The sequence below is a fragment of the Corythoichthys intestinalis genome, chromosome 3 (assembly GCF_030265065.1).
Source record: "Corythoichthys intestinalis isolate RoL2023-P3 chromosome 3, ASM3026506v1, whole genome shotgun sequence".
In the NCBI taxonomy this organism is placed as follows: Eukaryota; Metazoa; Chordata; class Actinopteri; order Syngnathiformes; family Syngnathidae; genus Corythoichthys; species Corythoichthys intestinalis.
Window position 1 is genome coordinate 62,292,841 of NC_080397.1, and position 141,366 is coordinate 62,434,206.

The window sequence follows — 141,366 nt, forward strand, 5'->3', positions numbered from 1 at the left end:
CGCCCAAGTCTGGACGGCGCTCATAATTGTGTGGCATTTAGGCAGAGCAAAGGGACATCTACTAGAGGTTTACATTATCTGACAATCATTAGGTACAATTACAGCCTAGCGACGCTCCCCAGGCTCAGCTTTTAGACATGCTAAATTAGCTATAGTTATGGAAATGTCAAACGTAGTGGTTAATGGTTTTTTTAAGCAGAGCGATATATGGGGGGAAAATGTATTAAGGCCTTAAGAAAAGGTTCAATTAGAAATGGAATTTCTCATTCAGTGCCATTGACAGAGATAGACAACTCTATAATTAGTTAGCTGGGCTGACGGATAGTTTCAAAATGACGCTAGCTAGCAATTAGCCGTATGAGCTAACGGTTAGCGTTTGAGTAGTGTTAACATGCCAACAGTCTTTTGTTCGAGTTTCTAAAATTAGTTGTGCCGACAGATGCTAAATATTTTTAGTGTTTCGAATTGACGCTACCTAGTGGTTAGCATTACGAGCTAACGATTAGTGTTTGAGTAGCGTTAGCATGCTGACAGACTTTTGTTCAAGTTTCTATGATTAGTTGGGCCGACAGATGCTAAATAATTTTTATTTGTGCTTTGAATTTGCTTGCTAGCTATTAGCAGTATGAACTAACGGTTAGTGTTTGAGGAGTGAGTTTTCTATAGCTAGTTAATTTGGCCGACAGATGCTAAATATTCTTGTGTTTCGAATTGACGCTAGCTAGCGATTAGCATTACGAACTAACGATTAGCTTTTAGGTAGTAGTTAGTAATTACTGTAATAAGTCGTGCTGACGTGCTAAATATTTTTAGTGTTTCGAATTGACGCTACCTAGTGGTTAGCATTACGAGCTAACGATTAGTGTTTGAGGAGCGTTAGCATGCTGACTCTTTTGTTCGAGTTTCTATAGCTAGTTAATTTGGCCGACAGATGCTAAATATTCTTGTGTTTTGAATTGACGTTAGCTAGCGATTAGCATTACGAGCTAACGGTTAGCTTTTATGTAGTAATTAGTAATTACTGTAATTAGTTAGTCGTGCTGACATGCTAAATATTTTTAGTGTTTCGAATTGATGCTAGTTGGCGGGTAGCATTACGAGCTAATGGTTAGCATTTGAGTAGTGTTAGCACGCTGACTATTTTGTATGAGTTTCTATAATTAGTTGGGCCGAGAGATGCTAAATATTTTTTCTTTGTGCTTTGAATTGATGCTAGCTAGCGATTCGCAGTACAAGCTAACGATTAGCTTTTAAGTAGTGTTAGCATGCCAACTCAGTCTTTTGTTCGAGTTTCTGTAATTAGTTAATTTGGCCGACAGATGTTAAACATTCTTCTGTTTCGAATTGACACTACCTAGTGGTTAGCATTACGAGCTAACGATTAGTGTTTGAGTCGCGTTAGCCTGCTGATTCAGGCTTTTGACTTTAGTTTCTATAATTAGTTGGACCGACAGATGATTTTTTTTTTTTTTTTTTGTGCTTTGAATTGACGCTAGCTAGTGATTAGCATTACGAGCGTACGATTAGCTTTTAAGTAGTGTTAGCATGCCAACTCAGTCTTTTGTTCGAGTTTCTGTAATTAGTTGTGCCAACATGCTAAATATTTTTAGTGTTTCGAATTGATGCTAGTTGGCGGTTAGCACTACGAGGTAATGGTTAGCATTTGAGTAGTGTTAGCATGCTGACTATTTTGTATGAGTTTCTATAATTAGTTGGGCCGAGAGTCTTAATATTTTTTCTTTGTGCTTTGAATTGATGCTAGCTAGCGATTCGCGGTACGACCTAAGGGTTAGCATGAGTGTTTGACCAGGGTTAGCATGCTGACTCAGTCTTTTGTTTAATTATATGGGCCGACAAATGCTAAATATTTTTTTTGTGTGCTTTGAATCGACGCTAGCTAGCGATTAGCAATACAAACTAACAGTTAGCATTTGAGTAGCATAAGCATGCAGACGCTTCTTTTTGAGTTTCTATAGTTAGTTGGGCCAACAGACGCCTAATATTTTTGTGTTTCAAATTAACGCTAGCTAGCGGTTAGCATTAAGAGCTAATGGTTGGTGTTTGAGCAGCGTTAGTATGCTGACTCAAGTCTTTTGTTTGTGTATCTATAAATAGTTAGGCCCACAGATGCTAAATATTTTTGTGTTTCAAATTAACGCTAGCTAGCGATTAGCATTAGGAGCTAATGGTTGGTGTTTGGGCAGCGTTAGTATGCTGACTCAGCTTTTTGTTCGTGTATCTATAAATGGTTAGGCCCACAGATGCTAAATATTTTTGTGTTTCAAATTGACACTAGCTCGCGGTTATCATTAGGAGCTAATGTTTGGTGTTTGAGCGGCGTTAGTGTGTTGACTCAGTCTTCGATTAGCCTTATGATCTAACGGTTAGCATTTGGGTAGTGATTAGTGCGTTAGCTTGCTAATGTTAGCATGCTGACTCAATCTTTGTTCACTCGCCCCTCCCAGTCAAAATGGGTTGAACGTCTCGCGCTGACAATGGCAGGCAAAGAGTGCCCCAAAAAGGGTTAAAGCACCACGTAATGAAAAAAAAGTAGTTTCTGTCTGAACTTCCATTTCTTCTTTGAGTATCTATTCAAAGCAGACTTGTAAAGTGCGCGTGTTGTGAAAGGGAGCGTGCAAAGGGCGTCAGTCACAGTCGTCAAGAGACTCAATCAGCAGCACGAAAGCCCGCCTGCGCTGGGGACGACTCCTTTGCTGCGGGCTAATCTCCACCGCAGGATGTAGAGGAGCCGTTTGATATTGTCTTCCCTGGTGTTTTTCATTACCGCCGCCTTACGCGGGCTTTAGCCTCCACATTAGCCGGGCTCTGCGCACAAACCTCCCATCTCGCGCTCTAACCCCACTTGCCTCGTAAAGCCTGCCTGCTTACTATCATCTTATACTTGCAGGGTCAAAAACAGTCTTTTTTTCATTGGCTGCCGCTGACGGTGATAGACATTCAATCCAGTTGAACTATGATTACCTGGCCGTAATTTTTTTTTTTTTTTTTTTTTTACACGCAAAGTTGTATACAGAATTTGCAAAAAACCTACGGTTCCCCAAAAATTTGCCAAAAACTTTCCTATTCGTCTCTAATGGGATGCCATTGCCATTTCGTTCCATTCTTTTCAAATGGCCAGAATTTCCCCCTCATTTCCAATGGCAAAAAAACATCGGTGGTAGTGATTTTTGACACAAAACTTGTCTTTGCCATTGACAGCCATATACTGTATTTCTATGCCTTTGACGGCAAGTATGTCGATTCTAACGATGCAAATGTACTTGGATTCCATTGATGCCAATGTAATTGGATTTCATTGACGGCCATGTATGGCCATGCCATTGGCACTATTTACATCCATGCCATTGATGGCCATGTACGTCTTTGCCATTGACGGCCATGTATGTTGATTCTATTGATGTCAATGTACTTGGATTCCATTGACGGCCATGTACGTCCATGTATGTCCATGCCATTGACGGCCATGTACTGTACATCCATGCCATTGACGGCCATGTACGTCCTTGCCATTGTAGGCCATGTACGTCCTTGCCATTGACGGCCATGTATGTCGATTCTATTGATGCCAATGTACTTGGATTCCATTGACGGCCATGTACGTCCATGTATGTCCATGCCATTGACGGCCATGTACATCCATGTATGTCCATGCCATTGACCGCCATGTACTGTACGTCCATGCCATTGACGCCCATGTCCGTCCTTGCCATTGACGGCCATGTACTTTATGTCCATGCCATTGATGGCCATGTACATCCTTGCCATTGACGGCCATGTACGTCCTTGCCATTGACCGCCACGTACGTCTTTGCCATTGACCGCCACGTACGTCCTTGCCATTGATGGCCATGTACGTCTTTGCCATTGACGGCCATGTATGTCTTTGCCATTGACGGCCATGTATGTCGATTCTATTGATGGCAATGTACTTTGATTCCATTGACGGCCATGTACGTCCATGTATGTCCATGCCATTGACGGCCATGTACATCCATGTATGTCCATGCCATTGACCACCATGTACTGTACGTCCATGCCATTGATGGCTATGTACTGTACGTCCATGCCATTGACGCCCATGTCCGTCCTTGCCATTGACCGCCACGTACGTCCTTGCCATTGACGGCCATGTATGTCTTTGCCATTGACGGCCATGTATGTCGATTCTATTGATGGCAATGTACTTTGATTCCATTGACGGCCATGTACGTCCATTTATGTCCTTGCCCTTGACAGCAATGTATGTCAATTCTGCTGCTGCCAATGTACTTGGATTCTATCAACACAAATGTATGTCCATGCCATTGACAGACATGTACATCCAAGCCATTGAATGCCATGTACATCCATCAAATTGACGGCCATGTATGTCAATTCTATTGTTGCCAATGAACATTGATTCTACTGACGCATATGTAAGTCGATGCCATTGACTGCCATGTGCGTCAAAATATCAACAGGAAGTGACCCTGAAAGGTCCCCAAATCAGGTTTACCTGCTAAAGCAAAGCTACCATCACAATTTCTCCAGAAAAGACATTTTCTAGTTTTAAAAGGGTTTCATTAGTTTATTATTATATTTCAATTTAATTTTGTCCATTTTAAAAATGTATTCATTTGTAATTTAATTCCATTTATTTTGTCTACAATCTCTTTGAACTAGGAGAGACTGCCTAGAGGGAACTCAAAAACTGGCTTGCTTTGTTCTTTTCTTTCCCTTTTGTGAGTACACACTAACTAGCATATCTACTGTGTTATTCATGGACAATTCAAAATGAATTTTTTTCAGTAAATTCTAGGGATGCATACCTCAACGTCCCATTTTATTGTATTTTTCCTAAGGGTTAGTTCATGACATAGATTAATTGCAGACTTATTGTTGCCTGCAAGTCCTGAGATAAACAATCTAGGGCATATGGGCTTTTAAGTTGAATGTTATCCCCTTGAATAGTTATATTTATTGTAATTTCGCTTGATTTTATTTATGACATTTCATGGGGGGAGGGTTGTTTCCGTCCAAATCATTTGAACTTGGAGGCATTTAAAAAAAAATGTATTGTTGTCATTCAAATTGTTTTTAATTTCCATTCTTTCGATCACCGAGTTCAAATTACATTTTGTTCGTAGGTGTGCTTAGATTTTTTCTAGTCTTAGTGAACGACTCCACCTAGCGGCCAACTTCAGCAAATGCAAGTCGACCTGGCTTCCTGACAGGAATGTTGAGTCAAGAAAGGACACCATAAAGAATAAAGATGATTGTATTGCGTCAGTTAAGCATGTCAACAATTCCCAATGGTATTTACATTCAAACAAGGTGAGAGGACCTACCAAGTGCGTGAGCTTGTTGGAGCTATTTAGGATCAACAAGTCAAAGTCACATCTACATCATCCAACACAACTAGCATTTCAATGAAGAGTGCTTGTTTTTTCCGGCCTGTCTCACTGATGCTCTTTCAGGAATTCCTTCATGTAGTGGGCCAGAGCTTCCGTGTCCTCCAACGTTACAGCATTGTACAAAGAGGCACGGATACCCCCGACTGATCTGCAACGGAAAGACAAACGAGTCAAAACTGCAGCTGCTGACCTACATTTGACAATCATTTGCTAATTTACAATATTTAACCCTTTTCAGGAGAAGTGACTTTAAAAATGAACAGATATTACACTGACCACATAGTAACTTTGGCTTATTAACACAATAAACAAGAGATCAACAACCTTTCCGATTTGTTAAAGGAGCAATAGATTGGTGGCCGACGATCCTACTGCAACCAGGATCCAAACTTTGAACCGCATTACTTTTCTACCAACTTTCTCTACCTTTCAACCACAAAGAGCAATTTCTGGAGGGATTGTGTGGGTAGCAACTAGCTTTGCTGTAGCTTTACTTGTAGTGCACGTACAGGCAAGTACGCTTGTAGTAAACGTACACGCAAGCACATGTGCTTGTTGTACAATTATAGGCAAGTACGCGCGCTCGTAGTACACTTCCAGGCAAGTACGCGCGCTCGTAGTACACTTCCAGGCAAGTACGCGCGCTCGTAGTACACTTCCAGGCAAGTACGCGCGCTCGTAGTACACTTCCAGGCAAGTACGCGCGCTCGTAGTACACTTCCAGGCAAGTACGCGCGCTCGTAGTACACTTCCAGGCAAGTACGCGCGCTCGTAGTACACTTCCAGGCAAGTACGCGCGCTCGTAGTACACGAACACGCAAGTACGCGCGCTCGTAGTACACGAACACGCAAGTACGCGCGCTTGTAGTACACGAACACGCAAGTACGCACGCTTGTAGTACACGAACACGCAAGTACGCGCGCTTGTAGTACACGAACACGCAAGTACACGCGCTTGTAGTGCACTTCCAGGCAAGTGCACGCGCTTGTAGTAAACGTACACGCAAGTATGCGCGCTTGTAGTCCACGTACAGGCACATACGCGCGCTTGTAGTACACTTACAGGCAAGTACACGCGCATGTAGTAAAGGGACACTCAAGTGCGCGCGCTTGTAGTCCACTTCCAGGCAAGTGCGCGCGCTTGTAGTCCACTTCCAGGCAAGTACTTGTAGCAAACTCACACGCAAGTACACGCGCTTGTAGTACACGTACACGTAAGTACATGCGCTTGTAGTACACTCACATGCAAGTACACGTGCTGTAATACACTTCCAGGCAAGTACTTGTAACAAACACACACGCAAGTAAATGCGCTTGTCGTACACGAAAGTACATGCGCTTGTAGTCCACGGACAGGCAAGTATGCGCGCTTGTAGTACACGTACATGCAAGTACACGTGCTTATAGTCCACGTACAGACAAGTATACACGTGTAATACACTTCCAGGCAAATAAACGCGCTTGTAGTAAATGTACACGCAAGTACATGCGCTTGTAGGAAAAATACACGCAAGTACACGCGCTTGTAGTACAATAAAAGGCAAGAACACGCGCTTGTAGTAAACGTACACACAAGTACGCGCGCTTGTAGTCCACATACAGGCAAGTATACGCGCTGTAATACACTTCCAGGCAAATACACGCGATTGTATTAAACAGACACCCAAGTACACATGCTTATAGTCCATGGACAGGCAAGTACTTGTAGCAAATGCAAGTACACCTGCTTGTAGTACACATACATGCAAGTACACGTGCTGTAATACACTTCCAGGCAAGTACGCGTGCTTGTAGTAAACGTACAGGCAAGTACGCTCGCTTGTAGTACACTTACAGGCAAATATACGCATTTGTATTAAACGAACACTCAAGTACACGTGCTTGTAGTCCAGTGACAGGCAAGTACTTGTAGCAAACGCAAGTACACGCACTTGTAGTACATGTACACGCAAGTACACACACTTGTAGTACACGTACATGCAAGTACACGTGCTTGTAATACACGTGCTTGTAGTACACTTCCAGGCAAGTACACACACTTGTAGTCCATGTACAGGCAGGTTCACGCATTTGTAGTCCACTTACAGGCAAGTACGCATGCTTGTAGTGCAAGTACGCACGCTTGTAGTCCACGGACAGGCAAGTACGCGTGCTCGTAGTCCACTTCCAGGCAAGTACTTGTAGCAAACGCACACGCAAGTACACGCGCTTGTAGTACACGTACATGCAAGTACACGCACTTGTAGTCCACGGACAGGCAGGTTCACGCACTTGTAGTCCACTTACAGGCAAGTACGCGCGCTTGTAGTGCAAGTAAGCGCGCTTGTAGTTCACATACATGCAAGTACGCGCACTTCTAGTGCACGTATATATGCTTATAGTACACATACTTGTAGCACAAGTACACGTACATGTAGTACACGTATACACAGGTACACATAAATGTAGTATAAGTTTACACATGTAGTACAAGTACACTACAAGCAAGTACATGTACCTGAGCTTTAAGTACACGCAAAAACATGTACTTGTAGTATAAGAATATGTAAGTACACATACTTGTAGCACAAGTGACAGGGAACCATAGTTGAGTACAATTAAGTACATGTTAGTGTAAGTAAACTTTAAACCTTTACACCTACACTAAAGTAGTGTCAACTTTCATGTTAGTATCGCTCATCTTTCAGTGCCAAACGAGTCCCCTACAAAGAGTTCATTCACTTAGGTCAATTCGAACCTGTGTCCTTTGAGTGAGATCATTCCGCGTTTGGCCGCTCCGTTGAGGAACTCCTTTTCCAAGGCCTCGTCGCCTTCTTTCTTCCCAATACGAAAGGGGATGTTCATGCGGCTTCGGCACTTTTCGTCCACCGGGCACCTGCCGGACGCACGAAATAAATACTTACAAAACAGACTAGCATGATCGGCAACTTTACTACTTACACATAAAAGCCATCGGAAGAGTTGATGGTGTCGTAAATCAAATCGGATTTGCGCTTGTTAAGCGCCCCCATGGCTGCAGCGCCGCCATTGTTTTTAATCCACTCCAGAACCAGGCACATGATGTAGATACTGCACAGGGAAATGAAAAATATATCAATTTTGTGGGGTGAATAGAAATGATTTGAATGAATGGGTTGTTGTTTTGTCTGTAAATGTTGCTGCCGCATTTGCGTTTTAATGTCACCTTTAATTACCATACAATAATGATTGTTCATTTCCGCAAAATGTTCACATTATGTTCCTTTTTTTATTATTATGATGTTTACATTTACCTTAACGGTTAACTTCAACTGTAAACAGTTTCTTGTTGATAATGGGGAAATAAAATTGTTTAAAACTCACTCATAATTTCTATTTTTTGCTTGAAGCGCAAAGCAAAAATAGAATTCAATTCACCAAGCAAAAGGTTGCAATTCCATTGACTTGTATTTATATTTGTAAGTAAGCATTTAAACATTTGTATGTATTTTTTAACCTTTTTTTTTTTTTTTTTTTTGAATATTTTGTTTAGGTTTTGTTGTTGTTGTTTTTTTAGCTTTTCAAGCTACAAAAAGCTCACTTGTCATTTTCTCACAGTTCAAAGCAAAACAAAAAGCTGCAATTTCATGTACCCTTATTTAAAATATATTTCAATATTTGCATATATTTTTTTCAATTAATTTATTTTTTTAATTATTTTCTTCAAGAATTGAAGTTCCATTTTGTTTTCAATTTTTCTTACAGCACAAAACAAAAAATGATTTCAATATTATTCTATATTTTTTTTTTTATTTTAGTTTTTTTTTTTTCAATTTCATTTATTAAAGACTGCAGTTTTTTTTGTTTCAGTTTGCAATGAAAAATGATTTAAATTTGCCAAGCAACAAGTTTGCAATTCTAGTTTTATTCCAATAAATTAATTTATTATAATTTTTAATGTACAGTATTTGTCTTTTTTTTTTTTATTATTATATTTTTGAGGATGTTCCATTTCTATTTTTTTTTTTATTCATTTTTGAAATTATATATTCATATTTATTGATAATATATAATAACTTTTTTAAATTTTTGTTTCGTCTTTTTATATTTATTGGATTAGTTTTATTTCATTATTTTTTTTTAGGGTTGCAATTTTTTCCCCCTCCCGGACTGAAATTATCAACTACAACAAAATCTCACACTTAATTTCAATTTTACAGTTTGCAATTATATTTTTATTCTAATTAAATAATTTAACTAATTTGAGTTATTATTGTTATTATTAATTTGAATAATTGCAACAGTCTAAAAAAAAATTAATTTGAACACCCCCCCAAAAAATATCTAATTAAAAAAAAATTATATATATATATAAAGTAGATTTGGGGACATTTTTGGGGGGTCAACAATCAAAACCACACAGGTTTTACTGCAATTGAAAACGCATGAAAAATTTGGACGTACATGGCTGTCAATGGCACGACTTACCTGGGCACTGGTTGAATGTCAATGGGCTGTCATGATAAAAGGTCAAAAATCACAAGGACCTGTTTTCCTGCCATTGAAAATCAATGGGAAATTTGGACGTACATGGCTGTCAATGGTATCCCGTTAGAAATGAATGGGACAGTTTTTGGCAAATTTTGGGGGGAACTGTACATTTCGGGCAAATTCTGTATGTAGCTTTTATGCCCCTTACCATCCTAGAATTTTTTATGTGGAAATTTTAAGATTTGGTCAAAAATTGTAGGACTAGATACATTTTGAATTTTTTTTCTTTTCAGAAAACCCGTGTTGACGGGCGAACGGAAAATTTGGGGGTGGGGGGGGTGGGGGGTCATTCGTTAAATTTCCGGCGTCGTGTTGAAATTCCTCTCCTAGTTCAAATGGATTGGATGTCTATCGCCGTCAATGGCAGCCAATGACTTACGTATCAGTGAACTAGAGATGAGTACGTAGCGGCTTTTCCCACCTGAAACAGGGCGGCGTATTATACAGCGACTTCATCTCTGCTTGCACTTTGTAGTCCAGCACGATGGGGCACTCTTTCTGGGCGTGGCCTATCAAATCCTCCCGCACGATAACCACCGTCACCCCTGCGCAGCCCACGTTCTTCTGAGCGCCCGCGTAAATCAGACCAAACTACACAGAAAAACACGTCAGAATTAGGGCTGTCAAAATTATCGCGTTAACGGGCGGTAATTAATTTTTAAAATTAATCACGTTAAAATATTCAAACAGTTTAAAATGACAGCACAGTGTCATGTCCACTTGTTACTTGTGTTTTTTTTGGTCTTTTGTCGCCCTCTGCTGGCGCTTGGGTGCGACTGATTTTATGGGTTTAAGCACCATGAGCATTGTGTAACTATTGACATCAACAATGGCGAGGTACTAGTTTCTTTTTTGATTGAGAATTTTACAAATGTTATTAAAACGAAAACATTAAGAGGGGTTTTAATATAAAATGTCTATAACTTGTACTAACATTTATCTTTTAAGAACTACAAGTCTTTCTATCCGTGGATCGCTTTAACAGAATGTTAGTGTTAATGCCATCTTCTTGATTTATTGTTATAATAAACAAATACAGTACTTATGTACAGTATGTTGAATGTATATATCCTTCTTGTGTCTTATCTTTCTATTCCATCAATAATTTACAGAAAAGTATGGCATATTTTATAGATGGTTTGAATTGCGATTAGTGCTGCAACGATTAATAGATTAACTCGAGTATTCGATTAGAAAAAAATATTCAAATTAAATTTTGTTGCTTCGAGTACTCGTTTAATCAAAGTGGTGTTGTAATGGTTTATTTTCAAAGTGTTTACACTTAGTTTCGTTGATTAGGGTGGATACTCTGCCCTCTGGTCTGCCTCATTTCACATGGCTGAATCCAACTGCTCCCTGTTAAGACCAAAGTAAGCTAAGTTTTTGTTTGAGCTAATGTTTTTTTAATGCATTCGTAATTTAGATTATTGGTATATTTAGCCATTTTTGGTGGGAATAGAGTCTGAACCAATGGTCAAGAGCCTTGTAAAAAAAAAAAATGTTAGCACTTTATAGCATTTAAGCTAGCGGACGTTTGCTAAGTAAGTTAGCCAATTGTTGTTTTGTTGTACATAGATCCTCATTTATTTATTTTGTATACCGTTTGAGGCTCAGCTCGGGTATTTTAGTTTTTCATGTTCCTTATCCGACGACTCGATTATTCAAACTAGTTCATCAAATAATCGACTACTAAAATAATCGATAGCTGCAGCCCTAATTGCGATTAATTATGATTAACTAATTTTTAAGCTGTGATTAACTCGATTAAAAATTCTAATCGTTTGACAGCCCTAGTCAGAATACATTTCCAGCAGGGTAATTTCCAGAGAAATTTCTATCACCTTGGAAACGTCGACGGGCCGCGACAGAAAGTTGGAGGACATGTCGCTGACGAGGGTGACCCCGTTGGTCTCGGGGGTGAAGTGGTACTCCACGCCGTGCACCGTTTCGTTGCAGCAGTAGTACACGTAGGACGCCGACGGGTTCAGGTTCCAGCTGCCGGGCTCTGGGATTTCTAGAGGTCAAATCACACTTTAGTGACAACTTTTGAAAGTATTTCGCATTAGCTGAAGCAGTTTGCTATGAAAGGTACTGTACCTTCCACATCTAGGTGCTAAATACAGTAAACGAGTTTATCACAAACGAGTGCATCACTTGTAGACGTCCAATCCATTTGAACTGAAAGAGTGGTAGCGTTCCTCCTCCAATTGGATTGGACGTCTGTGGCCGTCGGTAGCAGCCTATCCGACAAATGAGTAAATTTTTGGGCATTTCACGTTATTTGCCGTTGATTTTCCGTCACTTCCTGTCGATTTTAGGGCATTTACCGGTCACTCCTCCTGTTGATTTTGGGCTACTAAAAGGGAAGTGACTCAGGAACGTCCACAAATGAATAAATAGAAAGTGACTCCTAATCAACAATCAACGATCATGGCATTTTTTAGAGGATGGGAATCAAATGGAAAAAGATCGGGTTTTGAAGATGTATAAATTTAATAAGAAATGTAATTTATTTATTAATGTTTAAGGTATACTAAGCAACAAAAGCATTATGATGTACAAGGATATTGTCAAAAGAAACAAAAACGTATAGAGTATTTTGTAGTACGCAACATTACAACACACACAGGAACAGCAGCCTTTAAAAAAAAAAAAAAAAACATTAAATATTGACATACAATTAAAGAGGAAAGAAACTGGCATGACTGCAATGTTTATTTAACACTATTACATTTTTACAAACAATATGGCAACTTGTACGCAAGTAGTGCTGACATAGCAAGTAGAACGTAACGTGCTAAAAAACTAAATGTAAAAATTACCATAAAAGCAGTATTATTGTATTGTATTGTATGTTTCACAATACGGATTCAGAAGCATAAATCCTGAAACTGCTAAATTGTTCATGTGTCAACTCAAGCCCCCTATGGGTCTTGGCCTTGTTGTGGCGAGGGGACTTGCGCATTCCAGTGACCCTAGAGAGCGATACCGTCTGGAGTTCGCGGGACGGTCTCTAGGTAAGTTCCAGACAAACGAGACCTCAGCGTGTCGGTATGCTGTGAGGTGGCAGCCCCACTAACAGACTATCCTGCGGAGGGCAAACAACCCACTCAGCAGAACCCCCTTTTTTTGTTACGAAACTGACCAGAAAAAGAAGCTGGACTGCCCAACAGGGTAACAGACCCCAGTCTGCCCCCGACCAACGAGGATGGATTAACCTTCGTCTCAGGACCCGCATCGCCACCTGGAACATCCAGACCCTCCATCCCCCAGGAGCTCTTACCCTACTATCCCGAGAGCTCTGCAGGAATAACATCACACTGGTGGGGCTCTGTGAAGTTAATTGGAAGGGAAGTAGTGAAATAACAGCTGGAGACCACTGCCACATCTACAGCGGCCCGGAGAAACGCGTGGCCCTTGCCATCCTAAATGCCCTCCGCAAAGCCCTTATCAGCTGGACACACATGAGCGATAGATTGCCATTTGCCCGCTTCCTCCACCGCCATGGCAAGATGACGATCATCGTTGCCTATGCCCCCACGGATGTCGGTGACGAGGACTTCAAGGATGCATTTTACGACCAACTACAGTGCCTTGCAAAAGTATTCGGCCCCCTTGAACCTTGCAACCTTTCGCCACATTTCAGGCTTCAAACAAAGATATAAAATTGTAATTTTTTGTCAAGAATCAACAACAAGTGGGACACAATCGTGAAGTGGAACAACATTTATTGGATAATTTAAACTTTTTTAACAAATAAAAAACTGAAAAGTGGGGCGTGCAATATTATTCGGCCCCCTTGCGTTAATACTTTGTAGCGCCACCTTTTGCTCCAATTACAGATGCAAGTCGCTTGGGGTATGTTTCTATCAGTTTTGCACATCGAGAGACTGACATTCTTGCCCATTCTTCCTTGCAAAACAGCTCGAGCTCAGTGAGGTTGGATGGAGAGTGTTTGTGAACAGCAGTCTTCAGCTCTTTCCACAGATTCTCCATTGGATTCAGGTCTGGACTTTGACTTGGCCATTCTAACACCTGGATACGTTTATTTTTGAACCATTCCATTGTAGATTTGGCTTTATGTTTTGGATCATTGTCCTGTTGGAAGATAAATCTCCGTCCCAGTCTCAGGTCTTGTGCAGATACCAACAGGTTTTCTTCCAGAATGTTCCTGTATTTGGCTGCATCCATCTTCCCGTCAATTTTAACCATCTTCCCTGTCCCTGCTGAAGAAAAGCAGGCCCAAACCATGATGCTGCCACCACCATGTTTGACAGTGGGGATGGTGTGTTCAGGGTGATGAGCTGTGTTGCTTTTACGCCAAACATATCGTTTTGCATTGTGGCCAAAAAGTTCAATTTTGGTTTCATCTGACCAGAGCGCCTTCTTCCACATGTTTGGTGTGTCTCCCAGGTGGCTTGTGGCAAACTTTAAATGAGACTTTTTATGGATATCTTTGAGAAATGGCTTTCTTCTTGCCACTCTTCCATAAAGGCCAGATTTGTGCAGTGTACGACTGATTGTTGTCCTATGGACAGACTCTCCCACCTCAGCTGTAGATCTCTGCAGTTCATCCAGAGTGATCATGGGCCTCTTGGCTGCATCTCTGATCAGTTTTCTCCTTGTTTGAGAAGAAAGTTTGGAAGGACGGCCGGGTCTTGGTAGATTTGCAGTGGTCTGATGTTCCTTCCATTTCAATATGATGGCTTGCACAGTGCTCCTTAAGATGTTTAAAGCTTGGGAAATCTTTTTGTATCCAAATCCGGCTTTAAACTTCTCCACAACAGTATCTCGGACCTGCCTGGTGTGTTCCTTGGTTTTCATAATGCTCTCTGCACTTTAAACAGAACCCTGAGACTATCACAGAGCAGGTGCATTTATACGGAGACTTGATTACACACAGGTGAATTCTATTTATCATCATCGGTCATTTAGGACAACATTGGATCATTCAGAGATCCTCACTGAACTTCTGGAGTGAGTTTGCTGCACTGAAAGTAAAGGGGCCGAATAATATTGCACGCCCCACTTTTCAGTTTTTTATTTGTTAAAAAAGTTTAAATTATCCAATAAATGTTGTTCCACTTCACGATTGTGTCCCACTTGTTGTTGATTCTTGACAAAAAAATTAAATTTCATATCTTTATGTTTGAAGCCTGAAATGTGGCGAAAGGTTGCAAGATTCAAGGGGGCCGAATACTTTTGCAAGGCACTGTATACCAGGCAGCCGGCCAAGCCCCACCACATGACATTACCATCGTACTGCGGATGCCAATGCCGATCTCTGCAGCAGTGATCGATTGCCTGGCTCACCTGTTGGCACCACCTTTGCTGACAGAACAAAAAAAACGACAATGGAAACCGCCTTCTCCTGTTCTGCCACCGTAACAACTTCTGTATAGTTGATACCTGGTTTCCCCGGAAACTAACCCATCATGCAGTGGACATAGTACAGCCCAGACAGCAGAACAAGGAAAGCCCTGGACCACATCCTGATCTCTCGACGCTGGAAATCGTTTGTCACTAACTGTCGATTGTACCGTGGACCCGAGGTTGGCAACGCAGACCAGTCTCCTAGTGGTTCACCTTAGGCTGAAGCTTCGTGCCAACCAGTATAACAAGACCCAGCCCCGCCTCGAGTCCTCTGTCCTCAGGTACCCCAACATCGCCACGGACTTCAGGATTTTCATCTGTCACACCTTCAACGCCCTGGCCTCGGACCAAATGAGCGACTGGGAGACCTTCAGACAAAGTGTCCTTCAGTCAGCCCAGAAGATTCTCAGGAGCTCACCATCACCCAAAAAGCCATGGATATCGGAGAAGACACTCAACATCATTGAGCAGCGACGCGAGGCACGACTCCGAGGAATCCTGACGGAGTACCGCCACCCTGGAAACCGTGCATGAAACGAGGCGATTGCCGAGGACATGGAGCGGTTCTGGCAAGCCGAGGCTGAACACCTAGAGTCCGCAGCCAACAATAACAACATGAGCCGCATTCACAATCTACTCGCCAAGCTCGCAATGGCCCCTAGATCAAGTCAGCCCTGGTTAAAAACTCGGACGGCAACCTCATAACAACAGAGACAGACTGCCTTCAACGCTGGAAAGAGCACTTCCGCCTCTTACTGCAGCACAACACCACCCTGGTTACCCCCATCATCCCAGCTGTTGCAGTCACAACCCCCAACCATGGCTGTAACACGAACCTCATAACACCAGAGAAGGTCAGAGCCGCTCTACAAAAACTGAACAACAGGAAAGCACCTAGCATTTGCTCCGTAACCGCTGAGATGATGAAGTCAGGCGGGGATGGCATTCTCGAGTGGCTGACGCACATCTTTAACAAGGTGTGGGAACTCCCCAGTGACTAGACCAAAGGGGTCATCCTGCCCTTCTGGAAGCGCAAAGGCGACAGGTTCGTCTGCAGGAACCACAGAGGCATCACTCTGCTCTCCATTCCTGGAAAGCTCTTCACAAAGATCTTGCTGACCCATGGTCTCCCAGCGATTAGAAGTGGCTGCCGCCCCCAGCAGGCTGGCTTAATGCCTAACCACTCCACATCAGATCACATCTCTGCTGTCCGTCTGCTCATTGAGAAAGTCTATGAATTCTGGAAAGACCAGCATCTTTACATTGGATTCCTAGACCTCAAGGCCGCATTTGATACAGTCCGCCACTCATCTCTATGGAGTATCCTACAAGCCCTTGCCGCACCCCCAAAAATCACCACCCTCTTCAGGCTGCTTTACAACAATGCACAGAGTTGTATCTCCGCCAACGGCCGTGACTGAGTGATTTCTTATCTCCAGTAGTGTCCACCAAGGCTGCGTAGCTGCAGACTTGTTTAATCGTGTAATTGACCACCTGATGCGCAGGGTCTGTGAGCGATTACCCGGAGTGTCCATTGACAACTACCGTAAGTACGCTTACGACACCATCTTGCTCAGCACCTCCTACAACCAGCTGGGGGACGCTCTGAGTACAGTATACAGTGAAAAGCAAAAAAAGCTTGGTCTCCACGTGAGTTGGCCCAAGACCAAATTTATGCATGATGGTGAGGGACCTAATCCACCCCCCATCCTGCTTGGTGACAACACCATAAAGCCTGTAAAGAGCTTTGTTTATCTTGGGTCCACGGTGACTGATAACGGGGATCTTAAATCAGATGTTCTCCGCCGGAGAGCCCTGGCAGCCTCTGCCCTGCAGTCTCTCTGGAAACCACTTTGGCATCTCACAGGAGATGAAGCTCTGAATATGCAACACCGCCGTACTCTCTATTCTCCTCTATGGCTCTGAAACTTGGCCATTAAACAAGACACTGGCCACAACATTAGACGGCTTTGAAAGCAGGGCTCTCAGGACCATTGAGAACATCAGGCGGCCCCAGAAAATCTTCAACGAAACCCTGCAAGCCCGGACAAATCAGCTCAGAGCCTCCCGCCTGGCTGCACAGCGCCGCATCTGCTGGCTTGGCCATGTTCTCAGTCTTCCTCCTGACCACCTGACAAGAGTCATCCTGGAGTTTGACCCAAAGGCTGCAGGAAAGCCCCGCATTGGATGACTTGACACCATCGCGGACGACCTCCAACAACACCAGAGTTACCTTAAATGATGCAAATGTGCTGGCTCAAGACCGCCAGCACTGGAGGGGCCTAGCTCACCTGGTAAGCTCTACGCAATGGGATGGGAAACAGGCCCCAACGCAAGAGCCGTAATGAAATGAATGAATGATGTCAACTCAAGACTTAGCTTAGATTTATTGTCCAGCTTTCTGAGAAATGATCTTTTGGTGTTGTACTCACTGGTGTAGCTATCCATCTTGGGGTGCACCACGTTGACTTTGCCGTATTTCTCGGCCTCTTTGGCCGCCTTGGCCGACCATGTGCCCGTCACGATGTAGTCGGCGCACTTGTCCTCCTTGAGGCCGATGAGATTGAGGGGGACGCCGCTGAACTGGCCCGAAGCGCCGCCCTGCAGGAACATCACCTTGTAGTTGTCTGGAATCTTTCTGTGGGCACCACAACAGTCCAATCAGTGCATTGAAGTTTGTTTGTTTGTGTATGTGAAATAGATCATATGTTTCATTGTGTTGAAGATAACTCAAGAACGAAGATAGGGATTATGAGCAAATTTGCTGTACATTTAATATTTGTATTTTTGACGTCGACAGAAAAAAATTAATTTAAGCAATCTGGTGCGCACTATCTGATAAACATTAGCATTATATACCATTTAAGCAAGTTAGCCAATTGTTGTAAACATTAACATTATATAGCATTTAAGCTAGCAGACTTTTTCGATGCAATTTAGCCAATTGTTGTCAACACTAACATTATATAGGATTTAGGCGAGCAGACTTTTTCATGCAAATTTGTCAATTGTTGTAAACATTATTAGTATTATATAGCATTTAAGCTAGCAGACTTTTGCTATGCAAGTTAGCCAATTGTTGTAAACATTAGCATTATGCAGCATTTAAGCTAGTGGACTTTTCCCATGCAAGTTAGCCATTTGTTGTAAACATTGGCATTATATACCATTTAAGCTAGCAGACTCTTGCTATGCAAGTTAGCCAATTGTTGTAAACATTAGCATTATATACCATTTATGCTAGCGGATATTTGCTTTGCAAGTTAGCCAATTGTTGTAAACATTATTGGTATTATATAGCATTTAAGCTAGCGGACTTTTTCTAAGCCAGTTAGCTAATTGTTGTAAACATTAGCATTATACAGAATTTAAGCTAGTGGACTTTTTTTATGCAAGTTAGCCAATTGTTGCAAATATTAGCATTATATAGCATTTAAGCTAGTGGATATTTGCTATGCAAGTTAGCCATTTTGTAAACATTAAAATTATATAGCAATTATATAGCATTTAAGATAGCAGACTTTTGCTATGCAAGTTAACCAATTGCGTCAAACATTAACCTTATATAGCATTTAAGCGAGCAGACTTTTGCTATGCAAGATAGCCATTTGCTGCAAACATGAGCATTATATAGCATTTAAGCTAACAGACGTTTGCTATACAAGTTAGCCAATTGTTGTAAGCATTATTAGTACTAAATAGCATTTAAGTTAGTGGACTATTACCATTCAAGTTAGCCAACTGTTGTAAACGTTAGCATTATATAGCATTTAAGCTAGTGGACTTTTGCTATGCAAGTTAACCAATTGGAACAATGCAACATTAACATAAAAAACATATTACAGTATTGCATTTTTTACATTGTTAAATACGATTATTATGATTTAAAAGCGTCACGTGAGTAACATTTTAATTAGTAAGTTGTATGCATTTGTCTACATTGTATTAATTATTTTATAAAAGTATTCTTTAATACATGGTTTGACAGAATTTAAAAAATGTTTTTTAAGATTAAATATGAATGGAATTTTTCCAAACATATATATTGGTATAGTATATTTTGAATGACTAAATATTTTTATCAATTTTATTAGCTTTGTGAACAATTGTATTTGTCAATGTAGTCAACGTGGAAAAAGACAAAAAATGAAGAAAATTTTTAAAACGTTACCCCCCCCCCCCCCCAAAAAAAAATATATTAGTAAATTAACACGATTACAATTTTTTTCCAATTGAAAATTTATATTCCTCTACAACAAAAACTGGGTATTCATTTTTTCTCTTCTCCTAAGGGACTGTACCAAAGTCCAGTCTTCTACTTACAGCAACTCTCGTAGAAGACTTTCTGCTTTGTTTATGATTTGGGTGAATTCCGACGATCGGTGGCTCATTTCTACAAGGACCAAAAATAATTTCAGTACTGAGTCATCAACATTCGATCTTCTATTTCATCTTAGCAGAAAATCATTAGAAACGACAGCGGGAGACACAAAAAAAAAAAAAAGTGGGACTAATATTCTTACCAAGAACACTGATCCCAATGCCATCGTAGTTGATGAGCTCTTTCTGGGCTTGAAGCAGCACCTGCATACAATTCCATAAATAATAACCTGTTTAGTTTTCGCTCAGTGATTGATCAAAAACTAATAATAACTAGAAAATGCAATTTCTGGAGAAATTGCGACGGTAGCTTTGCTGTGTTGGCTGAAATTTCAGGTCACTTCCTGTTGGTTTTGAGGCATTCCGGGGTCACTTCCTGTTGATTTGGGGGGAATTACAGGGTCTTTCTGGTTGATCATAGGTCGCTTCCTGTCAATGTAATAGTGAATAGGGCCAATGGAAATAAATGGGAAATTTTGTTCATTGGAAACGAATAAGAATGTTTTTTACTAAATGTGGCAGAACCGTACGTTTTTGCAGCAAGAAAACTAAAAGCCTTGTGTGCTTCAACATGAAGCGCACAAAACCTGAATTTTCTTATGTAAAAATGATGTGATTTGAATAAAAACTGCAATACAAGTAACATTTTGAAATTTCACTTTTTCTTCAAAAACAAATATATTTAACCCAAAAAAACTTATGACCTTGAACATAAAGTGTATTTAGTTTCATTAAGATCCATCAAGTACTTTCCGGGATATGGGTATTTAGAATGGCGTCAACCATTTGGAACACCCTGTATTTTCTTGAGGCATTTTTTAGTACGTTCTGCCTGTATGCATCCATACAAAACAAGTTGAGGGCGCACAGTAATACTTGGGGTGTCAAATTCGTCTCGTGTAGGACGTTTCGCTTTGTTGTATGAACAGTGTTGTTGGGTCAAACGGTTTTGGATGGGAAGAAATACTTTTGGGGGAAAAAAGGAATATACCGGTAGATGGTAGCTTTTGCATTACATGCAAAGCTAGCATCAATAAAAGGGGCCGCAAAATAGTGTCCCATGGGTCGCAATTGGCCTCATGTTTGAGACCCCTGTCCTATAGGAAATTATGTAGTAAAACGATTTAAGAAAAAACATTATAGTTTGTTTGTTGACTGGTATTTGTCTATGAAATTTGTCTCGATTTATTTGATAATTTAGGGCTTTAAATAGGATATATATATATATATATATTCCCAAAAAACAGACCAGCTATTCTAAAATGTAAGAAGCACATTCACACAATTGAAATAGCTTTCTATACACAGTGATTTTTAGTAGAGAATCCGATCGATCGGGTCCGATCACGTCATTTTCAAAGTATCGGAATCGGCAAAAAAATATCGGCCATGCCTTTTTTAAATATATACATTTTTTAATTAAATCGTTTTCTAATTGTATTTAACGTTACAGACATAATATGTTACACTCATCCAGCGTCTTTAGTTTAGGCTTAAGGTATGGTTATCAAATTTATCCCAATAACGGCGGTAATTAATTAAAAAAAAAAAAAAATTTCACTTTAAAATATTTAACGCAATTAATGCATGCGCTGCACGACCCACTCACGCATTGTTGCGCTCAATCTGTAATGATGCCGTTTTATCTATATAGAGAGATAAAAGGCAGCGTAAAATGAGTAGAGCAAATTATGGCGGCCTTTGAGCCTTTTTTTAATCGGCTAAAGCCTTACAATCCCTCTTCCCACGATTAGAAATATCATGGGAAGCAATTTGGGGAAGCAATGTAGCAATTCATCTTTTTCTTAACGCCTTATGTTATTTCCCAACGCAGAGAAGATATATCAACTGGTAGCACTACGCACATTCATGATTCCACTTCCCACCATGCATTTGAGCATGGCTACAGTATCATTTACTGAAAGCTCAACAAATACACTAGATGGCAATATTTAGTCACAATATACAAAGTCTCAAGTCTTTCTAATGCAAACTTGTTTGTAATTAGAGATGTCAGGTCCGGTCACGTCATTTTCAAAGTATCGGAATTGGCAAAAAAATATCAGCCATGCCTTTTTAAAATATATATTTGTTTTTTAATTAAGTCATTTTCTAATTGTATTTAATGTTACAAACATAATATGTTACACTCATCCAGAGTCTTTAGTTTAGGCTTAAGGTAGGGTTATCAAATTTATCCCAATAACGGCGGTAATTATTTAAAAAAAAAAAAAAAAAAGTATCATGTTAAAATATGTAACTCAATTAATGCATGCGCTGCACGACCCACCCACGCATTGTTGCGCTCAATCTGTAATGGTGCCGTTTTACCTGTATAGAAAGATAAAAGGCAGTGTAAAATGAGTAGAGTGAATTTTGGCAGCCTTTGGGGCCTTTTTTTAATTGGCTAAAGCTTTACAATCCCTCTCCCTACGATTAGAAAATATCATGGGAAGCTATGTGGGGAAGCAAGGTAGCAATTGATCTTCTTCTTAACACCTCATGTTACTTCCCCACGCAGAGAAGATATATCAATTGGTAGCACTACGCACAGTCATGGTTCCACTTCCCATCATGCATTTGGGAATGGCTACAGTATCATTTACTGAAAGCTCAAAAAATACACTAGATGGCAATATTTAGTCACAATATACAAAGTCACAAGTCTTTCTATCCGTGGATCCCTCTCACAGAAAGAATGTTAATAATGTAAATGCCATCTTGAGGATTTATTGTCATAATAAACAAATACAGTACTTATGCACTGTATGTTGAATGTATATATTCGTCCGAGTTTTATTCATTTTTTCTTAATGCATTGCCAAAATGTATATGATCGGGAAAAATTATCGGGAGTGATTGGAATTGAATCGGGAGCAAAAAAAAAGCAATCGGATCGGGAAAGATCGGGATCGGCAGATACTCAAACGATCGGGAGCAAAAAAAACATGATCGGAACAACCCTAATTTTTAGCTTGATTTGCAAGCACATCACAATTAATTGAAAGCATCACTCCAGAAATTCCTTTACAATATTCAAATGCAAGTCATTTTGCAGGTTCTCGTGCAAGTGCATAACGCTAACCATTAGATCGTTCCCAAAACGAGTCATGTGGAAGAGTGAGCAGTTAGCTGACACAAACGAATCCGCATGATTCCACCCGAATAAAAAGAGGCAGGCTGATGCAACTCAGCTGCCTGTTTTCAGCTTGTTGCTGAGCGATGCCGAAGTGGCCCCTGCCTGCCTGCATGCTGCCAGTTCATTCAATCACGACCAGAGCTTTTCTTCCTTTTTATCGCCCCTCACAGGAAGTACAGATGACCACATTTCATTTGCACATTTGCAAAAAAACCGCATAGCCAAGCAGAAAATAGTAGATCATGCCGTACAATGAATGGCATTTTCAGAGACCCATTGACTTCACTAGCTTCGTCCAATATTTTTAATGTTATTTTTATTTATTTATTTTTAAAAAAATTGTTTTGTTGTTTTACCGTATCACTAAGAACCACGGAATGTTCGTATAAATAAAATGTGTTGGGGTTTTTTTCGTAAAAAAAAAAAAAAAAAAAAAAAAAAGATTTTTAATATTCAAGATAGTTGACGTCGCTAGCAAAAAAAGCTACAACTTACCGGTGGCGGGAGTTTGGCGGGCCCGGCTCCGAAGTTAATGGTCTGCTGCTTGACATGGGGCTCCATGTTATCACAAAAAAGCCACAAAAGAGAGTGAAAGAATGGAAAAGAGAGCGTTCGTACTGTAGTCGAGACGTGGATGTTTCTTGCTCTCCTCCGCCACTCAATGGAGGAGGCGTAGTCGCGGGAGGACTCAGTGCTCGCGGTGCGTTCATGGTCGCTCGGACATTCAACTACCGAGGGGAACGGAGGATAAACCAAATTAACGAGAGGAGTCTGGCTGCAGCCCGCCTCTCTCAGTACCCTGCGCCGCTCTTCTCAGTACCCATCCCGCAGACAGGAAATGACGCAACACCGCAGCTCTCAGTCCCCTCAGACCGGAAATGTCGTCAACCCTTGCGACGAAAACAAGTTACGTTATTTCACCTCTCGCGAAAAAAACACGGTAAGTGGCCGCACTGAAAAAAAGTTTTTAAAAGCGTATGCATGTTTAAAAATGTTAAATAGTTAAACAAGACTTGCGGTGAAAATATGAAGTGTTTATTCTGAGTTGAAAAGACCGTACTTATATCTAGTATTCTTAATGTAATTTAAATCATGTCTTCCTTTACTAACTGCATGTGACTTTGCTCTACTTATATTGTTTAATACGTACTGATGAATTCAGCAGCGAATTCGCTAATGCTGCTAATGCTTTTTACATTTTTTTTTCACAATGAACAGTCTTCTTTGTGTAGTTTTCATTATATTGCACTCTTATTTTTCATTATGTACATGCCTGCAATTCGCAGCTCGCTGTTTTTGTTGTTGTATGGTATTGTTGTTTTGCCTTCATTTGTTTTGTCTGGTCCTTTGTAGTTTGAATGTTGTCACATGATCCAAATAGGACAAGGTTGTAATTTTTTCTTGATATTGTTACTCTGCTTAGCTATATATTTTTTCATTATTTTTTTTTTTTTTTTACTAGCTGCAAGATCACCACCCCATTGGGAAGAAACTAAATCACGACCCCCAAATGGTAGTCTTCCCATGCAGATACAGGGATGTCACACAGATCCAAATGGAAGTAAGTAGCATAAATATTAATGTACTTTAGACTTTGGACTGTGCTGAATACTTTTTTTTTGATAGACATCGAACACTGTAAAACCCACTGTGCAGACAGGACCAATGGTGACAATATAAGACCATGCCGAGCTTCATGGACGGTTCAAACTCATCCTGCCCAGGAACGGCTGGTATGTTTTATGTCTGAGACAAATGTTGTGCTCAGTGGAAATCTGGATAGGCTTATTATTCCTTATATTAGTTAACAATTGGACATAATTGATTATTTACTCTTTGTTTATTTAACCAATCAACATTCTCATTAGCTTATGCAAATCTTGAATATAAAGAGGCCAGAAATGGTGTTGATTGTCTAAAAAAAGAAAGTTTGATTGACACGTGCTGACTTTTGGAACGTTGGCCTGAACAATGAAATGGAATCAACTGTGAATTTTGAGGATTTAGTTTCTCTAAAGAACATAATGTCACTTGTACAATTAAGTAAAATGTAACTTTTTGTTTTTGTTTTTTTGCAGATATGAAATGCATATTTATAACTTGTCTAACAAGTAGCTCATTCAAAGGTATAAAAAAGTATTTTTTGGGCGTGTGTAGGGTATTATTTTAACTATGTAGCCTACAGAATGCTTGTATGGGCTCATGTAGGTGTCTGCGTACGTTTGTATTTATATAACATATGTCCGTGTGTATAGATTATGTATTTTTCAGGGAAGGACCATATTTGTGGCTGACCCCTATGTTGTTGCAACATGGTGAAAGCCTACAGGATGTGACCCACACATGCATCTGCCTGTAAGGCTGATTAGTAACAACTACAACTTGGAGCATTGGTTCATTTTCAAAGAACAGTCAAATCATAACAAATTAAATGATCCAAATTCCAATTATTTGTGGGAAGAAAAACAGATCCAATCTTGAGATCAGAGAACTATTGTTATCTCTAATGAAATTCAGTAACCATTCATATTGGCATGGCGTTTCCATGATGATCCAGAATAGCCTTGTTTGGTTTTGAAGGTATGTTCCAGTCGATCCTTTTATTTTGCCCCTTCAATTAAAGCAGAATTGCACTCCAGATGATTCATCCAATCATTTGAAGCTAAATTCTAAAATGCCACTCTAAAATTGCGAATGTTTTGTTTCAAGGGCATTGGCCCGGTCTCAACATTGGTAGGGACGAATATAATGCAAATAAGGTTGCTCAAAAGTTGGTGGGGACAACTTTAGCATCCTGAAAAGTTGGTCGTGTTATGTCCCTACCGTCCCTATGCAAACCTACGCCCTTGTTTTGTTTGCATGAATCATTTAAACCTGACTGGTTGGTGTTCTTATGCATGGAAACACGTTTGTAATTGTTTAACTACTGTATTTAATATAAACCTATATTTTCAATTGCAGAAAACGTTGACAGTCAATCAACAGGGGGACATGGAAAGAGAGGATTGGAAGTGAAATAGAGGTATTTGTAAAAGTGTGTATTCATTGATTCAAAACTTGAAGGAAGTGACTCGGTTAAATTCTTACGTTAGGGTTTTTCGGGACAGCCATAGGGGAAGGACTGTGGCATCTTCATGTTGGTAGGTGAGTTTAACTGTCCAATTTTGTCCTCTGTTATATTTGTATTCATTTATCCATTTGTAGTATGCTCTTTGCACTGTTCTGGATGCTCTCTTTGAGTTTAACCATTGTAAAATGAAGTTCACCGAATCATTCAAATTGGGCTACAAAATATCCTTGTCGTTATTCTTTATTTACACTTGTTTTTAATTTTTGTTAGACTGATATGCCAACTCTGAGGAAGTGGTGGTGTATATTGCTAGTGGACAATTTCAAACTTGGGTGCATGGTAAGTCTTTGAAACTGTTGATATGGCATTCATAGGAAAGTAGGTGCACAGCACCTTAATTCTTTGTTGGAAAATGTGGAATACTTATTTTTGTATTTTTTCAACTTAGGTGAGCCACAGGAAAGAGTTTGCCCATTGGACAGATAAGGCAAAAGCATTACTGCAGGGTGAAGTGCCACCAGTCTATCAGCTACAGAAGTGAAATTTGAATATAATTGCTGAGGTCAGCTTTTAAAGACTTTTTAGTGTCCATTACTCTGACGCACTTTTGAACATGTCCCCCTTTATTCACTGATTTTTTTTTAGGAAGAGGTGCAACCACAGCTCCTTCAAGTTAGTGGTGGCCCACTCCAAAAAGATATGGCGGGAAAAAATGGTAAGATTGTTTATATATCTAGTTTAATGCAATGCCTGAAAAGAAAAATCAAGTATAAAATTAACAAAGCATCATTTTTATTTTACTTATGTAATATTCAAATAGCTGTTTTCTTTCTCTTTTCCAATGAACAGTTTTGGTAAAAGGATTGTGCAAGACAGCACAAAAGCCTCGGACAGGGCTGGGGGGGGGGGTGGGGGTGGGGGGGTGGGGGATCAATGCAGTAGGAGTTCCCAAGCATTCTGCAGATGGAAGAGGATGAGCACGAACTACAATGTCTTGGAGCCATTCAAGTTCTGTTTCAACCATCTGGAAGATGGATTTACCTTTTTTGAGGAGATTGTTGACCAAAGAAAATATCTGGTATTCTCTCAATAATAATAAAAAAATAATAAAAATAAAGTTTACCATATTAGAACTGGTTGTATTGAGTTCATTTTTCTACACTTATAAATTAGTTGTTTTTTTTCTTTTATCCCAGATGTTAGTTGTAGGTAGTTTTAATTGGCTTGCCGAAAAATGTCAGGTAATTAAAACAACCTACAACTATTGTCTGGGATAAAAGAAAAGAACAACTAACACATGACAACTATTTTGTCATTTCTGTTTGAAATAAAGGTGCCTTTCCTGGAGCAGAAAGTTTAATATAGTTTCTGAATTAGTTAATTAGGATCTTCACCCACATGAATGAATTTAAGTAGCAAAATGAAAGACAAAATTGGTTTGGTTGCAACATTGAGAGAATATTACGGTTTTGATACATTAAATTGTAATGAAGCTATATTAATGTGTCCGTTCATAAAAATGTAAGGATGACAGCAATTTCTAATAATTCTCAATTGGAGTATATTTTACAATTGACAAACTAAAGTACACACTGTGATAGGTCACATGCGATCTCTCAGTCACCAATTAAACCTTTATTGCAGTAGTGTGTATTTTAATTTTGATGTACTGTAACCGTGTTTTTCATTTTGGTAAAATCAGCAGGCTTTAACAAACTGACCGCGCTTAAAGAGTTAATCTCCCGATTTCACCAAATCAATTTAAGGAGCATGGAAATAAATTATTATTTAAATAATAATGAGTGATGCTGAAACCGAAAATAAAAGACGTGCGAAAAGGAAAGTAAACTAGTATTTACGTTCGAATGGACGCTAACTATTACGATAAAACCGGAAGCTCGGAGCTCGAGCGCTGTTTCATGTTGTCATTTCCGGTCTGAGAGCTGCGATATTGCGTCACTTCCTGTCTGCGGGATGGGTACTGAGACGAGCGGCGCAGGGTACTGAGAGAGGCGGGCTGCAGCCAGACTCTCTTGAAATTAACAGCACAAATTGGAACCGGGAAATTTTGAGAACTTTTCTTTTAGACTGAAAAACGACTAAAAAAAGACGGGGGGAAAACACTTTAAAGTCTTAATAATCCTGTAAATCAATTATATTAAGCATTATTCTAAATAGTTATTTCATGAAACTACATTTTATCTTTTTAACTGTGCATTCCTATATCGGAGTTTACCCAAAAATATCTGATTGACTGACATAGACGTCCAATTCATTTCAAATGAGAGGGCTAGCAGTGAATGTTTCAGTGCCATTGACAGCGATGGACGTTCAATCTATTTAAGGCGAAAGAATGGCAGCAAATTATTCATTCATTTTTATTTCATTTGTCACATTTATACAATTTTTAAAATGGAATTCAGTGTTCTCTATCTGTAGGTCCTTCACTGCCATTGACGGTGACAGATGTCTAAATTCATTTGAACTGGGACGGCTAGCAGTGATAACATGATGCGTTCATGTTCCACAGTTTGGCACCACAAAAATGAGAACTGCCATACATGTTAAAGCTTGAGTAATTATGAAATCAACTGCATTCAACATGATTTTAAATAGGTCTTTTATCAAACCATGTACCATATACTGTATTGATTAGCGTATGCAATAATATCTGATTGACTGCCGTTGAAGGCGATAGATGTCCAATTCGTTTTAAGTGAGAGGGCGAGCTGTGAATGTTCCAGTCTCATTCACAGTGACAGATGTCTTAATTCATTTGAACTGGTAGGGTCGGCAGTCATCAATGATGATGCGTTCAAGTGCTACAATTTGGCACCACAAAATGAGAACTGTTATACATGCTATAGCTTGAACAATTCTAAAATCAACTACATCCAACGTTATTTGAAATTATATGTATTGCATATGTACATTTTGAAATTGTATTCATTTATACATTTGTACGTATTATTATCACATTAGCTGCCAATGACTATGACAGACGTCTTAATTCGTGTGATCTTGGAGGGCTAGCAGTCATCAAGTGATGATGCGTTCAAGTGCAGTTGGCCACCACAAAACTCATCCATGATAAAGCTTGAATATTTCTAAAATCAATTTAATTAAACAAGATTTGAACATACGACTTTAATTGTGTATTAAATGCACATACCATATGGTGTATACTAGATAGTTTCTAGTGCGCACCATATACTATAATAATATTAATAATACATTTTATTTATAACGCACTTTACATTTTGAAAAGCAAATCTCATTCTGTCTGGTGTGCACAAATTTTTTTCTCGTTCACACCACATACTATCTGGTGCGCGCCACATACTTTCTGGTGCACATCAGTTTGTTCGTAGTGTGCACCACACATCATCTGGTGCGCACCAGTTAGTTTCTAATGCGCATCACATACCATCTGGTTCTGACCAAATAGTATCTAGTGCGCACCAAATACCCTCTGGGGCACAACAGATACTTTCTAATGCGCACCACATACTGTCTAGTGCGCACAATTTTTTTTCTCATTCGTACCACATACTATCTGGTGCGCACCTTATACTTTCTGGTGCACACCAGATTGTTTTTTTAGTGCACACCAAATACTTTCTAGTGCGCACTACATATCATTTGGGGCGCACCAAAGTTTCTAGTGCGCACCACATACTATCTGATGTGCACCAAAGTTTTGTAATGTGCACCGCATACTAATATGGTGCACACCAAATAGTTTCTAGTGCGCACCACATACTATCTGGTGCACAAAGAAAAAAATTTGTTCGCACTACATACTATCTGGTGCGCGCCACATACTTTCTGGTGCTCACCAGATAGTTTGTAGTGCACACCACATATCATATGGTGCTCACCAGATACTTTCTAGTGCGCACCAAATACCATCTGGGGCACACAAAATAGTTTCTAGTGTGCACCACATACGGTCTGGTACACACAAAATTGTTTTTTGTTTGTACCACATATTATCTGGTACGCACCAGATAGTTTCTAGTGCGGACCACATACCATCTGGCGCTTACCAGATAATTTCTGGTGCGCACCAAATACCATCTGGGGTGCACCAAAGTAACTTGTGCGCACCAAATACCATCCGGTGCGCACCAGATGGTTTAAATATATTTCTGTTGATGTCTCTTTAGGGGCTCCGTAGTATTATCCTTATTTTTTCTAAAACTTTTTAGGAATTGTAGATTTGTATATCTGTACTATTAACACATTGGCTGCCAATGACATTTTTTATTCCGCTTTCTAGAAACTCTAGAAAATTGGTGCTCACACAAGTCAAGGTACCACTGTCTGTTTTTCACATGACTTTATTGTGCGCAAATGTGGTTCTTCGTTTATTCACACGCTTATATTTACACGCAGAGATAAATAAGCAGTAAATTTTCAAAAGACTATACAAACCTATAAATCGCTTTTCAAGACACTTCTGTTTCATTTCGGCTCTTTCGCGAAGCTTAACTGCATCCTCTTCAAGTGACGTAATAAAATAATGTGCGTATCTGTAAGACAGTAGGATGCCACTACAAATAAGGAAAAACACTCGGCGACGCCCTCCCGGGAAAAAAAAAAAAAAAAAGCTGGAGGAAATAAAACCAGGAGTGGCGATTAACATTGGATGCATAAAGCCTGTGTTAGTGTGCGTCGTCTGCAGTGGTGAAAAGACTGGCTTTAAGGTAAATCCATACGGAGTCATTCTTTGGGGACGGAACACTCAGATGTTGAAACTCTCTCCGCAGCCACACGTGCCCTTGATGTTGGGATTGTTAAAGACAAATTCACTGGATAGTTTGGACTCCACAAAGTCCATCTCGGTCCCCAGGAGCGTCAGCTGGGCTTTCTTCGCGATGAACACCCTCACGCCTGCAATGAAAGCCAGCACGGTGCGTTTTTATCTTGAATCTTTTCCTTGTATTGTTGTAATTTGGACCTTGAGTCTGTTAACAAAATCCACCCAACCAACCACCCACCTCTAGTACAGTTTCCTCATATTAAGTGTATTTTAGAACTTGGAATACATGTTAAAGGCCTAAAAAAAAAAAAAAGTCAGACAACTTACCATCCTGCTGGACTTCTTCATCACTACTTTCCTTCTCCTTGGTGTAGTCCAGCGTGTACGTCAGGCCGTTACAGCCACGTGTTCTCACGCCGACTTTCAAGCCAATCTGTGAACAAACCGCCAGAAAATGTACTCGTTGGGGGCATTACAATTGCTGGTTTCATGAATAATAAGGCATATTACTTACATATTCTGGCTTTTCTCGCAACAAACATTGGATCTTGTTCACTGCAGATGGTGTCTAGAATAAAATTGGAATTTTGAAATTACCAGTAAAACATTAGAAACAAGTTTGCCAAACCAAAAACTTTATTATTTCATAATGTGCTAACAGTTTGTCACTAGGCACTGCTAATGCCTCCACATTGTCACGTGTATCTCACTAAGTAATATGTTCTTAGTAGGGCTTTCAAAATTATCGCGTTAACGGGCGGTAATTAATTTTTTAAATTAATCATGTTAAAATATTCGACGCAATTAACGCACATGCCCCGCTCAAACAGATTAAAATGACAGCACAGTGCAATGTCCACTTGTTACTTGTGTTTTTTGGAGTTTTGTCGCCCTCTGCTGACGCTTGGGTGCGACTGATTTTATGGGCTTAAGCACCCATGAGCATTGTGTTATTATTGACATCAACAATGGCGGGCTACTAGTTTATTTTTTGACTGAAAATTTTACAAATTTTATGAAAACAAAAACATGAAGAGGGGTTTTAATATAAAATTTCTATAACTTGTACGAACATTTATTTTTTAAGAACTACAAGTCTTTCTATCCATGGATCGCTTTAACAGAATGTTAATAATGTTAATGCCATCTTGTTGATTTAGTGTTATAATAAACAAATACAGTACTTACGTACCCTATGTTGAATGTATACATCCATCTTGTGTCTTATCTTTCCATTCCAACAATAATTTACAGAAAAATATGGCATATTTTATAGATGTTTGAATTGCGATTAATTACGATTAATTTTTAAGCTGTAATTAACTCGATTAAAAATTTTAATCGTTTGACAGCCCTAGTTCTTAGACATTTGGGTACTGCATATGCAATATTTGTACAGTTACATTACAGACTAATCCGAGCAAAACGAACTGAAGTACCCCATCCGCCATTGCTGGGGTGTGCCGCCAGCAGATGCTAGAGTTGTCAACCGTCCACTGAAAAACAGGATTTTCCCATATTCAGAAATAAAAAAACGATTCCTGTATTAAAGTGCATATGACAGGATAAAAAAAAAAGTCTTAAATAGCATTATTATGTAAATTAGAATCATATTTTGAGACGATTCGACTATATACAACAAAGTGGCAAAGCACAGATGACGAGAAATTAGTCTTTTAATCTGCCGTTTAGCCACGCCTACAATTATAGGGCTCTAGTGTCCCCAAAAGGAGGATGACGTCGGCATGGTCATGGTTTCATCTGATTTAGAATTCAGCTTATTGATACCAAGATATTATCGTTATCCAAGTATTTTTCCCCAATTTCTAAATAAATTGTATGACAAATAACAGTCTTGTGCTAAATGGAATATGAAATATTAAAAATGCATTTATTCAGTAGGATATGGCAAAATTACTCCATAATAGTCAAAACTGTCAACTTCACCTTTACTGTCACGCCCCCCGAACGATATTTTATGTCACCGTAGTTAGTCTGGCTTTTGTCATTTCCCTGCCCCGGCTTCGAAGAATGTAAACAACCCAAGAGGCGTGACAGCTAGCCGACACGCTAATCCAAATCAAGTGACGTCTCAAAGTCTTATTTTCGCTTTTCGAAGCAAAAAAAATCATACAAAACGAGCCCGGATCATACAACACGGCGGCGGGGTTGTCGATTGTCTTCACCAATCAGCAACCCGCCCGGAGGCGAGCGAGTTAGAGCTTGTCATTCCCCTGCTTCGTGCAGAGGGCTCGTTTGCGGGGAAGCAGCTGGACAATGACCACCGGATAAACCGGCCGACGTCGGAGGAACGCGTAGCTGCCACATTGTCAACATGAATATGGCATAAAATTATGCTTTACTACACAGTGAAGACCTAAACCAGGGTTCACTAAATCCTGACCTCGGTGCCACTTTTCCTGTCGTGTTTTCCACTTCTCTCTCCCCTAACACACCTGAATCAAATGATTATGTCATCTTCAACCGCTCCAACCGCTGATTCAGGTGTGTTGGAGGAGGGAGACATGGAAAACATGACAGCAAAAGTGGCACCGAGATCCGTATTTAGTGAACCCTGACCTAAACAGTCATACGAGAGCAGGGTGCAGTTGTGCAGCTAACATGGCAGGATGTGTCTGAGGAGAACTTTTCTACATGTCCGTCCATGATCAAACGTAAGTAAATCGTCCTTTATTTAAAGAAGGTTTGTACTTTGCAATCAATGTATTCGCGACCAATTTTAACACAAAGTTGCAATTTCTGATGGGGTTGAAAATTTGAAAGAACACCGGGCTCATGAAGACAGCAATAAGCCGAGTATAGTGCTCTCCCAGCGGGGGGGATGTGCGACAAGCCACCAGTCGTCGGCCGAGTGGACAAGGAGCACGTCAGCTACAAAATGCAAGCCACCTACGTATTACAACGTGTGCCATGATCCCCCCAAGTATTTGACATAATACAAAATACAATGTTTACTCACTTCCTCATAAGTCCAATGGTCCCACAGTAGTAGGGCTTGTTTTGGCCAATGAGAATCTTTTGAAACCCAAAAAGGCTCACACGCCTCTCCCTGGTGCAGCAACAATTTTCTGCAGCACATTTGACTGGCGTGATACGAAAAATAAAAATGTTTTTCCATTCAGTCCATTTGCATGCTTGTGAGATGGTGATCTGGGTAACATCACCTCCGCATTCCTCCTCAAAACGAAGTTATTCATTTTCATGACGCGGGAGTCAAAAAATTGAATAAATAAAACCATCGCTTACGCACACATCCAAGCGGTCCATTTCATTCAGGAGCATAAAATACCGCGTGAAATATTAAATAAACCTGTTTTTTTGCTGTCATAGGCACTTTAAACTTGCGCTTCATCGAGTTTCGCCCCAATGTTCTTGAACGCCCCATCTGATAAAATTGCGTTCTAATTCACGAACACTGAACGCGAATTAAAAGCCGCAAATGTATTGAAAAAACTGTCGATTAGTTTTCTTACGATTAAATTTTTGTTAAAGGTGAAAGAAAGCAAAAAATAATTACGCCTTGTGGACAGCCAAAACAAAACGTCCCGTTCACACGCTAATGACGACGGTAATACGCCCATTATGAATATACTGGAAATTCAATTACTTGGAAATGTTTTTTTAGTATAATTTTGAAATTGACATAATTTCCGCATTGGGGATTAGTTAGCTAACCAGGCAATAACTAAACTGCGAATGTCATGTTACGAAACAACTAGCCGCTCGTTGAGGATAGCATGTAGAAAATTCAGCTCGAAAAGTAATAAAATTACGTTCCAGAGGACATTTAGGTTAGCAAACACAAAAGGGACATTTAAAACCTCGTCATTTTTTTCGTCAGATATGACGTTTACGTCACAGGCGCGTGTTGTTTATCTCAACTAGTAACACAAAACAGTTACTAACAGCTACAAACGGCTCCACATTTGTGTTATAGCACGGGTTAAATAACTTACCAACGTTAGTGCGGCTCTGGTAGGAAGTATTTTCCTTTTACTGACCGCTCGGACGGTCGCTCGAACCATGGAGGCAGACATGTTGAATAAGTGGACATCACAACAATGGAGTACGCATGCGCCTACAATGTGAATTGCTCGTCCTTTGAGCATTGTCGCGATTCGATGACGCGTCACATCGTGTTTTAAACAAAAATAAAAAATATAATAATTAACTGCTTAATGTTACTATCACATGTTGCAATTGCTGAATTTCCTGTGGGGAAAAATAAAATTGCTTCTAGATACATCATAAAGCTATGAACCATTGACGTTTGCAATTTAAGTCATGTGACACATATCTGTGTGCATTTATATATACAGTGTATTTGCCCACCCCCTAAATAAAAGGGGGAATTAAAAAAAAAAAAAAAATAAATATATATATATATTTTGATTTGAAAAATAAAAAAGGTTTTACTTTTTTAAATTTGTAGTTCTTGATTAAAAATGTTTTTTTTTAGAATAGATTTTTCAAATAAAATGAAAAAAACATAATATTTCAAATTCAAAACACACACAGATATATGGAGGAAAACGATCAGTTGACTTGAACTACCCCTCTGATACCCCCAATTTGGGCAAATTTCAAAATTGTCGTATATGCATATGTAATACATGATTGGAAAGCTTAAAATCTCAATTTTCTGGAGGAAGACAACTTTTGAACAGGAGGGCATTAAAAAAATGTTTAAACCCCTAAACCCTAACTTGAGGTGAGAGCATAATTTTAAAAAATCATGATTTTAAACAGATATTATCGCTTACTTACCTTTTTTCGATCCAAAAACTCCGTGTAGTATGCATCACTGAGTGTCAAGCCACAGCTGTGAATGGCCACAGCTGGATTTTATGGCTGAAACATGGTAATATAACAAGGGTCGCGATGCAGAAATCGCAGACATCAAGGAGAGGTCGTGATTTTCTTTTTCGAATATTTACTCTTCCATTTTTCTTAGTTTGGTTCAACTATTTCTCATCTAAAATATCAGGTAAAATGCGACAGTAACAATAGAAAATACAATTAAGCGATAGTTATGAGGTAGAAATTTTTTTTTAAAGTTTAAAATATGCGAATGAAAAATTTTATTTTTTCTTTTTAAACTAAATTTCAGACATCAAGCTAAAAATCAGACATTTTGAATAATAATTACTTCTTTTTATGGCTGGGTTGAAGCAAAAGCGGTTGTGCTGTATCTGTAAACGGGGGTCTCCAGAGTAAAACGAACAAATTAAAAATAGTTCGGTGGCTTAATGCGCCATGAAACTGCTATGGGGAGCATGTAGACATTGTTCCATCAAACACAACAGTTCTTTTGGCTTAAAATATAGCAGTTTATTTTAAAGACGATTGCAAGAGCAGAAACTTCTTTTTTAGCCTTGTCTGTGTTTTCCGCCAAATACATAATTATTGGCACCCCTGGTTAAGAAGTGTTTTTTAGCTTCTAATAATTTTTTAAAAATTCTAATAATATGGGACCTTAATGGGAAAAAAAAGAGAAAAATCCAACCTTCAAGACAAGTGTATTTATTCAGTGGGGAAAAAATCCCACATAAAGAAATAATTATTTGACATCAAATAATGTGTGTCACAATTATTAGCATCCCGGGTGTTAATACTTTGTACAACCCCCTTCTGCCAACAAAACAAGGTCTGGGGACTGAGATGGCCATGGGAGGAGCTTGATTTTGTGTCTGGTGAACCATTTCTGTGTAGATTTGGCCATATGTTTAGGGTCATTGTCTTGCTGAAAGACCCAGTGACGACCCATCTTCAGCTTTCGGGCAGGCTTCAACTGGGACCGTGTGCTTTGGTCAGATTAGACCAAGGTTGAGCTTTTTGGAACCAAAGACTTCAACTGGGACCGTGTGCTTTAGTCAGATGTGACCAAGATTGAGGTTTTTGGAACCAAACACTCTAAGTGGGTCTGGCGTGCCACGAAAGATGTGCATGCTGAAAAGCACCTCATACCCACTGTGAAGTATGGGGGTGGGTCAGTGATGCTGTTTCGCTTCCAAAGGCCCTGGGAACCTTGTTAGGGTGCATGGCATCATAAATGCTTTGAAATACCAGGACATTTGAAATCAAAATCTGTTGCCCTCTGCCCAAAAGCTGAAGATGGGTCGTCACTGGGTCTTTCAGCAAGACAATGACCCTAAACATATGGCCAAATCTACACAGAAATGGTTCACCATTCACCCAAAATTTTATTATAAGCTAAAAAACACATCTTAACCAGGGGTGCCAATAATTATGGAGGGCACTGTATATATACAGTGCCTTGCAAAAGTATTCGGCCCCCTTGAATCTTGCAACCTTTCGCCACATTTCAGGCTTCAAACATAAAGATATGAAATTTAATTTTTTTGTCAAGAATCAACAACAAGTGGGACACAATCGTGAAGGGGAACAACATTTATTGGATAATTTAAACTTTTTTAACAAATAAAAAACTGAAAAGTGGGGCGTGCAATATTATTCGGCCCCTTTACTTTCGGTGCAGCAAACTCACTCCAGAAGTTCAGTGAGGATCTCTGAATGATCCAATGTTGTCCTAAATGACCGATGATGATAAATAGAATCCACCTGTGTGTAATCAAGTCTCCGTATAAATGTACCTGGTCTCTGATAGTCTCAGGGTTCTGTTTAAAGTGCAGAGAGCATTATGAAAACCAAGGAACACACCAGGCAGGTCCGAGATACTGTTGTGGAGAAGCCGGATTTGGATACAAAAAGATTTCCCAAGCTTTAAACATCTCAAGGAGCACTGTGCAAGCCATCATATTGAAATGGAAGGAGCATCAGACCACTGCAAATCTACCAAGACCCGGCCGTCCTTCCAAACTTTCTTCTCAAACAAGGAGAAAACTGATCAGAGATGCAGCCAAGAGGCCCATGATCACTCTGGATGAACTGCAGAGATCTACAGCTGAGGTGGGAGAGTATGTCCATAGGACAACAATCAGTCGTACACTGCACAAATCTGGCCTTTATGGAAGAGTGGCAAGAAGAAAGCCATTTCTCAGATATCCATAAAAAGTCTCGTTTAAAGTTTGCCACAAGCCACCTGGGAGACGCACCAAACATGTGGAAGAAGGTGCTCTGGCCAGATGAAACCAAAATTGAACTTTTTGGCCACAATGCAAAACGATATGTTTGGCGTAAACGCAACACAGCTCATCACCCTGAACGCACCATCCCCACTGTCAAACATGGTGGTGGCAGCATCATGGTTTGGGCCTGCTTTTCTTCAGCAGGGACAGGGAAGATGGTTAATATTGAGGGGAAGATGGATGCAGCCAAATACAGGAACATTCTGGAAAAAAACCTGTTGGTATCTGCACAAGACCTGAGACTGGGACAGAGATTTATCTTCCAACAGGACAATGATCCAAAACATAAAGTCAAATCTACAATGGAATGGTTCAAAAATAAACGTATCCAGGTGTTAGAATGGCCAAGTCAAAGTCCAGACCTGAATCCAATGGAGAATCTGTGGAAAAAGCTGAAGACTGCTGTTCACAAACACTCTCCATCCAACCTCACTGAGCTGGAGCTGTTTTGCAAGGAAGAATGGGCAAGAATGTCAGTCTCTCGATGTGCAAAACTGATAGAAACATACCCCAAGCGACTTGCAGCTGTAATTGGAGCAAAAGGTGGCGCTACAAAGTATTAACGCAAGGGGGCCGAATAATATTGCACGCCCCACTTTTCAGTTTTTTGTTAAAAAAGTTTAAATTATCCAATAAATGTTGTTCCACTTCACGATTGTGTCCCACTTGTTGATTCTTGACAAAAAAATTAAAATTTTATATCTTTATGTTTGATGCCTGAAATAAGGCGAAAGGTTGCAAGGTTCAAGGGGGCAGAATACTTTTGCAAGGCACTGTATATAATTTTTTGAAGATCCTTTAAAAAAAACTTCACTAAAAAGAAAAAAGCAGTACTTTTAATTTTTGTATTAAATTATACATCATACATATAACTTGTACTCGGAGTTTACAGAACTCAACATACTTATAGCTGCTCTGCCATTGGCCATTGCCTAGCATTCCTGGCATCCAACTGGCTAAGAGGGAACTCTACAGTATCTGTATGCGTGTATTCCAGCCTCCTCTTCATTCACCTGTCGTGTTCCGACAGCTTAACATGAGTGATTTAACTTTTATTCTATACTCGATTCTTGGTTTTCTACATTATGCACAACTCTGATTTTATGTTTATTGTGCAATTGATCAAATTGTAACATGTATTTGTGACATGTTTTGATGCATTTTCATGCATTATAAAATATTTATGTCTGAATTTTGGGGGGCTTGGAACAGATTAGGGCATTTACATTGAAAACGCATCTCAAATTACAGAATTTTCCAGATAAGAAACTTCTTCCAGACCCAATTCATTTCCTAAGTAGAGGTATCAGTGTACTCTTTTCATGCAAAGATGTTGATGTCCACGTACACTTCACAATTACAGTGGGGCAAAAAAGTATTTATTCAACCAGCAATTGTGCAAGTTCTCCTACTTGAAAAGATTAGAGAGGCCTGTAATTGTCAACATGGATAAACCTCAACTATGAGAGACAGAATGTGGGGAAAAAAAAACAGAAAATCACATTGTTTGATTTTTAAAGAATTTAGTTCCGAATTAGAATGGAAAACAAGTATTTGGTCACCTACAAACAAGTAAGATTTCTGGCTGTCAAAGAGGTCTAACTTCTTCTAACGAGGCTCCACTCGTTACCTGTATTAATGGCACCTGTTTTAACTCATTATCGGTATATAATACACCTGTCCACAATGTCAGTCAGTCACACTCCAAACTCCACTATGGCCAAGACCAAAGAGCTGTCGAAGGACACCAGAGACAAAATTGTAGACCTGCACCAGGCTGGGAAGACTGAATCTGCAATAGGTAAAACGCTTGGTGTAAAGAAATCAATTGTGGGAGCAATTATTAGCCAATGGAAGACATATAAGACCACTGATAATCTCCCTCGATCTGGAGCTCCATGCAAGATCTCACCCCGTGGCGTCAATGATAACAAGAACAGTGAGCATAAATCCCACAAAGAACCACATGGGGGGACCTAGTGAATGACCTACAGAAAGCTGGGACCACAGTAACAAAGGCTACTATCAGTAACACAATGCGCCACCAGGGACTCAAATCCTGCACTGCCAGACGTGTCCCCCTGCTGAAGCCAGTACACGTTCAGGCCCGTCTGCGGTTCGCTAAGGAGCATTTGGATGATCCAGAAGAGGACTGGGAGAATGTGTTATGGTCAGATGAAACCAAAATAGAACTTTTTGGTAGAAACACAGGTTCTCGTGTTTGGAGGAGAAAGAATACTGAATTGCATCCGAAGAAAACCATACCCACTGTGAAGCATGGGGTTGGAAACATCATGCTTTGGGGCTGTTTTCCTGCAAAAGGACCAGGACGACTGATCTGTGTAAAGGAAAGAATGAATCGGGCCATGAATCGAGAGATTTTGAGTGACAATCTCCTTCCATCAGCAAGGACATTGAAAATTATTGCCAACATAACAAAGTATTGAGATGAACTTTGGTATTGACCAAATACTTATTTTCCACCATGATTTGCAAATAAATTCTTTAAAAGTCAAACAACGTGATTTTCTGCTTTCTTTTCCCACATTCTGTCTCTCATGGTTGAAGGTTTATCCATGTTGACAATTACAGGCCTCTCTAATATTTTCAAGTGGGAGAACTTGCACAATTAGTGGTTGACTAAATACCCTAATTTTCGCACTATAAGGCGCACCTGACTATAAGCCGCAGCCCACCAAATTTGGCACGAGAACGGCATTTGTTGTAGATAAGTCGCACTGGACTATAAGCCGCAGCTGTCCTCACTGTATCATGGGATATTTACACCAAAAGATATTATCCGGTACAACCTTATTTGACAGCGGCATTATACGACCGACTGTCATAAGACCATATGAACCATCATTAAACTTTGAACCAATTAGTGCAAAGCGTTATTGCTTCAAGAAGCTGCATTTGGCCATCACTGCTCCCTTGGGGGAGACAGTCAACCTCTGCTGCCACCTGCTGTTGACATCCAACATGCCTCTTAGCATGCATTGCAGAGCTACAGATGTAAATAACAATCAAAAAACATGTTCTGTGCTAAATATTTCTTCAGTTACTGTTCCAATTGTTTCATCAATTGCTCGTTATGGTATTTGCTAACACTTTATTTGACAGTGGTGCCAAGACTGTCATTACACAATTATAATTATGACATGTCTCTGTCCTGAGCATTCATGAATGCTTATAACAGACGTCATTAAGTGTTATCCAGCAAATGATCTTTTTTGAATGGATGCAAAACATCCAAGATGGACAAAAATTGAGTTAGTGACATAATTTGCCAAATGACACTTAATGACATAAGCATTCAGTAATGTCCATGATAGTGTCATGTCATAATTTTGATGATCTTATGACAGTCTTATGACACCGCCGTCAAATAAAGTGTTACCTAAGAAAAAAAAAATCAACAAATAAGCCGCACTGGACTATAAGCCACAGGTATCAAAATGAAGGAAAAAAGTAGCGGCTTATAGTCCAAAAATTACGGTACTTATTTGCCCCACTGTATGTGTTAGTCTGTCAATGTTCATTCGATTTTTTCATGGACTAAAACTTCTCATGTTTACAGACAAAACATTTTGAGTCATTGTCGCTTAAAACTATTCGAAAAGTAGGCTGCCAAAAACAACACTGGTTCCCATAATGTAAATATAAGTCATATAACAACTTTAATCTCATTTTTATTTTCTTCACACCTACCATTAGCCCCACCCCTGTTGGACGGTCCAATCAGGGTCCTGTTATTCTCATAACATGGCCCTGTTTACATTTGTTCCGCCGCTTCACCAGTGTATTGCAGTATGCAGTAAAATCGAGAAGCCAAAAGAGAAAACATTTCAGGAATCGCTTTGTATTTAATGACTAAAATAAAAATGAAAAGCCCGTCACAAAAACGGCACGCTGAACACAACTGCGCTAGCTGTGCCCTACACGACAAATGACAGGCTGCTACCATTGAAAAAAAAATAAAAAAACTTTACAATATCCTCCAACACTTTTTTTTATAAAATTCTATTTTTCATTACGACAGCTATAAAGCCAGACAGTCCGAGTGACAAAATCTTTTTTTTTTTTTTTGTTAGCGAGCAGCAACATAAATTGAGGGTTTGGCCCCTCACAGTGCAGCTACCTATGCGTGTCTTCACGTTGACAAAATGTGCGTTTTTCTTCTCCGATTCCACTAACTGGGGCAATTTTTTTCTCTATAAAACGTTTGGACCGGCAGTCTCTTAAAATGAAACGATGATCCTAAAATATATACATGGAGAGAACGCTGCCTGTAAGCAACTTTTAAAGCTGGGCTGAAAAAAGGGGTCTCAGTGCAAAGGACAAATCAAGTTCAAATAAAAACAATATAAATAGAAATAAAAGAACTCGGCACACGGGACAGCAAAACAAATCATAAAAAGCAACATCTCATGCCATTTGACTAAGAATTTTGGTAGCACTTTGGTGGTGTCATATTTATGAGTGTCTTATGACACCACTGTCAAATAAAGTGAATTTCATCACAAATTTAAAGTGAATTTCATCATAAATTTAAGAATTTGATTTTAAAAAATTAAACGTTGGGTGTTTAAAACATGTATTCGTGAGCCGACTCGTTGAAATTAAAATGTAAAAAAATAAAGACTTAAAAAGGCGCGGGCCTGCGTCCCGGCTTTGGCTGTTTTCAATGACGGATCGCTGAAATTTGAACGCCGAGTCTTCCGTGCGGCCGCCGCTCACTCCGCTGGGTTCTTCTTGTGACTGGAGCGACCTGAATGGAGGCTTGCGAGACTGCCTGAATCAAAAGTAGAGAATTTTATTTCACGTCATTCGTTATATTCCTTACAGGAGTTGTCCGATATGACTGAGTAGCCGATATAAGTCAGCTATTATTAAAGCGGAAGTTAAAATTTTTTTACATTAGGCTTAATATTCAAATTAGCGAGGGTTTAATTAGTTGCTAGAGTTGATTTCAACAAATTCTGTGCAGTTTGTAAGTTATTTGTTAGTTTCAGAGCTCAGAGTGGTGAAGCTAGCGCTAGTCAATTAGTCAATTGTTTACTTTATTTGGAAAACCTCCAAGTTATTATATTTATCATGATCAAAGCATACATTGGAATATCACTAGGGTTGTTCCGATCATGTTTTTTTGCTCCCGATCCGATCCCGACAGTTTTAGTTTGAGTATCTGCCGATCCCGATATTTCCCGATCCGATTGCTTTTTTTTGCTCCCGATTCAATTCCAATCATTCCCGATAATTTTTCCCGATCATATACATTTTGGCAATGCATTAAGAAAAAAATGAATAAAACTCGGACAAACATATACATTCAACATACAGTACATAAGTACTGTATTTGTTTATTATGACAATAAATCCTCAAGATGGCATTTACATTATTAACATTCTTTCTGTGAGAGGGATCCACAGATAGAAAGACTTGTGACTTTGTATATTGTGACTAAATATTGCCATCTAGTCTATTTGTTGAGCTTTCAGTAAATGATACTGTAGGCATGCCCAAATGCATGATGGGAAGTGGAACCATGACTGTGCGTAGTGCTACCAATTTGTATATCTTCTCTGCGTTGGGAAATAACTTAAGGTGTTAAGAAAATGATCATTTGCTACCTTGCTTCCCATGATATTTCTAATCATAGGGAGAGGGATTGTAAGGCTTTAGGCAATTAAAAAAATGCTTCAAAGGCTGCCAAAATTCACTCCACTCATTTTTACACAGCCTTTTACCTCTCTATATAGGTAAAATGTCGCCAATATAGATTGAGCGCGACAATGCGTGAGTGGGTCCTGCAGTGCATGCATTAATTGCATTAAATATTTTAACGTGATACATAATTAAACAAATTAATTACCGCCGTTATTGGGATAAATTTGATAACCCTACCTCAAGCCTAAACTAAAGACTCTGGATGAGTGTAACATATTATGTCTGTAACGTTAAATACAATTAGAAAACTATTTAATAAAAAATAAATTAAAAAAAGGCATGGCCGATATTTTTTTTTTTGCCGATTCCGATACTTTGAAAATGACGTGATCGGAACATCTCTAGATATCACCATACAATTAGCAATAATATGTAAAGTACACGGCCGGTATCGTATTTTTGGAGTTGGACAACATGAAGATATCGGTTAAAAAGTCATTATCGGACAACTCCACTTCTTAAAATAGACGTCCGATCCATTTGAACAGTTAGAGCAGTGCTTCTCAATTATTTTCTGTTACGCCCCCCCCACAGGAAGACGTAAACGTTCCGCGCCACCCCCCAACTCTCTGCCGCCACTGTAAATATACCGTAGTATCATTTCTCTACCAAAAGTAAACTTCTGCATAACATTGTGTCCTTTTTAATATTAAAGAACAAAAAATAAAGTGTTAAAAAAAGATCACATCCATCCTGTAAAAATACTCCATAATTATTGGATTTTTAATAATTATGTGTTTTTTAGCTTCTAATATTTATTCATTTTTCCAAATAATATGGGACCTTAATGGAAAAAAAGAGAAAAATCCAACCTTCAATACAAGTGCATTTATTCAGTGGGGAAAAATCCCACATAAAGAAATAATTATTTGACATCAAATAATGTGTGTCACAATTATTAGCACCCCTGGTGTTAATACTTTGTACAACCCCCTTTTGCCAACAAAACAAGGTCTGGGGACTGAGATGGCCATGGGAGGAGCTTGATTTTGTGTCTGGTGAACCATTTCTGTGTAGATTTGGCCATATGTTTAGGGCCATTGTCTTGCTGAAAGACCCAGTGACGACCCATCTTCAGCTTTCAGGCAGAGGGCAACAGATTTTGATTTAAAATGTCCTGGTATTTCAAAGCATTCATGATGCCATACACCCTAACAAGGTTCCCAGGGCATTTGGAAGCGAAACAGCCCCACAGCATCACTAACCCACCCCCATACTTCACAGTGGGTATGAGGTGCTGTCAACACCCAAACAAGCTGTTTGGGACGCATGCACGGAGAAAACCTTTCCTCACTCACAATCATAAACGCAAACGTCTGGAGTTAACCTAGCGGTATTGGGGCTTCAACTGGGACCGTGCGCTTTGGTCAGATGAGACCAATACCCCTTTCCCACTGAAACTAGTGGGTCAACGCGCGTTTTTCCAAGCCGATGCATCCCATTAGCAATTGGCATTTGGCACCTTTCCCATTGACGAAAAAGCCGTGTCTTTTTTTTTTTTCTTCACCCGTCTAACCCCCACCCCTCCTCAGCCGTGCGTAAGGTGCGTGACGTCACCACGCTAAGATGCGCTTCGACAACTGCGACCGAATTCATTCAGTTCAAGGAAGTAAACAATGCAAAGCAACATAGAAGCCTCCTTTCCGTTTGTGTTCTCTGTTTTCATGCTTTTTACTGCCCGCAAAATGGTCGAAATGCAGCAAAGGATCAACACTGTGCTTGTGCTGAGGCAACGTAGGCGCCGTAAATTTTGGTTTGAAATTGAAAGGAGTCGTGTACGTCACAGAAGGAGGAGAAGAGCCTTTGTTTCATCTGTTATGGCTATTGCTATCGCTGCTACACCGACTGTTCGCCGTATGTGGATCTGGGCTAGAGCACATGGTTTTTGTTTTTTGTTGTGACGCATCACGTACTAGCCTACGTCACCACGTAAATTAGGGTGTTGACTGTTGACCCGGGGTTTTGCTTTCACACTGCATGGCGATTAGAGCCTAGGTGATTTTAACGCGGGTCGCTTGGCGGGTTGATTGACACGGGTCGAGGCGGGTCGCTGCACCTTTCCCACTGCCACCAAAAGCCGATTGTTAGCGGGTTGACACGGGTTTTTTGGCCAGTGGGAAAGGGGTACAAGATTGAGCTTTTTGGCAACACTCTTAGTGGGTCTGGCGTGCCACAAAAGATGCGCATGCTGAAAAGCACCTCATACCCACTGTGAAGTATGGGGGTGGGTCAGTGATGCTGTGGGGCTGTTTCGCTTCCTAAGGCCCTGGGAACCTTGTCAGGGTGCATGGCATCATGAATGCTTTGAAATACCAGTACATTTTAAATCAAAATCTGCTGCCCGAAAGCTGAAAATGGGTCGTCACTGGGTCTTTCAGCAAGACAATGACCCTAAACATATGGCCAAATCTACACAGAAATGGTTCACCAGACACAAAATCAAGCTCCTCCCATGGCCATCTCAGTCCCCAGACCTCAACCCCACTGAAAACCTGTGGGATGAGCTGGAGAAGAGAGGACCCAGGTCTCCGGATGATTTAGAGAGATTCTGCAAAGAGGAATGGCTGAAGATCCCTCTTTCTGTCTTTTCCCATCTTGTGAAACATTATAGGAGAAGATTAGGTGCTGTTTTGTTGGCAAAAGGGGGTTGTACAAAGTATTAACACCAGGGGTGCTAATAATTGTGACACACATTATTTGATGTCAAATAATTATTTCTTTATGTGGGATTTTTTCCCCACTGAATAAATGCACTAGTATTGAAGGTTGGATTTTTCTCTTTTTTTCCATCAAAGTCCCATATTATTTAAAAGAAAAAAAATATTAGAAGCTAAAAAACACATAATTATTATGAATCCAATAGTTATGGAGGGCACTGTACATTTTTTGAACGTTTGCTACTGAAAAATAATAATAATAAAATAACAATGAAGTCAAATTGATTAGCAACATTAACTCAAGAAGACAATATGCCAAACCATTAGACTGAAAAAACAAAAATTAATAGAACAAAAGCAACAGTGTCATTGGACAGAGAGAGTTTTTATTTTTGCTGCAGGCAGTATCAGCTCCTTTGCTGTGGTGTTGGGTTATTTTGCATTAACCAACTTGGTATGATACCTTATGTGATGCTGACTGTGCTCGCTGGTTTACTGATGTAACACTGACAAAGCGGGACGATTGTTGGCAATATTCATCACCTTTTCGATGAAAAAAAAAAACCCTGCTGTGCGCTGCGAACATTTTTAGACAAAGTAAACAGACTGGTCTTTCCTCGTCTCCCACTGTACTAAAAGTAAAGCCAAATGCTACATACGCTTTGTCATATTTCTTTGTCTTAGCTTTTCATATCTCCAGTACTCTTTGCTTTGTGCTCTTGTTTGGTTCAAAAATACTGCGCACATACTGAAAATGAGAGCGCCACTGCCACCCACTCAGCAGATGTGCAATTGCACATGTGCCACCCCCAGCATCACTCTGCGCCCGCCCAACTATTTGAGAAGTACTGAGTTAGAGTTCAAAGGGATTCGGCGTCTATCGCCGTCAATGGCACAGCTTACCCGCTTGTGGACCTAGCATCAAATGCGGATGTCTTTTATTCTCAGCTTCTAAGGGTGAAGCCTGCAGAAAAGACATCAAGTTGGTTAGCAAGAAAAATGGACAGATTAGTTGTTGACTCATTTAGTAGAAAACTTGTACTTGTTTCTCTCGGAAATTCCTCAACGAGCCTGATGGAGGTGAAGAGAAGTTTTCCATTTTCATGTTCCCTGTTCGACCAAAAAAAAAAAAAAAAAACTTTAGATCTTTCTCATTTTTATTTGATATGTTAAAAAAATGAAAATCAGGTGCAAAAATATGCGTCCCTAATTAATAACAACTCCAGACCATAGTTCCACAAACGAAAATGGACACAGCACAAAACAACACAAACGTAGTACAAACGAACAGCACCGTTGCACCATAGATTAGGGAACAGCGTAACGCCATCACTACAAATTAAAAGTTGAATTCAGGTAGTCCCAGGGTTACGAACGAGTTCCGTTCCTGCGTTGGTGACGTAACCGAATTTCCACATAAGTCAGATATAACCCTTCTAGTAAATTTCAAAATAACTATCCAAAAAGTCCAAAAGTATCATATAGGTAGTCCCCGGGTTACAATATACCCAACTCACGTGATTTCAACTTTACGACACGTGTCTCATTAGCTGTTTTTTCTCCAGTTTTTTATTTTATTTTATTTTTTTAAGTCGCATAACAGTGTCTCGTCCGACTCCTCTCAGCATTAATGGTAAGTACAGTGTAATATTTGCCATTTAATGTTGTTATTTATTAGATCTAGATGGTCTAAAAGATTGATCTCTAAAGTTATTGTATTCATATCCGCTATTTCATTGTACTACAATATAGTGCTGCAACGATTAATCGATTAACTCGAATATTCGATTAGAAAAAATATTCGAATTAAATTTTATTGGTTCGAGTATTCGTTTAATTAAAGTGCAGTTGTAATGGTTTATTTTGAAAGTGTTTGCGTTTAGTTTTATTGATTAGGGTGGATACACTGCCCTCTGGTCTGCCTCAATTTCCATGGATGAATCCAACTGCTCCCTGTTAAGACCAACATAAGCTTTTGTTTGAGCTAATGTTTTTAAATGCATTCGTAATTTTGTAAAGATATATTTAGCCAGTTTTTTGTGGGAATATTGTTTGAACTTTTTGTTAAGACCATTGTTTAAAAAAAAAAAAAAAAAAGCATTTTATAGCATTCAAGCTAGCGGACTTTTGCTCTGTAAGTTAGCTAATTGTTCTTTTGTCGTACATAGATCCTCTTTTTTTTTTGTTATAACATTTGAGGCTCAACTCGGGTATTTTATTTTTTCAGCTAGTTCATCAATTAAACGACTACTAAAATAATCGATAAAATAAACACACGGCGCATTGTACTTTGAATCACTATTTTATGTTTATATATGCATTCTGTTGTTGCTGTTGCTGATACGTCTGTCTTGTATATGTGAATTGTTGTTGTTGTATTATTCAATAAAAAAAAAAAAAAAAACATTTAATGAAAGCGCGGAGTCAAATTAGACCTGCAGGTCCTCTGTAGAGCTGACAGTCCTTCTTGATGTGATTGCTGGATCCACACAGGAAGCAGCAGCGCGGTTCCGCCGCCTCCCGCCTCCTCCAGTGTTCGCTTTTATGCCTGGACGGCAGCTCTTCTAACGCGTCCGGTCGCTCGCGCGTGCCGTCCGGCCTTCTGTCAGAGTCGTGCCTTTGCCTGGACCTGCGTGACGGCAAAAAAAACCGCGTAAGCGCGTCGGTCTATTCAATTGCGGGGCACGCGCCGGTGGCCGCTTACTTCCTGCGCATGGGGCAGTCTTTCATAAAGTGACCAATTTTCCCGCAGATGCGGCAGCAGCGGTCGTTGGGGGCCAGCTCTCCCTCGGTGAGCACTTGGGGGTCAAAGAAGTACTCCTGTCGAACACGTAAATTGATCGTCAAGGTACTAAAAAAAGTGTCTTTAGTAGGGGTGTCAAACGATTAAAAATTTTAATAATTACAGCTTAAAAATTAATCGCAATTCAAACCATCTATAAAATATGCCATATTTTTCTGTAAATTATTGTTGGAATGGAAAGATGAGACACAAGATGGATATATACATTCAACATATGGTACATAAGTATTGCATTTGTTTATTATAACAATAAATCAACAATATGGCATTAACATTATTAACATTCTGTTAAAGCGATCCATGGATAGAAAGACTTATAGTTCTTAAAAGATAAATGTTAGTATAAGTTATAGAAATTTTATATTAAAGCCCCTCTTCATGTTTTCGTTTTAATAAAATTTGTAAAATTTTCAATCGTAAAATAAACTAGAAGCCCGCCATTGTTGATGCCAATAATTACTTACACAATGCTCATGGGTGCTTAAGACTATAAAATCAGTCGCACCCAAGCGCCAGCAGAGGGCGACAAAACTCAGAAAAACAAAACAAGTACACATTTCACTGTGCTGTCATTTTAATGTTTGAGCGGGGCATGTGCGTTAATTGCGTCAAATATTTTAACGTGATTAATTAAAATAATTAATTACCGCCCGTTAACGCGATCATTTTGATCGCCCTAATCTTTAGGCTGCTTGTTTTAGGTTTTTGTTCATTTCAATGATTTCTATACTTCTAACGAATCAAATAAGACATTTACAAATACAGGTAATCCCCGGGTTACAAACAAGTACCGTTCTTATGCCAATGACGTAACCAGAATTTCCATATAAATTGGAATTAACCCTTTAAGTACCTCTTAATTCCCCCCTAAATCTTAAAATAACTGTTTGAAAGTACTGTATTGTATTTTGTTTAATGATGGAGGATACACTGCCCTCTGGTGGCAGCGTTGGGCCAGGCTGGACTGTCGCCTTGTATGACTGAGAAGCAGACTCAGATGTCTGACATGGATAAAGGATAGGCCTGGCGCCCTCTGCTGGAAACAGGAACGCCCTTTATTTTACTAGAAAGGCGCCTCCTCCAAGGGAAAAGAATCAATTGACCTCAAATCTCCATCAGGGGAATCTTAAGATGTGTTCAGGTGCCTGATGAAAAATATTGAGGTTTCCTTGAAATGAAGGGGTCCAAAAAGGAAAGTAAAAAAGACCGTTGCCATTTTGTCTCACCACAAATTTTGAACAGTCAGAACTTGGCAGAGCAGTGGCTGTTCATGATGCATATGACATCTTAGGTCATCAAAAAGGTTTGTTTCCATTCACGGGCCTGACCTGGGCAGGGTGTCAAAGTCGGCCATTTTTTGGGCAAACCGCAACATTCAGTAAATGACTAATCACTCCATGATCCAAGGTTGTCTTTTTCATATCTGGCAGGTATGTGAGGTATCCCAGCTTGAACACGATTGCATTTAAATATTACCCATATTTAAGGCATGGCGCCCCCTGCTGAGAACAGGAAACGCCCTTTTTCTACTGGACAGGCTCATCCTCCAAGGAGAAAAAAACACAATTGACCACAAACCTGCACCAGGTAAGCCTTAAGACATGTGTTCAGGTACCTGAGGAAAAATATTAAGCTTTTTTTGAAGCAGAGGGGTCCAAACACTAGAGGTGTGCGAAAATTCCGATTCTTAGCTTATTCGCTATCCGGCCGTGAATGATTCAAGAAAGATACACATATCCAAATTTCGATTATTGAAATATGCCAAGTTAAGCCAAACTAAAACACAGTCAGTGCGGTCTTCGGGACGCGATGAGGAACAGACAGAGAGTAAACATCATGCTTGTCATTACACCGGTAATGATAATGCTCAACTCAAGGCTCTGGCTCAACTCATGCCGCTAAATTAAAAAAACAATAATACCCGACTGCTGCCGACAGGCGCTACAAGCTACGTCCACATAATGCTACGGTGGATATCACATGTATAAAGAACTACCGTATTTTTCGGACAATAAGTCGCGTTTTTTTTTCATATTTTGGCTGGGGGTGCGACTTATCTTATGTGTGAAATTATTAACACATTATGTTATCATCTCACATGTTACTGTGGTGTTTTGGAGTGACACTGATGGTTTGGTAAACTTTTTAGCATGTTCTTTATGCTATAGTTATCTGAATAACTCAATAGCTATCGCCACGTTCGCGTTCAGCCTTTTGCAATGTGTGTTCAATTGTTTTATTGACTTTTTTTTATATTGAAATTAGGGCTGTCAAAATTATCGCGTTAACTCGCGGTAATTAATTTTTTAAATTAATCACGTTAAAATATTTGACGCAATTAACGCACAAGTCCCGCTCAGAAAGTATTCTGCCTTTTGGTAACAAGGCTTTTTGTGCTGTCCAACAGCGAACTCTTGTGGTCGCTTTGTGACATGGTTTATTATTTTCCTCTTTTTTTTTCTTCATTATGGCTGCACGACGTCTCGGGCTGATAATGTTGTGCTTATATGATCCTTGGACAAGATTTGTCCATAAGTATGGTTGTTGTAAAGAATGTACATATTATGTTAGTAAGCGAAATGTTATATTTTTTGTATGAGACGCTTTTTGTTTATGTTTAGTGAACCTGTATAGCGTGCTAGGCTAACGTTGTTGCTAATGCAATGCTTGTGTACTTTTATTTTGTAGTTTTACGACGGTCTAAAGAGGACAATGGTTTGAGGCCATTTTATTAATAAATCAGATGAAAAAGGAAGAAGTCTAATTATTAAGGCGTCGTTCACTAGCTGTCTAGCTTTGGAAAAAGTAGACGCTTCGGAGTGAGGACAGCATACAGATTTAAATGACAGTAGAGTGAAATGCCCACTACAGTCCTTATGTACCGTATGTTGAATGTATATATCCATCTTGTGTCTTATCGTTCCATTCCAACAATTTATTTTACAGAATATATATAAATAATTTACAGAAAAATATGGCATATTTTATAGATGGTTTGAATTGCGATTAATTACAATTAATTTTTAAGCTGTAATTAACTCGATTAAAAATTTTAATCGTTTGACAGCCCTAATTGAAATGCATGCTTTTAGTTTGTGGCGCTTTCACGCCCACGTGGGGGCGCACTCGCACTTGTTTACGTGAAAAAGAGCTCTCACACGCCAGAAGAAGACGGACAGCTACGTAGGTGTGAGTGAGTGGGCGAGTTAGCGAGAGAGAGACACGGCTGCGAACCTACGTTCATTGTTTATGCTTTCAAAATATCTCTACAGAGGCAAAGCCTGTGTGTATCATCTTTTCTGTTGTTGTTGTGTGTTTTCCACTCGCGATCGGACACTTAGAGCCAGTTGTGTGGTTGTTTGAACGATTTGCTAATGCTAGTGAACGCATGCTAACCCTTTAATGTCACTGCTCTAAGAGCACCTAATTATCATTTCTTTACGTTGATGCGAACCTGTTTGGTATCAAGCACCAAATTGATTCAGCACATTATACGGACGTCCAGCATCGTCATTTGGGAGTTTGCTGTATAGCCGGGACCGAGCCGTAGCGTCCTGGTAAGGACAGTATATTCTCATTTCGTTGTTCATGCACTGTACATTTATTCAGCATGTTGTTCTCTATTGTATTTTTATATTAAATTGCCTTTCAAGATGATATATCTGTTCTATGTGTTGGATTTTATCAAGTAAATTTCCCCCAAAAATGCGACTTATACTCCGGTGCGACTTATATATGTTTTTTTTCTCTTTGTTGGGCATTTTATGGCTGGTGCGACTTATACTCAGGTGCGACTTGTAGTCCGAAAAATACGGTACATGTGAAATGACAGACCTGGCGGCGTTATCACACCCTTCTTTTGGACCACAGCCCGCCTCACCAGAGCCTTTGAAAGACTGAATGTTTAATTAATTGTTGTCATTTTTCTTGCGAAGCTTTGGTTGACTTGTGATATGGTGACCCTGGATCCAGTTTGCCTCCTCGCCTGGGTCTCTATGTGCTGTATGATTGCTGCTGATTGCGAGAGTTGGTGGTGCAGACGTGGGCTTGTAGATGTCTTGCCTCGTCAGCGTCAATCTTGCTCAGTCAGTTGCATGACGCACACGCTGGGCTTCCGTGATAAGAAGGCGTCATTTATCTCTTATGCCAGACGTGTCCAAAGTCCGGCCCGGGGACCAAATGCGGCCCGTGGTCAAATTTCATCCGGCCCCCAGCCTCTGTCATGAAATCAATAACGTCTGGCCCGCACACAGACTTAATAAATTGGTTGGCAGTACTGCTACCAGCACATGAAGTAGCTTACACACTAAATGCTGCTCCTCATTTACCCACTAAAAGGCAGCAGCACTCTAAGCAACAGTACCCCGTGTGACCCGTTACTCCCAATTTTCTAAAATGGCGACAATCAACAATAAAAAAGTTGACTGCGACGGCCGACGCTTAAAGAATAGGTAGAAATTGGACGATTACTTCACTAAAATATGCAACAACTGTGCCTGCCTCATTTGCAAAGAGACAGTCGCTGTTTTTAAAGAGTTCAATGTGAGGCAATATTACCAAACAAGACACGTTGGCATGTAAGACAAGATTACAGGGAAGGTACGTAGCGAGAAATTGAAGCTAGTTTAATTTTACAGCAGCAGTATTTCACAAGAGCCCGACAGTCGAAAGAGAATGCCACAAAGGCTAGTTGCAAGATTGTTGAAATTATTAATTCAAAAAATACCGTATTGGCCCGAATATAAGACAGTGTTTTGTTTTGCATTGAAATAAAACTGAAAAAGAGGGGGTCATCTTATATTCGCGGTCTAGACATTATACCCATTCACGACGCTAGATGGCGCCGGATATCATTGAAGCGATGTTCTGTCATGACAGATCTCAGCTACTCGCCCCATTCACGACCCTAGATGGCGCCAGATATCATTGAAGAGATGTTCTGTCATGACAGATCTCAGCTACTCTCAAGTTTAACCAGTTAGCATTATTTTATTGCAATGTTTTTCCTTATTCAGATTTGTTTCAAGACTACAGTTAGTTAGACTTCACTTTGATGGTTAATGCAGTTATTGCTATTTTGTTGTTTTATCACAATAGATTGCTTTCTTTACATTTCAAAAACCAGAAGCCATTCATTTACGAATGTAATTGCACTTAAGTTTACATATTTAAATGTTCAGATATTAAGATTTGAATGATGCAAAATAACATGCTTTTTCTCTCAAATATATTGTTATAATCAGGGGTGCACATAAGTGGTCCGCATGCGCGCATGCGTACTGGACGTAGACAAACGCGCTGGCCCTCAACGGCTTCCATACGCTTTTGCGTACCGATGGCTGACCACTAGAGCTGGGAATCTTTGGGCACCTAACGATTCGATTACGATTACGATTCAGATGGTCCGATTCGATTCTAAAACGATTACAGATGCACCCCCCCACCCCCCCACCCCATTTTTTTTTTTTTTTTTTTTTTTAATGTTTTGTACATTAGTTCCAAAATTGTTCAAAAATACTCTCAGGCTAAACCAAACTACTATTTCAGTATCAAGTTAACATATAGTAGTAAACAAATATACAAAAATAACAGTAAATAAAAAACTCCAGTCCCCATTCTGTATCAGCAGCTTTAAACTACATTCAATTAATTTAATGTTGTGAATCAACCGTTAAAGTTGTTAAAATTGCTCCCGTTAATCCATAATTTCCCTTTTGTCAACTTTCGACATGTGAAAGTTTTAAAACTATTTTAAAGATAGATTCAAGTCAATATTTTACCGATTTAGGAGTATTTTAGATAAAAAGTTAATTAGGTTTGCTTGGAAGGTTCGCTACAACTTCCTTGCAGAGAAGTGTACTGCTTTAAGATGGCGGCCGTTTACTACGTCTGCATCTAGCTTTTTGTAGATATGCTGCAAACGCTACCGCTACCGTAGTGCATCTAGTCTTATATAAATGATATCTACCGTAACATTATGTGGATGACGTACTTTTGTAGCAGCTTCAGGTATGTTGTTGTGTCTTTTTATCTCGTGGCATGAGTTGAGCTAGAGCCGTGAGTTGAGCATTGGCATTACCCGAGGGGCCGGGTAATGAGAAGCATGATGTTTAGCTACTCTCGCTCCGTTGCTCATTGACCGCGCGGCGCGCTGAGTGTGTTGTACTTCCGCTTTACTTGGCATATTTCAATAATCGGAATTTGGATGTTTGTGAATCGTTCTCGAATCTTCCACGGCCGAATCGCGAATAATCTAAGAATCGGAAATTTTGCACACCTCTACTGACCACTGTTGTAGGAAAGCCCCATTGTGAGTGTGTGTGCTTCCGTTTAATTGTTGCTGCGCTGGCCATTTAAGAAAGCGAAGCGCGCATGATTCACTTTCTCTCCTCCCTTCATTGAAGCGCACGAGTTACTTTCTCTCCTCCCTTGACTGCCGTGTGCACAAGTTACTTCTCTCCTCCTTTCACGGCGTGCAGTACGTTCTAAAGCTGCCGTCCTGCTTGTTTGCCATCTGAATGTTGTGTGTGAATGAGAGAGGTGGGTATAGTGTAAAATACTTTGGCAGTTGACTTACCTGTTTGGGGCCCATTGCATTTGTTAGGCGCCACGAGCTAACCGCTAGCCGCCGAGAGCTAGCCGCCGAGCGCTAGCCGCTAAGCGCTAATGCTAATCGGTAGCCCTTTTGGCTACATTGTGAAGGCTAAGAGTTTTGTTGTTGCCAATTCGTATATCAATATTGTTGTTTACTTTCCTGCTTAATGTGTATGATCATTATTGTTAATAATTAGCATTTTATTCATTACAAAAGCAGTGTATTACATTTATATTTAATGTTTTTCCTGTTAATTTAGATATACATTTATACAGTATCTTTTATAGGCTATATTATTTTTCTGACATTTATATGGTTATCCTGTATTTTCAGAAACCACAACACAGCTCAAAGTGAATTGCATTCTCCAATTCATCATCAATAAAAGGAATTGATCCTGAACATCCTCCGTCGATTCTCTAACCGGAGTCACAACTCCATAGCGTCGCCGGCTTTACACCACACACCCACAGAGGGATCACCATTCAAATTAGCCCTCTATTTCAACTGTATTTGCGGCGGCCACGAGAAAATAACTTCTCAAAATGTCGAAGAGGCAGGCCACACTGAGTAATTACTTCCGTGTTCCCCCACCCCCGTCAAAAGACAGACGACAGAGACGTCACCGGAGCTACCGAAAAAAAAGACTTTTGCTGAAAATTGGCTACAGGAGGTACCATGGCTAGAAGCAAATGATGCTCGCACGGAAATGCGGTACAAAATGTGCCGTGAGAATCCCAATGTCGCCGAGAAGAGCAGCGCATTTTATGTAGGGTCAAAGAATTTCAGCCATCCAAACTTTGAAAAGCACGAAAAAAACAGAGAGCATGTGGCAATTAAGCAAACTATCGATGTCAAACAGGACCCCACTCGCCCTATGGACAAGTGGCGGAATAAAGGTAATGAACAGTGACATGCACTGACAAACGTGTTTTTGCTCGCATTTTACAAAGCTAAACATGCACGTTCAATGAGGTCTTATGAGGAGGACATCCCACTTTTAAAAAGGCTTGGAGTTAATGTGGGAGCCGCATAATGCCCTTTATTTTGAATTGGTGCTTTTTATTTCTTTACATTTCACTTCAAAGAAATAGCAATTTTGTTGTGCCAGTTGATGTTAATCAAGCATTAATTGTTAATATAATGAATTAAAGTTAATTGGCTCTAAGTAAAGCTTGTCATAAATTTATCGCATCAGGCGGGTCGGCTCTCAAGCTCAATGAGGACCAAGTCACATCTCCAGGTCCTCCTCTGAGAACCTGGGCAAAAAAATTATGTGCACCCCTGGTTATAATCGTTTGTTTTAGATGTACTGTAATTATTTTCTGTATAAAAATTAATTTGGTGTTCAAAAAGTCTTTTTTCAAACTTGAGTCTTGTAAAAGAGGGGGTCGTCTTATAATCAGGGCCGTCTTATATTCGGGCCGATACGGTAATAAAGCAAATGTGACACACAGAATGGCTTGCTAAAATTTGCTTAAATATATTGTTCTACGTAAAGGACGTCAGCCAAGGTCGGCCCCTCACATTTTTACCACACCAAATCTGGCCCCCTTTGCAAAAAGTTTGGACACCCCTGTCTTATGCCCTATATTCTGCGTGTTTTCCTTAAATTATGGTATAAGTGCTAATGATTTTATATTGGCCGTGTTAGAGTAATAAAGTCGATCGGATAAATACGAGACAAGATACTATTCTGTTGCAGAGCCACGAAATTTGGCACACTTGGTCAAATTGGCCCAATTAGAAGATTGATTTTGGTTTTGTATGAGGGCGTGGCTACACAGTTCAATAGCGCCCCCTATTTTGTAGGACCCTCTTCAATAGGGGTTTCTTCTCCTCGGTTTGTCAACGTTTTTAATCCCCCAAAAAGAGGCAAGTTTCAGGATTGGTAGGTTCTCATTAGATGATGAGAGGCGGACGATCTGCCACCACCCTGACCCTGCTTGCAGGCCTAGTTATATTATTGTTCTATTCCTTTTGTTTCCAAAGAAGTCATCCTTCTCCCGCCCAAGTCAGTTTCTTTTGCTTTTTTATATATGTTACATTCATAATATTTTTTTCTGTGCTCGAAATCTATCATTACGTGCTCAGAATAGTGGCACAAATATAACGCCATACAAACATGCCATTTTTATCACTGATAATGAAATACCACCACAGGATGAAGACTATGATATTCAAACAGTGAAAACAAACCATTTGACTGGAGTACTCAGGAGGAAACGCCTTCACTGGGGTACCAAACACGGTTCGACCATTGATGAAGGCCTTCATGATGAAAATAGTCACTGTAACAATCAAAATAAACAACAAAAGTCTGAACTGATCATTACAATATAACAAAAACTGAATATCCCCCCCTCAAAAAAGATTCTTACTTTTCCTGGACACTCCAGCACCGAGGTTGTGATTGAGGTCAAATGGATCTGTCGTGCCAGAAGAGTAATCAAGTCACATTATTTTACAAACAAACAAAAATATTCCAAAGAGCTCACACTGACCTTCAATGACAATATATTTGGATGTCCACTGCTTATTGAAAGTGGTGAGACGAGCTTTCTGACGAGTACACACCACGTGCTCTTTAAAGTCAAAATCCTCCGTGTAGAAGCGCAGGAGGCCGAGCCACAGTTCCCCCACCGTCTCCGTATTCTCGCCGTAATGCGGCCACCGACTGGGCTGCCATTGCGTATAGCTGAATAATTAGCCAGGAAAGAGGTGCACACAATGCATTGCACACGCGATACTGACCAGTGATTTTAAATCATCGAAGAAATACACGTTCCAGCCATCTACTAACACGGTAGGCTTCTCATCACCATCGTAAATCTGAAAATCAGAGGTGGACGTTAAGCCATTTTGAATCAGCGTGTGGTGTTTCAAACATCAACATAAAATGTTGCACTTAACCCTAAAGTGATAGTAAATTAAATACTGGCCTTTTTCAATAAGAAATTTTAGTGAGCGTTTTATTGTCATAAACTGTTGCAGATATGCGTTGTTATTGTCAATTAAAAAAAAAAAAAAAAAACAATTCAACCATAAATGCAGTGACAATACATACTAATAAAGCACCCATTAAAATGCGATAAATTGTTTAATAGTTTCTTAAATCAATGATGCAAAACGGCCTATAGGTGTCCCTATACCAATAAACTACTGGACTGTCTCAGAAAATTAGAATACACAATATTCTAATTTTCTGAGACAGTCCTGTACATTAATCCACCATTTAAAGCAGGGGTGTCCAAACTTTTTGCAAAGGGGACCAGATTTGGCGTGGTAAAAATGTGGGGGGCCGACCTTGGCTGACGTCCTTTACATAGAACAATATACAGGACTGTCTCAGAAAATTAGAATATTGTGTATTCTAATTTTCTGAGACAGTCCAGTAGGTGTGCGATAAATCACCACAAAACACAAGCACGTGGTGTAAAAATAAAACAATATGAAATTTACTGGTGCACGATAATTATTGGTCTGATAATAGGAATTATGACGTCATCCCGATACTTCCAATAACATTTATAATAGGACCGATAATATATACTGTTCTGGCTTTACATTTTACACACTAGTATGGGAAATCGGTTGACCATTTGCGGGCCATTGCTCCCACCTGCTGGTCAGAATAATTCACTGCATCTATTTTTTGTTAAAGTAGTTTGGTTCAATCACTTACACCAGGGGTTCCCAAACTATGGCCCATGGGCCGAAAAATTTTATTCATTTTTATTTCAATAGTGTTATTTATTTCCTGGCTTTTTTCTGTGAAGAAACCAGAGAGGGTTATTTGGTTATTATCTATTTAATTAATAGTGTTATTACTATTACATTACGTTATATTATATTATTATTTTTATTTTATTTACTTTAGTTCCATGAAGAATTCAGAAAGGGTTATTTGATTGTGGCTTTCTGAAAAACAAATTTTTTTTACTAGGGCTGTCAAAATTATCGCGTTAACGGAAGGTAATTAATTTTTTTAAATTAATCACTTTAAAATATTTGACGCGATTAACGCACATGCCCGGCTCGAACAGATTAAAATGACAGCACAGTGCAATGTCAACTTGTTATTTGTGTTTTTTGTGTGTTTTGTCGCCCTCTGCTGGCGCTTGGGTGCGACTGATTTTATTGTCATAAGCACCCATGAGCATTGTGTAATTATTGACATCAACAATGGAGGGCTACTAGTTTATTTTTTGATTGAAAATTTTACAAATTATATTCAAACAAAAACATTAAGAGGGGTTTAAATAATGAAATTTCTATAACTTGTGCGAACATTTATCTTTTAAGAACTACAAGTCTTTCTATCCATGGATCGCTTTAACAGAATGTTAATAATGTTAATTCCATCTTGTTGATTTATTGTTATAATAAACAAATACAGTACTTATGTACTGTATGTTGAATGTATATATCCATCTTGTGTTTTATCTTTCCATTCCAACAATAATTTACAGAAAAATACGGCATATTTTAGAGATGGTTTGAATTGCGATTAATTACGATTAATTAATTTTTAAGCTGTAATTAACTTGATTAAAAATTTTAATTGTTTGACAGCCCTAATTTTTACATTTAGGCAATCCTGCAATCGTCACACCTGTTCTGTTACAAACTGACCCCGGCCCCTCATTAGAGAAGGGAAAAGTTATGTGGCCCTCACAGGAAAAAGCTTGGGGACCCCTGACTTACACATTGCGGTGTCTAGCGGTAGCATTGACAGTCGTGAATGCTTTCTGTTACGTTTCCGCCTCGGAAATATATTTAAGTATTTTATGTTTACTATATATGTTTACTTCTGTGGTGAAGTGTCATATGTACAGAACTCCATAAGTATTGTATTATAGAAGCCAGCCAATGCTTTCGTAGCTCAAGCTAGTGTGCTATGCTATACATATATTAGTTGTGTGTATAAGTGTATTTTGCAGTTTGTTGTATATTGAGTATTGAATATGTGTATTTTTCTGTTGTACTTTCAAAATATTAGGACGAGTGTCTTCCCATAAAAGCAAGAAAAGACCAAGCCTTGTGGTTTATGGAAGTGCATTCATTCTTAGCTGGCTGCCGTGCAGTGCAGAAGTGAAACGCACTGTTTTGTTCATGTCATTATGAAAAATCTGGTGAGATCAAAGGCAAATCTATGTTGAATCCACCACTAGTTTTTTTGTTTTTTTTGTTAAACCTCCAGGTGTTATACATTTAAAAAATTATATTTATTATCAGTTATCGATATCGGTATCAGCTTTGAGGAGCAGGAAGTTATCGATATCGGTTTAAAAAAAATTGATATCGTGCACCCCTAATGAAATTTAAAATTATAAGGAGGCGAACACAGCTTCAATTCCATCACTGCCCCACCCAACTGGTGCGGTGAATGATACCTTCAAAACATTTGGAAATAGTACAAACAACCCATTTATTATTATAAACGCCAGTCCATTTGAACTGGGAAGACTAGTAATGAATGCTCATCTCTCCCGCCAAGTCAACGCACCGCTAGCAGTTCATGCGTACCTCCTGAAGCACAGGTATGAGAGGTGGCTCCCTCTGCTGGAGGAAGAAGAGAACCATGAGGGTGTAAGCGTAAGATGAGAGACTGCCACGTGACGCGTCCCCGATGTCGCACATCTAGAATAAAAAATTACCGCGATTAGGCAAAAAGCAGCAAATCTTATCAACGGCTCATGTGGTTTAGCGTACAGACCTTGGCAAACACCTTCATGACATAACAGAGGATCTTCACTCTCCTGTCAATAGCGGCGTATAATGCTAGCAGGCGGGTGTTGTGTAGAGCCTGTGGGTGAAATTGAAAATCGAATTCATATTGTAACTACAGAATCACATGCTTTATTTTGAGGTTGGTGACGTAAAACCAGAGATTGTGCACTAGCGCCGTCAATTGCAGCCAATGAACAAACAAAGGAGTGACCCAAAACCGCCCCGAAACCAACTGGAGTTGACGCTAAATCAACAGGGAGCAACCTGGAAATGCCCAAAAATCAACAGAAAGTGACCAATGAACAGGAAGTTGCCAGCAAATGCCCCAAAATCAACAAGAAAATGATCAAAAATGTACAGGAAGTAGAGGAGTTCCAAAAAATCGATTATTATGCATCGCGATTCAACACGTGACGATTCGATTACGATTCATAAAGGTTCAAAAACGATGATTTTCACTCATAACTTTATGACAGCCGCTCGTAGCGGAACGAAATTCAAAACACGTCTGCCGCCCGGATACCGTTAACGGACGCACGCACGTTATAATGGATGCTGCCTGTAACTGAGAGATTTACTCTCAGCGGTCGCGCTTTTGTGTGCTAGTTAATTTTTAGAGCGAGAGGGGAAGAGAGAGTTCGTTGCTCCTTGTCTTTCAGATGTCCAGCAGTAGTTTTAAGGCATTTCAATTGAAAAATGTCCTGAGTGTGTTGCTACGACCTGTGTGCATCTATAAGAGGTGAGTACATGAACCCTTTTGTACTGTTTAGCCTTTATTGTTGTTGTTTTTGAAATGTTAACCCTTAGATGCATAAGTGGGTCAAAAATGACCTGGTGAGGTTGGTTTCTTGAAATATCTTCGGAATGAAAAATTGTTATCAATTCCTATTCCAGGTATTCCTCAAAAACATGTTTTTTATATAATGCCAATCAAATTTTTGATGAACTTTTTATACATTTGAAGAAATTGTCGTTTTTGTATTACTACCCTAAGCTTACATAAGTGGGTCAAAAATGACCCACATGCATTTTCTATGGAATCCAATGAGAATCTTTCATTATCAACTTTGGCTGTCAGGAATAAATTTACCGTGGACCACACAGACTAGGTATGTTAAAAGTAACATCCTTTAAGAAAATTATTTCACACAGCAAGAGCTGATATGTGTACTGTAAGTATTATGTCCATATAGTATTTTGTGCGTGTCTTTCATGACTCTTTATTATTATTTATCAACAAATTAACCTACTTCATAACTAGCTAGCTAACTAAGGCTAGGTTCATACCGCAGGTCCTAAAGCACAATTCCGATTTTTTTGTGATATCTGTTTTTTTGGCGTACCCGTTCAGACTGCCTTTGTCCATTGAGCCAGTTCAAGTATCACACCTGCGCTCTAATTCGCAGTCCGAGATGCGCTCAGCAAACTCGCCCGCATGCGCAGGAGCATTGGAGCAGAGAGAAAACCGAGCATTGTCAGGCTTATTCTCAACCCATTTTATTTTCTTATGACTGTTGTCAAGCCCGCTCCTTCCCCAAAAGCCGCGTTCAAGCTTGCGCTAACGCTAATGCACAGCTGCACCGCTACCGTAGCACCCTGTCTCTCTTGCTCTTTGCTGATGTTAATTGCTGCATGAATTCCAATTTGGTGGACTTGACAGTTCGGACCACATCCACGTTCTGGAAAATTTGGCCCGGATGGGATTTTTACCACATACGAAAGTGACCTGGATCGAATTTGAAAATGGTCCAATTTTATGCGACTTTTCCCATTCAATCGAGTTGGAAAAACACGAAAAAATCGGATTTGTGCTAAATTTACAGCTGAAATGGTCCTACAGATGTTGGATGATGGAGAGGCAGTGATGGGGTTGGACTCAAGTGTCCCGAATTTCTGATGATGAGGACCCAGACTGCTGTCCAGGTGGCAGTGGCAGTTGTCCACCTGGAAATCCAACTGAACAGGATCAATTTGACTCATAAGATTCCACTTATGTGTCCTCAGAAGAAGAAAGTGTCCAAATCATGGCCAACAGAATGAGTTGGTAGGGCTCTTACTAGAGAGAAATACCTCCCACCCAGGGCAGAACACAGAGCCACAATATCCTCAGAAATCGGTCAGTGACTCCACGAGGGCATACCACCGCTGTCTCACCAAAAAGATGCATGGGAGCTCTTCATCATTGATGATAAAATACAAGGAAGGATGAAGTCTATTGCTGTTCTGCTTCCCATAAGAGATATATTAACCCATAAGAGATATAACCACCATGAATGTGACCCACAAATCCACCAAATCCTCCCAATACACTTTAGTAAACAAAAACATGCTTTAAACATCTTACCAATCTATTGTAAAGGCTGATGTCTCCCTCCAGGCCAGTGCGTACGTGGTAGAACTTCACAATAGGGACTTTGGCTGTCGTGATTGGCAGGATGTTCCTAAAATCTTGGAGGACGAGCAGATGTTGAGACACTCAAAGACATAGAAACAAAACAACTCTAGCACATCAAACTGGAGGAACCAAGTGTGTCTTACCGGGGTGTTTCCGAAGAAGTTTAGCAAGACGCTCAATTATGTTGATGCAGTCCACATCCTGAATAGACGGATTGGAACCAGAGTTCTATTTTTGCAATTTGAGATGCTAATTTCAACGGACACTCACATACTCCATTACATACATCTATGCTGTCCTGGCCCTCTCGCACCATACAAATGTCCAGGTCACTCTGCCTGAAACCAAAACCATTTTTGGAAGATCCAAAGAGCTGCAGCCGAGCACCTGCCCGCAAAAAAGAAAAGAAAAAAAAGAATGACAAACCTGATCGAGAAGTCGTCAATCGTACTTAAAGAGGAGCATTCATAGTCAGCCCTAGCGTGCTTACAGGTTACTTCCTCCACATTTTGAGACATTCCGGGTCCTTTAAGGATCTTTTTTTATTGATTTTATGGCATTTCTGGATCATTTCCTTTAGATTTGGGGGCTTTTTCGGGTCACTTCCAATGACTATTGGGTCCTTTCTTTCCTCAATGACATTTTTGCCAAAAACTATAAATTTTTTGCGCGCCTAATCCGATACCGATATCAAGTCGATACGGACCTATGCGGTCGTGGACCACACATATTATTGCTAATAGTGCTGCAACGATTAATCACTTAACTCGAGTAATTCGATATGCAAAAAGATTCCAATTCAATTTTGCTGATTCGAGTATTCATTTAATGGCGTTGTAACGGTTTGTTTTAAAAGTGTTTGCATTTAGTTTTATTGATCTGGATTGATACACTGCCCTCTAGTGGCAACAGTGAATATGATATAACTCATTTCACATGGCTGAATCCAGCTGCTCCCTGTTAAAACCAACATAAGTTTTTGTTTGAATTAATGGTTTTAAATGCATTTCAAATTTATTTTAGAGGTATATTTAACCATTTTTTGTGGGAATATGTGTTTGAACCATTTGTTAAGAGTATTGTGAAAAAAAAAAAAATTTTTTTTAGCATTTAAGCTAGCAGACTTGTTAGCCAATTGTTTCTTTTGTTGTACTTAGATCCTCATTTTAAATTTTTTTTTTTTTTAAACCGTTTATGGCTCAGCTCAGGTATGTACATTGTTTATGTTCCTTATCCGATTACTCGATTATTCGAACTAGCTAGATCATCGACTAACCGACTACTAAAATAATCGATAGCTGCAGCCCTAATTGCTAATTGTATTGTGATGCAGCCGGTTGCTTGAGTTGTCCTGGGACCAAAGGGTCAGCGGTTTGATTCCCAGCTACGACTGCCCGCTGTCGACGTGCCCTTGGGCAAGGCACTGAACCCTAATCTGCCCCCTAACGGGTTGGCAGCGCCTTGCATGGCAGCAGCACCATTGCTGTGTAAATGTGTGCTAATGTAAAGTGCTTGGTAACCATGTAGATAAATGTGCTTTATAAGTATTGTACATCCATGCCAGTGGATATTTTAGTAATCATAAATATGAATGAATGAATAACATCTTCAAGGTTTTCCAAATAAAAACATTTTGTGAAAAATAAGACTTCAATTGAAGTGCCAAAATAATGTCCCGTACAAACAAAATAAATCGAGCCAAAAAGTCCATAATCACATTTATACTACTGTAGTTACCCCAAAGCGCCACTAGGGGGCGACATAAGCATTACAAATACAGGCAGGCAATCGCAGGACATGCCAATGCAATGACAATTCTCAATTTGGCTGGACTTTTGCACAGATTTTTAATTATAATTGTGTGATTTGATACTTTTCTTAGTGACCATTTCTTTCTGGTGATGCATTAGTTGTATGTGATGCGTTCCTAATTCATTATTCTTCATTTATTGTTCAATTCATTTGCGCAGCATGAGTGATTAGTGTCGTTCCCTGAGTTAACAACTCCCAAGCATCTTAATTTGGAGACATCTAGAAGTCAGTCGAAGCACAGCTGCTGCTCTAAACTGTGACCAGTCCATGCACAAAAGCATGTAAATTTATAACCCAGCAAACATACTGGCGCAAATCCGATACCAATATTTCCAATTATATTTTAAAATAGCTTTTATGTAAAGAAATTATCATGTAGCCAATATTATCGGAAAACTAACATAAATCATGTGACTTGAAAAAATGTAGGACAAAATACATTTTGAAATTTGAAATGTTTTTGCATTTGGAAATTAATCGGGCCCGTGTAGGCTTCTCTACCACTAGGCTTTACACGTTTTCTAGGTTACGAGGAATTATAATTTAGTACATTTTTCAATGCTTTGCCACAGCCCTAATGGAAAGCTAAAACGCTGATTGTGGTTGACTTCACCAGGGAACTGTCGTCTGACGAAGACCTCTAGATCTTGCAGGATGGACTCTCTGATGGCCACTTCCATGTCATCTGGTGCAAAATCCACTGGAAAGAAGCACACCACGCACTCTGCTTAAAATGAAATCCCATTTCAAAAATGTAACGCCACAGTTCTATTTGTTCCGAAAATCCTAACAAAAATACAAATTCTAATTTCCTGACTTACAGTTGACTAGAAGAACTCAAAATTTGACGGCAACTCACCAAAACACTGCTCGCAGACTTGGTCCAGCACACTGAGAAACTCCGGTGTCATCGGGGGCAACGGCTGCAACTCCACCTTCTTAAAATCCTCTGGACAATCTTTTTTCAAGTGACCATCACGCTTGCACAACCCACACACAACCATGTGTGACTGTTGGGGATGAAAGGCAAAGATAAGTAGGAGAATAAGCAACAAATGAGACAAAACATAATTGAAAAACTGATTTGTTTTGACCCTAAAATGTGTAATGTCCACATATGTTTATGGCAGGTATACTGTATGTTTTTGAATGATTTGTTAAGAGCATTGTTTAAAAAAAAAAAAAGTTAGCATTATGGCAGTTAAGCTAGCGGACTTTTGCTATGCAAGTTAGCCAATTGTTCTTTTATTGTACTTCGATCATCTTTTTAATACCGTTTGAGGCTAAGCTCAGATATTTCAATTTATTTTTAAATCAAGGTGCAATTCTGCATAGTCTGAAGTAGAGATGTCCCGATCCGATATTTGGATCGGATCGGACGCCGATATGGGCATAATAATGCGCATCGGTATCAGATCGGAACACGGGAAAAATTTCGATCCAGAGTTCCGATCCAGTTTTTTTTTTTTTTTTTGAAGTCCGGTCCGGGTTTTCCAGCGCACCGATTAACATAATCCATTCCAGTTTTTGCTTTGGTTTCCCTATAATCCGGTCCGCATTTTACGGCAGACCTTCAACACACTACATTTACATTACCGTCTCCCAATTTACCAAGAGACTTTATCGGTAAAAAATGCCAGCTGTGTGGGATCATTTCACCTTAAGGGACGACAAAGACGAGGAGGCAGAGAGCAACATATGCCACAATAAAGTCAAGCGTAGTGGTAAAGCTGTAAGAAGTTTTAATGCAACCAACCTAATCAAGCTTTTAGCAAAATACCACCACAAAAAATATGAGGAGTATGTTAAGAAAACCGAAGACAAAAAGAAAGGTCCTACGCAACTAACACTGGCAGAAACTTTTGCTATGCGTGACAAACTGGCACTCGACAGGGAATAACAGGAGTCATTGCCGAAGACTTCATTCTGGATGACGAGCCATTATCTCACGTGAGTAAAGACACACCATCTAACACGTGATTCGGCCGCTGAAGATTCGAGAACAATTCACAAACATCCAAATTCCAATTATTGAAATATGTCAAGTAAAGCGGAACTAATACACAGCGCGGTCTTCGGGACGCAATGCGCAAAGTAAACATAACTTGTCTTAGACCCGGGTAATGCCAATGCTCAACTCACGGCTTTAGCTGAACTCATGCCGCTGGATAAAAAACACATGAATACCTGACTTCTGCCGACAGCCGCAACAAACTACGTCAACGTCGTTTTACCGGAGATAATAGATATCATATGTAAATAGAACCAGATGCTACACGACAGACTCGACTGCGTTAGCAACATTGAAGTATGGAAAACTAAACGGTCGCTATCTTAAAGCAGGAGACTTCCCTAGTAGGCTGTTGTGAACCTTCCAAGCGAACCTAATTAACTTTTTATCTAAAATACTCCTAAATCGGCAAAATCTTGACTTGAATCTATCTTCAAAACAGTTTTAAAACTTTCACATGTCGAAAGTAGACAGAAGGGAAATTATGGAATAACGGGACCAATTTTAACAACTTTAACAGTTGATTCGCAAAATTAAATGAATTGAATGTAGTTTAAAGCTGCTGATACAGAATGGGGACTTGAGTATTTTATTTACGGTTTTAAAATGTTAATTTGATACTGAAATAGTCGTTTATTTAAACCTGAGAGGCTTTTTATACAATTTTTGTAACTAATGCATGAAACATTAAAAGCTTGGGGGATTTGTGGGATTTTCCACTGAGGTTGTTTGTGTGTTTTGCTTTTTTAAGACAGTTTACAATATTATTTGCACGTTTTACTGACTATGCCATTTCTGTTTGTTATTTATATTGTTTTGTGTTTGTCACTGAATGAACAGGTCAGTTTCTTGTTACCAACCGTTGTGTGTTATTCAAACTCACCTAATTCAGCTGGCTAGTTGTTATCAAGGGTACTAAAACCTTTTTCAACATGAGTCTGACAACTAAGTAAGGAAGCTAAATAACTTTAAACTTTAACACATGCTCAGATAGGTCGGTATCGGCCAGTATCGGTATCGGATCGGAAGTGCAAAACAATATCAGTATCGGATTGGAAGTGCAAAAACCTGGATCGGGACATCCCTAGTCTGAAGAAACTCGGGAATTTCATTTTTTTTATTCATGTTGAATGCTTAGTAAGTGCAATCTTAGCTAGCCTTTGTTTTACATTTCCTAAAATGTACTCAGCAACCCATTAAATGTTCCGAATTCGATAACTCGATTATTCAAACCAACTTGGTGATAGATTAGTCAACTAATAAAATGATCTGCAGCCCTAGACTCGTCTGACATGGATATAGGACAGCTGCGCTCTGGTTTGGCCCACATTAGACTGTAAGTTGTTTCAGCTAATATATATTTGTCTGTGCATTTGTAATTAAGTTTAGAGCTACCGTTTGTGGAGTTACGTGTGAGCGATTTGCTATGAGAATTGTAAATACGTTAGCATTCGTAACATTTAAGCTAGCAGACTTTTGTTAGGCAAATTAGGCTAATTTAATATACTAAACTGACATATTGATCAGACTAGATGGACGTTTGAACACCAATTTTTTTCTGTCGAGTGTTTTATTGTTGAAATGTGTTACGTTCTGAAGACAAGTGTACCGTAATTTTAAGACTATAAACCGCTACTTTTTTCCCCTCATTTTGAATCCTGCGACTTATAGTCCAGTGCGGCTTATTTGTTGATTTATTTGGGTTAATAGGCAACACTTTATTTGACAGCGGCGTTATAAGACTGCCATAAAACCATCATAATTATGACGTGACATTATCATGGGCATTCATGAGTGTAGATGTCATTAAGTGTCATCCAACAAATTATGTGACTAACTCCATTTATGTCCAGCTGGGATCTTTTACATCCATTCAAAAGAGATCATTTGCCAGATCACACAAACTGATGTGTCATAAGCATTTATTATTGCTCATGACAGTGTCAAGTCATAATTATGATAGTATTATAACAGTCTTATGGCGCCACTGTTAAAGTGTTACCAAATTCCATGACTAGAATTTAATGAAACAACTAGAACAGTAACCGAAGAAATAGTCAGCACAGAACATGAATTTTGATTGTTATTTCCATCCGTAGCGCTGCAATGCATGCTAGGAGGCATGTTGGACGACAACAATGTTGACAGCAGCTGGCCGCAGAGGTTTATTGTCTCCCCAAAGAGAACAGTAATGGCCAAATGAAGATTCTTGAAGCAATGCTTTGCAGCCTGTTGGTTCAAAGCTTCATGGTGGTTGATTTGATCTTATGATGCTGCTGTCAAATAAAGTGTTACTGCTTAATATCTTTTGGTGTAAATATCCCATAATACAATGAAGACAGCTGCGGCTTTTAGTCCTGTGCTGCTTATGAGCAAATCCCGTTTTTGTGCCCAATTTGGTGGGTGGTGGCTTATAGTCAGGTGTGCCTTCTAGTGTGAAAATTACGGTACATATGTGCGTTACAGCTTTATAAATTGTCAAAAGTGAAGCAAGTAAAATGCTTCAAAAGGCACAATTGCCTTGTTTGCTGTCTGTCAAGCTGAACAACTTCACGTTTAGTGAGGACAAAACACATATTAGTAAAGTAAAAAGTAAGATACTCTGAGTTACAGTATGGTACTGTTTACATGAGTAAAAACAAACAAACAAACAAAAAAACGACTGGAGACAAAATGGCGGACGAGACTCCGGCGTCGTAAAGTCAAAATCGCGTAAGGCGAGTACGCCTTAACCCAGGGACTTTTAACCAAAACACTCCGTCGAATATAAAAGTGCGAAAACAACAACAACAACAAAAAAGCTACCTTTCTCCTGGTTAAGAATTGCTTGGCGAATTTATAGATCCTCGCGGCCTGCGTTTCTTTTTCATTTTCTGGGAGCGTATTTTCAAGCGGAAGCGATGAGACGCTCGGTGCCAAATCCTCCTCCTCCTCTTCCTCATTTGAGAGAGGCGTGTCCAAATCCGGAGGTTCTTCATCAGACAAAAGCTCATCCCCCGAGATCTCGTCCACTGGGAAAATCTCCTCATCCTCCGTGGTTAAGCTGTCCAAGTGAAGTCTGCCTCGCGCCCCGGCGTCCTCGTCCTCCTCTTCCTCGGAGTAGCTGCTTTTCCCCAAGTCCGTCTTTTCCTTCTCCTGGTCGGACTCGCTGCCTTCCTCGATTTCCTCCTCTTCCTCTATGATGCAATCCGAATCCTGGGGGCCGTTTTCTTCACACTGACTTTGGGACTGAACGCTCAGCTGACTCAACTCTGACAGCGCCGCCTCCTCTTTGAGCGCCTTTTTTGCACCTTTCTTGCAAGCACGTGCGCGCGGCCTGAGCGGCAGCGCAAAGTACTTGTACGTGGTTTTGAGGCAGTGGAGAATGTAGTCGTACATTTGCTGGCTGTTCACAGTGCGCGCCACATTCCTCTTGACGGCAAAAGGGTCTAGCGCCAAAGGAAATGGGCGTAAATGATTAGTGCGAACGCGAGGACGATCCGAATTCAGAATCACGTGAGCTCACCCTCGACAGCGATGCGTTTCTTGGGCCAGTCTTTTACATCCCGGGATAGGACGGCGCCGGTCCGTACGCTGATGACGTTATCGGCCATGTTGAACTCCAGGGAGTAAAAGCGGAGCATTTCCACCCAGAGAAGGCCGACCTCCACGGGGGGGTGCGGTCGAGAAAAAACCAGAGGAACCTAAAAGGAAAACAAATTCAAAAGTTTTAACATGGTCATGTAAAATACGAGAGGAGCACTCTGTGAGCGGACTTTGCCTAAGCAGCCAAATTCAAAGCATCGCCATATGAGTGGGCACTAGGCCTACACAATTGAAGGGAGAAAAACACTTGTGAAACACTTGTGACCTTTTGTGACCTTTTTTGTGATCCGAACTGGATCCACATATATACAATAATTGCCTTTGAGAGTCTAACTGTGTATTTTGCTGCTAATATGTGCACACATTCTTTTGAACTGACTGTACAACTTCTTATCAGGTTATGCCCGTCACTTTGACGCTGTTTAGCTTTTAGCCATGGTAACGATGATACCTGATACAGTCTATCTATGAAAGTACAACGAGTAAACCAATCATATTTGGACACGAGACTCATCTCCTTAAGAGGTTGAGCAAAAACATGTTAAGATTACCATTTTTGGGCAGGCAGTGTGTCTCCTGAGAGCAGGGGCTGGCCACCTCTGTTCTCACGTGACATGTGCCAATAAGAGCCGGACATTTCCGGGCCACGCCAGAGTCTGCAGTTGGATTGACGTGAAATCGCTCGGCTTTGGTTCCTAGGTTACTCGGACCTGGAGCGCATGGCTCTCCGCTCGTTGTCAACAGGTAGGAGCTTGATTCAATACCAAGGAACTCGTTGTGCTTTAACTGTGGCGTGGGGGTGTTAGCTTTGACAACTACAGTGCCTTGCAAAAGTATTCGGCCCCCTTGAACCTTGCAACCTTTCGCCACATTTCAGGCTTCAAACAAAGATATAAAATTTAAATTTTTTGTCAAGAATCAACAACAAGTGGGACACAATCAAGAAGTGGAACAAAATTTATTGGATAATTTAAACTTTTTTAACAAATAAAAAACTGAAAAGTGGGGCGTGCAATATTATTCAGCCCCCTTGCGTTAATACTTTGTAGCGCCACCTTTTGCTCCAATTACAGCTCCAAGTCGCTTGGGGTATGTTTCTATCAGTTTTGCACATCGAGAGACTGAGATTCTTGCCCATTCTTCCTTGCAAAACAGTTCGAGCTCAGTGAGGTTGGATGGAGAGTGTTTGTGAACAGCAGTCTTCAGCTCTTTCCACAGATTCTCCATTGGATTCAGGTCTGGACTTTGACTTGGCCATTCTAACACCTGGATACGTTTATTTTTGAACCATTCCATTGTAGATTTGGCTTTATGTTTTGGATCATTGTCCTGTTGGAAGATAAATCTCCGTCCCAGTCTCAGGTCTTGTGCAGATACCAACAGGTTTTCTTCCAGAATGTTCCTGTATTTGGCTGCATCCATCTTCCCGTCAATTTTAACCATCTTCCCTGTCCCTGCTGAAGAAAAGCAGGCCCAAACCATGATCCTGCCACCACCATATTTGACAGTGGGGATGGTGTGTTCAGGGTGATGAGCTGTGTTGCTTTTACGCCAAACATATCGTTTTGCATTGTGGCCAAAAAGTTCAATTTTGGTTTCATCTGACCAGAGCACCTTCTTCCACATGTTTGGTGTGTCTCCCAGGTGGCTTGTGGCAAACTTTAAACGAGACTTTCTATGGATATCTTTGAGAAATGGCTTTCTTCTTGCCACTCTTCCATAAAGGCCAGATTTGTGCAGTGTACGACTGATTGTTGTCCTATGGACAGACTCTCCCACCTCAGCTGTAGATCTCTGCAGTTCATCCAGAGTGATCATGGGCCTCCTGGCTTCATCTCTGATCAGTTTTCTCCTTGTTTGAGAAGAAAGTTTGGAAGGACGGCCGGGTCTTGGTAGATTTGCAGTGGTCTGATGCTCCTTCCATTTCAATATGATGGCTTGCACAGTGCTCCTTGAGATTTTTAAAGCCTGCCTGATGTGTTCCTTGGTTTTCATAATGCTCTCTGCACTTTAAACAGAACCCTGAGACTATCACAGAGCAGGTGCATTTATACGGAGACTTGATTACACAGAGGTGGATTCTATTTATCGTCATCGGTCATTTAGGACAACATTAGATCATTCAGAGATCCTCACTGAACTTCTGGAGTGAGTTTGCTGCACTGAGAGTAAAGGGGCCGAATAATATTGCACGCCCCACTTTTCAGTTTTTTATTTGTTAAAAAAGTTTAAATTATCCAATAAATGTTGTTCCACTTCACGATTGTGTCCCACTTGTTGTTGATTCTTGACAAAAAAATTAAATTTCATATCTTTATGTTTGAAGCCTGATATGTGGCGAAAGGTTGCAAGATTCAAGGGGGCCGAATACTTTTGCAAGGCACTGTATATATCTAGTGCCATTGTTTTCTTGTATTTTATTGTGTTTTTAACTGCATCGTGGCGGTTTTAGGCGCTATCAGTGACAATCTAGACCAAGCGCTGTGGTCATTCTGTGTTATGCTTGTTTTTTGCTTGCCTTTGTGGGATTGTAATCCATAAACTTCATTTATTTGCAATTTCTAATCAATAAACATTGTCGTTTTCGCAAAAGTGTGCCTGTTGCTGACTCACTGCGAACCTTGAAATTTCGTATAACAATACATTAGAGGTGTGACTATTAGGGGTGTAACGTTACACAAAAATCTCGGTTCGGTACGTACCTCTGTTTTGAGGTTCGGTTCATTTTCGGTACAGTAACAAAACAAAATGCAAGATATAAATGTGCTAGTTGTTTATTACACAATTGTGCTTTCAACAATAGGAACATTAGCCTATACAAAGCTAAAATTCTGCTCAAAAAGTAGCGGGAATTTAAAGATAATCCAACAACAATTTGCCTTTCAGACCCCGCGTATTGGGCAGCTTTCTTTCTGAAAGAAAGAAGAAAAAAGAAGTCCTGTGCTAAAGAGAAAAGCAATCCCAATGACAAAGATTTTAACATGTATTTTACAAATGAAATGCCTCAATGAATCTTTTTTTTTCTTATGAACGGTTTTCTAAAGCTTTATTGGTGGATTTTCTCAAGTTAAAGTGCCACACAGAAATTAATAAATTTAATTGTGTAAGCAGGATGTGTGTATTATTCTCATTATTCAATTACAGGTGTTTAGCTCATTTCAGTTTATTTTATTTAAATGGGCTATTATTTATTTCATTATGTGTTTATATTTTACAAATGTGATGTTGTATTCATTTATATTGTATATTTTATGTTGTATAATTTTAGCTCCTAAGTGAATAATAGTTTCTACCTGTTTTGTTGTGGTAGGAGGTTTTTGTATTGAACACGGGGCCGTGTTGGTTATTATTATAGCAGAGAAGACAGCAGTAAATCAACAAAGACAAGTCAACTGTGCCCACATCTACCACTCAAGAGATCTGATGGACTCAAAAAGTAGGTTACGATTGCATATTAGTTTTAAATCGACCGGATCCACCGTATTTTTACACGAGTGACTTCCAGTCTGCCCGATCCTAGCTAGTAGTATTGAAGCAGGAGGGCCGCGTCTCGCGTCAAATAATAAACTCTGCTGTTCTTTTTGCGTGTGTCGCGTTGAGCCGCTTCTGGGACGTGTCTAACACGCGGCCGCACTGCGACTGGTGTGCATTGGCTGATTGACTTTAACGCCCGCGTCTCACTGCGTTGTTGCGGCGGCCACGTTGTCGCGCCGTTGACGTTTCTGGGTTATATACTGTCCTACCGTGTTGGTCCTCATTATAGTAGAGAAGACGGAGTAAATACAATCTACACAAAGAAACTGTAACCCGATCGACTCACAGCCTCGAAAAGTAAGAGTTACATTACGTCAGAAACTCGTTCGGTACGCCTCCATTCCGAACCGAGCACCCCGTACCGAAACGGACCGTTACACCCATATATATGTATATATATATATATATATATATATATATATACACTCACCGGCCACTTTATTAGGTACACCTGTCCAAATGCTCGTTAACACTTCATTTCTAATCAGCCAATCACATGGCGGCAACTCAGTGCATTTAGGCATGTAGACATGGTTTAAGGCAATCTCCTACAGTTCAAACCGAGCATCAGTATGGGGAAGAAAGGTGATTTGAGTGACTATGAACGTGGCATGGTTGTTGGTGCCAGAAGGGCTGGTCTGAGTATTTCAGAAACTGCTGATCTACTGGGATTTTCACGCACAACCATCTCTAGGGTTTACAGAGAATGGTCCGAAAAACAAAAAATATCCAGTGAGCGGCAGTTCTCTGGGCGGAAATGCCTTGTTGATGCCAGAGGTCAGAAGAGAATGGCCAGACTGGTTCGAGCTGATAGAAAGGCAACAGTGACTCAAATAACCACCCATTACAACCAAAGTAGGCAGAAGAGCATCTCTGAACGCACAGTACGTCGAACTTTGAGGCAGATGGGCTACAGCAGCAGAAGACCACGCCGGGTGCCACTCCTTTCAGCTAAGAACAGGAAACTGAGGCTAAAATTTGCACAAGCTCATTGAAATTGGACAATAGAAGATTGGAAAAACGTTGCCTGGACTGATGAGTCTCGATTTCTACTACGACATTCGGATGGTAGTGTCAGAATTTGGCGTCAACAACATGAAAGCATGGATCCATCCTGCCTTGTATCAACGGTTCAGGCTGGTGGTGGTGGTGTAATGGTGTGGGGAATATTTTCTTGGCACTCTTTGGGCCTCTTGGTACCAATTGAGCATCGTTGGAACGCCACAGCCTACCTGAGTATTGTTGCTGACCATGTCCATCCCTTTATGACCATAATGTGGCCAACTTATGATGGCTACTCTCAGCAGGATAATGAGTTCACTGTACTCTAATGGCCTCCACAGTCACCAGATCTCAATCCAATAGAGCATCTTTGGGATGTGGTGGAACGGGAGATTCGCATCATGGATGTGCAGCCGACAAATCTGCACCAACTGTGTGATGCCATCATGTTAATACGGACCAAACTCTCTGAGGAATGCTTCCAGCACCTTGTTGAATCTATGCCACTAAGAATTGAGGCAGTTCTGAAGGCATAAGGGGGTCCAAACCGTTACTAGCACGGTGTACTTAATAAAGTGGCCGGTGAGTGTGTATGTGTGTGTATATATATATATATATATAATCTCTTTATGTAGAAAAAATATGCCTTATCAGATTACTCGATGGAAATTTTCTGTAGAATACTCAACTACTGAAATATTCGATAGCTGCAGCTCCAGCTGCCACTTTTCCAGTTCAAATGGATTGGACATCACCGCAGAAGGATGATTGAATGATGTTTTTCTGTTTATTAGTTAGAATAATTAATTGGAATATCCTATAATGCAGGGGTGGGCAAACTATTCCACAAAGGGCCGCAGTGGGTGCGGGTTTTGGTTGCAACCCATTAAGAGGACACCTTTTCACCAATCTGCTGTTTTACAAGTGCAATCAGTCGATTGCTGTCAGGTGCTTTGCATTTCTGCTGAAACCGCATTGGTTAAACTATCTGTGCTGGGTCAGTTGAAACAAAGACCAGGACCCACTGCGGCCCTCGAGGACCGGTTTGCCCACCTCTGCTATGGTAAATGGTAAATGGGGTTATACTTATATAGCGGTTTTCCACCTTTTCAAGGCGCTTTACACTATCTCGCCATCCACCTACTGGTGACGCAGCACCAGGAGCAATGTGGGGTTCAGTGTCTTGCTCAAGGACACTTAGACGAGTTCATCAGGGCGGAGACTTGAACCCACAACCTCTGGGGTTGGGGGACAACTACTCTACCACTGAGCCACGCCACGATATATATATATATGATATATATATATAATGATTTCTGACTATTATTGTATCGATACTGTGAGATCATCGTTATGGTGAGCCTTATAGTTTCCGCCCTTACTGTCAACGATTATACATTTCATCTGAGGCGAACTAAATAAGATATATAAAATTGACAGATGGGACAATTGTGTCATGGTGGTTACCTTTCCCTTCATGCCATCTGGTGGATGTGCGGCGTTTTGGCCTGAGAGGCTACAAGTCCAGTGCAGTTGTCCATCCTCGACACGCGTGAGGTTGAACTCTGAAAGTTTGCTGAGTGAAAAAGTCTTTATCTAAAGAAATACAACAGCCATCATAAGTCTGTGATTACAATCAAATGAAGTATATGAATTGTTAACGTTACAAACCGCTTGATTTAGATACGCTGGCAAGAGGGGCTCTTTGCGCTGTTGTAAAAAATAGATGACCATGACAGCCAAGACGTATGGCGGTAGTCCGCCTTCCTCAGGACGGTCGATTTGACATATCTGGAACATAACATGTAAAGTTAAATCTTCTTTGTTGGTAATTAACATAGGCGTCGATGAGCACAACAGCCCGCCGACGGTTAGGGGCGAGTTAAAAAAAAAAAATTCTTCACCAGCCCTTTAATGAGTAAAACGGGACTAAGACAAATGAGAATTTACATCCAAAAGACTAAGACGAAAATTAAAAAGGCTGTTAAAACAACACCAGCGTAAATAGTAGAGCTGGGAATCTTTGGGCACCTAACGATTCGATTACGATTACGATTCAGAGGCTCCGATTCGATTATAAAACGATTATTGATGCACCCCCCTCCTTTTTTTTCTCTCTCTTTGTTTTTTTTTTGTTTAATGTTTTGTACATTAGTTCCAAAATTGTTCAAAAATACTCTCAGGCTAAACCATACTACTATTTCAGTATCAAGTTAACATATAGCAGTAAACAAATATACAAAAATAATAGTAAATAAAAAACTCCAGTCCCCATTCTGTATCAGCAGCTTTAAACTACATTCAATTAATTTAATGTTGTGAATCAACCATTAAATTTGTTAAAATTGCTCCCGTTATTCCATAATTTCCCTTTTGTCTACTTTCGACATGTGAAAGTTTTAAAACTATTTTAAAGATGGATTCAAGTCAATATTTTACCGATTTAGGAGTATTTTAGATAAAAAGTTAATTAGGTTTGCCTGGAAGGTTCGCTACAACAGCCTTGTAGGGAAGTGTACTGCTTTAAAGTGATCCTCCAGTTTTAAAACAAGTAATTCTTAAAAGATACATCTTAGTATGAGTTATAATAATTTGACACTAAATCCCTCTTAATGTTTTCGTTTTAATAAAATTTGTAAAATTATTTTAACTGATTGTTCGCCATGGTTGTAGACGTCGCGGTGCTGTGACGTCACAAATCCCGCTGCCGGTGTTCTTCAGCGTGCCGTGTCATTCATTAGCTATCCCAACATGTCGTCGGTTCGTCCCTTCCAATTTGAACCAGAGCGGAAAAGTGAAGAGCAGGACAGCACTGTCGGTCGTTCACAAGACGAGCAGCAAAGGCGAAATGCAGAGCAAGAAATACTTGATGAGGCAAGAGTTGGGCTAAACTTCTGGTGTACTTGCGGCAAGTGCATCTCGATGACAACGGAGCGAGAGAGCGTATTCTGTCGAGACCTCAGGTTTTTGTCAGCAGATCTTCAAGGTGAGTTATTGCGTCATCAAACTCATTCCAATATAATTATGTAGATTGTTAGCATCCAGAGCTGTCGTGTGCTTTACATACAGTACAGGCCAAAACACCTTGCCATTCGTGCCTTTTTATTTTCATGACCATTGACATTATAAACTCTCACTGAAGGCAATAAAACTATGAATGTGTGGCGAGCTAGGGAAGGAGGCGGAGTATCAAACCACGGCGCTAATCCGCGTTGTTTTATTGACAATTATACCTTCGAAAAAAGGTGAAATAACTACAAACATGTAATATTCTAGCATCTCCAAAGTAGCCACCCTTTTCTCTGATTACTGTTTGGCACTCTTGCCATTCTCGCGATGAGCTTTCAGAGGGAGTCCCCTAAAATGGATTTTGACTTCACATGTATGCCATTCCGGCGTTGATGAGAATTTATTGCTTTATCAATGGGGTTGGGACATTTGTGTTGCATTGAATGAATTGCATTGGACGTGCTTTGATCAGTTTGAGTGGCAGCATCACTCATTAGCTGAATACTGAACACACACACTTACTGCCTGATGAACTGACAGTAGAGGTGAATTATTAGCTTCCTCTGTGACTAGCGGTACTGCACGAAGGTTCGCCTCCCGCTGTAGCGACAGGAGCGGCTTGGGTGCTTAAGAGGGCGGCCAGAGTGTCTCTTCTGTCTCGCTTCATTGCGCGCATTTCACTCGATATCCGAGCAGGCTGAGGCTTCTTGTGCGGGAAAATAGTTGGAACAGCATTTGGTTTTAGTCTGCGCTTATATCTAGCCGCTCCGGTGAGATCTTTCATTAGTTGTCGTCGACTAAAATCCTCAAAAGCGGTAGGAGAAAAATGGCGAGAACAAAGCCTTGGTTTTTTGGGAAGATTTCCTTGTCTATAGGCATTTTCCCAAACCTTTCTCCTCTTCTTGTCAACAGGACATTTGTGGAGACTCACACCACTCTCCTTGTTTCCGTGTGACTCAAAATTGCATCCATAAGCAGCACATCGTGGCATTTTACTTCGCGAGTTAAGCCAGCAATACACAATTGTTGTACACACGCTACACGATTGGAAAAATATCATCTACGTCATCACTCCGCGCCCGCAGAACATGGCGCCAACTATCGGTCAAAATATGCACTAAATATTATAAAATATTGCCATTGATTTAACATTTTATGTGTTTCTAACGACATATTTTAATACAAGAGAACAATTGTGGTTTGTTAGAGCCTACATGTCTTTAAAATCGAGGATCACTTTAAGATGGCGGCCGTTTATAACGCCCGCATCTAGCTTTTTGTAGATGTGCTGCTAACACTACCAAATCTATAATGCATCTAGTCCTATATAAATGATATCCACCGTAACATTATATGGATGAACTTTGGAGCAGCTTTTCGGCAGCAGTCAGGTATGTTGTTGTGTTTTTTTATCTCCTTGCATGAGTTGAGCTAGAGCCGTGAGTTGAGCATTGCCATTACCCGAGGGGCCGGGTAATGGGAAGCATGATGTTTAGCTACTCTCGCTCCGTTCCGTCCCGAAGACCGCGCGGCGCGCTGAGTGTTGTGTACTTCCGCTTTACTTCGCATATTTCAATAATCGGAATTTGGATGTTTGTGAATCGTTCTCGAATCTTCCACGGCCGAATCGCGAATAATCTAAGAATCGGAAATTTTGCACACCTCTAGTAAATAGCGTTACCTTAGCCCATTGTCGCAAACCCAAAACCAGTGGAAGGATGAGACGCTCTTGCGTGGATAGGGAAGCAAGATAAGAGGTGGTCTGGAATGCATTTTCATTCCCTGCGCTCACTTTGCAAAGGAGACCACTGTAAATACACAAAAGAATTATCTGCTTCATTTCCCATTTTAAAAACTGCAAAGTATCTGGTGACTACAAACCTATTCTTTTCTTTGCAGATGACGACAGGCACGCGTGCATGAAATTCAGCTTCCAAATCGACAAAAAGAGCTACAGACAGACAAACAAAATCCCTTTTTTTAATCCTTAGGAGATGCTTTTACGGATGTTCAAACAGAAAGAGATAACTCACGGCTGACGGCGAGGCATTCCTTGACCGACAACAAGACATCTGGCTGATGCATCTGTGAATACATTCCATTTCAAAGCCTTTACACAACATAAATATGATATAAAAAAAGACAGGATGTGAATATGGCGCGTTCGGCAAATAGCACATCCTCGGGTGAAGCGGGCTACTCACATGTGCCGGATACTGAATGTCGATGTTCACGTCCGAGTCCTTGAATCCAAACTTAGTGCAAGATGATCCGTATAACCGGAGTCTGATCTCTAAAGATGTGGCAAAAAAGTAGCACTGTCAAGTCTTTGGCAAATTTACTCCACAACCAAAAACCTACGCTAAATACTGCAGGTACAATTATTACACACGCAATTAAACATAGAAAAACATAGGAATTATCAATTAGGGCTGTCGAAATTATCACGTTAACGGGTTGTAATCATTTTTTTTTTAAATTAATCACGTTAAACTATTTAATAGGGATGGGAATCGAAATCCGATTCCAATTCGGAACCGGTTCAGAGTGTTTCGAGGCCTCGACATCACAATGAAAAAGCCTGAACGATCCCTTTAACGATTCCCAAAGACGCGTATTGCGTCGTGACGTGTCTTGTTGTCCAGACGCATCAAACTAGCATGGCGCCAAGAACCACTCGCTCCAAAGTTTGACTACACTTCACCAGGAAAGACCAAAGCGACTTGCAGTCATTGCAAGGTGGAGATAACTGCATCGGGAGGGAATACGACTGCGCTGCCCTCACAGAGAGGCTAAGGCTCAGTCCTGGCTATACAGCTAGCTAAACTCCCAAATGACGATGCAGAAGACGTTGGTATAATTTGCTGACTTTATTCAACCATCACTTGAAGAGTTTCATCCCCAATAACAAACAGGTTTGCATCAACGTAAATCAGCGATGATTAGCTGCTAATAACAGTAATAACAAATGGTTAGCATTCGTTCGCTAGCATTAGCACACCGTTCAAACCACTACACAACTGGATTTAAGTGTCCGATCGCGAGTGGAAACACAACAACAACAACGCAAAAGATGATACATACAGGCGTTGCCTCTGTAGATATTAACATTAACAAAGAACGTAGACTTGTAGAAGTGTTTCCCTCTCTCACTAACTCGCTCACTCGCTTGGATGCGGCATTTCTTCTTCGGGTGTAAGCGCGCTCTTCTTCACATGAGCGCGTTCTTCTTCGCGTGAGGAAGTGCAAGGGCGCCCCCACTTGAGCGTGTAAGCGCCACAAAAACTAAAAGGCATGCATTTCAATGTAATGGTAAATAATACACGTTAACCCAGCAGTCCCCAAACTGCGGCCCGCGGCCCAAATACGGCCCACCTCCACATTCGGTCCGGCCATTTTGAATTTTTTTTTTTCTCAATCGTGTTATTTATTTCCTGGCCTTTTCCTTGAAGAATTCAGAGAGGGTTATTTGGTTATCATCTATTTAATTCATAATGTTTTTATTATTAATTATTATTATTATTATTATTATTGTATTACATTATTATTTTTATTTTATTTACTTTCATTCCGTGAAAAATCCAGAAAGGTTTATTTGATTGTGGCTTTCTGAAAAACAATATTTTTGTACATTTATGCACTTCTGCAATCGTCACACTTTTTCTGTTACAAACTGACCCCGGCCCCTCATCAGAGAAGGGAAAAGTTATGTGGCCCTCACAGGAAAAAGTTTGGGGACCCCTGCTTTAACACATATTGCCAAAGGCAGAACAACAACCTATCTGCCAATATATACCAATATTTTTTATTTCTATTAGATAAATGTTTCAGTAAAATGTTACACATTCTTGTGTATTTGCCACTTATTGCCACAGTTAGCATTGAGGCTTTGGGCCTCTTTTGATCTCGTTATGAGTTTGTAAGGTTGTGACTTCTGATTAAACAAACTCGATGCCAATCAAAACGTTTGTTCTTCTTTTTCCCCAAATTAGAATCGATAAGAGAATCGATAAAGAATCGAATCGTTAAGCAATATCGATAATGGAATCGGAATCGTAAAAATCCTATCAAGTCCCATCCCTACTATTTAATACGTTTCACGCATGCGCGGAACGACCCACTCACGCATTGCCTTGAACAGACTACAATGGTCCCGTTTTATGTATATTGAGAGCTAAGAGGCAGAGACAAGCGAGTGGAGTGGACTCGGGTATTCATTTGAGCAGCACTATTTATTGGTATAAGATTTGGCATCTCTTCCACAACAATTATATCTATTGTGGCAAGCCACGTGGGGAAGAATGACAGGAAGAGATCTTTTTCTAAACACCCTGTATTGTACACAACGTAGAGAAGATACCATTTGCAGCCACCACTGACAGTCATGGTTGCCCAACTTCCCATCATGCATTTGGGCAGTTAAGAACAGTTAAGTCGCTACAGTATCATTTAGTGAAAGCGCAACAAAAATATTCCGATCTCTTAAAAAAAAAAATAATGTTCACAAAAAGAAAAGTGCTCAATGCAAAGAGAACTGGCATTCCTAATCAAAACAGCTCCGCAAAATAATACTCACAAACTCTATTCATTTCATTTAGCTCAACAAATACACTAGATGGAAATATTTAATCACGATATACAAACTATCAAAATTACTGTAACTTGTACTCACATTTATCTTTTAAGAATTACAAGTCTTTCTATCTGTGGATCTCTTTCACAGAAAGACTGTTTATAATGTTAATGCCATGTTAATAATGTAAATGCCATCTTGAAGATTTATTGTCATAATAAACAAATACAGTACTTATGTACTGTATGTTGAATGTATATATTCGTCCGAGTTTTATTCATTTTTTTCTTCATGCATTGCCAAAATGTATATGATCGGGAAAAATTATAGGGAATGATTGGAATTGAATCGGGAGCAAAAAAAAAGCAATCGGATTGGGAAATATCGGGATCGGCAGATACTCAAACTAAAACGATCGGGATTGGATCAGGAGCAAAAAAACATGATCGGAACAACCCTTGTAATAAGGCATGTGCCGGTTACCGGTTTCACGGTTTACCGCGGTGTCAAAAGGTCGTGGTTTCAAAACCACTAAAATAATCTGTCAGACAGTAGTACTGTATTCGCTATTTTTCATGTGTCAAAAATGCACCCAGAAGTAGCTTGGCGTGGCAGCGCTCACCCCTTCCCGTTTATTGCTGTGTGTGAAAGTGACACTATGGGCTAGAGAGCCAGCGAACCCAAAAACAAATACTGCAAACATGAGGCGTACTTTTCTTCAATTTATTGAGCTCTCAAATCGTGGTAAGTGGAATATACAAAATGAATACATTTAAAACGTTGTACAATTGTATTTTTCCATGTGTGAGTAGCTTCAACAGATTAGCACCATGAAATAGTTCGCCATAAACAAAACACACATTTTCCTTTCAAATTCAATATACAAACTAACTAAAAGCTTACAAAGACGAATGTCAGCCTAGGCTTAGCTGGGAGAGCAACTTCGTCGAGTGTTACAGCCGCAGAGTGAGAAAACAAGCTTGATTCGCTTGAATGACGAGGAAAAAGGGATAGCGTCAAAATCGCTAATTGCGAAAGATGATATTGCCCTCAGCACAAATCCACGTTCGCTGGATCAAGGAGAGGTCTCACTCCCAATGTTTTTTTTTTTTTTTTTTTTTTTTTAGATGAAACCTTTTCACGACAATATTTACATTTGAACTAACTTTTACATTATTTAAATAACTTACTAACTTATGAATTCTTCATGTTCTTTTTAACACAAAGGCATGACATCATGTAGACCAGGGGTTCCCAACCTATTCCACTAAGGCACACTGTGGGTGCAGGATTTCATTCTTACCAAACAAGATGACAACACTTTTTCCCCAATCTGGTGTTTTACAAGTGCAATCAGTTGATTGCAGTCAGGTGTGGCTTGTTTTAGCAGAAGCCTCATTGGTTCAACTGTCTCTGCTGGATCGGCTGGAACAAAAACCAGGACCCACAGTGTGCCTTGAGGACTGGGTTGAAAACCCCTGATGTAGACTACAGTTGACACTAGAGCTGCAACGATGAATCGATTAACTCGAGTACTCGATTAGAAAAAAATATTCAAATTAAATTTTGCTGATTCGAGTATTCGTTTAATTAAAGTGACGTTGTAATGGGTTATTTTGAAAGTGCTTGCATTTAGTTTTATTGATTAGGGTGGATACACTGCCTTCTATTCGGCCTCAATTCACATGGCTGAATCCAGGTGCTCCCTGTTAAGACCAACGTAAGCAAAATTCAGTTTGAGGATTTTTTGTTTTTGTTTTAATGCATTCGTAATTTATTTCATCGGTATATTTAGCCTATTTTTGTGGGAATATGCGTCTGAACTATTTGTTGAGAGCATTGTAAAAAGGTTTTAGCATTTTATAGCATTTGAACTAGCGGACTTTTGCAATGTAAGTTAGCCAATTGTTCTTTTGTTGTACATAGATCCTCATTTATTTATTTATTTTTTTTAATACCGTTTTCGGCTCAGTTCAGTTAATTTAAATTTTCATGTTATCCGATTACTCGATTATTCGAACTAATGGTTTATCGATTAATCGACTACTAAACTAATCGATAGCTGCAGCCCTGGTTGACACAGTGGCTGAAAATGGCGAAACCTCACTTGAGCTTTTCCACCCTCAAAAAAAAAAAAGTCATGCAGTATAATTTTTTAAAAATTTTATTCAGAAGTGTTTTAACTTTTTTATAGAAATTATTTTATTCTTGCTCTAATCTTGAGCAACTTCAGCTGTGGCTGTGGGTATAGTCTATAAGTTATATTTTAATTAATTTATATTTTTTTAATTGATAATTTATTTATTTTAACATGATATTCATGTTCCAATTTGCAACTATGTTCTGAAAAATAAAAAAAATCCTGTTCTTTTTTTTAACCCATACATCTCAAAATAACACATTTTGGAGCTATATTTGCAATACCGTGAAACCGCTGTATTTTTGCTCACGGTTATCGTATTGTCAAAATCTCATACCGGCACATGCCTAGTTGTAATCTGGTGGTTGTGTTTTGCATGCTGTTCCTGAACGCACCGTGTGACGGATGAGAGTGATAGAAAGTGCGTAGGTGGGGGAAGTTTTTACTTTCTCTGGTAGCTTACCAGGCAGGACAGATAGAAGCAGGTCTTGCATGAGGGCCACAACGTTCCGTCTCATGTCCACATCGCAGTCATCCATTCCGTGCTCGCTGACGACAACCTCTAAAGCGGCCGTCACTGCTTTAACGTGTTCGGGGCCAGGAGGCGGGATTTCGGTCAGCGTGGCGTACTCCTTCTTCTCCTGCGGTGACAAAACGAAACATCCGGTTTCGTCTCGGTCGGTGACAATAACGGGAACAAACTGGCTATTCCCCCTCACCTTGACCCTCCGCTTGTGGCGCCAATCTCGGACGTGCCTGTTGGCGTCAGACACGGAGATTAGGGGGACGTCGCAGAGGTCACAGGTGTAAAGTGCATTGGGCTTGCTATTGGACTTCTGCTTAATAGAAGAGGGCAGAGATGTTGACAGCAGTTAGTCCTGTGCCTCTCAATTATTTTCTGTCCACAAAATCTGATTCGAAGCTTTTTTTCTAATCAAATTCCTCGAGTTAATCGATTAATCGTTGCAGCACTGAATGGGATACGAAAGCGTGAAAAAAAATGAAAGGAGATCTTAACACAAAAAAGCAAAACAATTATATGCGTGCGTTTACCTTGTTGACGCGGCGTATGTCATCTTTACTCAAACGTGTCTCGTCCTGTTGCAGAACGTGCAGCTCTTTCGCCGAGAGTGAGGACTCCGCACTAGCCAGGTCCCGATCCTCTTCGGCAAAATGTCTCCCCTTGTTTCTCTGCCGATGTCTTCTCCCTTTTTGGGAAATACGACAAAAACTCAACGTCTAATCTTGGCAATGAAATGAAACTCCTCAGCTTCTACCTTCATAAAGAACATTTCCATCACGTGAACCCCCGTCACGGACGCTCTTGCCCCACTGTTGTTGCGTATACTCTCTCCAGTTATCTTCTTGAGAGCCGCCGCTATGTTCCGGACTCCAGAATCGATGGAGATCCTCTCTCTGCAATGGGCTGTGACCACCTCGGAAAGCTCCGGGGGAATAAGCTAATGGTCCGAGTCCTCCTCTTTTGGGGCTGGCACGGTACGGACCGCCCTGGATCTTCTTGCCTTGTTGTCCTCCGTCCATTCTGAAAGTCTGTCCCCTCATCTGGTCTTGGCTCCTCCAACCGTCAGCAGCCGCTCCCCAGCTGCCCGGCCTCGTCCGGTTGGGCCTGTCGGCATTCTCCATTGTGCGCTAAATGCTAAAACTGCAAAGCATCCAAAGGTTTAATTGAGACTTACAACATAATCATAATGGTAGCTTTGCATGTAATGCATGTGAAAATCGTTTGATCTGCAGACTCTTTAGCGCCGCCCTAGTGGCTCCCTGGAGCTTTTTCACAAATGTTTGCAAATGGAAAAAAATGGGGGAGTGAAATATATTTTTTGTTTCATGATGGTTTCGGTAGGAGGACAAACATGACACAAACATTTTTCTAAAACCCATGTCAGACGTCTGAGTCTGCTTCTCAGTCATAAGGCGACAGTCCAGCCAAACCCAACGCTACCACCAGAGGGCAGTGTATCCTCCATCATTATGCAAGGCAAAGCCCCACATTGTGAAATGTTTTGTTTTTTTTCTTGAATGGCGTTTCTTCTGCATGCTGAAGGAGATAGTACCTTTTCTCGTAGGCACCGTCTAACTGTTTGCATTACTCTAACACACCCAATACTAAATTAATAGCACTTATACCATAGTTTAAGGAAGGCAAGCAGAATATAGGGTATAAAAGATAGACAACGCCTTCTTATCACGGAAGCCCAACGTGTGCGTGATGAGCAAGATTGAGGCACCAACACTCGCAATCAGTTCTCCCGGGCAGTCCAGAACAAATGGCGGGACGCTCTGTACCAACACAAGGAGCACCGGAGAATGCCCGATATCCAACTGATAACACGACTGACAAGACTCCAAGAGCCCGTTTGACGCTGAGGTGGCAAAATCCACAACCCTAGTTGCCCGGACAACAGTAACTCCCGAATCCTCCTGTCCAATCCACAGACAAACAATAATCTAGAGCTGAAACGAATACTCGAGCAACTCGAGTAACTCGAGTAGTGCTGCAACAATTAATCGATTAACTCGAGTATTCGATTAGAAAAAAATATTCGAATTAAATTTTGTTGCTTCGAGGTTTCGTTTAATTAAAGTGGCGTTATATTGGTTTATTTTGAAAGTGTTTGCATGTAGTTTTAATGATTTGGGTGGCAACAATGAATATGATAGAACTCATTTCTCATGGCTGAAACCAGCTGCTCCCTGTTAAGATCAACATTAGCTAAGTTTTTGTTTGAGCCAATGTTTTTTAATACATTCATGATTTAGTTCATAGGTATATTTGACTGTTTTTTTGTGGGAATATGTGTCTAAACCATTTGTTAAGAGCATTGTAAAAAAAAAAAAAAAAAAAAAACTAGCATTTTATAACATTTAAACTAGCAGACTTTTTCTGTGTAAGTTAGCCAATTGTTCTTTTGTTGTACATAGATTTTTTTTTTTTTTTTTTTTAATTCTTTTTAATACCGTTTTAGGCTCAGTTCGGATATTTTATCATGTTCCTTTTCCGATTACTCGATTATTCGGACTAACTCGTCCATTGATTAATCGACAAGTAAAATATTCGATAGCTGCAGCCCTAAACTCGAGTTTAAAAACTGATACAAGTAATTTTTTTTTTTCACCTCGAGGAATCGTTTAATTTTGCCAACTCTAAGCATCACGTTTTGCCCGGACTACTTTTAATGCGGGACAACCCGCTGACGTCACGTGCGTAGAAGAAGAAGCAATAAAATAATTTTTAAAAAACTTACTGCAGCCGACATCCGCTACAAACTACGCCGACGTTGCTAAAAACTACGCCCGCGTGATTCTAATGTGGTTGCAGCTAATGTCCAAGGCGTCTCATAGATATAGCATGCATTTAGAACTAGATGCGAAATGACAGACTCGGCCGCGTCTGGGCAGCGTTAGTAAACAGCCGCCATCTTTAATCAGTAGACTTCTCAGTGCTAATAAATATAGCGTTACTGTCACTCGCTCACGTAACGTTAGCCCTTCGGAGGGCTAGGTTTCTATTGATTATGACCACTGTCGATGCGTTGCTAACGTGTCTTACATACAGGCTTTATTTAATTTGTAAAAACACAGCGCTGTAGAGCGATGAGGGTGTAAAAAAAACATAATAAAGCTAGTTTTTTGTCAGTTTTAGCTCAGAAGTCATTGCTGAATAAAACACCAAGTAGCACTGGTCCCTAATGTTCTCCAATACAGCAGGTATCATCTATTTATTTTGAACACTGCAAAAACTCAAAATCCTATCAGTACTTACAGTTTAGACTAACTTAAAACTTAACTAGAACTTAAAAATAACTTGACACAAATGGAAATTGAATTGAAACACATGGGTAAAACACGTAGCTTTCAAGTGATGTGTGTTATCAAGTGTAATTACATTTTTAGATAAGAAATATGATTTTTTTTATAAGATCTAGAAGTTTTTTGAGTGAAAGCAGTGAATCTTTTTTCTAGTCACATCTGAGATGCAATTGTTGGCTGTTTTCAACAATGTACATCGAAAATAAAGACAGTGATTGACTGAAAATGGTTCAATATTGGATTAAATGTCTTTTTTTCTCTTTACCTAAAAAAATGTTTTATCCGATTACTCGATTAATCGATAGAATTTTCAGTCGATTACTCGATTAATAAAATATTCGATAGCTGCGGCCCTACAATAATCCCAAACACACCCTTCTTCCAGCCCACGGCACACCCCGCGACAGCCTTCAATAGACAATGTTTAAGCATTGTCATTTTTTCTCGAGAACCTTTTGTTGACTACTGATATGGCAACCTTGGAACAAGTTTGCCTCCTCGCCTGAGTCTGTTTCGCCTTTCTGTTTGATCGCTGTCAACTCGAATAAATTGTCAGCAGATTGGAAGAACAGATTCCTTCAATACCGTTTGACCAACCGTCACCGTTCAATGATCAAAGTGACCAGAATTTTCGTGCGAGGCAGGGAATTTTTCGAATGACCCCCCCAAAAAATTTCCGCTCTGTTCGTTTTTGACCAAAAACCTACCGTTAAACCCCATTAGCATTCAACTGGCGCCCAAGTAAGTCCATGTCATTGACACTTATGCATGTCCATGACATTGACGGCCATGTACGTCCAAATTTCCCATTCATTTTCAATGGCAAAAAAACGTGTGGCTTTGATTTTTGACCATAGACTTACCATTAAAGCCCACTGACATTCAACCGGACCACAAGTAAGTTGACGCCACGACAGCCATGCACGTCCATGCCATTGACAGCAATGTGTGTCCAAATTTCCCATTCATTTTCAATGGCAGAAAAACGTGTGGCTTTGATTTTTGGCCATAGACACTGACAGTTAACTGGTGTGAAACTTAGTCAATGCCATTGTCAAAATATCAACAGGAAGTGGCCCTGAAATGTCCCCAACTCAACAGGAAGTGACCTAATGGATCTGTTTCTACCACAGCAAAACCCCATCGTAATTTCTCCAGAAATTGCAATTTCTAGTTAAACAAAATACAATACTTTTCTAACTTTTTGGATGGTTATTTTGGGATACCTAAAAGATTAATTCTAACTTACAGAGAAATTCAGGTTACATCCCCAGCGTAGGAGCGGAACTCGTTCATGTTTTTTTTTTTGTTTTTTTGTTCCAATACGGCTCTTTCAACATTTTGGGTTGCCGACCCTTGTTCTATTTCCTGTAGAATTTTAGTCAATATTTTCCAGAACCATTATTCGAGGCCAGCGGTCAGCCGTGTTAGACCAAAAAAAAAAAAAAAAATGTCTGGCGCTGCAAAAAAATGAAAACCCTGTATAAGCCTTATAAGGAAGGCAACATATGCTGTGTGTTATCTATAGTATATTAGCCTACTATCAAAATGACTAAGTTGGCTACAAATACATAAAGATGAAATGTTTTATTTTCTTTGCAGTGCATCCTATAGAGAATGACGCAACACATGACTACTCTGCTGTACGATGCCGTTTAAAGTTTAACTTTATTCCAATATTAATGAATTAGAAGAATGTTGGTGTCATGTTTGTCCTACAGATACCACATTAAAACAAAAAATACATTTCCCTCCCCCATATTTTTCCATTTTCAAACATTTCAGAAAAAGCTCCAGGGAGCAACTAGGGCAGCAGTAAAGAGCAGCATGCAGCTCTAGAGCCACGGGTTCCTGACCCCCGTTCTAGGCCATCGCCATTCCAATTAAAATGGATTGGAAGTCCAATCACGATCAAGGGTAGCCAATGATTTACATCCAAGATATTAATCCATTAATGCACCAATTATGATTTATTTTTTTAAACACTCTTTCATAACACTCATTTAATTCATTGGCTGTCATTAACAGCGCTAGACGTCAAACCCATTTTGACTGGGAGGGGCGAATAAGCATTCACTGCCAATCCTCCCTATTTGAATGAATTGGACGTCTATTCAAATCAACTTTAGTGTTACTTGGGGCCATAATCAGTGTGTATTTCAGTTTTTTTTATTTTATTATTGGGGTCTGCAAAAAAATCGAGATCAGCAGATCAGGCTTTTATTTAATCGGTGATCGGTGCACTGCTCACGTTGGCAAAAGAACACATTGCGAACCCTATAAATGATAACCCTGCTGAGCCACTTCTTCCACGAGATTGTTATGTCATGGCGGTTAGCATGCAAACGCGTGCGTACTGCATCGGTTTAGGACTCATCTTCTTCAACCGGGAGTGGGCGCTTTATTTTCTCACTCACAGTGCATTTAAACACAAATAACCCAATTTTCACAGACAATTGTCACGGCGCTCACAGTTAACGCCGCAGTTAGCCATGTAGCATCCCAAGCTATGCTAAACTCTTAGCGGCTAATGCTAACGTTCCTTTAGGTCGTTGTTTTTAACATTGTAGCTTCCAAGTAAGATAACGACACAAAAGCACTGTGTACTAGGGCTTCATTATAATAAATAATAAAGTCGTACCTTTAAAAAGTGGACATAGGACATTCTTAAAGCTTGGTGCTGGCCCGTAGGTTGTTTTGAGTTTCCAAAGTACATGTAGTGCTTGCTTGTCTACAGCGGCCGAGTAGCTTTCGCGTTCCGCCCACTACAGGAAAAACAAATATTCAGTTTCGTTTCTTCAGTATTGCATCATAAAAAAATGTGTTAAGTAACAATAAACGCATTTTTAAAATCTCTGAAAAACGAAATGGGGCGAATACAATAATGCTTTGACGTTTCTATTAAAATGTATTTTAATATTACTTGTTTTTTTCTTGCGTTTTTTATTTTTTATTTTATTTTTTTAATTATTAACATATGTCGTATTAATTCGTGAATCATTTGACATACTATGGTTTACATGAGTAGATTTTGGAGAACGTTTTGGTCCAACTCGTCGCCATGGTAACGCTGTAAATGAAGCGGGGAAGACCCCGGGAAACGGGTGACTCCACCTTCACCTTCTGTTGGGTAAACCCCGGCGGCGGCCTCAGTCTGACGCACGCCGGCGATGATGCTCATGGAGCGGGTTGGCGATGGTTCCGTACGGGTCCGGGTCAAGCGGTACCGGAAGCAGAAACTTGTGTCCAGGTTGAGTGACTCCGGTTTCGAGGAGGACTTTGCGGCTTCTCCGACGCCTCTCCTTGTGGACGATTCTGCAGCAGAAGTTTCCTGCTGGTATCTCCAGTATGGTGACGTCGGCTACAGGATCCAGAGGGAGAGGGAGGCGCTGTTTTATCCGTGCAAAAGCCTCGCTCTACAGCCACAAGTAGGTTCAAATAAAGGAGTGTAGGAAATTTACTTGTTGGCTGCCATTGACAGCGATGGACGTCCAATCCATTTGCCAGCCTCTCAAAGTCCAAATGAGAAAACGTCACAGGAATTAGAGGTCAAAATTTTGGGTTTGTTTGAATTTGGCTGCTTACTGTAGGTGGAAGTCTACGCCTCCTCTCGTTTTGATAGCTGATTAATCACCGATTATTCTTGCAATTTGTCGACTCCTAGGCTCATATTCTGTGTAAATCACTTGTTATTTACTATTACACTGCTCCGGGCTTTACATGTTTTCAGAAAATGTGCATTGGTACTAGGGCTGCACAATATTGGGGAAAAAATGACATTGCGACTTTTTGAGGTTTGCGATATATATTGCGATATTAACACTAGAATAATTTTCAGCAGGTGATTCACCATAACCACTTTGTACAGGTAGTCCACGGGTTACGAATGAGTCCCGTTTGTACACTGGCGATGTAACCCGAATTTCCACATAAATTGGAATATACTCGTTAAGTACCCCTACAAAATAAGTATCCAAAACGTCCAAAAGTATTGTATTTTGTTTAATGGTGGAGGATACACTGCCCTCTGGTGGCAGCGTTTGGTCTAGCTGGACTTTATGACTGATGAGCAGACTTGTCTGACATGGATAAAGGACAGCTGCGCTGTAGTTTGGCCCACGTGAGGCTGTAAGTTGTTTCAGCTAATATATGTTTGTGTATGCATTTTCTACAGTCTGTGGAGTTAAGTGTTAGCAATTTGCTATGAAAATAAATACGTTTGCATTCGTAGCACATAAAATAGCAGACTTTTGTTAGGCAAATTAGGCTAATTTAATCTACTAAATTTACATATTGATCAGACTACACGGACGTTTGAACACCAATTGTTTTGTGTCAAATGTTTTATTGTTAAAATGTGTGTCATTTTGAACATTAGTGTACATATGTGTGGTAAAGCTTTACAAATTGTCAAAAGTTCTGTACGAAGATATACATATACGCTGGATTGATTGTAGGTGACGGCAGACGCTCGCTGCCAGCTGGTGAGCTGGCTGATCCCGGTGCACAAGCACTTCCGCCTATCCTTTGAGTGCTGCTGCCTGACTGTGAACATCATGGACAGGTTCCTGGCCTGCATGCCGGTGGCCGCCGACTGTTTCCAGCTTTTGGGCCTGACGGCGCTGCTTCTCGCCAGCAAAAAGGTATAATAATAATAATAATATTACAATTTATTTCTAAACACCTTTAAAGACACCGTACAAGAGATTCAAATTCAAATGAACAAGCACAGATTAAAAGATAAAAGTAGCTGAAAATTAAGAACTAACTCCGTCAAATTGGCCCTTCATCAGATGCCAATTTATATTAAAAAATAAAAATAAAAAAAGATGTCAGTCGTTTGTGCTGTAACAAGTTTCGTTTGTGCTGCTATCATTTTTGAGATACAGGTAGTCCCCGGGTTACAAATGAGTTCCGTTCCTGCGCTGGTGACGTAACCCGAATTTCAGTAAATCGGAATGAACCCTTTAAGTACTCCTAAATCTCAAAATAACTATCCAAAACATATATTTCACGTCATTGTCCTGTCCTCACCAAGACATTGGAGCAAAGTCCTAGCTAGACAGCGGGCTAAGCTCCAAAATCACGATGTCAGACGTCCGTGTGGTTTGCTGACTTTATTCAGGTGCTCATGACATCAACACTTGCAGCATGAAACTAAAAAAAAAAATAAATTAAATGAAATCAGTTTCATCTTCAATACAAGTAGCTGCTGACAGAGGAATAACAAACGATTAGCATGTATCAGTTAGCGTCCGCACATCATTAAAAAACAATCACATCAACACACCATCACAATTGAAAACCCACAGTAAACAGTACAAAGGGTGTTACAGTATATATTCGCTATAGTGTATGCTATTTAACTTGTGTGTGTCCTTTGTAGGTGGAGGTGTTCTCCCCCAGCATCAGCCAACTTTTATCTCTCTGTTGCGCCGCTTTCACAAGAGAACAACTCTGCAACCTGGAGTGTCTCATCCTACTCCGCCTGGACTTCCGCCTGGACGCGCCAACCCTGGCATTCTTTCTCGACTACCACGCCAGCCGCACGGAAGCCTCGAGGCATCGTGTCGACCTGGCCCGTAAGGTGTGCGAGCTGAGCCTTGCGGACTACGCTTTTGACAAATACGCCCCGTCCTTGACCGCCGAGTGCGCTTTGAGTCTCGCGGGCGAGTTACTCCGAGAGTCGCGTGACGACGTGGAGAATTTGCGCGGGAACGCTTTGGCTCGGGAGTGCAGAAACAACCTGAAGCTTCTCGCCGCGCTCAACTCATTGACTGCTATAGATGGAGAGAGACGTCATTGGGAGTGATCATTCATATTTGTCATTATTTTTTTTTTTCAGTATTCTTGAATGTGTTTGACATATTTTGGTCGCAAAGGGTTTCACGGAAAAACAGCTGAAATTAAAATGTTGAAGAATGCATTAACAGTAAATTGACTCACAGTCAGGGCCGGCCCAGGCCATTTGGGGGCCCTAAGCAAAATAATGCCAAGGGGCCCATATTTTTGGCCAACCATTTCGTCGCAGTGTACTGTGAAACCCATACATGCAATCCAATCCATACGTCCATATTTTGTATATTAATCATATTTTGTTGCACTGCAAACTTCTCACCCCAAATGACATGTAATGACAAGAAAATGGACGTTTGCATGGATAAACGGCAACGCGTGCCACATTATTCACGATGCTCCATTAACAACGTATAAAATGAGGTTACCAGATTGGAGGCCCCCTAGTGGTCAGGGGCCCTATGCAGCTGCATCGTCTGTGTATAGACCCTACTCACGTGACGTCACAGCCACGCCCCCGCGCCATGTTGTCCGGATACTAGTCATGTTAATGCATTAGCGCTTCGTAAATTTCTCCTATTATGGCGTGTTTTTCTGCTCGTTAACATTAATAATCAAAATGGTGAAGTCGTGTGTGGCGGTCGGTTACAAAAACAGAGAAGATAGACGGAGAGACTTGAATTTTTACCGTATTCCGAGAGACCCCGAAGAGGAGACCGAGATTGACTGCTGCAATTCGACGAGAAAACTGGGCTCCAAACGACTGCCACAGATTATGTAGTAGTCATTTTATATCTGGTAAGATGCATTTAATATATATTTAGAGGGTTTTGGGCTGACAACCACAATTAAGATCATTGCTAGGCTAATCGCCGACAACATACACTCAGACGTTGTGAATGAACTACCTGAAAATATATAATTATAAGGGGATAATCAGACAGTTGTCATACAATTAATTTACAATTTCACTATTGAGGTCAAAAGCCAAAAAATAAATTCAACTAGGGACAATCTGGAGTAGTGCTATCGCACTTCATATTGATTACGTATTATATATGTATATAGTGAGAGTGCTATCGCTAAACCATATAAACATTAAAAGCCCTAACTCCATTGACAAACGACATGAAATACATTCGACTTGACAGTGGATGTTAGCAAGAACAAAAGATTTTGAATTGAACATTTCGTAACTCACCTTCCCAGCACAAGATTCCTGCCGAATTCTCGTGTACGAGGACTTGTTTAACCCAACCAGCAACGTAGCATTTATAAGCCTCCAAGCTCTTAAAGTTTTTCAAACTTTCGTGAGAATAAGCTGATTTTGTGTGGACAAGATAGTTGTAAATATCAGGATATCAGATGTCAGGCGAAGCCAGCGGGTCGAAAAACATCGATTTAGGCATCAAATACGGATCTGGCGAATGGATAAACTGCAGCTTTTCCATGTAACGCCTTTTATGCAACGGATCCAATGAGTTTACAGCGTCAGATAATACCGGGGCTTCCATGAATTGCTCTATAACTTGCTCGACTAATTGAAAACAATGAGAATAGGTCTGAAAAAGAGGTACAATATGGCGGCCGGAAACAGCAACACGCCCATTTTGTGACGTAGGTGAGTAGGGTCTATAGGCTGGGCCGGCCTTGCTCACAGTTGATAAACATTTACTGCCATTGATTTATGTCATTTATGTCCAAAACTGGCTATGAGTGCTCAATTTTAGTACCATTGATGGCACTAGATGTCTATGGCAACTAATGAGTCAACAATATGTGACTATTAATGTTTCTAATTGGATAGATGTGATGACTGGAAAGTAATATATGTTAACCAAGTCCACACAATGTTAAGTATTACTTGAGCTGTGTAAATTTCCTATATTTATATCATCATGCTAGCTTCCTTCTGTTTGATTTTTTTTTTTTTTTATATATATATAAATAAAGTTGGATTAAAATGAATTGGTCCATGAATGACTGGATTTTAACTCTTTCCAGGGCACTCCTTGAATACAGTGGTACCTCTACTTACGAAATTAATAGGTTCTGGAAGTAGTTTCTTACTTGAAAATTCTGTAAGTAGAGACATGTTTTCCATGTAAATGCCATAATCTGATCCAAGTCCCCCAAAATTCGGGCATAAATCTTTTATAATGCATAATAATGCATCGAAACATTAAAAAAAATACATGTTACAACTGGATGATTGCTCAATAAACATGAAATCAGAGTTGTGCATAATGTAAAAAAAAAAAAAACAAGAATAAAGAATAAAAGTTAATGCACTCATGTAGAGCTGTCGAAACGAGAGGGGTGAATAAAGAGGACGCTGGGATACATACATGCACATACATTCGATGTCCCTCTTACCCAATTGGATGCAAGAATGCTAGACAATGGCCAATGGCAGAGCAGCTATAAGTATGTTGCGTTCTAGAGCTGCAGTCTTAAAAGTGGTCTTAAAAAGTATCTGTGTACCTTTTGCAATTTCTCACATTTCTGCTTAAAATCACCATCAAATGTGTTCTGATCTTTGTCAAAATTGCACAGATGAAAATACAGTGTCTGTTTTAACTAAAACCACCCAAAAATTTATAGGTTTCCATTAGGGCTGTCAAAATTATCGCGTTAACGGGCGGCAATTAATTTTTTTAAAATTAATCAAGTTAAATAAAATATTTGACGCAATTAACACACATGCCCCGCTCAAACAGATTAAAATGACAGCACAGTGCAATGTCTACTTGTTACTTGTGTTTTTTGGAGTTTTGTCGCCCTCTGCTGACGCTTGAGTGCGACTGATTTTATGGGCTTCAGCACCCATGAGCATTGTGTAATTATTGACATCAACAATGGCAGGCTACTAGTTAGTTTTTTTGACTGAAAATTTTACAAATTTTATTAAAACGAAAACATTAAGAGGGGTTTTGATATAAAATTTCTATAACTTGTACTAACATTTATCTTTTAAGAACTACAAGTCTTTCTATCCATGGATCGCTTTAAGAGAATGTTAACAATGTTCATGCCAACTTGTTGATTTATTGTTATAATAAACAAATAGAGTACTTATGTACAGTATGTTGAATGTATACAGTATATCCGTCTTGTGTCTTATCTTTCCATTCCAACAGTAATTTACAGAAAAATATGGCATATTTTACAGATGGTTTGAATTGTGATTAATTACAATTATTTAATTTTTAAGCTGTAATTAACTCGATTATAGATTTTAATCGTTTGACAGCCCTAATAATATAATATAATATAATATAATATAATATAATATAATATAATATAGTATAATATAGTATAATATAATAATAACACTATCAATTAAACAGATAATTAGCAAAACACCCTGTCTGCGTTCTTCACAGAAAAAAGCCAGGAAATAAATAAAACTATTGAAAAAAAAAGAAAAAAAAAATCCTCTCTGGGATTGTTCAGGGGGCCGGACCAAATGTGGAGGCGGGCCGTATCCGGCCCGCGAGCCGTAGTTTGGGGACCCCTGCTCTTACCCAACTGGATGCAAGAATGCTAGACAATGGCCAATGGCAGAGCAGCTATAAGTATGCTGCGTTCTAGAGCTGCAGTCTTAAAAGTGGTCTTAAAAAGTATCTGTACCTTTTGCAATTTCTCACATTTCTGCTTAAAATCACCATCAAATGTGATCTGATCTTTGTCAAAATCACACAGACGAAAATACAGTGTCTGTTTTAACTAAAACCACCCCAAAATTTATAGGTTTCCATTAGGGCTGTCAAAATTATCGTGTTAACGGGCGGCAATTAATTTTTTAAAATTAATCATGTTAAATAAAATATTTGACGCAATTAACGCACATGCCCCGCTCAAACAGATTAAAATGACAGCACAGTGCAATGTCTACTTGTTACTTGTGTTTTTTGGAGTTTTGTCGCCCTCTGCTGGCGCTTGAGTGCGACTGATTTTATGGGCTTCAGCACCCATGAGCATTGTGTAATTATTGACATCAACAATGGCGGGCTACTGGTTAATTTTTTTGATTGAAAATTTTACAAATTTTATTAAAACGAAAACACTAAGAGGGGTCTTAATATTAAATTAATTTTAATTTTAGTTTTAATATAAATTTTTTGTAACTTGTACTAACATTTATCTTTTACGAACTACAATTCTTTCTATCCATGGATCGCTTTAAGAGAATGTTAATAATGTTAATGCCATCTTGATTTATTGTTATAATAAACAAATACAGTACTTATGTACAGTATGTTGAATGTATATATCAGTCTTGTGTCTTTCCATTCCAACAATAATTTACAGAAAAATATGGCATATTTTATAGATGGTTTGAATTGCGATGAATTACGATTAATTAATTTTTAAGCTGTTATTAACTTGATTAAAAATTTTAATAGTTTGACAGCGCTAGTTTTAATATTATACTAAGGATAGCATGTAAACAATGACAAGGGTGGGGGGCTAAGTAAGTGAACCATCACATTTAATATTTTGTGTTTAAACAGCCGTGGCTTCCTCCGTGGAGTCCTCCCATGAACACCATTCTTGGCCACAGTTTTACATATAGTTGATGTGTGCACAGTGATGTTGGACTGTGCCAGTAGTTTCTGTAAGTCTTTAGCAGACACACTAGAGTTCTTTTTTTACATCTCCACTCCAGGGAGAGAAGTAACAGTGCCACTCTCTTCATTAATAGACAACTTCTCTGACTGTCGATTGATGAACATCCAGACTTTTAAAGATGGTTTTGTATCATTTTCCAGCATTTTTTTTTTTACAAATCAACAATCCTTGATCACAGGTCGTCAGACAGCTCTTAAATTTTATTTTATCTTTACTTTACACCACTCATGAGTGAGTGGGCACACACCTGACTTAAAATGTTTGGTAAAAATTGGTTTCAATTGCTCTTTAAGTCTCCTTAGGCAGAGGGTTGCCCCCCCCCCCTGTCATTTTTTGCAATCTATCCTCATTAAAATATGAAAACCTATAAATGTTCGGGTGGTTTTAGTTAACCTATATTGCCAAATGTATCACATTTGATACACCTAAAATTTCATGATTTTGAGACTAATTCAGAATTTTGACATTTCTTTTTGACAAAAAAAAAGATGGATGCAAGTCAACACATGCATCTTCAGGTTCCACGAGAAAAAAAAAACTGTTTTATCAAGGGTTAAAGATATTAGAGCGCTTATTACACGTATGCATTTTGACTTTTCTTTTTACAAATTTGAAAATAAGGTTTCATTAAGACCTTATTTTTCAAATTTTGTGATTCTCTGATAATTGCTTCATATTGCAGGCATTAAAGGGTTAAATCGGACACTGTTTTTTCATCTGTTTGATTTTGACAAAGATCAGATCACATTCAATGGGGATTTTATGCAGAAATGTGAGAAATTCCAAAAGGTTCACATATGTTTTCATACCACTTCATCTCCAGATTCCCAACACAATTATTTCAGAAATTGCATTTTTGAGTTAACTGATATGCAGGCATTTCAGGGTGTTTTCGGTTGATATTGGGTCACTTCCTGTCAAAAGAAGGGCGAATAGGGCCATTGGAAATGAATACGGAATTTTGGCCATTGGAAATGAATAGGAAAGTTTTTGGCAAATTAAGTCCAAATGGTGCGTTTCTGGCAAAAGCAGAACACAAATTTTGTGCCAGATCAACAGGACCCCCGCCCCCCCCACAGTGACCCCCAATTTTTTTCAAACCAGGAAGTGACCTAACATACCTACCATCATAGCAAACCTTCCACCGCGATTTCTGCAAAAATGGCATTTTATCTTATTATCGTTAGGTTTTTTAAATTATTTTTTATTTTTTTACCAGAAATAATCCCTTTCCTGACTTCCTGTAATTGATGGTAGCCAGGATTGATGTGTATAGTGTCACACAATTGACAAAATTATTATTATTTTTTTTTTTCAAATTCAGTGGTTTCCATTGACAGCAGCAAACGGATCAGTTGATCGCTGCCAACCTCTCTCAGTCCAAACGGATTGGATGTTTATCACCGTGAATAGTAGCTAATGAGTTAATTGCATCAGAAAACACACTTAAAGCAGTTATTTTGTGTGGTCTTCCCCGGTGACTTAGCTCGGTAATCTATTACTGTGGCAGCTCGACCTGCTGACACGGTGTCGTCCGCACAGGTGCATTCAGCGTGAAGAGGTTTCTACTCTTTTTTTGTTTACTCGTGAAAGGTATTCGTCACAAGCGTGTTTGCCGAGCTGTCACCAGTGAATTTCCCTTTTCCTTTTCCACTTCTACCAGCCTTGACCTCTAAAACTTTTCTGCAATTTTGCAGAAAAAAAAAATCAATTAATCAAATGGACAGAGAACTATTTTGATACTCAATTGGTTAGGGACATTGAGTAAATATCCTCTGATTGATGGGTAACACTTTACAATTAAGGGTGCCTTAATTAACATTAATTAATGCATTTTTAGAGAGTAACTCGTGTTTAAGTAACATGACAATAATTCTTTTAATCCCTTATCTAACATTTATTAATATATTAATTAACATGAGTTAATGCATTAGTTAATGCATTTTAAGACAATAACGAATGTTTAAGTAACATTACAATAATTAATATAATTGCTTATCTAACATGTATTAATATATCAATTAACATGGGTCAATGCATTAGTTAATGCATAATCAGACAGTAACTAATAGTTTGGTAAAAAAAAAAAAAAAATATATATATATATATATATAGGCCTTTATGGGGTTAGGTTAAGGGTTTAGGATTAGGGTTTGTTAATTTATGCATTTATAATTGTTTTAGTTAAGTGACACATGTGCTACACTTTACAATAAGGGTCCAAAAAGCATTCAGTAATGGTTAATTAAGGTTAAGGGGGAGGGGGGGGGGGGGCTTAAGCATTTATAATTTCTTAGTTAAGGGATACGTGTGCTACACTTTACAATAAGGGTCCAAAAACATTCAGTAATGGCTAATTAAGGTTAAGTAATACCTAACGTACTTCATAAGTATTACTTAACCTTAAGTAAATCAAGTTTCATTGATTTGTGATCAACTTTCATTTTACAATCGTGACAACGGTGACGCTCAGCTGACCAAATGTCGGTTTATATTCGGGCCCGTGCCGATTTTGGGTACCCGACTCCTCATCGTATGGAAGCCCTTTCCCGCCGCTACAAAAAAAAAAAAAAAAAAAAAAAGTATGAAAACTTTTTTTTTCCACAACAAAAGAAGCACATTTCCGCCAGTAGAAAAAAAATAATAAAATAGTTTTTTTTTTTTTTTTTTTTTCTGTCTTGCTGTTGTACGACGGAGGATTAGGGCCAAATCAAGGAGCGAAAGAAAAAAAAAAGAAAAAGGACGACGAGATTAAAACCGTACTGGTACTACAACACTAAACTCATAACGTAGCGTAACCGCTACGCACATTACGTACATGTACCGTAGCTGAGCGCTACGACGAAGCATCATTATAAAGCAATCTATTGATTATAATTGTATGTAGATGAGTCAAAAGATAAAGTGTTTATTTATTTATGAAGCAAATTATAAAATATAGGCTCAGGAGAAGCACAATATTACGGCAATTCGCTATGACGTCACTTACGTCGTACGTAACGTAATATTGAATTGGAACAACAGCGTGCATCTCGAGAGCGGTGGTGATTCTGTACTTCTGGATTCTGTTTCATAAAGAAGTTTTGGTGCATCGGCATCAAATTACAATCAATATAAAGAGTCATACACGTCGTGGCTCCCAGCCAAGGTAGGGTAACTTGTTATTTTAAGTACTTGATTGCTTATTTAAGTACTTGATTAGGTATTACTTAATTAAGGTTAAGTAATACCTAACGTACTTCATAAGTATTACTTAACCTTAATTAACCCACATGTGTCCCTTAACTAAGAAATTATAAATACTAAGTTAACAAACCCTAACCCTAAACCATAACCCTATATAGGACTATATATATTTTTGATTTTACCAAACCATTAGTTACTGTCTGGTTATGCATTAACTAATGCATTACCTAATGCATTAACTCATGTTAATTAATATCTTAGTAAATGTTAAATAAGAAATTATATTAATTATTGTAATGTTATTTAAACATTGGTTATCATCTAAAAATGCACTAACTTATGTTAATTAAGGGACCCTTATTGTAAAGTGTTACCGATTGATGTTTTGATTAATCTATATTTTCTAATATAAAAAAAAAAGTCAAAAGAGTAAAAGTCTTTTCGATTTTATTTTAAAAAAAGAAACAGGAAAACAACAGTATTCACTTTTTTAGTTAGGTTTTTTTTTTTTTTAATAAAAGGGAAAATATATTTCTCTTTTTAACCGTTTAACAAAAGAGAAAATCAAAAAACATTTCTGAAACACTTTTTGAGCATTCCCGTGTCACCTCATGTGCATTTTGGGTCATTTCTTTACATGTAGTGTACTTGTGTGTAATTGTACTATAAGTAAGAGAACTTGCATGTACTTTTACCGAAGGTACCTGCACTTGCATGTACTTATTCTGCAAATACGTGTACTTGTACTACAAGTACATGTACTAATACTACAAGCATATGTACTTTTGTGTATACTTTTACTTCAAATATGCAGATTTGTAGTACATGTACCTGCATTAAAAACATGTGTACTGTCGTGTACCAATACTCCAACTATGTACTTAAAGTCTGTACACTAGTACTACATCCACGTGCAGCCGCATGTACTTGCTACTACAAGTACATGTACGTGCCTGTAATTGTACTACAAGTAAGAGAAGTTGTGGGTACTTGTACTACAAGTACGTGTACTTGTACAACAAACATGCTGTACTATCGCATTTGATTGTGATTTTATGCAGAAATGTGAGAAATTCCAAAAGATTCAGATACTTTTTAATATCACCGTGTCTCCAGAAATGGCATTCTATAGTTTTAGATTGAATTGCAATGCACTGACGTGATAACAAAGCTCGATTCTCCATTGCGAAACGCTTATCTGCAAAAGAGAAAAGAAGTCATGTACTTCAATCATAAGCGGATTTTAAGGGGGGCAGGGGGGGCAAGGTCCCTCCTGGTGGCCAAAAAGTGTCATTGCATGAAATTCTCTTTCCTATATATTTAAAAGTTGTAAAGCAATAAACTGCAACAAAAATGAATGAAATGAACAATAAAATATATTTTTATAAAGGGGGCAAAATTATTTTTCGAACAGATCATGTAACTAACACCTTAGACGGTCATTTGCTTTGCATGTAATTTAAAAAAAAAATAGGGGAGACAATTTTATTTTTCAAATGATTTTTTTCTTTGATTGAAAATATATATATTTTTTGATTGAAGCAACTTTTTGGGGGATTGATTGATTCAGACACAAATGCCCTACCCATATGGCCCAAACACAAAAAGGATTGCTACAAACAAATAAAACCTTTACAATAAAATTAAGTGTTCAAATGCAAATTTTTAAATGTCAAATATTTTTCGCATTCAAAAATGTTTTGTATGATTGAAATTTTCTTTTTTTTTTGATTGAAGTGATTTTTCTTTTTGAAAATACATATTTTTTGAAGCTACTTATTTTTTGATTGAATAATAAAGACAAAAACGTCCAAGCCAAAATGTGGCCCAAACACAAATCAACATTTCTTCAATCAAAAAAGTTGCTTCAATCAAAAAAAAAAAAAAAAAAAAAAAAATCAAAGAAAAATACCCTCCCCTCACACCCCCATCACGGTGCTGGGTGATGGCTGCCAGTCGGGAACCTGGCAGCCACAGTAATAGGGTGGTAGGTGGGTCCCACACTTTTTCTATATGGCGTGGCTCCCGGGGTGTGGCCTCCCCTCTGCCTCGGCTGCCGGCCGCGGGAGTGGGTTGGGGGGTCGGGTCTCCGATCTTGCGTCGCCCCATGGCAGTCCCTGGGCGTTCTCCTGCCTCCGCCTTCCCCTCTCTTCTCTGGCTGGGCGTCCGCCCTGCGCTCCGTCGCGGGTCGCTGGCTGGGCGCCGGTGTATCAGCGGGGTGTCGCCTGCACCGGCGGGGGACCCTGCCTTGCCTGGGGCTTGGTGGGCCGCTGGGGGTCCCGTGGCGTGCCGTGCCGGTTGGGGGGCTGTGGCTCGTGGTCCGGGTGGGCGGGCGGGGGTGGGTGTAGGCGTGGGGTTGGTGATGCGTCCCCTCCTGCCATCCCTGAAGGCCGGTTGATGGGCGCGCGGGTGGCCCGGGGGACCACCCTGGGTCCCGGGGGGGGGTGACGGTGGCTCCTTTGCTGGGCGGTTGGAGGAGGGATGGGCTGCGCATGGATCCCCCCGCCCCCCCGCCCGCCCTCCCTCCCCGGGCTGGCTGGGTGTGGGCCGTGGCCCTGGGTTGGTGCCCGCGCGGTCTCTCCGCCCGTCTGCGTGGCTGTCGCGCGCCCGGTGGGGCTTGCGTGCTGCTGGATGTGGTAGGGCATGCTCGGGTTGGGGGTTCCGGTGCCGGGATTGGCGATGCGGCGGCGTAGGGTTGGTCGCCAACGGGCTTTCACTCATAAGAGATTCACACGATTACTGGGTTCTAGATCACAGAACTGATTTGTGTACACTCTACCCCTTTCAATCACTTAGTTTATAGTCTTATAGACACCCCCACCCCCATTCTCCTCTTTCACTGGCCAATAGGCCCCCACATGGTGTAAACCGGAAATACATCTCGCTGACGATAGCACCAGCATATTAGTAACTAGTTTAGATGTTCAATGTATTTCTTGTTGTTGTTTGTGTATGTGTTTCTTTTCTTTCTTCTCTTGTATTTCTTTTCTTCTGTCCCCCCATAATCCCTTCCTGTTCGCTGCTTTGTCATAATAAAAAGGTATTTTGAATGATCACAATGGGAGTATGTCAGACTCTCAATGTGAAACATTAAAACTGTTCAGAATCCGGGCACTTAGACTTCCATTCTCTGTGTCAAACAGCTGAACAGGACAGGTTTAAAAAAAAAAAAAAAAAAAAAAAACAAATCAAAGAAAAATAGCTTTCACATGCATTTTTTTTTTCATTTCAAATTCATTTTTGCATTCAAAAACATTTTTTTTTTATTGGAGCAACTTTTTTTTTAATTGAAAATATATATTTTGATTGAAGCAACTTTTTTTGGGATTGAAATTTAAAGGCACAAATCTACCTCCATATGGCTCCGTCCAGGGGATACACTTTTTGACTGGGGTAACTATATTGGCACGACACCGGCGGACGTACCATATTCAATGCTTGACGATCTTGGCGAAAAGTATTGCCTAAGCAGCTTGATTTAGAATTCCCCTAAAAAATGATGGGAAACAAAAAAACGCTCATTGTCAACTAATTATTATAAATATTCTTGTAAGTTAATTTTATTGCTGACACTGCGTTTCGGGGTCATCAACATGTTGTGCCCCCCTGCCCCAAAAGTCAAACTCCGCCTATATGACTTCAATGTTTTGATTCCGGTTGCATTACGATTTTGGGCCATTAATTAACACTACTAGACTTGAACTCCGTTTCGGTCAATAAACTAAAAAGAAAAAAGTGGAGGTGCAGGTGCATTCATGGCGGGCTGACTGGAGCGCTGCGATGGCGCCCTGAGCGCGCGCTTCCACTTCTCACTCCAGCCAAGAGAGAGCGTTCTCAATCTCCGAGGACGCCTTCCCTCCCTGGAGACGGAGGCTAATTCTACATTTGATTGGGCCGCCACGCGAATCCGCGCCACGAACCGGGAGAAAGTGCCCTTAAATGAAGGCGGAATGGCGCAAAGTCGAATGCAGGGATGAAGATGCACGGTGAGAGACGCGCGTTTTCCGGCGTGGAGGTCCCGCCGCACCAAAAGGTACGCTGTGTGAAATGTGGCGCAAAAATTCAATGGGGGAACAAAAACAAAAACAAATTGATGTCATTCCCAAATGCTGCGTGCAGGGTAAAGTGCCGAGAAGCAGCAGTCCTGTCACGCTGTACGTGGAGATGCCCTGCAACCTTGAGCAAGGTTTGTGCAGATATTTCCAGATATTGATGACTTTATAATCGTCCAAATACTCTTTCTGAGGCCTCCTAACAGTAAATATAACACTATTGCTTATTTTAAATGTGTATATACTGTACAGTGTATATATATATATATATATATATATATACATAGTATGTACATATAAAAAATAAAATAGAAAAAAGGGCAACAATTTATAGTTTTCAAATCCTTTCAATTTCTTTAAAAAGATTTATTCTAAATAAAATTCATTAAAGAGTAAATGTTAGCAAAAGATTTATCTGTGCGATGAATCATATATTTTTGTAAAAATATATTTTTATTTTAAGTCAGTTGTTCTATAGCATTTTTTAAACAAACAATTAGATTATTCTTATTTATTCATTTATTTATATATAAGATATTCGAAATGTAAAAAGGGGGGAACTGTACTATAAAAAAAAAAAAAAAAAAAAAAAAAAAAAAAAACATTACATCAAACAAACACTTATGTTGGTCTGAACAGGGAACAGCTGGATCCAGCCATATTAGATGAGTGATGTCATATTCACTGTTGCCACAAGAGGAATGTGTATCCACCCACTCAAATCAATAAAACTAAATGCTAACTTTCAAAACAAACATTTTAAATCCACTTTAACTAAACGAATACTCAAAGCAGCAAAATTTAATTTGAATCGTTTCTCTTATCGAATTACTCGAGTTAAATCTATTAATCGTTGCAGCACTAATATTATCTGATTAACTGATGATTATCTTTGTAATGATTTCAAGATAATGAATATATTTTTTGTTGTATTTTTTCTTTCACATAAAAAAAGTAAATTATCCTCTTCATTTAATAATGTATTTAAAAATATCTGAAATAAAAAAAATAAAAAGATTATAATTAATTTACTGTTTTAAATGCTTAAATTTTGTTTTAGATAAACAAAATCAATCAATAAACTGTAAATAAGAATATGAAATAAATATATCATATACACGTATATACGTCTATATAATAATAAAATAACTAAATAAAAAATAAACTTCAAAAATCTGATTTCTCTAGTCCATGATCAGAGCAGAATGTCTTTGTAATGAATGAAAATATTTGCAAACATCTGCTTTTGCTTCGGAATAAATAACACTTAAATATTCACATAATGTTCATCGTCCAACTTTTTTCGGCTCGTACTATTTTGTTCCGATGCACATTTACATTACCAAACATTACGGAGCCCCTAAATGGACATCAACAGAAATAAAATAAATATAAACCATCTGGTGCACAGCACATAGTATGTGGTGTCCATAGAAACTATCTAGAGCGCACCAGAAACAATCGGGTAAACATTAGCATTATATAGCATTTAAGCTAGCGGACGTTTAGCCTTGCTCATTAATATTCATGACGTTAGCAATTGTTGCTAGGTGGGTCAACCTCCCGTTTATCCCTAATAGTAAATGAATGGAAATAGTGTACGAACGAGATGCTTACTGAGCTAAACCAACCAATTCTGTCCGAAAATGATATCCCTGGTGCCAAATTCACTGGTAAAGATGTCGAAGAACATACAAATGTTCAGTTAAAGATATGGCTTAAGTGCCAAGGGCTGAAAAAGATGGGAAAAAGAGCCAAAGATAGCTTTTTGATTGACACATTTTTCTTGTGTGCATTGCCTTACGCCACTGACAATGACATTCTCCTGTTTCAACAATCTATCCTTTACCACCATATGCCCTGTCTTTCTTATATATGATATCCTCTGGTTGTCTTACGTCTCTGACCGTTCTCTGGGGGCAATTTACATTGCTATTTTTGTGTAGCAATGTTAAAACGAACACTTTAATGTTTTCATTCATAACAAATCTTTATTCTATACTTTATTTACACTTCCCCATTACAAAATTCTTTTTTTTTTTTTTTTTTTTTTACAACAGAAAAGGTAACAGTGTAGGTCAAATACCATTTTAATTTTTTTCAGGTCATTCATTGTCAAACAGATGCAGCACGGCAGAACGCCACACTAAAAAATAAGTCCAAATATCAAAATGGCTTACCTCTTCGTTCTCTGTAGGACCATGGCCCCCAACCAAATGTTCACTGCATATGAAATGGGAATGGCTTGACCTTACTGGCGTTAAACTGGTCTTTTGGACGTCCACGCAAGTTGATTCATTCTTCAAAAGTTTTTGGCTTCAGGAAACTTATGAAAAAAAACAACAACTTTCATATGTTGTAATGTCTAGTCGTTTCTACAAGTGCCATAACAGCAGTGTTTGATCGGCATGTTCTTTTTTGAAAGATTACCGTAGAAAACAAGCAGAAATAACATGGATTGTATGCGAGGGCGTGTCTATAATGTCCCACTTCCGCGTTACGAGGGTGACGTCACAGTCTAAAAATAGCATTCGTGCGGTACACTATTGCAACAATTCAACATTAGTTAACTTTCATTGCAAAAGTTCGCTTACTTAAATGCTATATAATGCTAATGTTGATAACAATTTGGCTTACGTGCATAGCAAAAGTCCGCTTACTTCAATGCTATATAATGCTAATGTTTGCAACAATTGGCTAAATTGCATCGCAAAATTCCGCTAGCTTTAATGGTATATAATGCTAATGTTTACATGGGATGGTCTTTTTTGAAAGATTACCGGCAGAAAACAAGCACTAACATGGATTGTACGCGAGGCCGTGTCCATTTTGACCCACTTCCGGGTTACAATGCCGACGCCATGGTCTAAAAATAGTATTTTTGCGGTACGCTATTGTTCTTTTGTAAGATCCGTATTTTTTTGGGGTATGGTTTGAGGCTAAACTCAGGTCTAAGTACAACAAAAGCACAATTGGCTAACTTGCATAGCAAAAGTCCACTATCTCAAATGCTATATAATGCTAATCTTTACTGGATTGTTTCTTGAGTGCACCACATACTAACACATTAATCATCACAGTAAAAAATCTAAACGACATATGAGCCGATGAGTCGACTCGTCGCAAAAATAATCCGTGATTAATCGTTTGTGGCAGCCCTAATCCTTTAAAAACACCGCTTTTTATGTCCTCAAATGGATAATTAACGACTCGCGGTTGCTCTCTTTCTATTTTATAGCCTTTCCAACAATAGCGTGGGGTGATTTAGAAGACTGCAGCAAAAGAGAGAACGACTCACTGGGCTCACAGGTAGGAAATCTTGAAATTTTACAACCACTTTTTTCCCCCTTCTCCTCTTGGTTAATGATGCGTTTTCGCACCAAGAAGAGGATAAACATATCAGGTGGCAATTCTGCATCACTCCCAGTCTGTTAATCTTTAACGAAGTCCGCTGGAATCATGCAAATAGCGTTGGGAGTCAGAAGACATTTGTCCTACTGTCTTGAACGCACCACAGTCATGATAGCTAGTGTAAAACCTGAATATCTTACCTGGTGGTCCTGGGGTAACCCTCAGGTAGATAATTATTATTTTTTTTGTAATTAGCTGTCGTATGTTCTTCGTGTTAAGTTGATTTTTCCCAACAGGTGAATGAATCTGACGGAGATGAACGAGATTTTGTGGATTTTGCGCTGGATTTTGTGGCAGGTAAGTGGAAAAAAATATGAAAGTCTGTTGAATATTTTCATATTTGGTACTAGTTGTTTTGAAAATGTAACCATGTCATGCACAAATTATGTTTTTTTTTTTTTTTTCTTAAATGTTATTATTACATTCAAATAGGACTGGGGTGTCATACTTGTTTTTTCACACATCATTCAAGATATAGAGTCTGTAGTACAAGTACACTTAAAAACATGTATTTGTAGTACAGGTACATTGAAAAACACCTACTGGTAGTACGAGTTCATGCAAGTACACATACTTGTAGTACAGGTACACCCAAGTACAGGTACTCGAAAGTACACGTAGACGTAGTCGTAGTACAGGTACATGCAAGTACACGTACATGTAAAAAACACATACTCGTTCATTTACACTTAAGTACACGTAGAACAGGTCCATGTAAAAAAACACTGAGTCATAGTCCAGGTACACACAAGTACACATACTCGTAGTACAGGTACGCGTAAAATACACGTACTCGTAGTACAGGTACATGTAAGTACACGTACTTGTAGTACAGGTACACGCAAATACACATACTCATAGTACAGGTACACGCAAGTACACAGACATGTAGTACAGGTACACTTAAGACCATGTACTTGTAGTACAGGTACTCAGAAGTACACATACTTGTAGTACAGGTACACACAAGCACAGGTACTTGGAAGTACACGTAGACGTAGTCATAGTACAGGTACACGCGAGTATATGTAGTCGTAGTACAGGTCAACGTAAAAAACATGTACTCATAGTCCAGGTCCACGCAAATACATGTACTCGTACGCGTAAAAAGCACGTACTCGTAGTACAGGTACACGCAAATACACATACTTGTAGTACAGGTACACGCAAGTACACATACTCGTAATACAGGTACACGCAAGTACACAGACTTGTAGTACAGGTACATGCACATCCATGTACTTGTATTACAGGCACACGGAAGTACATCTACTCGTAGTACAGGTACTCAGAAGTACACATAGACGAAGTCGTAGTACAGGAATACTCAAGTACACGTACTTTTAGTACAGGTACGAGTAAAAAACACCTACTTGTAATACAGGTACACCCAGGTACACGTACTCATAGTACAGGTAGATGTAAAAAACACATACTTGTAGTACAGGTACACACAAGTACACATACTTGTAGTGGAACTACACACAAAAAACACGTACTCATACTACAGGTACACACAAGTACACGTACTCGTACTCGTACTCCAGGCACAGGTAAAAAACACGTACTTGTAGTCCAGGTATAAGCAAGTACACATACTCGTGGTACAGGTACATGTAAAAAAAAAAAAAAAAACACATACAGTGCCTTGCAAAAGTATTCGGCCCCCTTGAATCTTGCAATCTTTTGCCACATTTCAGGCTTCAAACATAAAGATATGAAATTTAATTTTTTTGTCAAGAATCAACAACAAGTGGGACACAATCGTGAAGTGGAACAATATTTATTGGATAATTTAAACTTTTTTAACAAATAAAAACTGAAAAGTGGGGCGTGCAATATTATTCGGCCCCTTTACTTTCAGTGCAGCAAACTCACTCCAGAAGTTCAGTGAGGATCTCTGAATGATCCAATGTTGTCCTAAATGACGGATGATGATGAGTAGAATCCACCTGTGTGTAATCAAGTCTCCGTATAAATGCACCTGCTCTGTGATAGTCTCAGGGTTCTGTTTAAAGTGCAGAGAGCATTACGAAAACCAAGGAACACACCAGGCAGGTCCGAGATACTGTTGTGGAGAAGTTTAAAGCCGGATTTGGATACAAAAAGATTTCCCAAGCTTTAAACATCTCAAGGAGCACTGTGCAAACCATCATATTGACATGGAAGGAGCATCAGACCACTGCAAATCTACCAAGACCCGGCCGTCCTTCCAAACTTTCTTCTCAAACAAGGAGAAAACTGATCAGAGATGCAGCCAAGAGGCCCATGATCACTCTGGATGAACTGCAGAGATCTACAGCTGAGGTGGGAGAGTCTGTCCATAGGACAACAATCAGTCGTACACTGCACAAATCTGGCCTTTATGGAAGAGTGGCAAGAAGAAAGCCATTTGCCACAAGCCACCTGGGAGACACACCAAACATGTGGAAGAAGGTGCTCTGGTCAGATGAAACTAAAATGGAACTTTTTGGCCACAATGCAAAATGATATGTTTGGCGTAAAAGCAACACAGCTCATCACCCTGAACACACCATCCCCACTGTCAAACATGGTGGTGGCAGCATCATGGTTTGGGCCTGCTTTTCTTCAGCAGGGACAGGGAAGATGGTTAAAATTGACAGGAAGATGGATGCAGCCAAATACAGGAACATTCTGGAAGAAAACCTGTTGGTATCTGCACAAGACCTGAGACTGGGACGGAGATTTATCTTCCAACAGGACAATGATCCAAAACATAAAGCCAAATCTACAATGGAATGCTTCAAAAATAAACGTATCCAGGTGTTAGAATGGCCAAGTCAAAGTCCAGACCTGAATCCAATGGAGAATCTGTGGAAAGAGCTGAAGACTGCTGTTCACAAACACTCTCCATCCAACCTCACTGAGCTCGAGCTGTTTTGCAAGGAAGAATGGGCAAGAATGTCAGTCTCTCGATGTGCAAAACTGATAGAAACATACCCCAAGCGACTTGCAGCTGTAATTGGAGCAAAAGGTGGCGCTACAAAGTATTAACGCAAGGGGGCCGAATAATATTGCACGCCCCACTTTTCAGTTTTTTATTTGTTAAAAAAGTTTAAATTATCCAATAAATTTTGTTCCACTTCACGATTGTGTCCCACTTGTTGTTGATTCTTGACAAAAAAATTAAAATTTTATATCTTTATGTTTGAAGCCTGAAATGTGGCGAAAGGTTGCAAGGTTCAAGGGGGCCGAATACTTTTGCAAGGCACTGTACTTGTAGTACAGGTGCATGCAAGTGCACGCACAGGTACACATAAAAAACACAAACTTTTGTACAGGTACATGTAAAAAAAATATGTACTTGTCGTACAGGTACACGTAAAAAACATACTTGTAGCACAGGTACACGGGGAAAAACATACACTACTTGTAGTACGAGTTCACTTAAATACACGCATTTGTAGTACAAGTTCACACAAGTACATCTACTTGTAGTACAACGACACACAAAAAAATTACTTGTAGTACAAGTACATGGAAAAACACATGGTGCAAGTACATGGTGAAAACACGTAATTGTAATTCAAATACATGGGGAAAACAGATACTTGTAGTACGAGTTCACTTGAGTAACTGTACTTGTAGTACAAGTTCACGCAAGTACATGTATTGGTAGTATAAGTACACGCAAAAACACATACTTGTAGTATCAGTTTACTCAAGTACATGTACTTGTAGCACAAGTAGCCATAGTTGAGTACAATTAAGTCCACATTTTTGTCGTATAAGTAAACGTACTTGTAGTACAAGTGTAGGACGCACAGTACATGCATAGCCTGTTTTTTTTTTTCTTCAGATTTTCACATGACTCAATTTATATTGGTAATGATTTTGTTGTTGTTATTGTTTCTCTAGTTGTAGTCATCATTAATTCTGACTGTTTCTGAAAGTTTTTATAACCATAGTTTACAAAACCTAAAGAGCTCTGGCAGCCTGAACTCAGACAAATAACTTAGCTAGTCATTGACCGATTACGGCAGTGCTTCTCAATTATTTTCTGTTACGCCCCCCCCCCAAGGAAGACGTAAATGTTTCGCGCCCCCCCAACTCTCTGCCGCCACTGTAAATAGTATCATTTGTCTATAATATTACTATTATAAGTACGCCTCAGCCTAACATTGTGTCCTTTTTTTCTATTAAAAAAAGTAACATAGATCAACTTATAATAAAGTATAACTTTATTAACATTGTTTTGCTTGTAACAGAAAAGACTTAACTTTGCCTGAAGTAAAAAAAAAAAAAGTCACATCCAAACTGTAAAAATACACTCAAGGTACATTTTTGACCATTTGATACTGAAAAATAAAATGTAATAAAATCAGTAAATAATAACACATTCAAATTGATTAGAAACATTTACTCTTCAGGACAACATGCCAAAAAAATTGACCGAAAAAAACAAAACTGAATAGAAGGGGGGGGGAGTGTCTTTGGACAGAAGGAAAGTTTTTATTTTCGCTGATTCACCACAGTGCTCACTGGTTTACTGATATAACACTGACAAAGCGGGACGATTGTGACATTTGGCAATATTCGGCACGTTTTCGCTGAAAAACAATCAAGCGGCTTATCAGTGAGATTGAGGTCTAATGTCTTTAAGTGGCGTCTTAACTGATTTGGCTTCAGACTCTCCGCTATAATCATTTTTAGACTCAGTAAACAGTGGTCTTTCCTCATTTCCCACTATATTAAAAGTCAAAGCCAAAAGGCAAACGGCCCGAAAAAAGCGCATTCTCGGCGGCCGAGGGAGAACCGTAGGTGAGGGCGGTGGTCGTGACGATCCCAAGCCGAAAACGGCACTTCTCGGCCGGACACGTGAGAACCGGAGAAGACAGTGGGTCGCTGCGTGAGTCCAGCTCTGCATGAGTCTCTTCCGTGTGCTCTTGCTTACTTCAAAAATACTGCTCGCACTTTGAAAATGAGAGCACCACTGCCACCCACGGAGTGGATGTGCAAGTACACTTTATTCTAGTACGGCAAAAAAAAAAAAAAAAAGCATGTTCCCCGAGGTCACTCGCGCCACCCCTGGCATCGCTCTGCGCCCCCCTGGGGGGGCGCGCCCCACCATTTGAGAAGTACTGGATTACGGGAAGGTGAGACATTCGTTGTAAACACAGAATCAAAACAATTTTATGAGCTGACAATCAACTTTTAAAATGGAAAAATCTCGGCTTCACCATTGAAAACCGTTTTAGGAGTATTTATTTAACGTCTATTGAAATTTTAGGGCCATCTCATGTTCAAATTTTATACATTGCTCCTTTAAACCAATAATGATGGTGTTTTTGTGGTTGGATCAGATTCTCCATCCAATCTGGAGAGCAGTCTGTCGCCTGCAGCGTTGGTCCCCTTCCAGGGCTGCGTCATCCCACCCCTTACCCCTCAACACATCTACCCTCCAGAGGACAGCGTCACACTAACCCATTCATCCTGCGCACATGCCCAGGATGAAGTACCTTGGGCGAGATACCCTACGCAATTAAAGGTCAATCAAAAGGTTGGTCTCTATTGATGACTGGCCACGGATGCTCTAGTTTCTGTGCCATTGACGGCGCTATCAATGTCAATGGCAGCTAATGCGTTGATGTTAACTTTGTAGTAAAATCTGATCACAGTGTGTTTCCCCATCAGGTGCATGAGACTTTGTATAGAAAACATAACGAAGCAAGTGAGGAGAGGAACCTTCACCTGAGGCAGCTGGCGAGCAGAGCAAAGCTTTTGGCGTCCATGTTGGAGGTGAAGTGGCGAACGAGCTGTTGCGTGTTTGTTCAAAATTTGGGTGTAAAGTTGAACATGGGAATCAGTGCCAAATCTGCGAAAGAAGAAACACACTATATTAACTTAAATAATGACATCATAATTAGGGTTGTTCCGATCATGTTTTTTTGCTCCCGATCCGATCCCGATCGTTTTAGTTTGAGTTTCTGCCGATCCCGATATTTCCCGATCCGATTGCTTTTTTTTTTTGCTCCCAATTCAATTCCAATAAATCCCGATAATTTTTCCCAATCATATACATTTTGGCAATGCATTAAGAAAAAAATGAATAAAACTCGGACGAATAAATACATTCAACATACAGTACATAAGTACTGTATTTGTTTATTATGACAATAAATCCTCAAGATGGCATTTACATTATTAACATTTTCTGTGAGAGGGATCCACGGATAGAAAGACTTGTGACTTTGTATATTGTGACTAAATATTGCCAACTAGTGTATTTGTTGAGCTTTCAGTAAATGATACTGCAGCCATTTAACTTCTGCCCAAATGCATGATGGGAAGTGGAACCATGACTGTTCGTCGTGCTACCAACTGATATATCTTCTCTGCGTTGGGAAATAATACAAGGTGTTAAGAAAAAGATCAATTGTTACCTTGCTTCCCCACATGGCTTCCCATGATATTTCTTATCATAGGGAGAGGGATTGTAAGGCTTTAGCCAATTAAAAAACGGCTCCAAAGGCTGCCAAAACTCACTGTACTCATTTTTGCGCTGCCTTTTATCTCTCTATATAGGTAAAAACCACGCCATTACAGATTGAGCGCGACAATGCGTGAGTGGGTTGTGCAGCGCATGCATTAATTGCGTTAAATATTTTAACGTGATACCATTTTTAAAAAATTAATAACCGCCGTTATCGGGATAAATTTGATAACCCTACCTTAAGCCTAAACTAAAGACTTTGGATGAGTGTAACATATTATGTCTGTAACTTTAAATACAATTAGAAAACAATTTAATATATATAAAAAAATAAAAAAAAAACATATATTAAAAAGGCATGGCCGATATTTTTTTGCCGATTCCGATACTTTGAAAATGACGTGATCTGGCCCGATCGATTGGGACATCTCTAATCATAATAATGTTGTATATACAGTGAGGAGCAGATGTATTTGAGCACCTTGTGATTTTGCAAATTCACCCACTTAGCAAATAGGTCTGAAATTTATGTATATATGTTATAGAAACTAATGGCGGTCAGAGAGCCGGACATCAGCGAACCCACGAAGCCTCGCAGCGTTAAATCCAGCAGTCCCTGCAAGAGACAGCGACTAGAAACCGAATGCGAACCGCCTGACTCGGTGGAGGAGATGCTGAGAGACGTTAGCGCGCGCTGCGACGCCGCGCTGCGCTCAGAACGGGACCCCTACGCCCTCCCCTTGTACGGTTCGTTCTCAGGCCTGTTAACCTCCGTAGGCGAGGCGGAAGAGGACGCGCGGTCTTTTTGCACGTCGGTGAGAGAGCACGGCACGGTGAAGACGCACGTGTTCCCTCACGGCCTGGCTTTCACTTCGGGCACCCGAGAAGGCGGATACCGCTTCCGCTGGGTTCCCAATGACTGCTAATGTTCATTTACCATCTTCAGTGATAAGGGTAAATTAGAAGTGTTAAACCTATTCTGGTTCGTGGGCTTCATTTATGGCAATTAGATCTCAAGTGGACCGGACTAGTTTATTTTTGGCCAACTAAATTAACTCACTAGCCGCCACTGACGGCGTGAGACATCCAATCCATTTTGATGAGGTGGGGGCAAATGAACATTTGTTCATGTACTTGTAGTACAAGTGCACGCAAGTACATATATTGCTAGCACAAGTACAGGTGTTTGAAGTACAAGTACATGCAAGTACACGTGTTTAAAGTACACGCAATTACACATGTTTGAAGTACAAATACACGCAAGTACACATACTCGTAGTACAAGTGCACGCATGTACACATGTTTGAAGTACATATACACCCAAAAACACGTGCAAATTCACTCAAAAACACGTACTTGTAGAACGGGTACTCACAAAAACAAGTACTTGTAGAAGGGTACATCTAAAAACACGTACTTTTAGTTCAGGTACGCACAAAAACACATATTTGTAGTACAAGTAAATGCAAAAACACATATTTATAGAACAAGTACATGAAGTTATCGTACAAGTGCACGCAAGTACACGTTTGAAGTACAAATACATGCAACTACATGCAAAAACACATACTTGTAGAACAAGTACACATACTTCTAGTACAAGGACACGCAAGTACACGCGTTAGAAGTACAAGTACATGCAAGTAAACGTGTTTAAAGTACAAATACGACCAAAAACACAGACTTGCCGTGAAAGTACATGTAAAAACAAGAACTTGTAGTCCATGCACACGCAAAACATGTACTTGTACTCATACAGGTACACATACTTGTAGTACAAGGACACAGTAAGTAAACGCGTTAGAAGTACAAGTACACGCAAGTACACGTTTGAAGTACAAATACACCAAGCGCACATGTTTGAAGTACAAATACACCCAAAAACACGGACTAGTAGTGCAACTACAACCAAAAACAAGTACTTGTAGTCCATGCACACGCAAAACACTTACTAGTAGAAAAAGAACACGTACTTGTAGCACAATTACACGCAAAAACACATACTAGTAGAACTAGAACACGTACTTGTAGTCCAAGGACACGCAAGTACACGTGTTTGAAGTACATGTACACACAAGTAAACACAAGTACATGTACTTGGAGTACAAGTACATTCAAGTACACATACTTGGAGTACAAGTACACGCAAAAACAAGTACTTGTAGACCAAGTACACATACCTGTACTATAAGGACAAGCAAGTACACGTGTTTGAAGTACAAATACACCCAAAAAAAGTACTTGTAGTGCAAGTATACACAAAAACAAGTACTTGTAGTCCATCCACATGCAAAACACGTACTTGTAGTCCAGGTACATGCAAAAACTTGTACTTGTACTAGTACAGGTACATGCAAAAACACGTACTGGTGAGGTACACGCAAAAACACTTACCTTTAGTACAGGTACACGCAAGTACACATGGTTGAAGTACAAATACATGCAAGTACACACAAAAACACTTTTAGTACAAGGACACGCAAGTACATGCGTTAGAAGTACAAGTACACGCAAGCACACGTGTTTGAAGTACAAATACACGCAAGCTTACGTGTTTGAAGTACAAATACAACCAAAAACACAGACTTGTCGTGCAAGTACATGCAAAAACAAGTACTTGTAGTCCATGCACACGCAAAACATGTACTTGTACTCGCACAGGTACACATACTTGCAGTTCAAGGACACACAAGTAAACGCGTTAGAAGTACACGCAAGTACACATGCTTGAAGTAAAAATACACCAAGCGCACATGTTTGAAGTACAAATACACCCAAAAAAAAACGGACTTGTAGTCCAACTACAACCAAAAACAAGTACTTGTAGTCCATGCACACACAAAACACTTACTTGTAGTCCAGGTACATGCATAAACAGGTACTAGTACAAAAACACTTTCTTGTAGTACAGGTACACGCAAAAACACATACTAGTAGAACTAGAACACGTACTTGAAGTCCAAGGACACGCAAGTACACGTGTTTGAAGTACATGTACACACAAGTAAACACAAGTACATGTACTTGGAGTACAAGTACATTCAAGTACACATACTTGGAGTAAAAGTACACGCAAAAACAAGTACTTGTAGACCAAGTACACATACTTGTACTACAAGGACACGCAAGTACACGTGTTAAAAGTACAAGTACATGCAAGTACACGTGTTTGAAGTACAAATACACCCAAAAAAGTACTTGTAGTGCAAGTACACACAAAAACAAGTACTTGTAGTCCATCCACATGCAAAACACGTACTTGTAGTCCAGGTACACGCAAAAACACGTACTTGTACAGGTACATGCAAAAACACATACTTATAGAACAAGTAAACACAAAAACACATACTAGTAGAAAAATAACACGTACTTGTAGCACAAGTACACGCAAAAACACGTACCTGTAGAACAAATGTACGCAAAAACACATACTAGTAGAACTAGAACACGTACTTGTAGTACAAGCACACGCGAGTACACGTGTTTGCAGTACAAGTACATGCAAGTACACGTGTTTGAAGTACAAGTACAAGTACATGCAAGTACACGTGTTTGAAGTACAAATACACCCAAAAAAACGTACTTGTAGTGCAAGTAGACCCAAAAACATGTACTTGTAGTCCATGCACATGCAAAAACACGTACTTGTAGTCCAGGTACATGCAAAAACACGTACTGGTGAGGTACAAGCAAAAACACATACTTATAAAACAAGTAAACGCAAAAATACATACTAGTACAAAAATACCACGTACTTGTAGTACAAGGACACGCAAGTACACGTGCTTGAAGTACAAGTAAACACAAGTACACGTGTTTGAAGTAAAAATACACACAAGTACATGCAAAAACATGTACTCGTAGAACAAGTACACATACTTGCAGTACAAGAACACGCAAGTACACGTGTTTGAAGTACAAATAGAGGCAAGTTCACGCAAGTATACGTACTTGGGGTACAAATACATGTGTTTGAAGTACAAATACACGCAAACGCACGTGTTTGAAGTACAAATACACGCAAAAACATGTACTTGGAGTGCAAGTACACCCCAAAAACAAGTACTTGTACTAATCGAGGTACACGCAAAAACACATACTTGTAGTACAGGCACACGCAAAAACATGTACTTGTAGAACAAGTAAACGCAAAAACACATACTAGCAGAACAAGAACACGTACTTGTGGTACAATTACACGCAAAAAAACGTACCTGTAGTACAAGTACATGGAAAAACATGTACTTGTAGAACAAGTAAACCTCAAAAACACATACTAGTAGAACTAGAACACGTACAGTACTTGTACTACAAGTACACACAAAAACATGTAGTACAGGTCATACAGGGGGCGAATCCCTGTCAAAATGGATTGGACGTCGAGTGTCGTCAATGGCACCGAAAAATGAGCATTCACTAGCAATTCCTTCCAGTTTAAGTGAATTGGACATTTATCGTTGTCAATGGCAGTTAATTTCCCGTCACCCCCATGTCATTTCTAGATACTTACAGGTCACTTCCTGTAAATTTTTGATCATTTCCTGTTCATTTTTCAGGCATTTCCAGACAGCTTCCTGTTGATTTTGGGCCATTTCCAGATAACTTCTAGTTGAGTCTGGTGTCACTTCCTGTTGGTTTTAGGTCACTTCCTTGTTAACACATCTGCTGCCATTGACGTTACGTGACGTCCAATTTATTTTGACAGGGAGGGGACGAATTAACAAATATCACTCCGGACACGAAAGTGAGCCAAGTGCAGAAACGCACGGACTAGTTCACGCAAATCTTCAGTTTTACGGCGCCAATGTCAAAGTAAAAGCATGTGATTTTTTATGTAAACTACGAACCAGCTACAACAACAACCACGAGGGTCGTACATATAACACCCTTGGGGTAAATGATTACAATGACGTCTTCTCAGGTAGCATGGAGGCTAATCAGTTGGGAAACGTTCCACTGCCCGCGCATTTGTTTACATGTCCCCTTAAGTCATTTTGTCAACATTTGCTTTGTTTTTCCAATGTTATTTTTCAATTCAGCGAGTCCACTTGAACGCCGTGTGAGATTTTACTTAGGAAATGTCAATAAATGATTTGTTTGAGCGGGGAAAGAAATGTGACCCGATGACCTTCTCGCTTCCTTTTGTGCTCTAAAAAAGGCCACTGTGTCATGATCCATTGTGGTCAACATCCTTCTTTATATCCTTGTTTTTCACCTTTTTTAACTCATTTTGAGAAAGCAACTGTGCCAAAGTTGAGGCCCGGGGGCCAGAATCAGCCCACCATGTTTTTTTTTTTTTTGTGGCCTGCGAAAGTAAATCACAGGTATGGAATGTATATATTTTCCTTTCCGTGAAATTTCTGTAGTCTTCTTTCTATAATCAGAGAATATTTACTGTTTTTGTACTTAAAAAAAAAAAAAAAAAAAAAAAAGAATAAAAATGTTTTTTTAGAATGAGAAAATCCATTGTTTTCCACTTTTTTTGTTACGAATGAAAAGAAAAAAATTGGAGAAATACATTTTTTTATTACATTATTTTGAAAAATTAAATGAGCCCCTTCAGACCTAAGCATGCTGCTGAAAGACATAACGCATTTGCATCTATAATCCAATAAATACACTGAATTTAGTTGCTATTGCCACTTCTGGGAGACGATTGGATGAAACTTTACCCATCGAAATCATGAGGTTTGGCTCGCCCTCTTTGCCATTTTTGGTGCTTTGAAAATAAATGGCTGAACAAACGCAACTTCAAAAAGGATAATTTAAAGTGCTCATTTCTCATTAAAAACACATTAACATTTAAAATAACCGATAAAAGCATAAAATATCCCCAACCAGAAAATTGCACTTTGCTCTGGTGTTTGAGTAAAAATCAGTGCACTTTTTTTTTGGCCCAGCAGAAAAAAATGCAGGTCTAAAGGGGTTAAAATTCTATATTTAATATTTTTCTTTGTTGTTTAATATATATATATATATATATATATTTTTTTTTTACATTTAATTTTGTTCATTAAACAGAATATTTAATTTTCCTGTTTTAATTTATAAGTAAATAATTTAAAAATATAGAAAGAGTAAAATAAAAGAGAAAAATATATAACATTTTGTTTACAAATTTACACCTTTTTCACTTTTAATGAAATACAGTGAATGATCAAAAAAAAAAAAACATTTAAAGGTTTTCCTTTTAAAAAAAAAAAAAAGGAGGCAAACAAACATTTACTAAATGAGAGAATATTTACAATTTTCTGCAATATTTCCTTTATTTGAAAAAATGTAATTAGATAAAAAATAAATAAATGAACAAATTTTTGTCAATTGCCGCAAATTACCATCATTTCTCTTGGAATCTCTCTGCAATGCCAGGTCAAGAGACTTTAAGCTATCGTGTCTCTTGTCAAATTAATTAACTAATTGTCACTGTAAAAACTTACAGTGAACTTTTGGCCTGCGTCCTGTGGCGTTTTTACATACGACACAGTGTGTCAACGTCAAGTGGACAATGTCAGACCTCAGGTCAGGCACCTGTTTAAACTTCCCTAAAGTGTTTGCTTTAGGTCAGCCAGGAGCTCTAATGAGGAGACAACACTGATAGAGAGATGACCACCAATGGACAAGAAAAATAATGTTACGTGAAGACACATTTCAGCAACATTGACGGTGCTAGACGTCCAATCCAATCCACAACAAAAAATTGAAAAAAATGTTTAACAGGGTAAATATATGATAATGAAAATCTCGACCACTCCTTGATGTTGGCGATTTCTCCATCGCGACCCTTGTTATATTACCATGTTTTACCCATTAATCCCCCCAAAATCTAGCTGTGGCCATTCACACCTGTGTCTTCACACTCGGTGATACATGCTACATGGAGTTTTTGGATTGAAAAGAGGTAAGTACGCAATAATATCTCGAAAAAATCATGGCGTATTTATGTTCTCGCATGCTCTCACCTCCACTTAGGGTTTTGCTGTTTATAAAAAAAAAAAAAAAGCCCTCCTGTTAAAAATTTTTCTTCCCCTAGATAATTGAGATTTTAAGCTTTCCAATGATGTATGACACATGCATATCGGACAGTTTTGAAATTTGGCTAAATTGGGGGTCTCAGAGCGGAACTTCCCTCACCTAAGCGTTTTCCGCTATATATATTATGTATCTAAAAAAAAAAAAAAGTACAAATATTATTTTCCTTTTTTTTTGGGAAAAAAACCCAAACAAAATACAAAATGAGGGGGGGGGGGGGGGGCAGAAGTTCTCATTCATTTAAAAAATAAATAATAAATAAATAAATACTGGTATGAAAATGCAATTATTCTCTTTATTTCATCTGTTTACTCAATTTTTCGTTTTTTTTTTTTTCTTCTAGTGTTATTTGTTATTAATGCTAATTTATTATTATCATTATATATTTTTTCAATTAGGTCTTGTTAAGACCATAACCAGATTGTATTTGTTTAATTTTAATTGTTTTAAATTAACAATTTATTAATTTATAAACATTCACTCATAAAAAAAATAATATTTTTTAACAGGATTAATAAATGAAAAAATAATATCACTATAATTGAGACCATGTGTCCACATTTGTGGACATTTTGGGTCACTTGTATCACAAAAAAAAATTATTAATATTGTGGTCTACGTGACCAAAATATGATGTAGACACATACTGACGCCAGATCCATAGACTTCACCAAAACTACCAAAAATAATCACTTTTCCTCAAAGGGTGAGGTGTCAGTTTTGTCTTTGTAAAGTAAACACTTTTCATTACAGAGTTGCTAAATGTGCCAACAGAGCTAGCTTGAAACTGGCGCCGCCTGTCAGCGAGAAGCGGGAAAACGTTAAAGCCACTTTGGGTTTGACGGATTTCGACGGTTTGGTTTGTCACAGACAGCAGGTCGCGCCAGGCAAAGTGGGGCCGAATTTGTTCAAGCTGTTTAGGACACATTTGACCGTTTAAAACCAGAGACGGTTAGCGTACACAATGCACAATGGTTGTTTCTTCGGAGACTCAATACAAACCTGCCAAGTTGAAGGGAATTCCGCGCGAAATAATGACGTCACAATAGCAGACCTGTGGGGGGAAAAATCGAAATCAAATTGCAGTTTGACGCTAACTCATTCACTGCAAGTCCAGCTTTTGTATGTATATTCAAATTAACGATACAATTAGTATCATGATTCTTGACCCACGATTCGATACACAAAATGATATTTTTAAACGTGACCTTACTCAAATGAGTACTAACATTTTATGGGAAAAAAAAAAATCAACAGAAAATTTAACACTAATACTAAGAGTAAATGCATATATATACAGTGTATCAAATACTTGTTCTCCCCACTGTACAAATATGGCTATTCTCTATCCAAAATATTAGTAACATCACTGTTTTAAAGCACTATACAGGATTGTGACTCTTAAGTATCGCCATTTAGATTCGTATAGTGTTACAGCATCAATTTTATAAGTATTGCCACCCCTGCAATTCTGGTATATAATGCTCTATTTCTCCCAGAAAATGATTGCAATTACAAATGCTTTGGTAGTAATGTGTTCTTTTTTTTTTTTTTTTTTTTTTTTTTTGCTTGCAGTGAAAAAACACAAAAGAGGATGGAAAAAAAACTATTAAATCTTTTTATTTTTTTTTTATTTTTATTTTTTTTAAACACAAAACTCCAAAAATGAGCAGGACAACAAGTATTGGCACCCTTTAAAAAATCATGTGATGCTTCTCTAATTTGTGTAATTAACAGCATCTTTTACTTATCTGTGGTGGTGGTAATAACAAAATTACACTTGCAGCCAGTTAAAATGGACTAATCTTGACCCAGCCTCTGTCCTGTGTCCTTGTGTGTATCACATTGAGCATGGAGAAAAGAAGACCAAAGAACTGTCTGAGGACTTGAGAAGCAAAATTATGAGGAAGCACAGGCAATCTCAAGGCTACAAGTCCATCTCCGAAGACCTGAATGTTCCTGTGTCTACCATGCGCAGTGTCATCAATAAGTGAAAAGCCCATGGCACTGTGGCTAACCTCCCAAAATGTGGACGGAAAAGAAAATTGACGGGAGATTTCAACGAAAGATTGTGCGGATGGTGTTATGGTTATGGTGTTATACTTATATAGCGCTTTTCCACCTTTCAAGGATGGTGGATAAAGAACTTCGACTAACATCCAAACAAGTTTAAGCTGTCCTGCAGTCCGAGGGTAAAACAGTGTCAACCCGTACTAACCGTAGGCGTCTAAATGAAAAGGGACTCTATGGTGGAATACCCAGGAAGACCCCACTTCTGACCCAGAGACATAAAAAAGCCAGGCTGGAGTTTGCCAAAACTTACCCGATAAAGGCCAAAACGTTTTGGAAGAATGTTCTCTGGTCAGATGAGACAAAAGTAGAGCTTTTTGGGAAAAGGCAACAACATGTTTAGAGGGTAAAAAACGAGGCCTTCAAAGAAGAGAACATGGTCTCCACAGTCAAACATGGTGGAGGTTCCCTGATGTTTTGGGGTTGGTTTGCTACCTCTTGCACTGGACTGCCTGACCGCGTGCATGGCATGATGAAGTCTGAACACTACTAACTAATTTTGCAGTACAATGTAGGGTCCAGGGTGAGAAAGCTGGGTCTCCCTCAGAGGTCATGGGTCTTCCAGAAGGACAATGACCCAAAACACACTTCAAAAAGCACTAGAAAAATATTTGAGAGAAAGCACTTAAGACTTCTAAAGTGGCCAGACTTGAATCTCATAGAACACCTGTGGAGAGATCTGAAAATGGCACCCTTCAAATCTCAGAGACCTGGGGCAGTTGGCCAAAGAAGAATGGTCTCAAATTTTGTAAGAAACTCACTGATGGACACCGGAAGCGTTTGTTAGCAGTTATTTTGTCCAAAGGTTTTGCTACCAAGTATTTGGCTGAGAGTGCCAATACTTTTGTCCGGCTCATTTTTGGAATTTTGCGTAAAATTCTAATGAATTTTTTTTTCATTCACTTTTGTGTGTTTTCATTGCAAGCAAAATTAATGAAGATATTACTATCAAAACATTTGTAATTGCAATCATTTTCTGGGCTAAATTGTGCATTATCTGAAAGAATTGCAGGGGTGTCAATACTTTTGGACAGCAGTGTACATATATGAGTGTGTGGGTGTGCGTTTGTGTATTTTTGCAGTGGCTGCCATTGACGGCGCTATACGTCAATGGCAGCCAATGAGTTCAATAGGCGCCCTTATAGGGTTAAAAGATTTTCACAAGTGACGTTTTAAAATCCGCACTTGAGCTGCTGCGGGTTATTACCTAACCGTGCGTGCTCGTGCACGTCGCGGGAGGGCACATATGGAAGTGGCAGGTGGCAGGAACGCGCGCACACTCGCGCCTTTCAGCCTCCTTAGCGCCAACAAACCCGCGGCATGGTGTACTTCTATTGTTTGACCTAAGTCTGTTTACTCATTAGTTGCCATTGACGGTAACAGACGTCTAATCAGTTTGGATTTGGAGGATCACTACCAGGTTGAAATTCTTCTTTATTTTATCTAGATTTATTTTTAAAGTTATATATACACACTTTTTGAATACAGTATTTCAGGTTGCAGTTCTAAAAACTCGAAGTGAGGCTCACTGAAGGGATGGTTGCAATTCTATTGTTTCTCCTTTTGTACAATTAAAATATATACAAAATTACTATTGAAAACAAAATTGGTTTATGTAATTCAAATTGATTTAACTAATTAACTATTTAAAATACATCTTTAAAAGCTGTTTTAATAATTTTTCAACGCGTCCATGCACGATTTTTTTTTTTTTTAACTTACAGCGATAGGGAACTCATTAAAATCATTGGCTGTCAATGACGGTGCTAGACGTCCAATCCATTTTGACTGGGAGGGGCGATGGAAATATTAGATTGAAATATCAGCATTTACAGCGAGTCCTCCCATGAATTGGACGTCTATCACCGTCATTGACATGCAATAAATTAAATACTATGGGGGGAAAATACTTGTAAATATTTTTTTTCTCTCATTTTAATTTACTTATTTTAGCTTTTTTACATTGTATTATTTGCTCCATTTATTTATCATATTTTTTCGTTTTTTTAAAAAATGCCATTGTATAATACTTTCCTGCCTTTTATGTATCATGAGCCTTATTTATCGTTGTTTTAAAGCACTTTGAAGACCTTTTGGCTTTTTGTAAAGGGCTATAGAAATAAATTTGATTTGACATCATTATGAAATATATTCTAAAATGTTATTTTCAAAAAATGTACATAATGAAATAGTCACATGCTCTATAAAGGGTATAAGTCTTAAATGTAAACTTCTGAATAGCTTTCCACTGAAGTAAGAACCTTTCCTGAAAGGGTTAAATGTTTAAAAAAATAAATAAATAAATATATGATCACACACTGAAGTCAAACACTAGCTGCCAGGTTGCAATTGTATTTCGTTATATTAAAGTTATTACACGATTTTTTAGTTGCGATTCTAAAAACTCATACATAAATTGAGGCTAACTCAAAACTCCCAGGTTCAAATTGTAAGTAAAAAGATTTTTAAATGATTACCTTAAAACAGTAAACATTTTTAATTCTAAAAAAACAATCAATTCACTGTGCCACTATATTCTATAAAAATAACCAGCTTGTCATAAATCAATTATTTGACTAATTATTCAAATGAATGTAATCAAATTGCACCGCAAACACTCGAAAGGCTTCCCGCTTGTTTACCGTTGCGTTCAAGTGTTTCTAGTGGAAACCAAGACGCGGAGGGAACCCGAGTTAATTAAACACTCACACACACAATAGAGAGAGAGTAAACTGCCAATCACAGAAGACAAGCAACCCGTGCTTCCCGCCGCAGAGTCCGCCTGGGGGGTCCTATTTAGAGGCCGGAGTGTTCGCCTCCATCAGCTTCCAAGACGCGTTCAGGAAACGAAGAAGAGTCTGGAGAGAAGGGAATATAGGTGAGTAATTTTAATATGGAATAGTGTTGGAGCTTGTCAAGCAGAGGTGATTAGAGAAGCCAAAAAATTTGACTCAAGTTACGTCAAAATAGGATTACTCAGGTAAAAGTAGTCACCCAGAAATGTATTGAAGTACAAGGGAAAAAGTATTGAGTGAAAAGAACATTCAAGAAATGAGCAACATTATAAATGCTTACAATGTGTGTGTTTTTTAACGTTATGTTTATTTTTACTAGCATGTCATCTATATGAACTAGTTATGATTATGTAACTATATATGGGTGTTTTTAATAGGGTGCCATTTGGACACCAACAGACTAGCTTTTGCTGAGAGACAACGAGAACCAAAAGTGATATTTGCCATGTGGCAAAATGGATTTTGCCACGTGGCATTTTTTTTTTTTTTTGCCATGTGGCATTTTTTTTTTTTTTTGCCATGTGGCATTTTTTTTTTTTTTTTTTGCTATGTGGCAAAATTGATTTAGCCATGTGGCATTTTTTTGCCATGTGTTAAAATGGATTTTGACATCTGGCATTTTTTTGGAATGTGGCAAAATTGCCTTTGGTTTGTGTCATTTTTAAGGGGGGGGGGGGGGTAATATGCCTTTTTTTTTTTTGCCATGTGGCAAAATGGATTTTGACATGCGGTATTATTTTATTCATGTGGCATCTTTTCTTTGCCATGTGGCATTGTTTTGCCATGTGGCTATATTGATTTAGCCATGTGGCATTTTTTGCCATGTGTTAAAATGGATTTTGACATCTGGCATTTTTTTGGAATGTGGCAAAATTGCCTTTGGCTTGTGTCATTTTTAAGGAGGGGGGGGTAATATGCCTTTTTTTTTTACCCTTTGGCAAAACGGATTTTTTCCGTGTGGCGTTTTTTAGCCATGTTGCAAAATTGATTTTGACATGCGGCATTTTTTTTGGTATGTGGGTATGTGGCAAATTGACTTCGGTTTGTGTCATTTTTTAAGGGGGGGGGTGGTATTATGGCTTTTCTTTTTTCCCATGTGGCATTTTTTTGCCATGTGGCAAAATAGATTTTGCCATGTGGCATTTTTTTGTTAAGTGGCATTTTTTTTTGCCATGTGGCAAAATGGATTTTGCCATGTGGCATTTTTATTGCCATGTGACATTTTTTTTTTTTGCCATGTGGCAACATTGATTTTATCATGTGGCATTTTTTTCTTTGAACATGTGGCATTGTTTGCCATGTGGCTATATCGATTTTGCCATGTGGTATTTTTTTTTTTTGCCATCCATGTGGAAACATTGATTTTGCCATGTGGTAAAATGGATTTTGACATGTGGCTTTTTTTTTTGTTGGTATGTGGCAAAATTGACTTTGTTTTTTTTCTTTTTTTTGGGGGGGGGGTATATGGCAGTTTGCAGGCCATGCACATCCATGCCATTGATGGCCACGCACGTCCAAGTTTTCCAATTATTTTAAATGGCAGAAAAACATGTGTGGCTCTGATTTTTGGCCATCCACTTACCATTACAGCGCATTGACATTTAAGGGACACCAAAGTAAAAAAAAAAACAAAAACAAAAAAACTCACATGGCAAAATCAATTTTCCCACGTGGGAAATAAAAAACACATGCCAAAAACAATTTTGCCATATGGCAAAATACATTTTGTCACATGGCAAAAAAAAAATTGCCACATGGCAACAAAAATGCTACATGGCAAAATTCATTTTGCCAAGTGGCAAAAAAAATGCCACATGGCAAAATCCATTTAGCCACATAGCAAAAAAAATGCCACATGGAAAAATCCCATTTTGGCACATGGCAAAGAAATGCCACATGGCAAAATCCATTTTGCCACATGGCAAATACCACTTTTGGTTCTCGGCCCTGCTCCTTTTGCTAGCATAATAGGTAACATGACTGGATACTTGATGAAGAATCTATCATTTTACGAATAAACCTTTTGAAATGATTCAGTTCAATGAATTTCTTTGGAATACAGCTTTAACAGAGTGGACACGTTATGAATGACTGAACATGGTAACTCTTTTTTCCTTTTGCCTGCCTGATCTGGTGGTGACAGCGTGGCAGTGTCCTGCTGCATGCTGTCGTTTGATGGACAGCTGTCAGCTGCACTCCTCACTGCTGCTGCCAACAGACAACTTGTGGCTGGTTAGGAGGCAGTTTAATGTTAATGGTCGCTCTGCTGCCTGAACTTGTAAAACCAGATCATAACGGTCCAGATTTTTACAAGAGCGGATGGTCGTCAGGCAGTGTCTTGTTAGCTGGTTTGTTGTCGCGTGCCAGCTTACCTGCGACTGCCCGGCGACTGTCCGCGCAACCTGCTAACACACACGCACTCATTCACCACCATTGAATAACTATGTGATGAATGTACAAGTGAGAGATAATTGCCTTGATGTAGAAATACATTTTAATAAAAAAAACAACAGCATTTGTTTGAGATGTTTCAGAGACAGGTTACAATTTAGTGGCCTAAAATCCATGAGTGGTTGAAGAAAATTCATAATTGTCTTTTTTTTTTCTCCATCCACACTTCACTGTTTGGAGCCATGTCATGATTGGTGTACAGTTCAGTCTTGTCAGAATTGAAGAATAAAAAAGGCCTCATAGTTCCATGCGCTTTTTGACGATGATCTCCCGCACCAGCGCCGCCACCTCTCGGCGCACGCTCTCCATCGGTTCGTCGGCTCGCCAGAAGCGCACCACTTTGCCGTCGGGATTCACCAGAAACTTCCAAAAGTTCCATTTGGGAATTTTCTGCACAGAATCTGAAAAATTAAAAGATATATTCAATTACCGTAATTTCCTGTCTATAAGGCGCACCTGACTATAAGCCGCCATCTACCAAATTTGACATGAAAACGGCATTTGTTCATAGATAGCCACACTGGACTATAAGCCGCAGCTGTCCTCACCGTATTATGGGATATTTACAGCAAAAGATTAACCAGAAACATTTTTTTAAAATGGTACCATTAGACCGTTATAAGATCAAATGAACCACCAGCTTTTCATTGCTTTAAGAAGCTTCTTTTGGCTGTCACTGCTTCCTTGGGGGAAACAGTCAACCTCTGCTGCCACATGCTGTCAACGCTGTTGTTGTCCAACATGCCTCCTAGCATGCATTGCATCGCTACAGATGTAAATACTGATCAAAATTCATGTTGTGTGCTAATTATTTCTTTAGTTACTGTTCCAATTGTTTCATTAATGGCTAGTTGTGGTACTTGGTAACACTATTTGACAGTAGCATCATAAGACTGTCATAAGACCATCATAATTATGACATAACGCTGTCATGAGCAGTAATGAATGCTTATGAAAGATGTCATTTTGTGTCATCTGGTAAATTATCTCATTTTTGAATGGGTGTAAAAGATCTGAGGTGAACATAAATGGAGTTAGTGACATCATTTGCCGGATGGCACTTAATGACATCTGTCATAAGCATTCATTAATGTCATTGGCAGTGTCATGTCATAATTATGATTGTCTTATGGCAGTTTTATGATGCCATTATCAAATAAAGTGTTACCTATTAACACAAATAAATCAACAAATAAGCCGAACTGAACTACAAGCCGCAGGTTTCAAAATGACGGAAAAAGGTACATAGAACATAAAAAAAATTTAAATACATGAGCTGAGCCCCGATCCAAATTAAAAAAAAAAAAAAAAAAAAAAAAAAAAGGATCTAAGTACAACAAAAGAACAATTGGCTAACTTATGTAGCAACAGTCCGCTAGCTTAAATGCTATAAAACGCTTATTTATTTATTTATTTTACAATGCTCTTAACAAATGGTTCAAACACACATTCCCACAAAAAAACGACTAAATATGACTATAAACTAAATTATGAATGCATTAAAAAAAAAAAAAAAAACATTAGCTCAAACAAAAATTTAGCTTATGTTGGTCTTAACAGGGAGCAGCTGGATTCAGCCATGTGAAATGAGTTATGTCATATTCACTGATGCCGCTAGAGGGCAGTCTATCCACCCGAATAAAGAAAACTAAATGCAAACACTTTCAAAACAAACCATTACAAAGCCACTTTAATTAAATGAATACTCTAAGCAGCAAAATTTAATTTGAATCTTTTTTCTAATCAAATTACTCGAGTTAAGTGATTAATCATTGCAGCACTAAATTTTACAAATTTCATTAAAACGAAAAAATTAAGAGGGGATTTCATTTAAATTTATTTTAACTCATACTAACATTTATCTTTTAAGAACTACATTTCTCTCTAGCCATGGTACCCTTTAAGGCTTTTAGGTGCGCCTTATAGTGCGGAAAATACGGTAACTTGATTGGCTGGACATCCAATGAAATGAGTCGGGGATCAATTGCTTCTCCATCGTTACGTTTTTTTTTTTTTTTTTAATTAATGCAGGTTTTTCTTTGCGGCTGAATTTTGGTGCTTTAAAAAAAGTGTGACAACATTAATGCTGAAAAAAATAAGTTTTGTTCATTCAAACTCCAAAAGTACAGAAATACCTCCATACAGAAGAGCTCACAAATTCGGCAAAGTGCACAAAATTAACCAGCCAAAAGCGTTCTTAATCATGAAATTATGTATTTCCAAGATTTGGTTTTTGGTCTTGTATTATTCCTAATTTGAGTGCATCCCCACAATTTTAGGCAAACGTCATTCATTCAAAAATCTAATTCAACGAAACAGCCCTTGCCGTGATGTGTTCAAGTGCTTGTACCTGTGAGGAATTTGAAGGCCGGTTCGACCTCGGAACCCATTATTTTGATTTTAGCGAAGAAGGGAAAGGTGACGCCGTAGGTGGACTTGGCGAACGCCTCGATATAACTGCTTGTTCCGGTCTCGGTGTCACCGAACTGTCCGCAAGGGAAGGCCAGGACGTTGAAATGGGACGTGCCCAACTCTTTGTGGAGCTCCTGAAGTGACCCGTACGCTGTCTCCGTCTGTTCGCTGTGGCTCGCCACGTTGACAACCAGGGAAGCCTGCGTGAAGGGAAAAGATGGAAAGCGTTCTCAAAACGAGAAAAATAAAGCACAACTTGACACGAACGCGACTAAAATGTTCAGCTTAAACTTCAGCTTCCGTTAAATCAGGCCGCTAGCATGGACTTACTTTTCCTCGGTACTTCTCCAGAGAGACCGTTCTCCCTTTCGCGTCTTTTACCTCGAAGGAATAAAAGTCCACCGGTTTTCGAGGCTTCAGAAGCTGCGTCTGGAGCAGGAATAAGCACCCCACGCCGACCGTCATACTTAACAGAACCGTCAACTTCTTCACTTTGGGCCCGGAGGACTTGACTGGGTAGCCCCCTAAAGCCTCCATCTTGGAGGGGGAAGAAGGAAACCCGAAAGGCGGGGCAAGGTGATGAAGAGGGGGCGACAACTGTGTCAAGCTAGACAGAAACACTACAACAACGGATGCGTTGTGCGTGCAAGACAGGAAATGGAAATCACGCACATTTATGATTTTTTAATATTTTTTTTACAGGACGCATTAACCAATAAGTAATTGAGTTGGATGCCTATCACCGTTAATGACATGCAATGATTTAAATACAGTGATCCCTCGCTAAATTCTCGCTTCAAACTTTGCACTCTCAGTCCATTGCGGACTTTTTTTCCCACTTAAAAAATAAATATATCAATAAAGATGAGATATCGCTATCCGATCACATAGTCTCACTCTCCCTCTTGCTTATTAAAGTTAAAGATGGTTGACAGACATTAAGGTTTGATCTTGCCAGGGATGCTTCGAAGCTGAAACCTCAAAGCACCACATGCGTCAATCATCGTTTCACTTGTTAAACAGTTGCTGTGGCAACTCTTTGTGTGTAAGTGAGCAGCTTGAGCAGATTTGACTGGACTCACTCAATGAAGCATTAAATAAAGCTAAGCATTTTTCTACTTTATTATTGTTTAGAAAAAAATCAGTGGGACAGTAACATGCTTAAAACTTATCATAATTATTATATTTGAAGTGCTTAAAAAATTTTCATTAAATAATACATATACGTACAGTGATACCTAAGCTCACGAACTTTTCGCCTCAAGAACATTAAATTCGCGAGCATATAGTCTCTGCTGACGAACTAGTTTTCGGCGGACGAACCAAACCACGCGGTCGAACAGCGCCACGAGAAGCTGACGCACGCTCACGGCGTCCCAGTTTGTCCCCTCCCTTTCGTTGAGTGCGGACGTGGTTTGTGTTTGATAGACATTTTGGACCATATTGAGTGTACTTTTGCTATTATGGGACTAAAAAAGACCCCACCACAGGCTAGTGTTAAGCCTAAGAAGACAGTAAAGAAAATAAGGTATATTTTTGTGTAGTTTTAAGGCTTATATAGTAGAAAATTATGTTTTATGGGGACTTGGGAACGGATTATTCTCATTTTAATGTTTTTTTATGGGAAATAAATGTTCGGAAGACGAACTTTTCGCCTTACCCACACTTTCTGGGAACCAATTATGTTCGTGAGCTGAGGTATCACTGTACTTTGGGGGAAAAAGTTTTTTAAAAAAAGTCTGATATGTATCTCTTTCCAGTTCTAAATCTGAATAAATACATTGAACACACACACGAAAAAGGTTTTTCACTTATCACGGCAGTTCTGATGCCCATTAACAACGAAAAACGAGGGATCACTGTACGATGAAAAAAAAACTACTTTAGAGTGTTACTTGGGGCTTTAAACACTATATTTGTGTTTTTGTTCATTTTAATTAACTTAGCTTTTGAGAACATTGTATTAATATATGAAAAAAATATATAGTTATTTAAACTAACAAAATACAAGAATTATTATTATATAGACATAAAATTTGAGGCATACTGTTTTTAGTTTTTTTTTTAAAATACTAAAAACTGGCAACTCAGTCATAACATGAATACAAAACACTTATGTCAAGGCATAAGACAATGAATGTCACATTTAAAAAAATAAAAGGAAAAATGATCAGGTATACAATTATTTTTCTTTAAAAAAAAATTAAAAAGAAAAACGCAAATCCCTATATTACAGGTTTAACATCCTCAAGACACTAGACTAGTGGATAATAGTAGACAGCATTTTTCTTTTCATAATGTGAAAACGTAACACATGTGACGTCACACAAACGCTTCAGGACGTGGCTGCACGTACTTAGTTGCCCACTAGAGAGCGCTGTAGGCCCATAGGTAGTCTCGTTTTTCTCTTCACAGAAACGTACAGTGGTATGAGAAAAGTGTCTGAACCATTTGGAATTTCTCTCATTTCTGCATAAAATCACCATCAAATGTGATCTGATCTTTGTCAAAGTCACACAGATGTAAAAATAGTGTCTGATTTAACTAAAAACACCCAAAACTTGTAGGTTTACATATCTTAATGAGGATAGCATGCAAACAATGACAGAAGGGGCGAAAATAAGTAAGCGAACCGTCTGCATAAGGAGACTTAAAGAGCAATTCAGACCAATTTTTACCAAACTATTTAAGTCAGGTGTGTGCCCAATCACTGATGAGTGGTTTAAAGCTGCCCTGCCCACTATAAAACACACACCTGGTAAGAATTGTCTTGATGAGAAGCATTGTCTGATGTGCATCATGGCTCAGGTCAAAAGAGCTGTCTGAAGATCTGCGATCAAGAATTGTTGATTTGTATAAATCTGGGGAAGGATACAAAAGCATCTCAAAAGTCTGGATATTCATCAATCGACAGTCAGAGAAGTTGTCTACAAATGGAGAGAGTTTGGCACTGTTGCTTCTCTCCCAAGGCGTGGCCGTCCACTAAAAATTACGCCATGAGTTCAGCGCAGAATACTCAGAAAGGTAAAAACAGAATCCTCGCTTGTCTGCTAAAGACTTATAGAAATCACTGGCACAGTCCAATATCTCTGTGCACACATCAATTATATGTAAAACGTTGGCCAGGAATGGTGTTTCTGGGAGGACTCCGCAGAAGAAGCCACTGCTTTCTAAAAAAAACAAAAAACAAAAAAACATTGTTGCTTGTTTAATGTTCGCAAAAAGGCACTTGGACACTCCACAGAAGTTTTGGCAAAATATTTTGTGGACTGATGAAACCAGAGTTGAATTGTTTGGGAGTAACACACAACGTCATGTGTGGAGGAAAAATGGAACACCTTCCCGACATCAACATCTCATCCCCACCGTGAAGCATGGTGGAGGGAGCATCGTGATCTGGGGCTGTTTTGCTACTTCAGGGCCTGGACAACTTGCAATCATTGATGAAGAATGATTTCAAAAGTTTTGCAGGAAAACCAGAGGCCGTCTGTCAGACAGTTGAAGCTAAAAAGAGGATGGATGCTGCAACAAGACAATGATCCAAAACACAGAAGTAAATCAACTTCAGAATTGTTTCAGAAGAACAAAATACACGTTCTGGAGTGGCCAAGTCCAGACTTGAACCCCAATGAGATGCTGTGACATGACCTAAAAACAGTGATTCATGCCAGACACCCCTGGAATCTGACTGAACTACAATAGTTTTTAGAAAAGAATGGGCCAAGATTAGTCCTGATCGATGTGCCAGACTGATCTGCAGCGACAGGAAGCGTCTGGTTGAAGTTATTGCTGCCAGGGCACAAAATATTAAATATGATGGTTCTCTTACTTATTATTCCCCCTTCTGTCATTGTTTGCATACTATTCTCATTAAAATATGAAAACCTATAAATGTTTGGGTGGTTTTAGTTAAAGCAAACGCAGTTTTTTCATCTGTGCGATTTTGACAAGGATCAGATCACATTTGATGGTGATTTTATGCAGAAATGTGAGAAATTCCAAAAGGTTCAGATACTTTTTCATACCAATTCAGGTATATTCTGGTGGAAATATGGAGTTATTAACTAATTGACGACAATGCGGCAATCAGTCGCTAACGTTAGCACAATTTAAAATCAAAAGAACAAAGTTCACCATTCGGCATCATTGCACAGCAGTTCCTGAAGTCAACAAAAGTTGATGAATTTTAAGTTTTCCGTGAGGTCATTGTCACTTCTTTTACAAAGGTGTGAAAAACAAGAATTTAAGGCGGCTCTGTGGTTAAATTCATGCTCACGGTATGTTGTCACCTGCTCAAAAACGTCTTTTTACAGGAAAGATGGCAAAAAGCATTCACGATACTTAGAATGAAGAAGAAGTCGGGCCTCGACTTGGCGACTTGGTTCCGTGGACATCCACGAAAATCGACATCCACGTTTTATCGACTAATTGACAACTCATCGGTGAATGGACAAGTTTTTAGAGTTGATCAATCATTTAGAGCAGGGGCACACCAGGGGATCCAATTCAGTCCGCGGAGTGGCTCTGCCAGACGTGCACGTATTGCGCTTTACGATCCCTACACAATTGCTCCAAACATGAGCAAGGTTCTAGTCATCGGCCTCGAATGATAAAAGGTCACATTTTTCAGGGATGAGAATTTGCAGCTAGTTGCAGCGATTACCAGTTTTCCTTGAAAATCACCTTGAGCTGCCATTTTTTTCAGCGGAAAATTCCGTTTATGCTTTTTTTCAGTTCAAGTTTACGTCCAAATTTCCCATTCATTTCTAATGGCATTTAATTATGTTTTTTCATTCTATTGATGCCAATGTACTTGGATTCCATTGACGCCTATGTAAGTTGATACCATTGACTTCCATGGACGTCCAAAATTTTTCCCATTCATTTTCAATGGGAATTTTTTTTTTTCCCCCCAAATCAACAAAAAATGACCAGATATCAATAGGACGTGTCCCCCAAATTTCCCCAATTCCATTGAAGCTTATGGAGGGCGCCGCCATTGACGGCCATGGACGTCCAAATTTCCCATTCATTTCTAATGGCATTTAATTATGTTTTTTCATTCTATTGATCCCAATGTACTTGGATTCCATTGACGCCTATGTAAGTTGATACCATTGACGTCAATGGACGTCCAAAATTTTTCCCATTCATTTTCAATGGGAATTTTTTTTTTTCCCCAAATCTACAAAAAATGACCAGATATCAATAGGAAGTGTGCCCCAAACTTCCCCAATTCCACTGACGCTTATGAAGGGTGCCGCCATTGACGGCCATGGACGTCCAATTCTCCCAATCATCTCTAATGGCGTTTACTTTGTTTAATGCCAATGACTGGCATTATTGTCCATTCTATTGCTACACCTGAGTGGGGCGAAGATCTGTATCTCCACTGAGGAAAGACCCAGGTGAAATTTCTCCCGAAATTGCAGTTTCTAGTTGAAGAATGCAAACATCCACATTGCAGAGGGTGATCAAAACAGCACTATAGGTCATCCATCGGGTGGCCCCTTTCCTTCATCGCTTGTCCACCACCTACAACCAGGGGTCAAGGTGGGCTGGAACGGTCCGGAATGCCATTCCGGTAAAAGATTTGGGGCCTGAAATGCCAGATTTACACACACAAGTGTTAACAACAAGCATAATAAAGTGCTTGTGTAGCGTCATCCGTTTCCACGGTTACAGTGGCGCCACCACTAATATATTCAAGTGGGAGAACTATCACAATTAGTGGTTGACTAAATGCTTATTTGCCCCACTGTATGTGTGTGAAGGGGGAGGGGTCAAGTCGTTAGCCAGTCAGCCAGGGGGAAAAAATGACCTGCACATTGAGCAAGTGAAAATGGGTAAATGTAAGTATGAACATAATGAAAACAATTCATTTAATAATGGTAGGGTCAATTCTGTTCTTTCAACATATGGGAAGACAATATAACTGACATAACATATATAAGGTAGCTTAAAAGTTGGTGGGGACAATTTGAGCATGATGAAAAGTTGGTAGTGTTATGTCCCTACCGTCACTATGGAAACCTACGCCCTTGACGGCGCTCTACCCAGCTGCAGCATTTATCCGAGTCTGTCAAGTTGCGTCAAACCAGGGGCGTCACTAGGTTTTAAGAACAGGCTTAGCCCCCAGGAGATGCACAGGATATAAGAGAACGCAGGGCTACCGGCAGACTTGCAGGGGGACAAGAGAAAATTACAGGCCACCCCCACACTTTTAACGCTTTGCAAGCAATAACAGTGTAAATTTTCAATTTATTTATTTTAAGATGGACAGTTAAATTTAACAGACCGTAATGTGATGTAACACAATATAAAACAAAAATAAAACAATTTCCATTTATTATCCCATGTAGGCTACAATACAATACAATACAATACAACTGAGAGTGCTATGCCTGCCTGCTAAGCAAGAAAACGGTATAACTAAACATGCTGTGCCTGCCCCTTCCACATCCCTAGGGTTATCAAGCCCTCAAACAGTGATGCGCCGAGATTCTTTGACAGTCATTTACAGTGCCCTCCATAATGATTGGCACCCCTGGTTAAGATGTGTTTTTTAGCTTCTAATATTTTTTTTCTCTCTCTAAATAATATGAGACCTTAATCGAGAAAAAGAGAAAAATCCAACCTTCAATACAAGTGCATTTATTCAGTGGGGGAAAAATTCACACATAAAGAAATAATTATTTGACATCAAATAATGTGTGTCACAATTATTAGCACCCCTGGTGTTAATACTTTGTATAACCCCCTTTTGCTAACCAAACAAGGTCTGGGGACTGATATGGCCATGGGAGGAGCTTGGTTTTGTGTCGGGTGAACCATTTTTGTGTAGATTTGGCCATATGTTTAGGGTCATTGTCTTGAAAGACCCAGTGACGACCCAGCTTCAGTTTTTGGGCAGAGGGCAACAGATTTTGATTTAAAATGTCCTGGTATTTCAAAGCATTCATGATGCCATGCACCCTAACAAGGTTCCCAGGGCCTTTGGAAGCGAAACAGCCCCACAGCATCACTGACCCACCCCCATACTTCACAGTGGGTATGTGGTGCTTTTCAGCATGCACATCTTTCGTGGCACGCCAGACCCACTTAGATTGTTTGTTTCCAAAAAGCTCCATTTTGGTCTCATCTGAGCAAAGCACACGGTCCCAGGCTTTAACTGGGACCCTGTGCTTTGGTCAGATGAGACCAAGATGGAGCTTTTTGGTCACAGGATTCAACTGTATAACATCAGTGAAATCCAGTTTTTGAGCAAGAAAAGGAAAAAATATACAGGTATATTTGAAATATTTAATATGCTAAAGTTTTTAAGTATGTATCAAGTAGAACATAATATTTAATCGGACAATGATTTAAATAAAAAAGAAATATGTGAATGTAAAGTAAAATACATAAGGGTCAATCAGGGGCCCCTATGGTCCTGAGGCATACTCGGTTGCCCCCCCTGTCAACGGGCTTGATGTAGATCAAGCCTCAGATGTAGATCGGTCTTGGATAGCTCAAAATTTTTTTCCCATTAATTTTTTGAGTCTAGTGATGAAAATCCAATTCACAGCAGAAGGATCAAAATAGCGTTTTTCTGCTGTTTTGTTTTGTAGATAATTGTTATATCGCCGTATTGTAAGATCATCGTTATCGTAAGCCTGGTATCGCAAATCCTATCATATTGTGAGGCATCCAGAGGTTCCCATTCCTAGTGTACAGTCCCTGACAAAAGTCTTGTCGCTTATCCATTTTGTAGAAACAATTGCTAATAACCTGACTTTTAATTAGAAATGTCCCGATCGATCGGCATCCCAATCGATCGGATCTGATCACGTCATTTTCAAAGTATCGGAATTGGCAAAAAAGATATAGGCTATGCCTTTTTT

The 141,366-nt window shown here is 39.4% G+C and overlaps 6 protein-coding genes across 6 annotated transcripts; 2 read left to right on the forward strand and 4 right to left on the reverse strand.

Annotated features, from left to right (window-relative positions):
• Positions 1 to 5,229: 5,229 nt before the first annotated feature.
• Positions 5,230 to 23,491, reverse strand: psat1 (phosphoserine aminotransferase 1). Its single transcript, XM_057832989.1, has 9 exons — positions 23,311 to 23,491; positions 19,820 to 19,880; positions 19,620 to 19,689; positions 17,729 to 17,934; positions 11,765 to 11,937; positions 10,345 to 10,514; positions 8,355 to 8,483; positions 8,152 to 8,289; positions 5,230 to 5,562 (listed from the first exon to the last, which is right to left on the reverse strand). The coding sequence occupies exons 1-9, from the start codon at positions 23,374 to 23,376 to the stop codon at positions 5,460 to 5,462; spliced, it is 1,116 nt and encodes a 371-aa protein (XP_057688972.1). The 5' UTR covers positions 23,377 to 23,491; the 3' UTR covers positions 5,230 to 5,459.
• Positions 23,492 to 30,097: 6,606 nt separating this feature from the next.
• Positions 30,098 to 34,783, reverse strand: isca1 (iron-sulfur cluster assembly 1). Its single transcript, XM_057832114.1, has 4 exons — positions 34,628 to 34,783; positions 31,165 to 31,218; positions 30,978 to 31,083; positions 30,098 to 30,781 (listed from the first exon to the last, which is right to left on the reverse strand). Exons 1-4 carry the CDS (start codon positions 34,778 to 34,780, stop codon positions 30,633 to 30,635), a joined length of 462 nt encoding a protein of 153 aa, XP_057688097.1. The 5' UTR covers positions 34,781 to 34,783; the 3' UTR covers positions 30,098 to 30,632.
• Positions 34,784 to 39,312: 4,529 nt separating this feature from the next.
• On the reverse strand, positions 39,313 to 91,956 carry tut7 (terminal uridylyl transferase 7). The gene is made up of 29 exons (XM_057832030.1): positions 91,833 to 91,956; positions 86,638 to 87,023; positions 86,414 to 86,568; positions 86,080 to 86,196; positions 85,824 to 86,001; positions 80,852 to 80,940; positions 80,681 to 80,732; positions 80,529 to 80,598; positions 80,329 to 80,455; positions 77,310 to 77,429; positions 77,106 to 77,234; positions 71,023 to 71,200; positions 70,323 to 70,945; positions 66,366 to 66,516; positions 66,120 to 66,206; positions 63,981 to 64,081; positions 63,838 to 63,895; positions 63,644 to 63,747; positions 61,286 to 61,375; positions 61,096 to 61,209; positions 58,321 to 58,398; positions 58,071 to 58,248; positions 57,948 to 57,995; positions 57,766 to 57,857; positions 48,873 to 48,988; positions 48,604 to 48,797; positions 47,211 to 47,278; positions 47,072 to 47,132; positions 39,313 to 42,575 (listed from the first exon to the last, which is right to left on the reverse strand). Exons 2-29 carry the CDS (start codon positions 87,002 to 87,004, stop codon positions 42,517 to 42,519), a joined length of 3,804 nt encoding a protein of 1,267 aa, XP_057688013.1. The 5' UTR covers positions 87,005 to 87,023; positions 91,833 to 91,956; the 3' UTR covers positions 39,313 to 42,516.
• A 313-nt stretch (positions 91,957 to 92,269) lies between these two features.
• Positions 92,270 to 95,003, forward strand: LOC130913540 (cyclin-O). Its single transcript, XM_057832216.1, has 3 exons — positions 92,270 to 92,619; positions 93,649 to 93,834; positions 94,578 to 95,003. Exons 1-3 carry the CDS (start codon positions 92,362 to 92,364, stop codon positions 95,001 to 95,003), a joined length of 870 nt encoding a protein of 289 aa, XP_057688199.1. The 5' UTR covers positions 92,270 to 92,361.
• An 11,778-nt stretch (positions 95,004 to 106,781) lies between these two features.
• On the forward strand, positions 106,782 to 117,651 carry mcidas (multiciliate differentiation and DNA synthesis associated cell cycle protein). The gene is made up of 7 exons (XM_057832217.1): positions 106,782 to 106,841; positions 106,928 to 106,994; positions 110,099 to 110,169; positions 110,508 to 110,568; positions 115,596 to 115,792; positions 115,927 to 116,031; positions 117,271 to 117,651. Exons 1-7 carry the CDS (start codon positions 106,782 to 106,784, stop codon positions 117,649 to 117,651), a joined length of 942 nt encoding a protein of 313 aa, XP_057688200.1.
• Positions 117,652 to 131,096: 13,445 nt separating this feature from the next.
• Positions 131,097 to 134,081, reverse strand: gpx8 (glutathione peroxidase 8 (putative)). The gene is made up of 3 exons (XM_057832390.1): positions 133,814 to 134,081; positions 133,422 to 133,683; positions 131,097 to 131,472 (listed from the first exon to the last, which is right to left on the reverse strand). The coding sequence occupies exons 1-3, from the start codon at positions 134,018 to 134,020 to the stop codon at positions 131,309 to 131,311; spliced, it is 633 nt and encodes a 210-aa protein (XP_057688373.1). The 5' UTR covers positions 134,021 to 134,081; the 3' UTR covers positions 131,097 to 131,308.
• Between the last annotated feature and the right edge of the window lie 7,285 nt (positions 134,082 to 141,366).

Coding starts and splice junctions, on each gene's coding strand:
- psat1 (XM_057832989.1), bottom strand. CDS start 23,376: ATGGAGCCCCATGTCAAGCAGCAGACCATTAACTTCGGAGCCGGGCCC. Junction 10,515..11,764: donor GGCCCGTCGACGTTTCCAAG/GTGATAGAAATT, acceptor TTTTCTGTGTAG/TTTGGTCTGATTTACGCGGG. Junction 8,484..10,344: donor AATACGCCGCCCTGTTTCAG/GTGGGAAAAGCC, acceptor TTCCCTGTGCAG/TATCTACATCATGTGCCTGG.
- isca1 (XM_057832114.1), bottom strand. CDS start 34,780: ATGCTCAAAGGACGAGCAATTCACATTGTAGGCGCATGCGTACTCCAT. Junction 31,219..34,627: donor CCAGAGCCGCACTAACGTTG/GTAAGTTATTTA, acceptor ATTTTATTCTAG/ACACCATCTGCAGTGAACAA. Junction 31,084..31,164: donor TGCGAGAAAAGCCAGAATAT/GTAAGTAATATG, acceptor GTTTGTTCACAG/ATTGGCTTGAAAGTCGGCGT.
- tut7 (XM_057832030.1), bottom strand. CDS start 87,004: ATGGAGAATGCCGACAGGCCCAACCGGACGAGGCCGGGCAGCTGGGGA. Junction 86,569..86,637: donor TGGAAATGTTCTTTATGAAG/GTAGAAGCTGAG, acceptor TTTCCCAAAAAG/GGAGAAGACATCGGCAGAGA. Junction 80,733..80,851: donor ACATTCAGTATCCGGCACAT/GTGAGTAGCCCG, acceptor ATGTATTCACAG/ATGCATCAGCCAGATGTCTT.
- LOC130913540 (XM_057832216.1), top strand. CDS start 92,362: ATGATGCTCATGGAGCGGGTTGGCGATGGTTCCGTACGGGTCCGGGTC. Junction 92,620..93,648: donor GCCTCGCTCTACAGCCACAA/GTAGGTTCAAAT, acceptor GATTGATTGTAG/GTGACGGCAGACGCTCGCTG. Junction 93,835..94,577: donor TGCTTCTCGCCAGCAAAAAG/GTATAATAATAA, acceptor TGTCCTTTGTAG/GTGGAGGTGTTCTCCCCCAG.
- mcidas (XM_057832217.1), top strand. CDS start 106,782: ATGAAGATGCACGGTGAGAGACGCGCGTTTTCCGGCGTGGAGGTCCCG. Junction 106,842..106,927: donor AGGTCCCGCCGCACCAAAAG/GTACGCTGTGTG, acceptor TGCTGCGTGCAG/GGTAAAGTGCCGAGAAGCAG. Junction 115,793..115,926: donor AATTAAAGGTCAATCAAAAG/GTTGGTCTCTAT, acceptor TTTCCCCATCAG/GTGCATGAGACTTTGTATAG.
- gpx8 (XM_057832390.1), bottom strand. CDS start 134,020: ATGGAGGCTTTAGGGGGCTACCCAGTCAAGTCCTCCGGGCCCAAAGTG. Junction 133,684..133,813: donor TGGAGAAGTACCGAGGAAAA/GTAAGTCCATGC, acceptor CCCTTCACGCAG/GCTTCCCTGGTTGTCAACGT. Junction 131,473..133,421: donor GGCCTTCAAATTCCTCACAG/GTACAAGCACTT, acceptor TTAATTTTTCAG/ATTCTGTGCAGAAAATTCCC.